The sequence below is a fragment of the Spermophilus citellus genome (genome assembly GCF_964194105.1).
Source record: "Spermophilus citellus genome assembly, chromosome: 10".
NCBI classification, from domain to species: Eukaryota; Metazoa; Chordata; class Mammalia; order Rodentia; family Sciuridae; genus Spermophilus; species Spermophilus citellus.
The window spans coordinates 33,910,489-34,054,667 of NC_138197.1; the positions used below are offsets into that span (position 1 = coordinate 33,910,489).

The window sequence follows — 144,179 nt, forward strand, 5'->3', positions numbered from 1 at the left end:
TGGGGTTGTGGCTCAGCAGTACAACACTTGCCTAGCATGTGTGAGGCACTGGGTTAGATTCTTGGCACCACATACAAATAAATAAAGGTCCATCAACAACTAAAAAATATTTAATAAAGAAAGAAAGAAAATGTAAGGATCCACACCTCTTTATTATAAAGCATGTTATATAATTATTTGAGTATTAGTCCACTTTAACCAAAACTCTTCATAACATCTGTAACTAACATGCCACAATACACACTTTGGAAGCTTTTTTTTAAAGACCAGTGTACTACTTGAAATATATAATATAGTGGATAAGATTCATGTATTCAGATCTTAGCTTTGACCCTTAATAACTGAGAGAACTCGGGTAAATCACAGTTGTAGTAACTGCTTTATTACTCAGTTTCTTCATCAGTAAAATGGGGTTAATGATGATACCTATTTCATAGTGTTTCAGAGGGATTATGTGACTTCATACATGTAATGCACTTAGATAACTGCCTGACAGAGTGGTACCCTAGAAATTAAAGAGACTCAGAAGACATAGCAACCAATTGCAATATATATGGACCAAGAGACATGTCCCTTAAATGCAATATGTGGACTTTTTAGGAGAGCCTCATTAGAACAATTTAACTGATGAAATATGAGACAGCTAGTAAAATGTCAATACTGACTTGATAATATAAAAAATTCTCATACTTTAGATGCATTCATTGTTATTTTTTAAGAATCTTAATTTTTAAAAAAAATGCATATGGGAGTATAGAGTCTTGAAATTTGCTACAAGATAATTTGGGACGGAGGAGAAAAGTAGAGGTGATAAAAGATTGGCTAATGTTGCTTGTTACAACATCGAAAAAAAAATACTATTCTCTCTACTCCTGAGCTTGAAAATTTACAAATAGACAATTTTTTTAAATACTGTTAAAAATGCTGGAACATAATAAGAACTATCAAAGTGTTCACTATTATGGTATGCTTTGTGTGTAGAAAAATTACCTAATGTTAGTTTGCACCAATTACAGTGTGTTTTCTTTTACACAACTTCTTTTATTACTCATATCAAATTTAGAAAAAGGGGATTATAATCTTTATTTTACAAAGGAGAAGACTGAATCAGAGCCAAGACCACAAGCACCTGCAGTATACTACTGTTACTCTTCCAGCTTCCCGGGAAACTAGTAACTAAGGTTTACAAACGATTCATTTATGATATTCTAAGCTTATATTCACACATCAGAAAAATTCTGCCACTTTCAAAAGGTAATCACGGGGGGAAAGAAAAAGACAATAACAACAGTGAAAAAAAAGTTCTCTTCATAGTTTGTATTTCCCTTACAGAGTTTATACTTTAAAGCTTTCTACCTAAATTCTATATCCTCTACCTAACCTGGTTATTCTCCCAAATACAAGACTAGAACCAAGGTTCAGGGACTAGAGAATGAGAGACCCTGTGGGAAGCGCAATTGGTAAGCAGGAGGCCCACGCATCCCAGTTGTGAGGCCCAACCTCCCAGTTGCTCTGTTCCACCTTAAGAAGCTCTAGCCTTTCCCCAAACCGAACAGGCACTCAGCTCCTCCCACCCCCGTGTCAGCCCGGGCCCGGGAACGTGGAGAAGGGAGGAGAGGCGCACTGAATGGAAAGATTGGCGCCAAAGGCGGCAGGAACTCTCCTTCCCCTTACTCTACCCCGCGGGAGAGCGGCGAGTGAAGCACGGGCCTTTGGGGTTAGGACGTTTTTCCGAAGGACTTCAGGGATGGGGATGAGTTATACTGAAACGGGGGCGGGGTGGAATGTGAGTCGCGGGGCCCATCTTGGGGTACGATCAGAAGGGAACTGAACCCGGCACATGATATAAACGGTTCAGTATGCAGCCATCGTTGGTAAGAAGTTGTAACTTCACTGGTTCGGGACGCACCTCTTCGAATCATTTCCAAAAGAGGGGGCAAGTTTTCCATTCTCCGCCCCAATTTCCCATCTTCATTTTAATTGGTTGGCTTTAGAATGGCTGGGCCCAACGTTGCTCGTTGATTGGCTACGTAGGCAATCTATCACAGAGTGTCGCAAGAGAGGAGTGGCCATTTGGGGAGGAAGTGAAGATTATTTTAGTACCTCCTATCCTAACTACTGATTGGCTGAGATTTGCGATGATGTAAAACTAGGAATGAAAATATCCACTCACGGGAATACCCTATTGGCCGTCCTCTCAGGATCGAAGTCTAGGGTGGGACTGGGAAGAGTCAGCCGAACTCTGTTATTGTAGGGAAGGACCAAATTGATTGAAACCCGGAAACGAGTTTAGAAGGAAAATGAGGGAAATCCAAGGCACCTTCTTTGCCCTCAAAGCAGGTCATTTCCTGTATGGGATCGATAGTTTCCTGTTTACTCCTCCGAAGTCAGAGAGTAAGCTGGCTTTTGGTCTCAAACTTCCCATTTATTTATGCTATCCTAGAGAATGAATGAGATGGAGAAAAAGAAAAACTGGGAGTTTATCCCTGTCCGTAGAAAAGGATGAGAAAACTGAAGGTCATGGTATCTAAGAAGATAGGTTAATAAAGTGTGAAGGAGATACCAGACCTGATTATAAAATGAAATTATAAGAACATTATGATGAAGACAATGTCTAAGGAAAGAGTTAATTTTCCTATACTTTGTAACTTTCGGAACTCTGTAGGAATGTACCTACCTCACTTAATTGCAAGTATAAATTGTAGGTTACTATGCCAATTAACTGCTGTCTAAACTATAACATCGTTGGCTTAGTTCTTAGAAGTGTAACTCTTCAGGAGATAAAATCAAAGATATCTTGAGTTACTGCTGCCTTGGGTTAAGGCCACTGAACAATATTATTCGCAGGTGTTTTACTGTCTTTGTTTTACAGGTGTGAACTAGTAAATTCTCTGTGTATAATGGCCCTTGGTCGCGTAGGTCAAGAATTCAAACCCACCAATGTTGTAATGGTTAAGAAATGTCAAATTTCCTATAAAAGCCCCATGTAACCTCAGCGTGGGACCCAGAATTTAAGAGCACTAGTTCATCAGGGTCCGCCAGGGAAAATAAACTGTTCTCCAATACTGCAAGTGGTGCTTGGTCTCTTGCAGAGCATGATTTCCATAACAAAAGAAGTCATTTGTTCAATAATTGTAGTGTCGGGAGTTGAAAAAAACTATAAAGATTTATTTGAAGAAAAATCATTAATCACATACAGAAGCTTTCCTGGTACTGCATTTTACTTATTGTATGTCCAGTGCCTGGCAGTATAAAATAAGGAGTAGGTGGTCAATTGCTGAATTAAATTAAACCAGCATGAGAAAACTTTAGAATGTATGCTGGACAAATCATATAAATGTCAGAATTTTAGAATGTTTTAAAAGATGGCTATGTCAATTTTATGAGCCTCAAAAAAATGTTTCACACTCACTTACCACCTGGATTAATTCAGCTGTAAATTCAGAAGTAGGTCAGCTTCCCAGACCTCCTGTGAAGTTATCCATCTGGGAAAATGCTACCACTTTCTCTTTAATACCCAGAGGCCTTTAACATTTGAAAGCAAATTGCCCCTCAAAGTGCCTTTCTAGAAAAATGGAAAAGATGTGCTCTACATCCAGTGAGTGAAAAATAAGAACATGTTTAACCTACAACCTGAGGTTCAAAGCTAGGAAGAAATTACTACTTGAGAGCATTGAGAGAGATTCTCAATATTATGTTAGGCAACATGAATTTGCCTTCCAACATGAATATATACTTTTTTTTTTCTAGTGCACATTTTTCTTACAATCTTCCTCCATGAGATTCTGCCTCACCTTGGACCCAGAGCAATGGAGTTGGCCATCTATGGACAGAGATTTCTGAAACCGATTGTACTGCAACAGATCCCCAATTCCTCCACCCTCTGAAAGCGTCTCACAGAAAATTCCTTCAGTCAAAGAAGTTTCTAATTCCAGAAAACTTTTGTGGTCTTGTTCCCAGACTGGCAGATTTCACCAGGAAAAATACATCACCATATCCAGTTTCTGGACTAACAAGTCAATTCCAGCCATCATGGCCCAAGTGGGGCTCAGAAAGCTTCAGACCTCCAAGAAGATTCCTTTACTATGCCCCAGATTTTTACTCTCTCCTCATTATTTTTCTTACTGAAGCTACAGCCAGATCTCTTTCCTTTCTTTCTCCACAAAATGTCTTTAAAATACTCCTCACTTATTATGTTTGTATTTCATCTCTACTCCTTTTTGCCTCTCCCTACATTTACTTCTGTAGCCTATTATGTTTGGTTTGTTTTGTTTTGGGTACCTGGGATTGAACCCAGTAGTGCTAAATCACTGAGTCACACACTTTAAAAAAAAAAAATTGAAACAGGATCTCGCTAAGTTGCTTAGGACATCACTAATTTGCTGAGGCTGGTCTTGAACTTGTGATCCACCTGCCTCAGTCTCCCCAGTTGCTGGAATTACAGGCATGCACCACCAGGCCTGGCCTATATGTTCATTTTAAAGGCCACCACACATGAGGCAGAATCTCATGGAGGAAGATTAGTGGTGCATACCTCTAATCCCAGGAGCTCAGGAGGCTGAGGCGGGAGGATCACCAGTTCAAAGTCAGCCTCAGCAACTTATTGAGGCACTTAGTAACTCAGGGAGACCCTGTCTCTAAATAAAATATTAAAAAGGTCTGGGGATGTGGGCTTAGTGGTTGAGCACCCCTGCGTTCACTCCTCAATACAAAAAATAAAATTAAAGGCCATCAACATCCTCCTAATGGGTCCTTCTCCACATGTCCTGTTCAATCAACAGTGTTGATCCTGCTTGCCTTTGAAAACCCCTTTTCTTTCTTGACATCAGAGAGCTTTTCTATCCCAATTTCTATTCTCACTTTTACCAGTCTTTTATAATTTCACTCACTAGTTCTTCTTCCTCCAACCTTCCCTGAATGAGGTATTCTTTAGAATTCTATCTTCTACCTCTACTTATTCTAAAAGTGCTCATTTCTAATCTCACACATTAATAAACAACTTCCAAATAAACAACTTCTTTCCAGGTCTCCATAAATTTTTTTTAAAGTGTTTGAAAGAAAACCACAGTTCCTTCCTAGTAATGATAAATAAGTCATGCAAAAGCAATAATTATTTTTTTAAAATATGTTTTAATAATAGACACAATGCCTTTATTTTATTTATTTATTTTTATGTGGTGGTGAGGATCAAACCCAGTGTTTCACATGTGTGAGGCAAGTGCTCTACCACTAAGCCACAACCCCAGGCTCCACAAAAAAATTATTTTTAAGTTAATAATTAATACATTTATAGCACTCTTTTCCTTTAGTTATACTCTGTAAGACAAAACAAATTGTCAGGGATGATGGAAGGGGCATGGGAGTTCATAATGTAGAACCCAGCACCAATTCTAAGAAAGGAAAAAGAAAATTATTACCGGGTGCATGGCACACACCTGTAATCCTAGTGGCTCAGGAGACAGAAACAGGAGGATCTGGAGTTCAAAGCCAGCCTCAGCAATGGCGAGGCTCTAAGCAACTCAGTGAGACCCGGTTTCTAAATAAAATACAAAATAGTACTGGGGATGTGGCTCAGTGGTTGAGTGCCCCTGAGTTTAATCCCTGATACACCCCCCAAAAAAATTATTCTTCCCAGTCACAGATCCAAGCCCTTAAACAAATAAAAAGGTTGTGTGTGTGTGTGTGTGTGTGTTTGTGTGTATGTTTGCATGCATGTGTGTGCACATTTACTGGGGATGGAATAAACCTGGTACTTTGCACTTGCTAGGCAAGTACTTTACCACTGAGCTACATGCCCAGCCCAAAAGTGGTATCTTGACTGGTAACAATAAGAGATATTGAGTAAAATAGAACCTTGGGTTCTAGAAAAATCCTTAATTGGAGCTTGGCTGCCTGCTCTTTTGAAATAATGGTAATTGAGTTTCTTTCATCTATGGAGACCCAAGAAGCAGCTATAAAACCTCAAAAGATCAGGGATGAAAGCAACATGTTACACTTCATTTGGCATTTGTGGAAAAAGGGAAAAAAGGGACATAAGAGTATAAGAGGAACTTACTGAGGCATAGAAGGGACAATGTACTTATTGTGGCTCAGTCAGGTATGATTTGTCAGGGTGGGTTGCACTAAACAGAAACCTCCTTAAGTAGAAAAGGCTTTAATATAGGGATGTAAGTACTTACAAAATCTTTGAAAGTATTGGAGGGACAGGGTCTCTGTTATATTCCAGAAATTGCTCTAAGCCCATGAGGGGAGCTTCAGAAAGGAGAGAAATTAAGACTATTTGGTTAGACTATGCATAACTACAGTATAGTCTTATGCATAGATTGAAAAGCACATCACCCTGCCTGTGATCTAGGAATTCATTCTTATGCATAGTCAAAACATAGTTACACTATGCTTTGAATTGAAGAGCACATCACCATGCTTGTGATCCAGGAATCAACGACCTACTGCTAATGCTGCCTCAACAGTCTTCATTAACCATGAATCCAGTAATTAAGCATTGCAACACTGCTACAGAAAAGCCAACAAGCCAGTGGTGGTGGTATATGCCTGTAATCCCCAGCAGCTCAGGAGGCTGAGGCAGGAGGATCCCAAGTTCTAAACCAGCCTCAGCATATTAGCAAGGCCCTGTATCCAAAAAAAATAAATAAATAAATAAAAATAAAAATGCTGAGTGCCCCTGAATTTAATACCCAGTACCAAAAAAAAAGAAAAGAAAAGCTGGCCAGCAGGAGCAGCTAGTGCAGCCAGAATATGCCCTGTGCCTGACTTTCATTTATCAAGTTTCTCCAGTGTGCAAATTATTGATAGATCCATAATTTATAGCTAGAATCCTAGCTGCAAGAAAATCTGTGAAATACAGTTTTTAATTTTGTATCCTCTGCAGTACAGAAAAGAGATTGGTGACTTGAGAAGAATTCTTGGGCAATAGACAAGAATAGATATTCTAGTATATACTAGATTGCCGCAGTCTGGCTGGGCACAATTCAGGAGCCACTTGTCAAAAGAAACTAACTTTATTTTTAGAACTACAAACGCCAAACAAAACAGCTCCTCAGGAAAAAACCCTCAGAGCCCAACTGCCACCACCGGCTTCCCACAAGCCTCTCACCCCCACACAAACCTCACCACCTCCCACAATCCTGCTCTTGAGGCTGATTGGCTGGGTCGTGTGGGCAGAGCCAAAGAAGTCCCCCAATGAGCAGCTCCGTGGAGGAGCCAATCAGCTAGATGTTGCTGGGGCTGCTGTGAGCCAATCATCAGCCAGCAGCTGGAAGTTTGCTGGGGCCCCTTTGGCTGTGGCTCTCAACATCTCCCCCTCTCTGTTTAAACAACAAGCATGTGGCTTGGGGACCGTGCCTGCCTTAGGTTGTCCAATACTACATATGGTCCTTACCCGTCTTCGGATGAGCTGACCTCAGGGCGTCAGCCTCCTGTCTTAGGTTGGTACCATTGTAATTGGATCTTACCCGTCATTGACTACTGGTCCAGTATACAGCCACACCTGTGGAGAGGTCTTTGTCATGACAAGCAGAAGGGAGGAAGATACACCAAGCCAACTGATAGCTCTTGTTGGAAAAATTGTACCACCAATGACATCATCAGCAAAAATACCCCAACACTACCACAAGTCGCTGCACCAACAGATAGTTCACAATGCATAGTCTAGGCAAGTCTAGGCAAGTTCTGCAAGTTCTGCACATAGTTTAGGCAAGTTCTGCAAGCAGTTCAGTGATGGCTATTGCAGAAGCTGTAGATTAGTTTTATCTTTGTCTTCACCGGCACTGGGATGAAGATAGGAATTCTGGCAATAATGGCTAAAGAAAAAATTATGTAACATTCCAGAAGCCACTAAAAGAAAACAATTTTCTTAACAATTTACATTGTTTTCACTGGCACTGGGATGAAGATAGGAATTCTGGCAATAATGGCTAAAGAAAAAATTATGTAACATTCCAGAAGCCACTAAAAGAAAACAATTTTCTTAACAATTTACATTATCTTGAAGAGAATTATTAAATATAATGAAAAGGAAAGGTGAAAGTAAACAAACAGATCTGTTAACCTTCTTTTTTGTTTACATATTAAAACAATTCTTAATAGTTATTTACCCAATTTAAATTAAACCATTTAAATCACGTGAATTAAAAAAAAAATATTTGGATCCATTTTTTCATGAGCGCTCATCATATATGATATATGGACATACGTACATTCAAACATATAACACAAAACACAAGTGTGTACACATAATATAATACATACAACACATAACATAATAGTAAAGGCCTTATAACTTTTTACAGGTGAAATCTCCATTGCAATGTTTAAAACTCTATAGTCAAAAAAAAAAAAAAAAAAAATAGAACTGATCAGCAAAACATTAACCTAGGTCTGTATGAGCTCAAAAAACAAAATAGAACTTCATGATATGGGAAAAATAGATATTGAAAAAAGCATCCTGGTTCTGTCGCAGATGTAAGGATAGCCAAATTGGAGTTTTGGATATCAGCTGTTATGGATTTGAGCCAAATCATCTTCTTTTTGGTCTGTAGAAATCGCTTTAGTTAATCTCTCTGGAATCCAAATCGGCTGCTGTTCTCCCTGTGGAAATACACAAACAGGCCCCCGACTCCAGACAATCACTGGGTCAGGATTTTAGTTAATCTTTCCGGAATCCAAATCGGCTGCTGTTCTTCCTGTGGAAACACACAAACAGACCCCCGACTCCAGACAATTACTGGGTCAGGACCTTTCCATTGTCCTGTTAGAATATCTTTCCAAAGTACCTTGGGCTTATGTACATTTTTTGGACACATATGCCTTTCTGCAGCACTAAGTCCTGATGAATCCAAATTTTAAAAGTTTAGAGTAAAAAGGGTTATTTTAAGTTTATCTTTGGGGAATATATACCTCTTTCCAATTCCGTCTTTTTGCTTTAATAAGTACATTTTAATAGTTTGATCAGCTCTTTCAACTATGCCTTGTCCCTGTGGATTGTATGGGATTCCTGTTATATGAGTAATGCCAAATGATGAGCAAAATTGTTTAAAAGAGGTAGAAGTATAACCAGGGGCATTATCTGTTTTTAACTGTTTGGAATGCCCACAGTGGCAAAATTTTGTAAGCAATGAGCTATAACATCTTTAGTTTTTTTCTCCGGCATGAAGGGAGCCCATCAAAAATCCAGAAGAAGTATCAACTGTAACATGCAAATATTTTAATTTTCCAAATTCTGGCAAGTGTGTGATGTCCATCTGCCAAATATGGTTAGGTATCAATCCTCTAGGATTGACTCCAAGATTAACTTGTGGTAAAAAGGTCACACAATTTTGACATTGTTTTATTATTTGTCTAGCTTGTTCCTTAGTTATTTTAAAATGCTTTTGTAAAGTATTAGCATTGACATGGAACCTTTTATGAAAATTTATAGCTTCTTCTAGTGTAGAGAAAATATGTATGTCATGTGTAGTTTTATCTGCTAAATCATTGCCCAAACTAAGGGCTCCAGGCAATCCTGTATGTGCCCTGATATGTCCTATAAAGAATGGAACTTTTCTGTCCCAGATTAAACTTTGTATAGTGGAAAACAAAGAGAAAACAGTAGAAGAAGGGGAAATCCTACCAGCATCTTCAAGGGATATTATAGCATTAACTATATACTGACTATCAGAAAATAAATTAAATACAGAATCTTTAAACATCACAAAAGCTTGTAATACTGCATTAAGCTCTACCTTTTGAGCTGATTGTTTGGGTACTAAAAATGTAAAAGTTTGATCAGGTGTAACTATTGCTGCTGTACCATTATTTGACCCATCAGTGAATATATTTGGAGCATTCATGATAGGTGTTTTTCTTGTCATTTTTGGAAAAATTACAGGATGCAATGACCAAAAAGACAATAAAGGATTAGATGGTAAGTGGTTATCAAATGAAACATTAGATTTGCACATGATTATTGCCCAAGTATTTAACTCATTAGCTAATTCATCAATTTGATTCATAGTATATGGAGTAATAATTTTATTGGGAGAAATTCCAAATACTCCCTTTGCTGTTTTTATTCCTTTGAGTATTAATTGTCCTACAGCCTCAGGATACCTAGTAAGAATAGTGTTAGGAGAATAAGATAAATGTATCCATAATAATGGACCTTCTTGCCAAAATACTCCTGTAGGAATATTTTTTGTTGGTAGTACAATAAATAATAAAGGCAAACTTATATCAATTCTATCCAAATGCATATTTTCCATATATGTTTCAATGATTTTTAATGCCTTTCTTACTTCAGGCATTAACATTCGGGGTGAATTTGGATCTGATGGACCTTTTAGGATATCAAATAAAGGTCCTAATTCTCCTGTTGGAATACCTAGATAAGGCCTTATCCAATTTATGTATCCTAATAACTTTTGAAAGTCATTAAGTGATTTGAGTTGATCTACTCGTATTTGAATTTTTGGTGGACGGACCATGGTTGAGGACAATAGAACTCCTAAATAATTAATTGGAAAATTTAATTGTACTTTATCTATTGCTATCTCTAGATTATAATTTTTTAATAAATTTGTAAGTGTGGCACAACATTCTAGCAATGTGTTTTTAGCTTTGTGTGCTAATAATACATCATCCATATAGTGAAATATTTGTAGTTCAGGATTTTGATTTCTAAGTGGCTGGATTACTTTGTTAACATAAATTTGACACATAGTTGGGCTGTTAGCCATCCCTTGAGGGAGTACTTTCCATTCATATCTCTGATCAGGACCTTCATGATTTAGTGCAGGGATAGTAAATGCAAAACGTGGACTATCCTCAGGATGAATTGGAATTGAAAAAAAACAATCTTTAATATCTATAACTAAAACATACCAAGTTTTTGGCAAAGCAGACAATTGAGGAATCCCCGATTGAGCAGGTCCCATAATGACCATTTCATTATTAATGGCTCTTAAGTCTTGCAATAATCTCCATTTACCAGATTTCTTTTTGATGACAAAAATGGGAGTATTATGGGGAGATACAGAAGGTTGTATATGTCCTTCCGCTAATTGTTGTTTGACCAGATCATGGGCTACTTGTATCTTTTCTTTAGTCAAGGGCCACTGAGGAACCCATATTGGTCTTTCTGATTTCCATGTAATTTTTATTGTCTCAGTGGCCCTTTGTGAAAATCCAACCCATGTCTGTCTGTTCCTTGATCTATTTGTATTGGTGCTGCTATACCTTGTTCTTGTTTTTTTAATCTTTTTCCTTTCCTAAAACCTTGTCTAGCCATAATAGTGGGTGCATTTTGATTGATGTTATTTGTTAATGTCAAACCTAATTGATCTAAGACATCTCAACCCCATAAATTTACGGGAAGATGATCCAATACATATGGTTGTATAGTTCCTTCACATCCTTCAGGATCCTTCCAATCTAATACCATTGCGCTTCTATCGGGATTAGTCGCCACTCCTAGGCCTCGAAGCGTTTGAGTGGCTTGTTGTAATGGCCAATGTTTTGGCCATTCTTGACGAGAGATGATGCTAAGGTCTGCACCTGTATCCAGTAGCCCATTAAATTCATGTCCTTGAATATTTAGTTTTAGCATGGGGCGAGAATCTAAATTTAAAGAAAGCATAGCCCAATCTACACCTGTGGAGCCTAATCCCTTGGAACCTCTTTCTACAGCATGACTGGAAAATTTATCATGTAGGCTTGGTATTATTAGTAACTGTGCTATTCTATCTCCTGGTGAAATTACTGATATACCCTTTGGAGAACTAGCTATAATTTTTATTTCACCTTCATAATCGGGATCAATTACCCCAGGACTTATCAAAAGTCCTTTTAGAGTAGAAGAGCTGCGTCCCAATAATAAGCCTACTGTTCCTTTGGGAAGAGGTCCTTTTACCCCTGTGGGAATGATTTGAACTCCCATCTCTGGAGTTAGTACTGATCTGGCGGAGGCGCAGATGTCCAACCCTGTGCTCCCTCTGGTTTGTCTGAAGAGGGATCTGATGGACAATGTGTCCTGGTCACTACCCTGATGGGGTTGCTGGGTTCCTCCAGTGCTCCGTATATTTGTGGTTTGGGGCCCCGGAGCATTGGGGCCCCCTGTCCATTTTTTGGCAACGGAGCCCGATGCCTTTGTCCACGATATTGTGGATAAACACCTTGTCCTTGTTCGTTTTTTGATAATGGAGTACCCTCTATGGTGGTTTGAGAATGGCATTCATTAGCCCAATGTCTCCCTCTACGGCATCGTGGGCAAATACCGGGTATTCTACTCCTTTGATACCTAGTTTTGTTAAACCCTCCTCCTATGGGGCAATTCCTTTTAAAATGTCCTGTTTGTTGACAATTGTAGCATGTTCTTGGCCTGGTATATAAAGCCTGTTTTACTGCAGCTGCCACAATTTGCCCTTGTTCATTAATGTCTCTGGCATCTAAAGCCTGTTTTACTGCAGCTGCCATGACTTGCTCTTGTTCATTAATGTCTCTACATAATTTAATATATGTGTTTAAATCTTCCTGTTTCCATGGTCTAATGATATCTCTGCACCAACGATTCGCTTGGTCATAAGCCAGTTGTTTTATTAATGGCATTGCTTGTTCTGTATTCCCAAAAACTCTGGTAGCTGTTTGAATAAGCCTATCTACAAATTCAGCGTAAGGTTCATTAGCTCCTTGTATTATCTTAGATAATTGACCTTGTAAACCTCCATGTCCTTGTAAAGTCTTCCATGCCTTAACTGCATCTACAGCAATTTGTGAGTATACGCCAGGATCATATGCAATTTGTTGCTGCTGATCCTCATAAGGTCCCTTTCCTAACAACATATCTAGATTTCTCTGAGAATAACCAGCTGCTGCATTTCGCCTAGCCGTCTCCTTGCAAAATTCCTCATTGGCAACCTTCCATAACAGGTATTGTCCTCCATTTAGCACAGCTTTACAAATATTAGCCCAATCTGCTGGCGTCATGTTTAAGTTGGTAATGGATTCGACCAAGCTTACAGTGAAGGGTGCTTGAGGACCATAGGTTGTTACAGCTTCTTTTAGCTCCTTCACTGTTTTGAAATTTAAACCCTGGTAAATTCGCTGCCCTCCTACCTCAAATACAGGGCATACTTGAGATCCTGTCTCAGGATCCCAACTATCAACTGCGGGGGTTGGGAGCCTCCTAGCATATGGAGGTGGTGCTGTTGATTGGACACTTATGCCCTCTGGTGACAGAATGCTGTTAGTAGCAGTCTCCTGTAGAGGTGGTGCTGTTGGTTGGACACTTACGCTCTCTGATAGAAAGGTGTTATTAGCAGTCTCCTGTTGTAACTTTTCCCCTGATGGCTTTTTCTGCTCTAAACTTCCTTCCTCTGTCTCACTAGCTTGAAAGACCTTCTCTTTTACTGGAATCTTTTCCTCTTTCTGACTAATTGAGAGACCTTCTCTTTTACTTGAATCAATATGTCTTCTCCTTCCTCTACCTTTGTCTGAATTGAAGGCTTTGGACTAAGCAAACCAGACACGAGTGTCCACAATGGCAATGTGCCAACTGGCAGAGTCCCTGGGTTGTTCTTTTCTATTCTTTTTAAATCTTCACCATGATGGTCCCACTGTGATATATTTAACAACTCCTCCTTAAAAAGCCATGGGCTACATTGTTGTATTGTATCAACCTATGCCCTGACTGCTCTTGATTTTACTGGGATGCCTCCTTCCTCTAACAATTTACTTAACAGTCTTTCAGTTTGTTTTTTACTAATTGCTGATCCCTTATTTCTGCTATAATACAACCCAACAAGATGACACCAAACAAAACCGAGACAGAATGAAATAAAAATGGAACCACACAAAATCATTATATCAGCCTTTCTATCCTCCTGAAATGTGCATCTGTCCTTTCTCCCTATCTGTTCCTCAGACGCAAATAGTTTTTCCTCAGATGTGAGCGGTTTTTCTTCCGTCTCACTCATCTCCAGGGACAGGCAAGTTAAAACAAAAATGAAGCAAAACAAAAGATGAAAATTAGAATGGCTACCCATCCTCTCGCCCTGCCCTCAGGGGCGAGCAGTTTACTTACCCTCAGTCGCTCCCTGTGCGAGCCACCAAATGCTGCAGTCTGGCTGGGCACAATTCAGGAGCCACTTGTCAAAAGAAACTAACTTTATTTTTAGAACTACAAACGCCAAACAAAACAGCTCCTCAGGAAAAAACCCTCAGAGCCCAACTGCCACCACCGGCTTCCCACAAGCCTCTCACCCCCACATAAACCTCACCACCTCCCACAATCTCCTGCTCTTGAGGCTGATTAGCTGGGTCGTGTGGGCGGAGCCAAAGAAGTCCCCCAATGAGCAGCTCCATGGAGGAGCCAATCAGCTAGATGTTGTTGGGGCTGCTATGAGCCAATCATCAGCCGGCAGCTGGAAGTTTGCTGGCAGCTGGAAGTTTGCTGGGGCCCCTTTGGCTGTGGCTCTCAACACTAGATAGAGTTAAACATGTGCCTGCTTTACAATGGGGCTATATCTGTAATCCCAGCTACTCGGGAGGCTAAGGCAGGAGAATCACAAGTTTAAAGCTGGCCTCAGCAACTTAGAGAGATCCTGTCTCAAAAAAAAAAAAAAAAAAAAAAAACCTAAAAACTAAAAAGATCTGAGAATATAGCTTAATGGTAGAGCATCCTGGGTTCAATCTCTAATAACAACAACAACAACAAAAAAGATAGAATGTGGATCAACCATATCCACAAGTACATGTGGATGCACATTTAAATTTTTTTCTTGGTAGCAATTTCTGAGCCAGAAGCAGCACAAGAATGAGACAAAAGGGCTGGGGATATAGCCCAATGGTAGAATGTTTGTGGCATGCTTCATGCCTGAGTTCGATCACTAGCACTGCAAAAAAAAAGGATGAAGCTATCCAGACTTTTTTAATTTTATAAGCCAGTAAGCCAGTTGTGAAATAAGAGGGAGCATAAAACTTATTATATTGTCAGGCAAAGACATGACCAACTGTAGTTGTCCATGACCATTATTTTAATGCACAAGGCCCCAGGTTCAATTCCAAGCACTGCAAAAATAAATACACACACACACACACACACACATACACATGTATAATTATATATTTCACATATGTATATCTATATTATGACCATTATATCATAAAAGAATTAACTTTTTTTTTTGTGTGTGTGTGTGTGTAGATGGACACAGCACAATGCATTTATTTTTATGTGGTGCTAAGGATAGAACCCAGGGCCTCGCACATGCTAGCTGAGCCATATCCTCAGACCAGAATTAACATCTTAATACCAAAAAAGGTAAAAGACTCAGAATTTAAGAATTGAATAAATTTAACATCAAGAGAAATACTATTTTGTCCTTTCTCTTTTTTTAATTTTTAATTGTAGATGGACACAATACCTTTATACCTTTATTTTATTTATTTTTATGTAGTGCTGAGGATCAAACTCAGTGCCTCATATGCACAAGGCAAGCACTCTGCCACTGAGCCACAATCACAGCCCATCCCTAACCTTTATAATATTAAAATTTTTTTGAGACAGGTTGTCTCTAAGTTACTGAGGCTGGTTTCAAACTTGTGATACTCCTGCCCCTGCTTCTGCAGTCTTTAGGATTACAGGTGTATGTCACCATGGCCCACTAAGACTTTCTCTACCTTTTTTCAATTGGTGCATTTTAATTATACATAATAATGGGATTCATTGTTACATATTCATACATGCACATGATATAACAATATAATTTGTTCAATTTTTTTAATTAAAAATCTTTTAAAAGTAGCACACATGGAGAAAAATGTTAAGTTAGATGATAGTTTTTTTCTTTGTTTGTGGTGCTGGGGATTGAACCCAGGACCTTGTGCATGAGGGGCAAGCACTACCAACTGAGCTATATACTCAGTCCTGGATAATAGTTTTTATAAAGTGAGTAGCATCTAAACCAAGTCACAGAACACATCCCAGAAGCCCTTGTGTCCCTTCCCAGTCACAGCCCCTCTTGGGTCTTAGTCTGTTTTCTGTTGCTGATAACATGACGCCACAAACTGAGTAAGTTACAAAGAAAAGAGGTTTATTTTGGTTCATGATTCTGATGAAAGGTCAAGATGTCACATCTGGTTATAGCCTCTTGCTGGCAGAGTTCTGAAGCAACACATGGAAACAGACAGGGAGAGTGTAAGAGACCTAAACAAATTGACTTTGATAGTAGACCCACTTTCAGATAACTCATGACCCATTAACCCAATAATCACATCAATGGATTAATCCATTAATGATGGCAGAGCCCTAATTATCCCTCAAAAGTCCCACTTGGAAAAAAAAAAAGTCCCACTTGGTTCCACCTTATAACAGGGATTAAATTTCAACAAGAATTTCAGAACGGACAAACTATTCAAACCACAGCAGGTAACCATAATCTTTAGGATAGCATAGATTAGTTTTACCCATTTTTGACCTTAACATAAATGAAATATGTTTTCTGTTTGTGAAGACATATTTATGTTTGTGAGATTTAGCCATATAGTTGCACACGCCTTTAGTACATGCTGTCTCCTTGCTATATAACATATTTCATTATGTGAATATACCATAATGTATTTATCCATTCTCCTATCAGTGGACATTTAGATTATTTTTAATTTGGAGCTAGGCAAATACTGCTGAGGTGAACATTCTTGTACCTATTTTGTGGTGAACATAAGCATACATTTCTGTTAAATATAACCTAGGAGTGGAATTGTTCGGTAATAGGGTAGGTATATGTTCTGCCTCAATAAATATTACCAATTTTCCAAAGTGTTTGTAACAGTTATTGCTTTATATCCCTGTTAACAAGGTGTAAAAATTCTGGATGGCTCACATTCCCTCATTTGTAATTTTTCTTTTTTTTCCCTCCCTGCCTCTAGCCTTTGTTTTAGCTATTCTGGTGGATCTGTACTGGTCTCCAATGTGTGTGTGTGTGTGTGTGTGTGTGTGTGTGTGTGTGTTTAATATGACAGTGGAATACATTACAATTCTTGTTACACATATAGGGCACAATTTTTCATATCTCTGGTTTATACAAAGTATATTCACACCAATCTGCGTCTTCATACATATACTTTAGAAAATAATGTCCATCACATTCCACCATCATTCCTAATCCTATGCCCCCTCCCTTTCCCTCCCACCCTTGGCCCTATCTAGAATTCCTCTATTCCTCCCACGCTCCCCCTCCTATATCAGAGAAAACACTCAGCATTTGTTTTTTGGGGGAGTAAGTAACTTCACTTAGCATTATCTTCTCTAACTCCGTCCATTTACCTGCAAATGCCAAGATTTTATTCTCTATTATTGATGAGTAATATTGCATTGTGTATATATACCACTTTTTTTATCCATTCATCTATTGAAGGACATCTAGGTTGGTTCCACATTTTAGCTATTGTGAATTGTGCTGCTATAAACATTGATGTGGCTGCGTCCCTGTAGTATGCCGTTTTTAAGACCTTTGGGTAGAGAGCGAGGAGAGGGATAGCTGGGTCAAATGGTGGTTCCATCCCCAATTTTCCAAGAAATCTCCATACTGCTTTTCATATTGGCTGCCCCAATTTGCAGTCCCACCAGCAGTGTATGAGTGTAGCTTTTCCCCCACATCCTCGCCAACACTTATTATTGTTTGTATTCATAATAGCTGCCATTTTGACTGGAGTGAGATGAAATCTTAGAGTAGTTTTGATTTGCATTTCTCTAATTGCTAGAGATGATGAACATTTTTTCATATATTTGTGATTGATTGTATATCATCTTCTGAGAAGTGTCTCTTCAGGTGAAAGATCTGTATAATGGGGCTGGGGATGTGGATCAAGCGGTAGCGCGCTTGCCTGGCATGCGTGCGGCCCGGGTTCAATCCTCTGCACCACATACAAACAAAGATGTTGTGTCCGCCGAAAAAAAAACTAAAAATTATTAAAATTCTCTTTAAAAAAATAGAATTAAAAAAAAAAGATCTGTATAATGAAAATTACAGAACCCTAAAGAAAGAAATCAAATAAGACCTTAGAAGACGGAAAGATCTACCTTGATCTTGGATAGGCAGAATTAATATTATCAAAATGACCATACTACCAAAAGAACTATACAGATTTAATGCAATTTGATCAAAATCCCAATGACATTCCTCACAGAAATAGAAAAAGCAGTCATGAAATTTATCTGGAAAAATAAAAGACCCAGAATAGCTAAAGCAATCCTTAGCAGGAAGAGTAAAGCAGGTGGCATCACTATACAAGACCCTACTTAAACTATGCTACAGAGCAATAGTAACAAAAACAGCATGGTATTGGCACCAATCAGACTGGTAGACCAATGATACAGAATAGAGGACACAGAGACTAACTCACAAAATTATAATTATCTTATATTAGACAAAGGCGCCAAAAACATGCATTGGAGAAAAAATAGCCTTTTCAACAAATGGTGTTGGGAAACTGGAAATCCATATGCAACAAAATGATATTAAACCCCAATCTCTCACCATCACAAAACTCAACTGCAAATGGATCAAGAACCTAAAAATAAAACCAGTGACCCTGCCTAATAGAAGAAAAAGTAGGCCCTAATCTCCATCATGTGGGCTAAGGCCCCAACTTTCTTAATAAGACTCCTTTGGCACAATAATTAAAATGAAGAATCAATAAATGGGATAGACTTAAACTAAAAAGTTTCTTCTCAACAAAAGAAACAATCTGTGAGGTGACTAAAGAGCCTACTTCTTGGGAGGAAATCTTTACCCCTCACACATCAGATCTCTAGGTATATAAAGAATTCAAAAAGCTAAGCACCAAAAAAAAAAAAAAAAAAAAACCCAAAAAACAATCAATAAATGGGCCTAGGACCTGAACAGACATTTCTCCAATGTGGTTTTAATTAGAAGTTCCCTGACTCATTCAGTTACACACCTTGCCGGTGTTTAATGTCCACTAGGAAATCCTCTTTTGAGAAGTGCAGTGCAGACCTTTTTAAAAACTCAACCTTTCATTACCATATTTTCATGGTGAGACTCAAGTGATTCTAAGTTAGGTCCAACATTTTTGTCTGGAGGAGGACAATCTCTAAATGACCTTTGCGTCCTATATATGGGGGGCCCTGTTGGAGACAGCAGGGAGTGACCTTTATTACCTCTCACCCCCCAACTCCAGTCCTTTACAGGAGGTGAAAGGACAGTTGACTTTTAATTAAACAGCTGCCAGGCACAGTGGCCCCTGCGGAAGCGGGAGGACGGCAGGTTCATGGGCAGCCTGCACAACTTAACAAGATCCAGTCTCAAAAAACCAAAGGGTTTGGGGATGTAGTTCACTCAGTGGTGAAGTGATCCTAGGTGAAGACCTCCACATCAAAAATAAATAGATTATTTTTAAAAAGAAGAAGAAGAAGTAAGGAAAAAGCCTGAACTGCCTGAAATTGCCCTCAGCCTCCCCAGCCGGGATCGGGACAGCCGGCGAGGATATCTGGGGGCACCTCTAGGGGCATGGAGGCAACGAGCGGCCCGGGTATCTCTTAAAGCAGAAATGGTAACACGCTTTTAACCGCGGCGGTGGCGCGGGTGGGGCCCAGAAGTGTTGCCCGGTAAAGGGCTCCCCGCTTCCGCCGCAGGAAGCCGCCTGAGGGGGCGCCCGGAGGAACCTCAGGCCTCGAGCGGCCGTGGCTGGTCAGTTGGCACAGGTGGAAGGTGAGAAGCAGGACTGGGGCTGGGGTGGCCCCGACTGGGCCAACACGGCAGGATCCCTACCCAGAGGCGGGTGGGTGGGTGACCTGCTGACGGAAAGAGCCGGGAGTCCCGTTTTACCATCCTATCAACGGATCACTCAAAATAGAATGCTGGGTCTGGCGAGGCAGAGCGGGGGTCCTAACGGCTGCGCGGCGTGGTGGGCGGAAGCGCAGCGGCGCCGGCGCTGTCACTCCCGGTCGCGACGGCCTGGGATCGGCGCGGAGGCTCGGGTGGCCGGGAGATCTAACCGCAGTTGCCGGTAGGGATGGTCGGTGCGCAGCGCTGTCCCTGGGACCTGGAGGTGGGGGAACGCGGTCTGCGGGTCGTGTAGAGGCGGAGGTTAAGGGAGGAAGAGGCCTGCGGTTCTGCTGAAACTAGCAAGCAGCTTCCTGGCATTGGGAGAATATTTATTTACTGAGCACCTACTATGCCCCAACACTGCTTAAAACGATGGAATCCCACAGTGAACTGGGTGGGCCAGCACCCTCCCCTCCTGGACCGTACATTCAGGCAACAGACAAGAAAATGCATAGGTGTATAATACTCTACAGTGATCAGTCTCATTAAGAAAAACTTAACGTAATAGAGCTGTGAAATAGGGGGATGATTTATGTTAAGATAAGGTGGGGCAGGGGAAAATGCCTTTCAGAGAAGACCTTTCAAAGGAAGTGTCCTTTCACCCAGACCTGAAGAAGTGAGGATGCTTTGGAAGAAGAATGGTCCCAGCAGAGAAAATGGGAGGATTGATCTGTTGCTTGGCCTTGAAACTTGTCTACCTGGAGCTTAAACGTTGTGTAGACAGAATTACCTTTGTAGGTTTTAGCAAAGGAAAATTGACATTTTCTTAGCAAATTATGTAATATTCATTCATCTAGCTCTGGATTCGTTCAGCCCTTTATTCCTGAAGTGTGAGAGAAGGGCTGGAAGGCCAACTTGCCTTAGTTATTAGTTTGGCAAAATTAGTTTTTAGTTAAGTACATATACTAAGTGTAGAATTTCCACTGGTTTTCAAGAAGACTTAATCTGAATTCATTTTTAGGAAAAATTAAATAAGTACCTCACTTTTAAAGGAAAGTGCCGTTTATTTTAATTAAAGGAGTAGGGAGGGGTTTTTGTTTTTGTTTTGTTTTGGCTTTGTTTGCTTGTTTTCCCAAATAAGAATAACCTTGAGGACAAAAACTAGCTGACAGAAGAAAGAAGGGAGATGGTTCTAGAAACTGAGAAAGGTAGCAGAAGATATGAAAAGAAAAGGTAGTAAGGATGATGTGAAATAACCAAAAGAACAATCTGTCCTCATTCTTCTCCTCCTCCTAATAAACTCAGGAAACAGTATTAGTGCTTCAACATACCACATCTCAACTGATTTTCAAAATTACCCATCCTAGTCAAGAGAATGGGTAGAAGAGAAAACAGGCTCAGACTTGATGACTGGTTAAGCAAAAAAAATCATGATTTCCAACACCACCATAGAGCCCTAGCAGTTTAAGCGAAAATAAAACTTAAGGAGACAGCTTGTTTCAAATATTTTTAACTTTCTATGGCAAAGTAAACCACACTAAAATCATGGAGTTTTTGGCATCAAGGTCACCATCTAATTCCTGTTCATTTTTCGATAGGAAAACTGTGTTAGTTTTTGACCAAGCAGTGACTCAAAATATAGAGCTGCTGTTTTTGCCAGCAGCTTTTCTCTCCCTAGAACCTCTAACTTGATTAAAATTCTTCCTTCCCACGCTATTGAACAGATGAAAAGAACTTTGTTGAGGATCCCAGAATTGACTTAATCTAAGATCTAAGTTGTATGAGATTTTACCTTCCACAAGTATTTGTAGAAGTGTCCTTTAGCCACTCCTAAGTCATATCTTCTCTCAGGCAGCCTAATTAAATAGAATGAATAAATAACAAGCTAATTAAAATTTACAGGAAGTTCTACTTGAAGAGGATTGAAGGAAGAGTCAGTTCTTAGTAGAACAGAGAGATGGAGAACCACACATACAGTGTGAGTATTAAGATATCAAATTAGTTTGTCATTGTTATGTTGATAATCACAATATCATCTTCCTGGATTTTTCTTGTCTTTTTAATTCTTTTTTCACTTTGATTTTATTTATTTTAAGGGATAGCTAACAACAATAATGAAAATAGTTGAATAGTTAGTGTTGGAGAGGTAATCTATTCATGTTTTCCCTTCTAATCTTTCATCATGGTAGTATTCAGTTTCTTCTTTATGTTAATAACATAGTCATGATGGATGGCAATATCTTCTATATGGCATTTGCCTTGTACAAAAATTTGAGAAATACATTCTATATTTTGTTTATAGTATCTATAAAACATTCTTTTCCCAATTTTAAAGTTGTGAAATAAATTCAGAAGATTTATTTAAGGACTACATTTCCAAAATTAGCCATAACTAGTGATATTATTTAGTGGATCTCTCATTTTTAAGAGAAATGAATTTTTTTCTCAAGTATTAGTTATTCACTAATAGCTATATTTGTATATATAAATGGTACCTTACTACAAAATTGTATAGAATATACACATTACACATTTATTTGTTAAAGATTAAAAACTTGAGGAGTAACTTTTTCCCCAATTCCCCAAATAGAACAATAAGTATTATCTTTGTAGTTTTTGTCTTTTTTTTTTTTTTTTTTTTTTTTTTTTTTTTTTGGTGCTGAGTACCAAACAGCCTTTCACCTGTTAGTGAATACTCTACTACTGAACTGAATCCCCAGCCCTATCTCAGATTCTTACTTGCATTATATGGTCAAGATAAATGTTGGTCTTTTGTCTTTTGATGAAAACTCTGTAAACACTTAAATTTAATTATGAAAAATGTGTACTTTTATGACTTGCAGCTTAATGAGAATTTTGGAGATGTTCTCTATTTATTTGTATTTTGCCCGTGTATTTCATCTTATTTTCGCACTTTGAGAGAATTGTAATTTAATGCTAGATTTGGACATACATTTTTTTAATGAAGAAAGATAAAAATCAATTATCAGAGAAGAGATTGAGATAATAGAGAATAAAGTATTGAAAAGAAGAGCTACGGGCTGGGTTGTGGCTCAGTGGTAGAGCACTCGCCTAGCATGTGTAAGGCCCTGGGTTCGATCCTCAGCACCACATAAATAAAATAAAGATATTGTGTCCAACTACAACTAAAAAAATAAATATTAAAAAAAAGAAAAGAAGAGCTACATACCTGCAAATCCAATGGAGAGTGTAGATTAAATCCACGTTAAGTCCAGTTTCACTATTTGCAAAATGTTTGATGTTTGAAAGGATCAAAGAAAACCCACCAAAACTTACAAATAGTTACTTAGGTAGAGTTTATCAAAGGGATTAAAATTAACATCCTAAATTTATAACAATCTAGTTTTAAGTGATACCAACTGAGCTCCAGTAATGTACATTGATTTTGCTCCTAACTCCATCCTCCCCTTCATGTTGTTGTTATCACAAATCAGAACAAATTATTAATTAAAATTTGTTCTAATCAGTTATACATGACAGCATATGATCTTTGATTCATTGTACACAAATAGAGCACAATTTTTCACTTCTCTGGTTGTACATGAAGTAGAGTCACACCATTTGTGCAATCATACATGTACCTAGGGTAATGATGTCCATCTCATTCCTTTTCTTGTCTTGATAACACATAGGATATACTTAAGTGTGGTTAAAAGACTATTATAGCCAACAGACTTTATACATTTCTACGTTTTTAAAATTCACAGTTAATTAGCATTGCCATTTGTGGTGTTTTGTGCTTAAATATGTATTATCAGAACAATAAGAACGCTCATGTTCATCATTATAATTGCAAACAGGTCTCATTAAAAATTATACAAAACTGGTTTTGAGGAAATCTTGAACCATGGCAATATAGATATGAAGAGTAACAGTGAAATGAATTTGCTCAATTATAACTATTCTTAGCGCTCGCCTATCGAGGGAGGGACCCGGGTGCGATCCTCAGCACCACATAAAAATAAAGGCATTGTGTTGTGTCCATCTACAACTTATATATATATATATATATGTATTCTTATTGAGCTGACTCTAGAGTGTGAGTCATGTTACTTGCAAAAATATTGTTATAAAGATCCACAAAGACAATTAAGTAAGATGTCAGTCTTGGGGCTGGGGTTGTGACTCTGCAGTAGAGCACTCACCTGATATGTGTGAGGCACTGGGTTCGATCCTCAGCAACACATAGAAATAAATAAAGATATTGTGTCCACCTAAAACATATATATATATATATATTTTTTTTCTTTAGAATGAGCTGGGACTGGGAGTAGGCTAGGTGTTCTCTGATGGTTAAATTACATGTTTCCTAAATGCAATAAGGAGGGGTCATACTTGGAAACATTTTACATAAACTGCTTCTCTGGGAATTCACTGGTATCTTGAATGACTTGCATCTTAGACTTTCAGATTGTTTTCTTCCTGGACATTTTAATGGTCATTCTTAGGGAAGCAGAATTGGAAGAAGGGAAACATTTGTTCTTTTTTCACATTTTCCAAAAGATACATTAAAAAGTCAACACATTTTAAAAGAGGATATATTTATAGCTTGGTATGGCTGTGCATACTTGTAATCCAGCTACTCAGGAGGCTGAGGCAGGAGAATCAAAAGTTCAAGGCCAGCCTGGGTAGCTTGGTAAGACCTTGTCCCAAAATAAGAGATAAAAAGGGCTATAGGTGTACCTCACTGATATATAGAGCACCACCTATGGGTTCAATTCCTAGTGTGTGTGTGTGGGGGGGGGGAGGGGGGTATTTATATAACAATTTTAAGATGGTTTTGAAAAGATATTAGAGGAATTACCACAAAAACCAAGATATGGGACACAGAAATTAGTCAAAAGTGATCTTTTATATATATATATATATATATATATATATATATATATATATATATATATAATTTTTTAGATGTGGTTGGACATAATACCTTTTATTTTATTTTTTATGTGGTGCTGAGCATTGAACCCAGGCTCCTGCACGTGCTAGGTGAGCACTCTACCACTGAGCCACAACCCCAGCCCGATCTTTTTTTTTAATGTGTTCATTTCTTTAACAACCAAGAATGAGGCCCCTGTATTCTCTGCTCAATCCAGCTCCCCACCAAGTCTCCCTGGTGCAGATCCAGGCTTAATCTATTTATTTAATTTAATTTAATAATTAGAATTCAACATTTAAGACCAGGAATTACTTTTTTTTCATTTCAAAAATCATAAGCTGTTCTATCTCTGTTATTTCTGTACTTCCTGATTATGCCAATTTTATTATTATTAAGGTATCTTCTCGTTGTTGCTTATTTAAAAAGATCTGTATACCTGTGAATCTCCCAATAATATAGAAATCAAGGATAGAAACTTGATGGAAATTAAGGATAAAGTTTAAAAGTGTTTTTTGGTGTTGTTACTAGCAATTTTACTTCAACAAAACCATTTTTTCTTGGGGGGGGGGGTTAGCCAGAAATTGAACTCAGGGGCACTGGACCGCTGAGCCACATCCCCAGCCCTATTTTGTATTTTATATAGAGACAGGGTCTCACTGAGTTGCTTAGCACCTCGCTTTTTGCTGAGGCTGGCTTTGATCCTCCTGCCTCATGGCCTCCCAAGCCGCTGGGATTACAGGTGTGTGCCACTGCTCCTGGTGACAAAACCATTTTAACATAGCCAAATAAACTGATTGTGAAATTTTGTCCAAATTGACTGATTAGACAGATCAAGAGGTTCAGAATCAAGAGGAGACATCAAGAAGAGAGGTTCAGAATCAATGAGGAGACATGAATATAATACATACTATGAAAAAGATAACCTTATATCATTATCTACCCATTGGATTTTAGTTTAGGTCCAAGAGGGGATAAGGAAGGAATACAGATTCAGGATTTTTTTTTTTTTTTATGGTACTGGAGATCAAACCCAGGGCCTCCCACATGCTAAGTGAGTACTCTCCCACTGAGTTATATCTCTAGCCCTTTTAATTTTTAATTTTGAGACAGGGTCTCTCAATGTTGTGGAGGCTGGCCTTGGACTTGTGATCATTATGCCTCAGCCTGCTAAGTAACTGGCATTACAGGCATGGACTACAATGTCCATTTGATAGGGATACAGATTTAGAAAACAAACCTAAAGACTTTCAAATTTCCTATTTTCTAGCCCTATGTAATTCCTCAGCTTCATATGTTGAATAACATGCACATAAAGTGACCCATAAATATGATTTATATAAATTATGGGAATCAGCCATATTGTTCTTTTATTCAAGCATTCTTCCTCTAATAAAACAACTTATGAGTTAATAAGTAATATTTATTTTGTAGAAATATGTAGTAGTTCTCCATGACTCATTTATTCATTTGAATTGCTCAAATAGCTGGTATATGACAAGTCTGGGACTGCCCTCATAGAACTTACATTGTAGTGAAGGAAATGACAAATTCTAAGAAAAATATAGCAATGCAAGGGGATAGAAAATAGGACAGGAGGGGAGGAATTTACTTACTCTAATGTGGTCAAGGATAGACTCTTTAAGGTGAATCTGATAGGAAACCAGAATGATGATAAGGAGTTAGCCATAAGAAGATCTGGAGAATTTGTGTTGTATATAGAGGGAGTGACATATGTAAAGGTCATAGACAGGGGTCTTTCAAAGTTGCAGAGACTGGCCTTGAACTCAAGCCTTCTGCTAAAGGTTTAGCAGATTAAAGCAGGGGTCAGCATGCTCTTGTGTAAAGAGCCAGAAAGTAACTACTTTAGACTTTGTGGACCATATGGTTTGGTTCACAAGTATTCAGCAGCTCTAATGTGATATTATTAAAGCAGCCATAGACAGTACATAAGTAAATGATCATGACTATATTAAAGTGAAACCTTATTTATAAAAAGAGGCAGACTTGACAGCAAAATCACAAGCCATAAAAAGAAAAATGAATAAATGGGGCTTATCAAAATGAAAAGCTTTTGCTCTGCAAAAACCCTGTAGAAGCTGGGGACAGTTGTGCACACCTGTAATCCCAGTGACTCAGGAGGCTGAGGGAGGAGACTAACATGTTCAAAACCAGCCTCAGCAATCTAGAAGGGCCCTAAGCAACTTAGTGAGACTGTACATTTCAAAAAATAAAAAGGGATGGGATGTGGCTCAGTGAATAAGGACCACGGGGTTCAATCCCTGGTGCTAAAAACAAAAATAATAAACACACAGAAAGAGCCCTTGTGTGGTTGACTATGAAAAGGGTCTTTTTGAAAAGACAAGCAGCAGAAAGAATATTTGCAAACCACATATCCAAAGGACTTGTGTACAGAAAATACAAAGCATTCTCAAAACTCAGCAGTAAACTGTGATCAAACTAGTGTGGTACCAGCATACGGAGAGACATATGAAATACAAGAATAGAACTGAGAGTTCAGAAATAAACCCCCTGTGTTGTGATAGTTATGGATAACTTGACCTTCATATTATTTCCCAACCCCCTGTGTAAATTTTTGAGTGTCAAGACCATTTAATGGAGAATAGTCTTTTTAACAAATTGTATAGGGGCAGGTTGATTGGACCCTTACTTCACATTATATACAAAAATTAATTAAAAATGAATCAAATATCTAGATGTAAGAGCTAAAATCGTAAAACTCTTAGGAAAAAAATATAGATATAAACCTTTGTGATGTTAGATTAGGTGGTTGTTCCTTAGGGAAAAAAGCATGAGCAACAAATGGAAAAATAGATATATTGGACATAATCATAACTAAAAACTTTCTTCTTCCAAAGACACCATCAAGAAAGTGAGAAGACAACCCACCGAATGGGAGATAATTGTATTAAATCATGTATCTGATAAATCATGTATCTAGAATATATAAAGGACTATTACAATTCAATAATAAAAATACAAACAACATAATTAAAAATAGATGGCTAATCAGTCAGTGATTAAGTCGGTGATTAAGCCTCCCATTTACTAGGGATGCTTACATTTATCCCTGGCAGCCCTGGATCAAAGGCTTGGGGGAAGCCTTGGCACAATGACATAATCCCAACTTCCTGGTGGAGTTTCATCTCCTAATTTTATTTTTCTTATTATAAAAAGTGTATGTGCTCACTGTGTGAACCTTCTTGAACACAAAAATCACAAAGAAGAAAACTTTGAGGGCTGAGGATGTGGCTCAAGCGGTAGCGCGCTCGTCTGGCATGCGTGCGGCCCTGGTTTGATCCTCAGCACCACATACAAACAAAGATGTTGTGTCCACCGATAACTAAAAAATAAATATTAAAAAAAAAAAATTCTCTCTCTCTCTCTCTCCATCACTCTCTCTTTAAAAAAAAAAAAAAAGAAAACTTTGAAACATTTTTCTGATTCTGCTATGTGGATAGGTATACTATCAAAATTATGATATAGAAACTTCTAGCCTTTGTTTTCTATTCTTGTGCATATTTGAACATAATTGGAATAATTTTTTTGCAGATAAAAAAATAAAATAAAAATAGACAGGGCCAAGAATAGAGCTCACTAGTAGAGCACTTGCCTAGTATGTATAAGGCCTATGGTTCATCCTTTGGCACCATTGAGGGGGAAAAAAAGGACATTTTTTAGAAGAAGATATACAAATGGCCAATAAATACATGAAAAGATGTTCAATGTTACTAGCTGGCAAGGAAATCAAATTGCAACCACTGTTAAATGCACTTCAAATTCACTAGATTTTTCTATAACTGAAAATCCAGACATTAACAATTGTTGGCAAGGATATGGAGAAATTGATCCTAGTATGATGGTGCATTCCTGTAACCCAGCTACTCAGCAAGCTGTTGCCAGAGTATCACAAGTTCAAACCCAGCCTTCACAACTTAGTGAGACTGTCTCAAAACAAAAAGTAAAAAGGGGTGGAGTTGTAGCTCCATGGTTTAGACCGCTGAATTCAATCCCCAGTACTAGGGGGGAAACAAACAAACAAACAAAACTTGGATTCAGGTGCTCATTGCAGGATCATTCATAATTTTGGAAACACTCAAAACATTCATCAACTTATAATCGGATAAGTAAAATATGGTATATCCATACCATGAAGTATTATTGAGAAATAAAAAATGAAATACTGGGGCTGGGGATGTGGCTCAAGCGGTAGCGCGCTCCCCTGGCATGTGTGCGGCCCGGGTTCGATCCTCAGCACCACATACCAACAAAGATGTTGTGTCCGCCGAGAACTAAAAAATAAATATTAAAAAAATTCTCTCTCTCTCCTCTCTCACTCTCTCTTTTAAAAAAAAAAAATGAAATACTGTTATATGTACAACATGAATGAACCTTGAAAATATTCTGAGTAAAAGAAGCCAGTGACAAAAAACTGCACATTAATGTGCTTTCACTTTTATGAAAAGTCAATAATAGGCAAATGCATGAAGATAAAAGGTAGAGGTGATTAAACAACTTTGAATACACTACAACCTATCACAATATACACTTTAGAGAATGAATTATATAGTATGTGGGTTTAGAGAGGGGCTGGAGCTGTGGCTGTGGCTCAGCGGTAGAGCGCTTGCCTGGCTCGTGCGAGACCCTGGGTTCAATCCTCAGCACCACATAAAAATAAGTAAAGATATTGTCTCCAGCTACAACTAAAAAATAAATATTTAAAAATAAATAAATAAGTCTCAATAGAGCTGTTATTAAAAACACAAAATGTTTTTAAAAATGATAATCATTATAACAATAAATAAAGATATTGTGCCCATCTATAACTAAACAAATAAAAACATTTAAAAAAAAGAGTCAAAAAAGATGAGCAGATATTTCACTATGAGGATATATAGATACAAATAAGCACACGAAAAGTTGCCTAGCATTTTTAGCCATCAGGGAAATACAAATTAAAACCACAATGATTTGGGCATGGTGGCACATGCCAATTCCAGCTACTTGGAAGGGTGAGGCAGGAAGATCATAAGTTCAAGGCCAGCTTGGGCAACTTAGTGAAACCCTGTCAAACTTTTAAAAATGGGACTGGTGATGCAGCTCAGTGGTAGCGCACATGGCAAAAAATAAGACCACCAAATATCACTTTGTATTTTTTTTTAATTTTTTTCGTTGTAGTTGGACACAATACCTTTATTTTATTCATTTATTTGTATTCTGGGTGCTGAGGATCGAACCCAGGGTCTCGCACATGCAAGGCGAGCACTCTACCTCTGAGCCCATCACTTTGTATTTTATCAGAATGGCTAAAATAAAAAATATCAATTACAGGCAAGGATACAGGGAAACTAGATCATTTATACATTGATATTGAAAATATAAAATGGTACAGTTTTAAACATGTTTAGTAAACATGATGGCACTTTCTTATAAAAATAAGCATATGACTCAGCAATTGCATTCTTGGACATTTATCCCAGAGAAAGAAAAACATAATCATGGGCTAGGGATGAAGCTCAGGAGTACAGTGCTTGCCTAGCATGTGTGAGACCCTAGGTTCAATCTACAATAGCAGAGGTAGGAAAAAACAAACACACAGTCATATAAAAACCAACACATAGCCAGGCACCATGGTTCACACCTGTAATCCCAGCAACTCAGGAGTCTGAGGCAGGAGGTTCACAAGTTCAAAACCAGCCTCAGCAATTTAGCTAGGCCCTAAACAACTCAGTGAGAACCAATCTCAAAACCCAATAAAAAATAAAAGGCGGGGTAGCTGGGGATGGAGCTTAGTGGTTAAGCACCCTTGGGTTTAGTTCCTATACCAAAACAAACCAACAAACAAAAACCAACATGAATGTTCATAGGTTCATTTGTCATGGCCCAAACTGTAAGCATCCTATTTAACAGCTGAATGGTTAAATAAACTGGGTACATCCATACTATAAAGTACTACTCAGAAGAAAAAAAAAAAAGAAAAACAAATGGACAATTGATACACCTAACAACTTGAATGGATTCCAAAGGAATTATGCTGAATGAAAGGAGCCAATCTCAAATATTGTATGATCCCATTTGTATAATATATGTAAAATAACAAAATTGACAGACTAGTGGTTGCTAGTGATTGGGTTTCAGGGAGAGATGAATGACTAATAAAGGAAACATGATCGATTCTTCTGATGCTACAGTCCATATCTTGATTATGGCAATATGAATCTACATGTGATAAAAAAAAACAAACCAGGTTTGATGGCACATGCCTGTAATCCCAGCTACTCCTCTGGCAGGAGGATTGCAAGTTCCAGGCCAACCTGAGCAACTTGGCAAAACACTACATCTAAAAAAAGATTGGAGCATAATTTAGCATTGGAGCACTTGCTGAGCAGGCATGAAGCACTGGAAAAATCCCCAGTAATTGGAAAAAAAAAATGCAAAGAACTAAATAACACACATACTCAAATGAATGCATGTAAAACTTAAAATCTGAATTCAAGATGGGTGGATTACATCAACACCATTTCCTGTTTGTGATATTGTACCATTAAACAAGATACTGCCATTAGGGAAACTAGGTGAATATATTAGACTGTATTACTTGTTTTTACAACTGATTGTGGATTCACAATTATCTCAAAATAAAAAGAGAATATAAGGGTTGGGGATGTGGCTCAAGCGGTAGCGCGCTCGCCTGGCATGCGTGCGGCCGGGGTTCGATCCTCAGCACCACATACCAACAAAGATGTTGTGTCCGCCGAGAACTAAAAAATAAATATTAAAAATTCTCTCTCTCTCTCCTCTCTCACTCTCTCTGTAAAAATAAATAAATAAATATTAAAAAAAAGAGAGAGAATATAAAACTACAGGCTGCATTTGACCCATGGACCATTGTATGCCTGATGGATTAAAAAACAGGAAGGAGGGGTTGTGGTATAGCAGAAAGAGTTGTAGGAAATGCTACTGGAGAAACAGCCTTGAGCCAGATCACATTGGACCTAAAGTTTATGAAGAGCTGTTTTAAGTTTTTTATTCTACATATGATAGAAGGTCACTCCAGAGGTTTTGACCAGGGGAGAAATAAGATCAAATTTATGTTTCTAAGAGATCACTTTTGCTGTTGGTTAGAGAATGGACCACATGGGAGCATACAAAGGCAGAGAAATCAGTTATCATTTGAATCCAAGGTAGAGATAATGGGGTGTTGGGAAGTGTGGTAGTAACTGGGCTAGGAGAAACAGTTGGATTCAGTTGCTAATGAATTGGGGAGGGGATAAAGGGAATACAGAAATCAAAACCAGTTCCTGTTTTTGGTTTAAGCCATCGAGATGGGAAAATTGGGGGGAGAAGCAGTTGGGGCAAGAGCTTGGAGCGCTCTTTAAGTTTGAGATTCCTATTAGCCATTTTGGTGTAGACATCAAGTCTGCAGCTCAGAGATAAGGTCTAGGTTGGAGACTCTGATTTGATATGGAAAATAATTAAAGGCACAGGCCTTGAGGAAAACCCAGGGAGTGAGTGTTAAAAGTATTTTGAGAATTGAAACTTGAGGACACAGCAACATTCAGAAATGCTGAGAAAAGATAGTGAGAATGTAGAAACTAGAATCAGGCACAGTGGCACATGTCTATAATCCCAGCTACTTAGGAAGCTAAGGCAGGAAGCTCAGTTCAGGGTCAGGGATTGGGGATATAGCTCAGTTGGTAGAGTGCTTGCCTTGTATGCACAAGGCCCTGGGTTCAATCCTCAGTACCACCACCAAAAAAAAAAAAAAAAAAAAAAAAAAGTTCAAAGCCAACCTGAATAATGCAAGACTCTCTCTGTCTCAAAATAAAAATAAAAAGGAATGAGGATGAGGCTCAGTGGTAGAGCATCCCTGGGTTTCAATCCCCGGTACAAAAAAAAAAAAAAACAACAACAACAACAAAAAAAACAGGACAGATTGGTGTATCAAATACCAGGAAAATTAAACATGGAGGGAGTGGTCAGTTTTACCAGATATAATTTTTTGCGTAAAAACAGTACAGAACCGACCATCTGGTAAATTGAAGTTTCTTGACCTTGAGTGGAGCCTTCAAACAAAGGCATAGGGACAAAGCCAAAAGACACAGGGCATGTATTAAACAGAAAGAATTTTGCTTTAAATGGGAACACAGGGCTAGTTCAGTGGTAGAATATTTGCCTGTCATGCTTGAGGCCTGGGCTCAATCCTCAGCATGGCAAAATAAATAAATAAATAGAAGCACACATATGGGGTTCTCATCTTGAGTAGTGCATAAACCAAGAGAATTATTTATTTAATGGCCATGAAGGAGTCTGTTCATTGTAAGAATTTTTTTAATGGGCTAGGGTTTTGGCACAGTGGTACAGCTATTGCCTAGCACGGGCAGGGTGCTGGGTTCGATCCTCAGCACCACATAAAAATAAAGGTATTGTGTCCAACTACAACTAAAAAAAAGATGTTTTTTAAATAATTTTTTTTTAAATGTACACCTTGATACCCATCACACTGGCTAAGAAAGAATTTTGCCAGGAATTAGCTCAGCTACTAGGGAGGCTGAAGCAGGAAGATGATAAACTCAAGGCCAACCTCAACAATTTAGGGAGACCCTGTCTCAAAAATAAACTAGAAGAGTAAGGGATGTAGCTCAGTGATAAGAGTGCTTGCCTAGTGTGTCCGAGGCCCTAGGTTCAATACCTACTACCACTAAGAGAAATAGAATCTTACAGGAATTAAGGATTCCCCCTAGCCTTATCACTATCCCAGAATTATCCACTTTTCTGCCCTGCGGCAATAAATTGATTTGGGAAGTAAAGCTTTGCAGAGCAGTGCTAAGGGTTTGCTTCAGATTATATCCTAACTTTAACTTGAAACTAGTTAGCACAGTGTGGACTTTTCCCTAGCTATGTTTATTTAATTAGTAAGTATATGCAAGAAGAGTAAATAGAGCTGGATTTAACCAAGGGTTGGAATTTTACTATGGAATATAACAGGAGGGAAGGAAGTGCCAGGTAATTTCAAGTTTATGCAAGGCAGTCTTGGAGTTGATCAATCAGAGAATTTAAATTGGTTGAAGTGAAAAGTCAAAACAGAAGGAAAGTGATGAGGCAATGAAAAATTGATAGACTTGATAATTTAGAGACTGCCTTTTTTGTTGTTGTTGTTATTTGTTGTTACCAGGGATTGAACCCAGGGGTGCTTAATCATTGAGCCACATCCCCAGCTCTTTTTTATTTTTTATTTAGAGACAGGGTCTTGCTGAGTTGCTTAAGGCCTTGCTAAATTGCTGAGGCTGGCTTTGAAATTGTGATCTTGAGCTGCTGGGATTATAGGCGTGGGCCACCATGCCCATCAGACTGTGTTCTATCAAATTTTTGTAGAAGCCAGGCATGGTGATTCAAGCCTGTAATCCCAGCGATTCCAGAGACTCAGGCCCAGGCAATTTAGCAAGATCCTGTCTCAAAATAAAAGTAAAAAGGACTGGGGATGTACTTAGTGGTAAAGTGACCCTGGGTTCAATCCCCAATACCAAAAAAAAAACAAATCTTGGGAGAGAAAGTGATGGGTGGTTAGTATGAGAGGCACTGTGAATGACCACTGATGGTAGTATTTATTGTTTAAAGCAGTCGGTTTGACCGTGAGTAGAGGTGTGGGAAGGGTACACTTTTATTAATGACTAAGGCTAGGGTATTGCCATGGAGATAAGATAGATGATTGGAAATAAGTGGACAAAAAACTGAGAGGCCAGTGTACTGGAAAAACTGTCTCCATGAATGTTGACAGTGGGAGTGGTTTAAAACCAAGAGAATGAGTCAAGTTTTAAAATCTTCAGGAAATGAGAGGAAGTGTCCCAGGAGATCAGCACATGATTGTAATATCCTGATGGCATGAACTTCAAAGGAGTTGAATTTTTGAGGGGACTAACAGATGAGAAACGTTTGAGATAGGCAACCAACGAGGAGCTTCAGAAGAGTGGCAAATGACATGCTGAACCTGCTCTGATACTCTTGAGATGAGTGAGCTACTCTTAACTTGAAAGATGAGGAAGGGATTCATGGGGAAAGTGGCATTTTCGGTGGATTTTGAAAGATAAAAAGAATTTCCAGGGAAATAAACTTGGAAAGATAATTACAGGCAGGGGAAATGCTGTTACCAAAGCAGGAGCTGTTGTGTCCCACCCACGACTGGTGCCTTCAGGAATCCGCCTCCAAGGGCCTGTTGCTATGGAGCTAATACCGTCCCTGGTATTGCAAGATCTATTTGGCAGTAGGCCGCCAGGTGGCGGTGTATGTCTTTATGGCACCTCTCCCGGTACTGGGTGTTTCTCGGTCCAAGAGAAAAAATTCAAGAATTAGCCTAAGGATAGCTGAGGTAAGACTGGTGCCAAGCGGATTGCTGTATATAATTAGGCCCAGGAGGTAAAGCCCTCGGGAGAGGAGAGTAAATTTGAAAAAAATTGGAGAGGAGATCAGGGAGAAAGTAAAAGGAAAGGCAGTGGCCGGAATCAAGGGTACAAGGTGGGCTTTTAAGAATTAAGAGACCAACTCTGCTCCTGACGCCCCAAGTTTTGCTCTCCCGGAAGAACTAGCAAATCAGGGAGTTAAAGATACCCCTGGAACCGAGGTGGCTAGTTTCGAATTAGAATTACTCTAACCCACTGTAAGTGAATTCCCCAGAGAAGCTATGTGCTGAATTGATCTGAGGTTCTAAGGAAAACAATCTCAATGTGGAGGACCAATTCAGATGCCCATGGAGACTGTGAGAATCACTATGAGAAAAACATCTTGGAAAAGTTCTAAGACCTAGCATGGTTTCCAGAGGAGAACCCACAAATGATTCACTAACAAACACAGGCCTTCTGAGGTGGTCAAACAGGTTGCTTCCATCAGTATTGAACCAGGAGTTGAGGACAAAATCACCAATGCAGATGCTTAAATCAACTATTTTAAGAAAATATTCATTGTTTAAAGCAGCAGCAGCAGCTAAAAGGAGGAACCAAAGAGAAAGGAAGAGACTTGTAGTCTTGTGGTACAGGGTGGGGAAGAGGCACCCAGGCATCACTGAAAAAAAGGAGCAACCATCTTCAACACTTTTTTTTTCTCTGTTTACTCCCAAAATAACTTTGAAAACTATGTAACCCCCTTACACATCAGGACATCTAGGAAAAAATATGTTTAAGTTGCTTCTAGGGATTAACTTCTGCTATCTAGTATACAGGAAACATGCATTCAGGGCCACTGCTAGCCTTTCTAGTGCTTTTGTGCAAATTAGGAAAAGGTGCTGCTGTAGGGAAAAACAGGTTTTCTAAGGATGTGCCCTAATACAAAGAAACAAGTGCTGAGTTCTCTGGCTAAGTAGCAGCCCCTGACCAATATGTTACAAGCTGTATTTTTCCTCTAAGACCTACACAGAAAGGTTTCAACCTCCACTTGTCCCCGCAAACTGTGCAGTCATACATAAAGGCATTTTAGATTTTTAACTTTTTTCTTTAAACTTTGGCATACAGACTTAGCTTATTCAATTTATGGAAATATAAAGAAAAGCGTCAAAGTCTTTGTTCATGGCAAGCCCATGAGCAGATCAAGTCTTACTACTTTTTTTTTTTTAATTTCAAATAAAAATGTTAAGTCAGGTGCAGTGGTGGGTGTATACTGTAATCCCAGCTACTCAGGAGGCTGAGACAGGAAGACTGTAAATTCAAGGCCATCACTGGCAAATTATCAAGTCACTATCTCAAAATAAAAAGTATCCAGGATATAGCTCAGTGGTAGAGTGCCCCTAGGTCCAACCCTACTACCCCCCAAAAGAGTCTGTGCCAACCATCTTACCCGTTTGTTGTTGTTGTTGTTGTTCCAGTGGTGGGGATTAAACCCCGGAATGCCAGCCTAGGCAACTTGGGGAAACCTTGTCTAAAAATAAAAGAAAAAAAGGGGTTGGGGAATGTAGCTCAGTGTGGTTGAGTGCCCCTAGACTTAAAACAGAGTATTGTCCCCCACAAAAGTTTAAGATGGGTTAGAGATAAGCCTTTCTTTTTCAAAGTAGAAGAAAATAATGAAAAGAGTAGAGAATAAAAAGGAGTAAACCAAGCACATTCTCAAGAAAACAAGTTTTAGGAAAGAAAACACATAAAAACCGAAAATGTGGAAAATTACTTCAATTAAAACAGGTATGGCCAGGCATGGTGGCATACACCTGTAATCTCAGTGTCTCAGTAGGCTGAGGCAGGAGAATTGAAAGTTTGAGGCCAGCCTCAGCAATTTATCGAGACCCTATCTCAGAAATAAAGAGGGCTGGGGATGTGGCTCAGTGGTTAAGAACCCCTGGATTAAATCCCTGGAACCAAAAGCAAAATAAAACAGGTATTCAAATTTGAAGGCTATTAAATCAAAAAACTTGTGACCAAAGTAGTCAGAATTTTACATGTGATTTTTATACTAAAAATAAAATTTTGAACATGATATAGCTAATTGTTTTTAAATTATTCTTTTAAGTTCATTTTATGTTATGAGGCTGATACATAAGGAAGGAGTAATTGTGGATTAGAGAAAGTGGTATTTAGCATAACAGGGGCATCCCAACCTGATCTAGGAGAATAAAAAGCTGTAGGAGAATTATATGGTCTGCTTAGATTGATTTTTAAGTTCTCAATGTTGTTGATCCAACCATTTGGGGAACAAGGGAAAAGTCATCAGAAAACAAATAGCAACTGAAACTGACATAACTATCTTAAGAGGATATAAAGATGGATTGCCTAATATCCAGTGTGGGAGTCATGGAGTTTCCCTGGGAAATGATGAAGTCATCGTAATGGGCCAATGTTACTTCACTGATTTCCCAAGCTACATATGAAGAGAAATGTTGTGTGGAAAGTCTGCCTGTGGACTAAGCTATTGTAAGACTTCTGGTTCAAGGAATCCTGAATTCCACGCTGTGTGAGACTCAGGATAATAACAACTTAGTACTTTCCAGTTTTACAAAGAAACTTAACATGTATTATTTAATCCTTCCATTAATACTCTTTACATATAAACCTTAAAGCACAACTTGGCCAAAGTCATACAGTTTGTAAAAGGCCTTCCATTTTATATAGTGAATGCTTTCTAACATTTGAAACTGCCCAATGTAAAGCCAGTTATTTGTACTGAAGAAAGCTATTGTGTGGGCTGGGGTTATAGCTTAGTGGTACAGAGCTTGCCTAACATGTGTGAGACACTGGGTTCAATTCTCAACACTACATATAAATAAATAAAATACAAGCCAGCTTGGTGGCACATGCCTGTAATCGCAGCAGCTCGAGAGGCTGAGGCAGGAGGATCTCAAGTTCAAAGCCAGCCTCAACAAAAGTGAGGTGCTAAGCAACTCAGTGAGACTCTGTCTCAAAATAAAACACAAAATAGGTTTGGGGATGTGGCTCAGTGGTTGAGTGCCACTGAGTTCATCCCCGGTACCAAAAAAAAAAAAAAAAAAAAAAAAACATTTTGACAACTAAAAAAAAATTTTTTTTTAAAGACTGCTATTGTGTGACTAACCCACAATAATTTTTTTTTTTTAAAGAGAGAGTGAGAGAGGAGAGAGAGTGAGAGAGAGAGAGAGAATTTTTAATATTTATTTTTTAGTTCTTGGCGGACACAACATCTTCGTTGGTATGTGGTGCTGAGGATCGAACCCGGGCCGCACGCATGCCAGGCGAGCGCGCTACCGCTTGAGCCACATCCCCAGCCCCCCACAATAATTTATGACCCTTTCAATATTACTAGCAGATTTACTTTAATAATTATGTTTTATCCATTATTAAATATTACTATTTTCATAGCTAAGTCAGATCAATGTCAGGGAAAAATGAACCAGAAGTATACTGGGTGACTAGAGTTTGACTTTTTATGGACAGTCTACACATAGATAATTAAAATATATCAGTAGTATATTCTTTAGCCTAAGAATTTTATTAGGTATTTACTCTATCTGATTTAATTAATCCTCTTAACAATCTGAGGTGAAATGGAACTTTATCAACCTCTGTTTAGAATTGCCAGACAAGGGGCCCAGGTTGTGGGTCAGTGGTAGAACACTTGCCTAGCATGCATGAGGCACTGGGTTCAATCCCAGGCACCATATAAAAATAAACAAAATAAAGGTATTGTGTACATCTACAACTTAAAAAAAAAAAAAGGCAGACCAAAAAAATTTTTTTGGCATAGGTATCTCCATATCTTTTATGGGACATACTTACACTTTAAAGAAAAATAGCTGATGGGGCTGGGGATGTGGCTCAAGCGGTAGCACGCTCGCCTGGCATGTGTGCCGCCCAGGTTCAATCCTCAGCACGACATATAATCAGTGTCCGCCGAAAACTAAAAAATAAATATTAAAAATTCTCTCTCTCTCTCTCTCTCTCTCTCTCTCTTAAAAAAAAGAAAAATAACTGGATGTGGTACATGCCTGTAATCCCAGCTACTTGGGAAAGTGGGATCAGCCTGGGCTTGATTCAAAATAAAATAAAAACGTCTGGGCATGAAGCTCAGAGATAGAATGCTCCTGAATTCAATCACAAATACACAAATTCATCATTGTTTATCTGAAATTCAAATCTAATAGAATGTCCTGTTGTTTTTTTTTTTTTTTTTTCTGTTTCTTTTGTCTCTCATATTAAGAAGAAATTACTCTTCTCCTTCTCTTGGGGTAGGGGTGGGGAGCAAGGGAAAGAAGAGAGGAAACAAAGATTACTTCAAAATACATTGCAGGGCCAGGGTTGTGGCTCAGTGGTAGAGTGTTTGCCTAGCATTCGTGAGGCACTAGGTTTATTCCCCAGCACCATATAAAAAATAAACGCAAATAAAATAAAGGTATTGTGTCCATCTACAACTAAAAATAAATAAATAAATAAACAAACAAACATTGCTGGGTCTTGGGATGTAATAGTAGAGTGCTTGTTGCCTAACATGTGCAAGTCCCTGGGTTGCATTCCTAGTACTGAGGAAAACACACACACATACTCTACAAACTTCCCTAATAGTTTTTTGTCTTACAGATGTTTGGATGGTAAGAGGAGCCAAAAGTTAGAATCGAAAAATTGTTAATGTTTTGAATGGTTTTTACAGAAATCTACTGAAGGAACTATATCAAGTCCCAGAAAATTTCTAATCCCAGATTTATCTATAAATCTAAAATCCTAATCCTAATTGTAAGTAGGATTTATTTCTCTTTACAAATCAACCTTGGTGCTATTTTGCAATGAGCATTGTAAAATGTTAGAGAACTGAAAAGGACCTTGGAGATCATCTAATCACCTAGAACCTAACTTTTAAATCTTAACCCTGACCAGTTATCTGCAGGACATGTGAGGACTTTCTATACAGTGCTTCTTTTACCTACTGCCAGGAGATTGTCAGCCTGCCTCACTTTTTCCCTATTGTTGCCTATGCTCTCTCCCAGACTCCTCTCCTTGTCTGAGTACACAACATTCCAAATACCTTTTGTTCTTAGGTCTTAAAGTCTTATCTATGGCTCCAACGTGGCTGTGATAAATACTCAGCAGGAGAGGGAAAGTAATATGGAACAATTAGAGATGAATAAAAAGAAACTGAGATTAGCTGAATATTTTCTGAAGACTTCCTTCTACAAAGGAAGGCCACTAGCCCTCAGAAAAACTGTTTTTCATGAGCAGATAGCACTTTTTGGATACTTGGCTTTAAACCATAAGAATACAATATATCTCTATGAGTATACAGAAAATAGTGCCAAGAGGGCCTGATTTTATAGTAGTTGATCAATAAATATTTATTGAATGAATACCCCAAGGTCAAGTTTTGTTATTTTTCCTGCTTTGTCACAGCTATGCCTTATTTTTTCCATCTATATTGAGGGGGAGAAAAAAAGAAATCATGAGACCTGTTTCTCTAGAAAGTTTAATTAAAAACAAAGTTTTGCATTAGATATACTTTTCAAGTCCTTTTGATACTTAATATTCCAAGCCCACTGCCAGTATATCTCAGTCCTAATCATCATCATCTTTTAGTATAACAGCCTCCTTATTTTTTCAGTGCACTCAGTGATCTTTCTAAAATTCACATCTGATCATGTTATTACAGTTCTTTTTTTTTTTTTTTTAGAGAGAGAGAGAGAATTTTATTTTTTTAATATTTATTCTTTAGTTCTCGGCGGACACAACATCTTTGTTGGTATGTGGTGCTGAGGATCGAACCCAGGCCGCACGCATGCCAGGAGAGCGCGCTACCGCTTGAGCCACATCCCCAGCCCCGTTATTACAGTTCTTAACCTTTTAGCTCTTTGTGGTATTCAGAACAAAGTCCATACTTCTTGACCTGGCATGCCTGTTATATTTGGCCACTTATGATAAATCCCTGTCTACCTCCTGACCTCTTCTCACTCCTTTTTTTTTTTGGTGCTGGGGATTGAACCCAGGCCCTTGTGCTTGTCTTGCACAAGCACTCTACCAACTGAGCTACACCCCAGCCCCCTGACCTCTTCTCACTCTTGAATCATCTTTGCTGCAGCCAGGCTACATTCTTGCAGGATCAAGACATACCACACCCTGTCTTTCAAGGTTTTGCTCTCACTGTACCAAAACTTAGAACACTTTTTTCTCCTATCTCCCTTCATCTTACTTTGTTAAAGTAACTACTACTTAGTCTTCAGTTATTGATCAATTTATATTCTCACAGAGCCAGTCTTTTTACATACTACCACACTCACCTCTTGCTGGAACTCTGTGTCTGTCTCCAGCATTCCCCATGCTAGACTGGAAGTCTGGTACCATCAAACTCCGTGGGGAGCACCAAGTCACATACCCTGATGTATACATAATCAGACACAATCTGAAGTCTTAGCTGTGTCCCCACAGGAATTTAGAAGTCCTATAAATCTGTGCTTCCCACTCTAACAATAGACTAATACCCTACAGTGACATTACCTGTTGTCATTCTCTTCCACACAACTGTAGCTTTTATAGCTAAGCACTGGAAGAAAACAAAAGGAATCAAATATGTAGACCATAGGATTATGGTTAGTCCCATAATAGAGCTGTTATTTTTTTTAAATGTTGTATAAACCCTAAGGAAAGCATACTTAGTTGTTTCTAAGAGTTTAAAAGAATGAAGGAACATTTGAACATTTGAAAGATCACTGAGTGCACTGAAAAGACAAGTCAGGAAGCTATTATACTAAAAGATGATGATGATTAGGACTGAGAAACTGGCAGTGGGTTCAGAGTATCATGTGTATATATTACATACACTCTCAGAAATGGTAAAAAAAACTATATTTTAAGCAAGAAAAAGAGTGCAGAGATAGTTTGGTGTGACTAACTAAATAGAAGTGAAAAAGAATGTAAACTAAGATAAATTATGTAAGGCCCTGAGTACTATTTTAATCAATATGAATTTTATTCTGTTGGCAGCAAGCCATTGAAGAGATTTAAGCACAACAAATATATAATCCCATTTGTATATATTTTATTTTACTCAATATTATTTTTACTATGAAATTAAGCATACTTGTTTTCATTTCTGTCTTGTTTTGTTTGCAGTGCTGGAGATGGAATCCAGGGTCTTGCACATGCTAGAAAGCACTCTTCCACCAAATTAAACCTACAGCCCTATTCTTTGTTTTTTTGTTTTGTTTTGTTTTGTTTTGTTTTAATTCTAGAAAAATGCATAAGCAAAAGACTTCTATAATCCCTATTACTAGAATTTGCCACTGTTAATACTGTGTTATAATGTTTCATATTTTCTTCCTGTACACATGTGTTTCTCTGCAGTTTATTTATTTCTAATAATTAGATTATTCTAAATATAACTTTTTGCCACTGCTTTTTTGTTTCAGGCTTTTTTTTTTTTTTTTGGTACTGGGGATTGATCTCAGGGGCACTCGACCACTGAGCCACATCCCCAGCCCTATTTTGTATTTTATTTAGAGACAGGGTCTCTCTCACTGAGTTGCTTAGCACCTCACCATTGCTGAGTCTGGCTTTGAACTTGACGATCCTTCTGCCTCAGCCTCCCAAACTGCTAGGATTACAGGTGGGCGCCACGCTGTCCAGGTTGCCAATGCTTTTTTAAAAGTAATCATGAGTATCTTATGTGAGGACATAAATCACAAAAACATTATCAACCATAATAAGAACACAAGGGCTGGGGATGTGGCTCAAGCGGTAGCGCGCTCGCCTGGCATGCATGGGGCCCGGGTTTGATCCTCAGCACCACATACAAACAAAGATGTTATGTCTGCCAAAAACTAAAAAAAAATAAATAATAAATATTAAAAAAAATAAGAACACAAGCATATGTAAATATACTCTATTTCACTGATATTAAATATAGAAATGATATTCCATTTCATGTACAAGTTTGGACACATTAAAAAGAATGATTAATATTCAGTTTTGATGGGGATATAATGTAATTAATGGGAATAAAAGTTAGTACTTTAGGAGACTGCAATCTAGCAGTTTTTCAAAATTTAAAATACGTATATCTTTGAATTACAATTCTAGATATACAGAATTTTCCTACAAAATACCCTCAGAAGTACACAGAGATAAATAAATGCAAAAAAAAAATGTTTATTACAGCATTATTTAAAATAGAAAAGCAATCTAAATGGACAATAAATTATGGTGTCCCCTACCATATTATGATCACTGTGCAGTATGTTCTGTGCTCTAATGAAATAATGTCTGTGACTGTTGGATGAAAAAAATTAACAAAATGCTGAAATGATATATGTACTTATATAATGCCATTTTTGTAAAATTAAAATTGTACGTGTATACAAGTGGAGTAAGTATATGTATTCATCTGTGATTTTATGTCCAAAAATAGTATGTGTGTCCATATGTGTGCATTACATACACCCAAGTTTTTAACCATGGTTAAACTTGAAATACAATAATAAGGCTGTGATTTTTACATTTGTGTGTGTGTTTTGTTTGTTTGTTTGTTTGTTTGTACCAGGGACTGAACCCGGGGGTGCTTCTGCTAAGCCATACATCCTCAGCCATTTTTTATATTTTATTTAGAGACAGGGTTTCACTGAGTTGCTTAGGGCCTCGCTAAGTTGCTAAGGCTGACTTTGAACTCGATACCCTCCTGCCTCAGCCTTCCAAGCAAATGAGATTACAGGCATACACCACTGCAACTGGCTTTTTTTGAAAATTTTTTGAACTTTTTTATTTTATTTTTATTTTTTAATTAATTAATTTACTTATTTTACAGTAGAATGCATTTTGACATATAGTATACAATTGGAGCACAACTTCTTATTCCCTTGGCTGTACATGGTACAGAGTCACTCCACTACTGCAATTATACATGTATATAGGGTAATAATGTTGGTTTTGAAATTTTTAACAGTGAAAAATATTATTTTTTTAAAAATATTTTTTAGTTGTTGATGGACTTTTATTTATTTATTAATTTATATGTGGTGCTGAGAATTGAACCCAGTGCCTCACAAATGCTAGGCAAGTGCTCTACCACTGAGCCACAACCTCAGCCCCAAAATATATTATTTTATTTTATTTTTTTTTCAAAATATATTATTTTAAAAATATACGGGGAGCCTGGGTGCAGTAGTACATGTGGGCTGGGGATGTGGCTCAGTGGTTGAGTGCCTCTGACTTCAATCCCTGGTATATATATGTACATGTATGTGTGTGTGTATATATAATAGATAGATAGATACACACATACACACACACATTATACTAATAAAGGGAAAAAGTAAAATAAATATAATCCCAAATGAAAAATATATAGTGAAGAATATGTATATAGACACTTGTTCAAATCAATATATTTAGTCATGTTTTAAACAGTTACATGTATTTAATTTGTGGCTACACCTTTTATTCATTCTACTCCTACTGAGAGGCTTCTCTGTAATGGGAACCAGACTGGGTATTGAAGTAAGTAAGCATTTAAACAGAAAGTACCAGAAAAGATCTTTAAGAAGGGTAATTAGGGAAGAATTCTCTAAATGGTGACATTGAAGAGAATCCAAAGGAATATGCTAGCCATGGGAGAAGAGCTTTCTTTTCTTTCTTTCTTTTCTTTTCTATTCATTTTTTTTACACAATACCTTTATTTTATTTATTTTTATATGGTGCTAAGGATTGAACCCAGGGCCTCATGCACATGCTAGGTGAGCACTCTACCACTGAACCACAACCCCACCCTATCTTTTTTTTTTTTGGTACTGGGGATTGAACCCAGGGCAGCTTAATCACTGAGCCACATCCCCAACCCTTTTTCAAAATATTCTTATTTAGAGACAGGGTCTCACTGAGTTGCTAAGTGCCTTGCTAATCTGCTGACCCTGGCTTTGAACTCCAGATCCTCCTGCTTCAACTTCCTGAGTTGCTGGGATTACAGGTGTGCTCCACTGCACCTGGCACAGGAAGAGCCTTCTTGATTGACAGAGGGAGCTTGTAAATAGGGCCCTGTGGTACAAAAGAGCTTGGCGTGCCTGAGAAATTGAAATATATATATAATTGCAGTTGGAACCAGTAAGTTGAAGTAATAATAGTTTGAGGTGAGAATATTCTTTTTAAAAAATTCCTGGAGGGCTGGGGATGTGGCTCAAGTGGTAGCGCGCTTGCCTGGCGTGCGTGCGGCCCGGGTTCGATCCTCAGTACCACATACAAACAAAGATGTTGTGTCCGCCGAGAACTAAAAAATAAATATTAAAAATTAAAAAAAAAATTCCTGGAGGTGGGGTTGTAGTTTTGTAGTTAAATAGTAGAGTGCCTGCCTAGTACTCTTGAGGCCCTGAGTTCCAACCCCAGTACCAAAAATAAAATTCCTTTAGATATTTAGGTTATTTCCACATTTCTCTTGTGACATTTAAATGCTATTTTTTTTCTCTTTCTTCTTCTTCTTTTTTTTTTTTTTTTTTTTTTTGGTGTTGCTGGATAATGGAAATCATGGCCCTTTTGCTTGCTGGGCAAATGCTTTACCACAGAACTACTTTTCTAGCCCTTACGTTTAACTTTATAAGGAACTGCCAATCTCTTTTCAAAATGGGATACTGTATGCCATTTTATACTCCCTCAGCAATATATGAAATTTGTCATTTCTCAGTATCTGCACCAACAAAATTTGTTAGTATTATTATTTTTATTACTGTAGCCTATTTGAGTAGGTATGAATTGGTATCTCATTGTGGGTTTCATTGTATTTCTTTCTTTTTTTCTTTTTTTCTTTTTTTGGTACCCAGGGATTGAATTCAGGGGACTGAACCATTAAGCCACATCCCCAGCCCTATTTTATTTTATATGTCATTTAGAGACAGGGTCTCACTGGTTGCCTACCAATAGCACCTAGCTTTTGCCAAGGCTGGCTTTGAATTCACCATCCTCCTGTCTCAGCCTCCCTGCCCACTGGATTACAGGCGTGCACCACCACACCCAGCAGATTTGTATTTCTTTAATGTCAAGCATTTATTGCTTTTTGGACTTATATATTATATGTCTAGTGGAGAAGAGTCTTTCTTTTGCCCATTTTTTAATGGGGTTGTCTTTTACTGAGTTGTAAATTATCAAATATTTAGGATATGTGCATTATAAGATACGTGTTGCAAATAATTTCTCCTGTTATGTAGGCTGTATTTTTACTGTGTGTGTGTGTGTGTGTGTGTGTGTGTGTGTGTGTTATTAGGGATTCAACCCTGGAGCAACCCTGAGCCACATCTCCAGGCTTTTTAGGAGACAGGGTCTCACTAAATTGCCAATACTGGTCTCAAACTTGGAATCCTCCTGCTTCGGCCTCTGAGTTGCTAGGTTTATAGGGATGTGTCATCCTGCCTAGCCCTGTATTTTCACTTTCTTGATGATATTTCTTGAAGCACAAACATTGTTGTTATTATTATTTAAGAGAGAACCCTATCATGGGATCATGGGATTCCTTTTTTTTTTTTTGTATCAGGATTAAGCCCAGGGGCACTTAACAACTGAACCATATCCCCAGCCCTTTTTTATATTTTATTTAGAGACTGGGTCTTGCTGACTTGTTTAGGGCTTCACTATATTGCCGAGGCTGACTTTGAACTTGCCATCCTCCTGCCTCAGCCTCCTGAGCTAATGGGATTATGGGCATGCGCCGCCAAGCCTGTCAAACATTGTTATTTTTAATAAAGTTCAATTTATCTTAATTTTTCATTGTTTTTGCTTATGTGGTCCATTTTGATCTTATTTTTATGTGTAGGGTGAGGAAGGGATCCAACTTTATTCATATGCTTGCTTCTGACTGTCCACTTCTTACAGCACCATATTCTTTTTTTTTTAATTTTTAATATTTTATTTTTTAGCTTTCGGCGGACACAACATCTTTGTTTGTATGTGGTGCTGAGGATCGAACCCAGGCAAGCGCGCTACAGCTTGAGCCACATCCCCAGCCCCTTACAGCACCATTTTCAAAAGAAAATTTAATCTTTCATATAATTAGTTTAGTGTGGTGGGTCATTTTTTGAAAGCAAATTTGAAAGGACTTGACAACTAGAAGGTGAAGGGGATAGAAGAATCAAAAATTTATTTGGGGAATAAGATTATTTTCAATGCCATTTAATAAAATTAAGCAAATCGAGAGAAAGAGCAGAAGAATTTTGAAAGGTCAGTTTTAGGCATGTTGACTTTGAGATACATACAGGATATCTATGTGAAGATTTGTAGTCATCAACTATAAATTTGGTCTGAAATTCAAAAGAAAGTTCAAGGCTGGGAATGTAGCTGAGTGGCAGCGCAAGAGACTCTGAGTTCATTCCCCAGTATCAAAAAGAAAAGAAAATACCTAAAAGAAAGTTTTGGGGAAAAAAACACTAGTTTTAGAAGTCTCCATTCTCTGTAGGCAAGGTTAAGACCAGTGAAAATCTGATCACCTAAACTCAACATTGAAGAGTCCCTGAGGAAAACTTGGCCCAGTGGTACATGCCTATAATTTCAGCTACTTTAGAGACTGAGACAGGAGAATCTCAAGTTTAAGCCCAGCCTCGGCAACTTTGTCTCAAATATCAATTTTTTTTTTTTTTAAGTTATTGAAGAGGAGGGCCGGGGTTGTGGCTCAGTGGTAGAGTGCTTGCACTGGGTTCAATCTCAGCACCCCATAAAAATAAACAAAGTAAAGGTATTATGTCCATCTACAACTAAAAACATATTTTTAAAAAAGTTATTGAGGAGGAAATATCAATAAAAGAAGTAGAATTAGAAGTTAAAAGAAGTTGAAGAGTACCCAGAAAAAATGTGTGGAAGGCGAAATACTTACTTGGACTGTTTTATGATGATACTGGGGATCAAACCCAGGGCACCAAGTAAGTTAGGCAAATGCTCTGACACTGGACTATAACTGCACTCTTTGTGGCAGAAGTTTTAAAATTTTAAACTATTCTACCTTATTGAGATCTTCAATCCATTGGCCTCTGGTAGATTAAAGGTGACCACAAAATATTTGCTTCTCCACCTATTGAGAGATGAAGGCTAATCCTTCTTTCCCTATTTCAATTCTGGCCTTACTGATTTAACTAATATAATGTAGTGAACTAGATGTTCTGGAACTTCCAAGACTTAAGTCTTCTTAGATCATAAGAAGCCTTTCAGCTTCTCTTCTAGCCTTTTGAAACACTTACTCTTGGAACTCATCTGCAATTCCATGAGGGAACCTAAGTAGATCTGTGGACAGACCCATATAGGAGAAACCACAGCACTCCCATCAGTAGTTCCAATTAAAAGTTTGAAGCAATTAGCCAAGATATGGAGAAGTGGAGTTGGTACGCTATGTCTGCCAGTGGACTGAGCTGGACTATAACACCAAGGTACTTTGCCAGTTATGCAAATAAGCCATCTTGGGCATGGATCCTTACTATCAAGTCACTCCAGCTAATGTTGTATGGAACAGAGTAGAGCCATCCATCTGAGCCCCTCACAAATTTTTGACCCTCAAAATGATGAATAAAATAAAAATCTTTAAAGCCACTGACTTTTGAGTGGCTTGCTACTCATTAATAGACAACTTTTCCATCTCTTTTCACTTTCTTCCCTATTGGTTATCTTCCCAATATCCTAAATCATTTGTTAGCAAACTGATTTATAGATTTGTCAACAATTTTATAAATAAAGTTTTATCAGAACACAACCACAGCCATTTATTTTCTTATTGTCTGTGGATGTTTTTGTGCTATAAAAGCAAAGTTGAATAGCCACAACAAGACTTTGTGGCCCCCCAAAGCCTAAAATATTTGTATCTGGCCTTTTACAGAAAAAATTTGCCAATTCCTGTCCTCCAGTACCTTGTCCAGTAGTCTGTCTCGTTCACCCACCTGAAAAATCCCTAAGATTTGTTTTAACTTTGTTTGACACTGCACCCAGGATGCTGAAAATAATCAAGACAACTGGGCAGAGGATTGGTACTATTGTAAATTAATAGTCACTAATCCCATTGAATTATCAATAATTCCTAGCAATGTATAATTGTGTAGTCCAATTTTCTACCCAATGTAGGAGGAGTTATCCAGCTCGTGTACATCATTATTTGATTATCCTTTTATTAAACAAATATTACTTGAGGATCTAGTATATATCAGATTCCCTCTAGACATTAAAAATGAAGCAGCTGGGCATGGCACCTGTAATCCCAGCAATACAGGAGACTAAGACAGGACTGCAAGATCAAGCCTAGCAAGAACCTGTCTCAAAATAAAAATAAAAAAGGGATGGAGCATTAGAGCCTATGCCCCTGGGTTTAAAAAAAAGGATATGCAACAAATAATGTTGATAGAAAAAGTCCCTACTGTAATGGGGGCAAACAATAACCAAATAAATAATTTTCAGTAGTAATAAGAGCTACAAAACATTAAAACAAGGCAATATGATCCATGGTGTGTGGCTAAAGGGGCAACATTAGATAACCTGGTCAAGGAGATCTCTCTGAGGAAGAGGCTTTTGAGCTCAGACTTGAATGACAAAAAGGATCCAGGCATTTGAAGATATCTCCAGGCAGGCTGAAAAGCAGAAAGGACAGAGAAAATATCTTATAATCCTATATGTCTTGATATTAATAAATCAGGGCAAGAGTGTTAAATAGACTAGGAAAAGAGACTTGGGGGAGGGGGGTCAGATGCAGATACTGCTTTCTAGGGTTTTGTTTTGTTGTGGTACCAGAGATTGAATTCAGGTGCTTTACCACTGAACCTCATCCCAGCCCTTTTTATTCTGTTTTATTATTTTATTTTGTTTTGTTTTGTTTAATTTTGGGGGTACCAGGGATTGAACTCAGAGGTGCTCAACCACTGAGCCACATCCCCAGCCTTTTTTTTTTTTTTTTTTTTGGTAGTTGTTAATGGATAGCATGGCTTTATTTTATTTGTTTCATTTTTACATGGTCCTAAGGATCAAACCCAGTGCCTCACACATGCTAGGCGAGTGCTCTGCCTCTGAGCTATATCCCCAACCCCCTTATTTTGTCCTTATTTTGTATTTTATTTAGAGAGGGTCTCACTGAGTTTCTTAAGCGCCTCACTTTTGCTGAGGCTGGCTTTGAATTCACGATATTCCTGCCTCAACCTCTTGAGCTGCTGGACTTACAGGCCTGTGTCACCATACCCAATCCTTTTTATTTTTTTAATTTGAGACAGAGTCTTATTTACTTGCTTAGGGCCTTGCTAAATTGCTGAGGCTGGTCTTGAACTTGTGACCCTCCTGCCTCAGTCTCCTAAGCCACTAGGATTACAGGTGTGCACCACCACACCCAGCTCAGACACTGTTTTTTTTTTTTTTTTTTTTTTGGGGGGGGGGAGTGGTACTAGAGATTGAACTCAGGGGCACTCGACCACTGAGCCACATCCCCAGTCCTATTTTGTATTTTATTTAAAGACAGGGTCTCACTGAGTTGCTTAGTGTCTTGCCATTGCTGAGGCTTGTTTTGAACTTGTGATCCTCCTGTCTCAAACTCCCAAACTGCTGGGATTACAGGCGTGTGCCACCACACCCAACTCAGACACTGTTTTGATAGCCCTGTGAAGAATACACTGTAAAAGAGTATCCTACCAAATCCATAATCTGGTAGGATATCCTTGTAATAGTTCCGGTGACAGGTTATGATGGTCTTGACAAGGGTGATTCAGCAGAGATGTGAGTATGAGGAATCTGGATGTATTTTGGAGGTAATGCTGACAGGTTTTGCTATGGAAAGTGTGGAAAAGAGAAAAATCATGAATGACTCCAAACTTTTAAAGTTTTGTGATAGAATGAATAGTGACAACATTTACTAAAATAGAAAAGATGAGAGGAAAATAAGATTGACAAGTTTGGAAGATAAAGCATGGTTTCTCCTTTGGCTATGCTTAGTTTGAGATGCTTCTTGGTCACTTGAGTGGAAGATTTCATCCCCAATATTGAAAAATTATATATATATATATATATATATATATTATATATTATATAATATATATTATATAATGAATATTATATATAATATATATTATATAATGAATATTATTATATATCTGGGAATCAGGGGCTAAGTTATCAATGAGAAATATAAGGTAGTTTATTGTATTTTAGATAGCTCTAATTCTGGAAATATTTCCTTCTGTTTTATTGAGGTGTGTTTTATTCAGCTTTGAGTCACTGTAACCAATATACATGACAAGAACAACATATAAGAAAAGTTTATTTTGATTCAGTTTCAGAGGTCTCAATCCACAGATAGTGGACTTTATTGTTCTGGGCCTGGGTAAAGCAGAACATCAGGGCAGAAGGCATGGCAAAGGAAAATAGCTCAGGACAAGACAGAGAGAGAGCCCCATTCACCAAGGACAAAATTTACACCCCAGAGACATGCCCCTCAGTGACCTATCTTTTTCAGCCACACCCAACCTTCCTACAATTACCACCCAGTTAATCCATATCAGAGGGTTAATCAATTGATTAGGTTACAACTTTCACAGTCTAATCATTTGGCCTCTAAATGTTGTTCTTGAATTATCTCACGTGAGCTTTTGGGGAACACCTCACATCTAAAGTATAACAAGGTGATTATAAATGTAATATAAATATGATGCCATTTCCATCAGGGGTTACTAAAAATACTTTTTTTTGAAACATCAAATATGTAAAGTTATCATGTTCTCCTTTTTTTTGGGGGGGGGGTGGGGATTGAACCCAGGAGCATTCTACCTCCAATAAATCCCCAGCCCTTTTTTTGTTTTTTATATTTTTATTTTGAGACAGGGTCTTTCAAAGTTGCTGAAGCCAACCTCGAACTTGGTGTTTCTCATGCTTCAGCCCTTGGAGTCACTGGAATTACAGGCATGTGTCACCACGCCCAGCTCTTCCCTAACGTCTTTTATTCCTTTTGCTAAACAACTTTTCTTCCTCCAGGGAACACACTATGACCCTGTTTCCAGAAATGTCATAGTCCTAGCCACATTTCTTTTAAGGTAGCATGCTAAGGACTAAAGTGATCTGAATAACAACCATTAAATGTAGGACTTTTACCCCTTTGATCTGCAATTCCCTCAGAAATGTTCACCTTTTATAGTATATATGTTTTCTTTCCTGTTATCATTAGTGTGTCAGAGTCTAACTATGCTATATGACTTCTAATTTTCTTCTAATTTGTTGTTGGGATTAGATATCAAGTAATCAATTTAAGTTCTGTAAGGAATGTTAGCATTTTGACTTGTATTTTTTGCAAGATTTAGATTTAAAAGGAGAAAGGATAAGCCTCCTGAGAGGGGGGCCAAAGAAGTGCTTTTATGAGTAAATGAGTGAAGGTAAAGCTCTGAATTTTAGTGAGACACTTTTTATCTTTGGCAATACTAAGGATTGAACTCAGGGACACTTCACTATTTAGCTACATCCCCACTCTTTAATTTTTATTTTGAGAAAAAGTTCTCTCCAGGCTGCCTGGAACTTGTTATCTTAGTGCCTCAGCTTCTCAAGTAGCTGGAATGGGCTGCAGTACCAGATTATTTTTCTAACCTATCTTCAAAATCAGTGAGTTTTCCAAAGATTTGAGTTTCAGATGAGTGGGGTATTTCAGCCTTTTACACATGGGTCTCATTAGAGATTTTCTTCAGAAATCTTCCTGAAACCAAATTTCAAATGCCTTATTGAAATTAAGGTGTACAATTTTGAAAAGACAGTTATTATTCTCAACCAGTGGTCATTTTGCTCCCCAAGGACATTTGGCAATTTTTGGAGATAGTTTTGGTTGTCTCAAATGTGGCAAAGGAAGTGCTGACATCTAAGGTTTAGAGGCCAGGAATGCTGCTAAACAGCCTATGATATACAGGACAGAACCCATAACGAAGAATGTCAATAGTACCTGGATTTGGAAACCCTGGACTTTACAACTTCCCTGATTTTATTAACCTGATTGGGAAAAGTTTAACGTGTTTTAATGAATTAATTCTACTTCCAGATAATCACTGCTTTCTCCTTTTATTACATGCCAACTATATGTTAGCAATTCCTCTAGAATTTGGTGGGAAAATAATGAAGCATTACTTTTTTCCACTTGAAAAATTTTGAAGCCAGGTAAAGTGGTATATCCCTGTAATCCCAGTGACTCAGCAGTCTGAGGAGGATCTGAGGGAGCTCTGAGTAGGGTCGCAAATTCAAAGCCAGCCTGAGCAATTTAGCTAGACCATGTGAAATTTAAAAATAAATAAATAAATAAGGACTAGGGACTCAGCTCAGTGATAAAACACCCCTGCATTCAATCCCCAGTACCTCCAACCCCTGAAAAAGTCTTCATTTTTCTGTTACCTCTCCCAGTTCTTATGTTTTTCAGATTATTAATAGTGCCCAGCAATTAAATTTGGACATTCTTTCTATATTGTTATTGAAAGCAAAATTATACTGTCTTGCCCCCCTGGCCTTTAGCTTCTTTCCTCGTGTTTGTATTACATTCTTTACAGTTGAAAGGTCATTTTTCTTGAGCCGGTGAATAAACCTACTATTTTTCTATCATATTTTATTAGGTAAATACAGCATAAACTAGGAGCTCTGTTCTATCTTTCAGGAGCCACAACCAGGCATGTGGTTATTTTAGGATGTGACTGTACTAATCATGTTGACTCCTTAGTTATTGGTAAGATAAGTGGAGCAGAAGTCACTGTCCTGCCACTGATTGTATCTAGAGGTAATGGTGTGCGAGACAAAGAGGAATGCTCTTTCTTGCACGTCCTCCATGGTGGGATTGTTTGAGTCTTTTCCTGGGGCTATTTTAGTAGTTCTTCATATTGACTGCAGCTGTCAAGATCAAAGAGAAACAACTAAGAGCTTCATTCTCAGGGTACCTGAAATGAACAAGTTATGATAGAGTTTAAAAGGTGAAAGGGGAGAAATAAATTCTTTCTCAGCTATACCCAGAAGCAGCTAAGTAGATCTTTTCAAATGCTTCTAATTCTTCAAGTTCCAGCTGTTACCACTCAGAATTTAAAGGTAAAAATAATCTTTCCCCAGTACCTTTATGTTTATAGCTAAAGATTCATTCATTCAGATATTTATTGAATGTAAGTACCAAGGAAATCTTCCAAAAATTTGGAAGTTTCAAGTATGTATTTAAAAGAAGAATGATAATCAAATACTTGTTCAGTAATTGAAATATTTATAATTTGTCATCTTTTTTCCATTGCTTTACATGCATGAATCATGAAGTATCTATGTAGAAGTTGTATTATAGGACCATTGAGATTGCAAAGAATGAAATGGCTAGAGTTCTTCTCCTTTGACAGTAAGATCACCTTTTAGAATTAGAGAACTGAGACAGGTTTAATGGCTCAACAAGTTTTAATATAGTCTGTAGCATAGCAAGTCAATTCTCATAGTCTATGCTGATGCCTGGGTTTTCTAACTTTCAACTTGTCTGTTCTAGAACTAGAAGTGAGAGCCAGTTGTTTGCAGAAAACGATTTCCATCATGGTACCAATTTGGTTTCTATCCAGGCAGACTTCTAACTGAAACAATGGACAGTTAATAGTGAAGTGAAACAACCAAGTTGGAGTTCAAGGTTGTGGGGCAAGGGAATCAATGGAAAGGCAAAATCAGAAAATGCATACGGGCTGGGGGTATAGTTAAGTGGTAGAGCACTTGCCTAGCAAATGTAAGGCCCTGAATTCCATCCTTAGCACTGCAGAGGATGGGGTGGGTAGACATAGAAAAGGATGAGGTATGTGTGTGTGTGTGTGTGTGTGTGTGTGTGTGTGTGTGTGTTTTGTGGTACTGGGATGCTCTACCACCTGAGCAATATGTCCAACCCTTTTTATTTTTTATTTTGAAACAGGGTTTTTCTAAGTTGTGCAGCTGGCCTTAAATTTGAGATTCCTGCCTCAGCTTCCCAAGTAGCTGGGTTTACAGGTGTACACCAACACACATGGCAAGAAGACTTTTTAACTGGGGCAGAGCATATGAGATAGAAGTGATGCATTTCGCATCTGGAGTACAAGTAAGATGTAGTTTCTGTGACAAAAAAAAATCTGGCACAATGGGGCAGGTATATAATACCAGCTATTTAGGAGGCTGAGGCAGGAGAATTGGAAGTTTTGAGACCATCCTGGGCAAAGGGATGGGAATGTAGCTTAGTGGTAAAGTGCCCCTGGATTCAATCCCTAGTACATTACTTCATTCTCCACCAGTGAATGAGCTTACAAAAGAACACCACTCATATTCAAAGACTGTTGCAGCACAGCCCAAACTTGTTTTACCAGGATTACTTCTTACTAGACTCCCATAAGTAGCCAACTCCTTTGCTAAAATGGACTAAGCTATACCTCAGTCTTCCCTACAAACTTTCTACCGCATACATTTCCCCAAGCCATTTCATGTTATGAAAATTCCCTTCTCTCAGTCTCTTATCTCTTACTCAGTTAAATCCCAAGTTTTCAATTCTGCAAATCTTTCAATGAGATCGACACAGGTGCATTAAAATAGGTTGGAAATCATAATACAGAGCATATATGTATATATATGATACTTATAGTTATTTATTATATAATTATATATTACATTACATACTATATTTAAGTTTTTATAGGTGTTCCACATCTAGGATGATGGACAAAATGGATTAATCTAACATTCCAAGGTCTATTCCAAATATAGTAGTCCCATTTTGCCAGTGGTTTTCTTTTCCACTGTTTCAGTTACCCACAGTCTCCTGTGGTCCTAAAACATAAGTGGAAAATTCCAGAAATAAATAATTTACAAGCTTTAAATTGCCTGCCATTCTGATTAGTGTGATGAAGTCTCACAATGTCCCATTCCATTCCACTAGGAATATGAATTATCACTTTGTCCAGCCTATCGCACTGTAAATGCTACCCACTATAGACAATTATAGGCTTTCTTAATATATACAAGTGTATATATTTTATTTTTTCATCATTACCTTTATAAAAAACCTCATTCAAATCTTCATGGTCTCAGAATTTTTTTTTATTATTAAGATGTTATCTCGGGCTAGGGATGTGGCTCAAGTGGTAGCGCGCTCGCCTGGCATGCGTGCGGCCCGGGTTCGATCCTCAGCACCACATACGGACAAAGATGCTGTGTCCGCCAAATACTGAAAAATAAATATTAAAGTTCTCTCTCTCTCTCCCTCTTTAAAAAAAAAAAAAAAAATCTTATAAAAAAAAAGAAAAGATGTTATCTCATCCAAAGATCTCCATTATGAAATTGACTATGAACAAGGTGTTTGTGTTCCAGTAATCCTAACTTTACTATTTAACAGTGGCTTCTAAAGTACAAGAGTAGTGATTTGTCAACCAAGCTTGGTGGCACATACCTGTAGTCCCAGCTACTTAGGAGGCTAAGGCAGGATGATCCCTTGAGCTCATGAGTTAGAGACCAGCCTGGAATGTAGTGAGACACTTCATCTCAAATTAAACAAAACAAAGAGAAACTGTAAAGTGTTGCTTTTTAAGTGAAAAGGGGAAAGCATGTCATAGCTATGTCTGTATAGGAAAAATATATAGGGTTTAGTACTATCCACAGTTTGGGGCATCCACTGTGGTCTAACTGCAAGATGCCTTTCTAGATTGTTCCCACATGCAAAATATTTCTTTACTCTATCTTTATTCACACTTTATCTTCTCTCCATAACCAGTTTATAACTTGAGGGCAGGGACTTGATTTTCTGTATCATTTAGCAGAGCACTCTGCATTTTGTAGGCTTTCTTTTTTTTCTTTTTTCTTTTTTTTTTTTTTTTTAGTTGCATATAGACTCAATGCCTTTTTTTTTAACCTTTATTTTATTTATTTATTTTTGATGTGGTGCTGAGGATTGAACCCAGGGTCTCACACGTTCGAGGCAAGCGCTCTGCCACTGAGCCACAAACCCAGCCCCCCTTTATTTGTTTTTATATGGTGCTAGGATCGAACCCACTGCCTCATACTTGTAAGACAAATGCTCTACCACTGAGCTACAACTCCAGCCCAGGCTTTCTTGATATATACAAGTGTATGTTTTATTTTTTCATCATCACTTTTATTTAAAAAAAACTTATTCAAATCTCCATGGTCTTGGAACGTTGTTGTTATTTGTCTTTTATTATTATTATTATTATTATTATTATTATTATTATTATTATTATTATGACGTTATCTCATCCAAATGTTAAGATGTCCAAGTATGAGCTTGACTAATGAGTGAAAATAGAGAGTAGAATTAAAAGAAACAAAATTTACAACTAGGATGGGAAAGGGTAGAGACAAGGATGCCATTAGGTAAAAGGAGACATGAAAAAGAGAATGGAATAGACATAAGGAACACTAAGTTAGTGGCTTATAACACCTTGGGAAATGGAGGGGAAAGAGAAGAAAGAAGGAATTGTGAAAATTTTAAGATACACATATTGAAGAGATAAAAGAATAATAAAGACAAGGGTTATGGTTATATCTAAGGGAAGTATTCCTAGAATTTGGTTGTCTTAAGGAGGTTTCTTTCTATGTATGTCAGAAGACCACTAGCAAGGAAAGGAAGTGGAAGCACAGAAGTGAAGGTACCCTCTTTATAACCTCCCATTGGTTCCTTCCTTGGAAATAATAATGACTCACGGAGGCAGAGATGAGAACAAATACACATTTCCTATGAACTGTCTGCTCTTTGCCAAAATCTTTCTGCAGCTGCTTTCTGCAGAATCATGAATAATCTGGTTCATCATCTGACTGTGTTCTCCTCTCCTGTGTCTCTACATATATTTAGGTTTCTGAGTTTCCTTAGGTTTGTTTTCTTGGTTCCTCTACTTTTGTTCCTCTAACTGTGGACAATGCCTTTATCCATTTCTATAAGGATGTTTATTTATATCACTGTATCATTTGTATAGTTTCTCTCTTGATTATCTCTCTCGTCTATGTTTGTGTCTATTCCTTTTGCCTTAGTCTTTTTCTTTTTCTTTTCTTTCTGTACTCTTTCCTATTATGCTGCTGTCATTGCTTTTCTTTACCAGGTATCCTACTATGACAGTACTCTCCCCATTGCAACCCTTACTCTAGGTGGAAAACATGAGGGAAAAAAAAAGAAGAGAGGGCTAAATTAGATGGGCGAAGAAAAGATAGATTGGAGTTGGAGGGTGAGTATTTGAATTGAGTTCTAGAACAGAGTATAAACTATGTCGATTGAGATCAGTCATGTTATACAAAAACCCTGAGACCCAAAAGGAACTCAAGGCTAGGTCCTGCTGGCAGAACTCATTCAGCAAATCCTATCTGTTATGTATTGATTTGTTATCTGTTTCCTCTCCCTGTGATCTAGATGAAGTACTCTTTCTATTTCTAGGTTTATTGATTCTTATACCTGTACAGTTTCTAATGTACCTTGAAAAATAATTATTAAGATTTGTTAATAGTCACATTGTAACTACAAGGTCTTTCTTTTTATTTTCTACAGTTTTGTTTTGTTTTGTTTTGTTTTTAACCAAAATTAGTTCTGGACACCATAATTTAAGAAGTACACGAATGACTTTAGAAAATGAAAGAAAAAAAACCTGAAATGATATTTCACTCTCATTTAGGAACAGAATGATATTTTTTTAAATTTTAATATTTATTTTTTAGTTTTTGGTGGACACAACATCTTTGTTTGTATGTGGTGCTGAGGATCGAACCCGGGCCGCACGCATGCCAGGCGAGCGCGCTACCGCTTGAGCCACATCCCCAGCCCCAGGAACAGAATGTTAGATGAAAATTTTCATAAATAATAAGCCAGCCACGATGATGCACACCTGTAATCCCAGTGGTTTCAAAGACTTGCAGGAGGATTGCAAGTTCAAGCCAGCCTCAGCAACTTAGTGAGGCTCTAAGCCTCAAAATTAAAATTAAAAAAAGGCTGAGGATGTGGCTCAGTGGTTAAGTTCAATCCCTAGTACCAAAATAATAAGAGGCGGGGGTGGTGGGAGGAGGAGGAAGAAAGAAGGAAATTTAATAAATAAAAAATTTCAGAAAAACAACATTTCATATAGTGAAAGCTTGCTCAGTGAAGTAATGGAATCATTCTGCCAGAGATCTTTTGCAGTACAGGGGATTCAACCCAGGTGCTCTACATCCCCAGCCCTTTTTACTTTTTATTTTGAGACATGGTCTCAAAAATAAGTTGCCCAGACTGGCCTCAACTTGGGATCCTCCTGCCTTAGTCTCCTGAGTAGCCAGGATTATAGGTGTGCACCACTGAGCCTAACCTGCACAGATATCTTTAAAACCATATGAGCTTCTTTATATTTGTAAAGGAAATTGACTAGAACAGTTGTTCTCAAACTTCGGCTCTTATTTCTCAGTGCTTTCTCTGACCCAACTTAGAGAACTCATTAGACACAAATTCATGAGCTCCATTGTTAGGGATCCTGATTCTGTAAATTTAGGGGGATGGATGTGTGGTAGGGCCTGGATTTGCACTTCTAACAGGCTCTCAGGAAATACTAAATGCTGCTGGCCCATGGATCACAATTTGAATAGAGTCAAGGGGTACAATTGATATATTTAGTACATAAATGTATGACTATTGCATTGTTCCTTTGATTAAAAATTAAAAATCCTTTTTTTTTTTTTTTTTGCTCTGGGAATGAAGGATCTTAAATTAAATAAATCAGGTAGGTTTTGTTTTTTATCTGCCCATTTGCAAGCTTTGATAACCATTTTACTCCTTGCATCACTTTGTAGAGTGATTAACCATCCAGTTGACCCAGGGCCTTTTAGTACTAAAGCCATGATAGTTCTGGGCAAACTAGATGGCTGGGTGACCTGTCCATTCACATGAGGCCAATAAAAATAAAAGGAATACATAAGGAAAAATAAACTTTAAAGAATCAGGAAATATGATTTTTTAGTCCTAATTTACAGCTTATTTATTCTGTGACTTAATATTGTGCATTTGAACTCTCTGAGTTCACTTTCTATATCTATAAAATGGAGATGATAATACCTACTCTACTTACTGCACAAAAGTGTTTTGCAGATTAACTAAAATAATATATACAAAAAGTTTTGTGTTTTGTTTGAGTTTTGCTGTTTTCACTGCTGGAGATCAAACCCAGGGCCTCATGCATAAGGAAGTGCTCTACCATGGAGCTACACCCCAGCCCTAAAAGATTTTTTTTTAAATGCCATACCCATATAAAGACAAAGATGTAGCACACTTATTTTTGTTTAGAATTTATTGTTTATTGCCAAACAATAAAAACTCAGTATTTCATTCCTAAGTATATCAAAAGAAAAGCATTCATACAATTGACAAATGACAGGAATGTGTTTAATAGCTCAAAAATAGAAAAAATTATATGTTCATCAAAGGAAGAATGGACAATAAATTTTGACATATTAATGAGTACTACTCAACAACAAGCAACAAACTACTGATACATTCCAATAATATTCAGACAGTATGTTCAATTAAAAAAAAAAATCTAGCACAAAATAGTACAAGGCTGGAGGTTGAGGCTGTGGCTCAGTGGTAGAGCGCTTGCCTAGCATGTGTGAGGCACTGGGTTTGATTCTCAGCACCACATATAAGTAAATGAATAAAATAAAGGTCTGTATTTTTTAAAAAAATATTTAAAAAATAGTACAAGGCTGGTGTTGTGACTCAGTGGTAGAGCACTTGCCTAGTATGCTTGAGGCACTAGGTTCAATCCTCAGCACCACATAAAAATAAAATAAAGATATTGCGTCCACCTATAACAAAATAGTATGTATTCTATGATTCCATATAAAGATCAAGAACAACAAAATTAATTGAAGTTAGAAATCAGTATAGTGGTTTCTCTTGGGATGGAGGCTATAGTCTGTAATCTGGCATAAGGAAAGCTTCTGGGAGGTAGAAATGTTCTAGAATCCAGATCTGGATAGGTATTTTATAGGTGAATACAGATACAAATATTCAACCACATCTATACTTAAGTTCATTTTTTTTAACCTGCATTTTAACTGAAGTATATATTTTATACTTGTTTAAAAGGAAGACAAATCCTTTCTTTTGAAATGGTTCAATTCTGGTACTGTTAAAAAAAGAATCTTGGGCTGGGGATGTGGCTCAAGCGGTAGCGCGCTCGCCTGACATGCGTGCGGCCCGGGTTCGATCCTCAGCACCACATACAAACAAAGATGTTGTGACCGCCGAGAACTAAAAAATAAATAAATAAATATTTTAAAAAATAAATAAATAAAAAAATAAAAAAAGAATCTTTAGTAAGTTGAACATTTAATGAGTAGATCTAGAGGTTATCCCCTAGTTGATGATCAAGATGTCTGGGTTTCTACACTTTAGCAATATGACAGTAAAAGGAAGTGGAAACCCTGTGTCACTGGTTCAGGAAGAGGGCCAGGTTTACATCAACATTTCGAGAAATCTGAGTGTTTTTTTTTTTCTTTTTCTAATTGTTCTTTTTTCTTCTTTATGTGCTTTCTTCCTTCCTTTTGTTCTTATTTTTCATCTTTGTGTCCTTGTGCCTACTGTTTGTCTTAGATTGATTTTTCACCCTGCCACACACAACACACCCTTTGGGGAGGAGAAGACTTCTACTGTCTTTTAACTTTTCTCAGTAGCCTAATGTCGTTAAACTCAATGGTCCGTGATGACATTTTCTTTTACAGTCTATTCCAGGGGCTTACATCCTGTTCCCCTGCCCAAGGAGACTTCCAGTAGCCTTTACAGCTACATTCCCAGACCTGTATCCACTTGTTCTTGAAACTGCCTGTGATAGTCCCACTCTCATCAGGGCAGGCCCCCTCCCAAGCCTCCAGGAAATTCTTCCCACATTCCCATCCTGCTTTCTATTTAGCAACTATTCTAAGTCTAATGTGTTTCTTTCACCCTCAGCCTTCCTGAGGAAGAAGGAAAAAAGAAAACAATGTGTTTTTACGGAAGGATTAGTCAGCCAACCAAGTTGTCTAAGGGTCTAATAAGTGTGGTGTTGGGGTTGGGGTAATCAGTTATCAGAAATATTGTACATAGGTTAAGACCAACAAAACAAAATACCTATACCTCGCAGGGCACGGTGGAGACTCACACCGGTAATTCCAGCCACTCCCGAGGCTGAGGCACTAGGATCGCAAGTTGGAGGCCATCCTCAGTGACGTGGGAGACATCTCAAAAAAATATAATGACTAGAGATGTGGGTCACTGGTAAAGCGCCTGTGGGTTCAATCCCGGGAGAGAAAACGGGGCGGGGTGGAGGAGAATACCTCTCAATATATGTGTCTTTCCTTTTAAACTGAGTTGCTTTAATTTCTTCTTTTGGTAGTTCTATTGTTTAGTTCATACAAAGTATTTATTTAATATGTGATTGAAAAATGACCTAGTAACTGCAGCAAGAATCAGGTGCAAAGGGAATTTTATAAGATGCGAATCTATGTGCTTATTGAGGCGATGGTTACGGGCATAAAAGATTAAGTATCCGTCAAAAGTCATCGACTTGTACACCTAAAATGTATGGACGTAGTTACTGTATACATTATATACATAAATAAAATTAACTTTCAGGAAACGAATCATTATGTTGCAGGGCATTATGCAGAGAAAGATTTGGTAAAAATACAAGGCAACGAGGAAGCCTGAAATGTGGAATGTACGTGGGGGTAGGGAGGAGACCTGCGCTGAAGAGGCAGTGCTGTCATAGTAACACGGAGTAAGGAAGCAGAGATTGACCCTGCTGAGTGATGCTAAAATGATGTTGGAGAGTCAGTTGCCTTGAACAGAACCATCTGCCCTTAAGGCAAGACTCTTGCAAAACCTTTTGCAGCTCCCTTGAGATGCTTAGGATTCCTGAAAATTGCGACTTTCTCTGGCCAATCGGGTGGACGCTCCTGCGGTTCCTCACAGCGTGTGGCCAGGGCGGGTCGTCGGGCTCCGCGTGATCAGCGCCTTCCTGTGACTGCAGAGGACGTGCAGGGTGGCACGGCGCCCGCCGTAGGCTAGCATCACTTCCCCGCCCTAGTAGTCCCCAGAGAGGGGCGCGGAGCTGTGTTCTGTCTTCTCATTCTCGATTCACTGACGCACGCACGAGCACGATTTTCTGTTTCTGCGCTTGATTTCTACCTCGGGCCAATTTGGGGTCAGTTGGCTAAGGAGGGAGAGATCAAAATGAAAAGCATGGAAATGTGGAAAGGCTTGCCGAGAGTTTAGAAGAAAAAGAGTGAATGGGGGCTGGGATGTGGCTCAAGGGGTAGCGCGCTCGCCTGGCATGCGTGCGGCCCGGGTTCGATCCTCAGCACCACATACAAACAAAGATGTTGTGTCCGCCGAGAACTAAAAAATAATAATAATAAATAAATATTAATCTCTCTTTAAAAAAAAAAAGAAAGAAAAAGAGTGAATGGAACACAGGACACGGGGAAAGTATCTTCTTAGTGTAGGGATGGACCCAGAAAAGACGGAGAAAAGGCTATTTTGAAGTAATCAAAACGTTGAGAAAGATAGAAGACTGGAAATGATGAATGAGGATGTAGCTCAGTGGTAGCGGGCTTATCTAGTGTGTGTGAGACCCTGGGTTAGATCCCCAGCATAGGGGAGAGCAAAATAACACCAAAGGATTGAGGATGGAGGAACAGTAAGAATAAGGGAGTCAAAGAAGAAAATTGTATGAGGAAATGGAGAAAAAGCAACTTGCTGGCTACTTGGAGTTGTTTGTACCCTACCTGCCATTGCAGAAGTTCCTTAGAGGGGAAACTAGGAAAGCAGGGGAATGCAAAATCAAGGACTTTCCTGTATCTGCCTCATTTTCCTTACTGTTGAGATATAAACAAATTTCTCTGTTGTTATTTATCTTTCTTGTCCTTTTCACATTATGTTGAAAAACATGGAAGCCTGCCACATTTAAAAAATGAGGTGATTTATGTATCATAACCTCCTATTTGTGCATTACAGTTATGCACTTAATAGTGCCCTTCATGTCACTTACTATAAGCATTTGAGGAATTTAGATAGATGTATTGGAGGCTCTTCTCTCTCTCTCTCTCTCTCTCTCTCTCTCTCTCTCTCAGTGAACTAGGAAACTAGTTTATAGAGCCAATGTCCTGAAGTAGAAGTCACCCTCAACACATGATTCTTTTCTTTGGAAAAGCATGTGGCATAGCGTAAGTCAATATTAGGAAACTCAAGCACGTTGTGCTTTAAACTACCCTATTATCCTCTTCCCAGTATGAATTTGCAAACAAATTCATTAAAACAATCATTTATTTATATTATAGAATTATTCGGGGCTTCAGAAGTCATGTAGGGCTTGAGTTTTATAACAGGATCCCAGAGTGTATTTAAAAATATGACTCAGCATCTAGTATCGATAATATAATCAGTTAAGTGTAGAATAAACAAATGACTAACTTATGTTTAGTATTCTATTTATACTGATTTATTCAAGGACTAATCCCACTGAGGTCCTTATTGCTATGCTGTTACCCACATCCCATTTCTTTTATCATATCATTTGATAGATGGGGGGATGTGATGGTAACTCTGGGGCTCCCTCCAGTTTTCATTTCCCAACTTTTCTCCAAAGTTGGAAATGGAGACTTCCATTTCTGCAATTTGAAAAATATAATTTTTTAGAAGATAAAAAAATCCCTGGTAACAGTCTTATTAGTACATTACTATGCACCTCAGTCATCCTTACAGCCCCCCTGCGTATATCATCTTCGGTCATTATATAAAAATGAAGTATGCTTCCCACCTTTTGCCTTCAAAATATTCACAGAATATTCAAAATATTCACAGAATATTCCTAAAGTAGATAGGGAGATTGGACTTGAAGATGTCTTTCTTTAACCATTCTCTAATCCAGTCCTAAGTTCTCCTCTTCTAATAACATGAAGGGCAGCACTATGTTCAGAATAACCACTAGGGATTTAAGTGATAGAATATACTGTGCTTCTAAATAAGTAAAAAGAACCAAGAGTCTATCATCTCTCAGTGAACTAGGAAACCAGTTTATTCAGCCAATGTCCTGAAGTAGAAGGCACCCTCAACACTGGTGTTTCTCCTATTCCCTGTTATATGAAATGAGAGAAATTTGGAGGAAAAAAACCCTTCTATTTCCTAATCTCAGGCTTTTGGCATCTTCATTTTGGTAGGCACACTCTTTTGGATTTTTACAACTCAAAATGTATATATCCCAGCTTGGTGTGGTAGCACACATCTGGAATCCCAGTTACTGGGAAGGCTGAGACAGAGGATTCCAAGTTGGAGGCCAGCCTGGGCAATTTAACCAGACCCCATCTCAAAATTTAAGCTGAGTGCAGTAGTGCATACCTGTAGTCCCAATAACTTGGAATTCTGAAGCAGGAGAATTGCAAGTTCAAGATCAGACTGGGCAATTTAGTAAGACTCTGTCTCAAAATTAAATAAAAATGTTTGGGGATGTAGTTTAGTGGTTTAGCACCTCTAGGTTCAACCCCAGTACCACTAAATAAATAAAGAAAAAAAAATCTTTTCGATGGGTACTGGGGATTGAACTGAGGGACACTCAACCACTGAGCCATGTCCCCAGCCCATACTTCCTGTTTATGACAACCTTCTTAAGAAGGGGTGGGAATAGGGATGAAGATATACTGGTTGTCTGAGGTATTTTTTTCTTAACTTTCATTGGCTACATCTTTCTCTTAACCTACAGAAATAAAATGTAGTACAGTTAGACAATTTGTTCTGCCTCAAACTCTATAGCCAAGTACTTTAAGATTTCTTGTGGTAAATCAAGTTGATAATATCAAATTTATTGTTAGCCAGGATGGGTGTGGTACTAATCCTAACTACTCAAGAGGCTGAAGCAGGAGCATAGCTCCTGGAAACATCCAGATGTTTTCTTTGTTTCTTTTTTTAATATTTTTTATTTGTCTATAGACCTTTATTTTATTTGTTTATTTATATGCGGTGCTGAGAATCAAACCCAATGCTTCACACATGCTAGGCAAGTGCTTTACCATGAGCTACAACCCCAGCCCAGCAAGAGTTTTCTTAAAATAAAAAATGAAAGAGGCTTGGGATGCAGCTCATTGGTAGAGTTCCCTGGGTTCAATCCCCATTGCTGTAGTAGTAGAAGTAGTAGTAGTAGTACTACTAATAATAATATTTTAAAAATTGAAATAAGTGGGTGAGGAGGGTGAACACAAGAAAATAAAATGCAAAACCAGCCACAATTTAAGATCCATGCAATTAAGGAATGGAGTTCCCCAACCACATCCACCACAGTATGCCAATGGCTAAAACTAGGCCTGGCAACATAGTGTATCTATGAATGAATCCATACCTCTATCCTCTTGCAGATTTTTTTTTTTTTTTGCATGGTGGGGATACCGGGAATTGAACTCAGGGCACTCCACGACTGGGCCACATCCCCATCCCAGTTTTTTCTATTTTATTTAGAGACAAGGTCTCAGTGAGTTGTTTAGCACCTCGCTTTTTGTTGAGGCTGGCTTTGAACTCAAGATCCTCCTGTCTCAGCCTCCCAAGCTGCTGGAATTACAGATGTGTGCCACCCTGCTGGCCCTCTTGCAGATTTTTTAGACCATTTTTTTTTATTCATTCTTGTTGCCAATACACTGATCTATTGCTGCTTTTTAATAGTATTGAAAGGGACCAAGGGCTGGGATTGTGGCTCAGTGGTCGAGTGCTCCCCCTAGCACGTGCGAGGACCTGGGTTCGATGGTCAGCACCACATAAAATAAATAAATAAAAGAAAGGTATTGTGTCCATCTACAACTAAAACATGAATATTTAAAAGAAAAGAAAAAGAAAGAAAGGAAAGGAAAAAAAAGAGAGAGACCAGGTCACAGGATAGTCAGGTTAGAGGATTTAATGGATTATCTCTCTCCTCTGAATTTTGAAAAAATATTTATCTTTTTAACTTTATTTTATTTTAATTGTAGTTGGACATGATACCTTAGTTGTATTTATTTGTTTATTTTAATTTTTTTAGTTGTAAAAAGTTATAAACTTGCTTATTCCCAATTAGCTTAAAGCATTCCACTTATATATAATTGGAATTAAACTGGATTTAAAAGTCTGCCCTGGGGCTGGAGATGTGACTCAAGTGGTAGCGCGCTCGCCTGGCATGCGTGCGGCCCGGTTCGATCCTCAGCACCACATACCAACAAAGATGTTGTGTCCGCCGAGAACTGAAAAATAAATATTAAAATTCTCTCTCTCTCCCCTCACTCTCTCTTAAAAAAAAAAAGAATAAAAAAAAAAAAAGTCTGCCCTGAACCTAGTTTTTTTTTTTTTTTTAAGTTGTTGATAGACCTTTATTTTATTTATTTATATGTGGTGCTGAATAAACGAACCCAGGGCCTCACACCTTCTAGGCAAGCGCTCTACCACTGAGTACAACCCCAGCCTTAAACTGAGTATTTAAAGAATATAAAATGTATCAGGAACTGGGCCACACACCTGTCATCCCAGCAACTAAGACTAAGGCAGAAGGATGGCAAGCTCAAGCCTAGCCTTAGCAATTTAGCCAGTCCTCAGCAGTTTAGCGAGACCCTGTCTCCAAAATTAAAAAGTGCTGAGGAATTATCTCAGTGGTAAAGTGCCCCTGGGTTCAATCCCCAGTAACATGGTGGAAAAAAAAGTATAAAATGTGATTACATATTGCAATTAAAATAATTTCCCCACAATCTAACATCTAAACAGTTACAGAATTCTAGGTTCAAGCCATTGACGTCAACACTTCCACACATTTTAAAAATAAGTACATTTCATCCAATATATTTGTATCCTACCATACAAGAAATACGAAAGATTTTGCACACCCATGAGATTTTGCAGATTCATGCCAAATAACGACGGAAAGCCAAAGGATGAAGTAAAACAGAATGATGAGGGAGATACTGGCTGCATCTCTAGGCAGCAGCAACACAAAAATAAATTCCATAGGAGGAGGGGAAAAGTAGAAAAAGAAGGGACAGGAGCATGTGGTCAGCTCTGAGTGATGGAGATGGTTGCTGTGGAGATTCAGCTGACCTGCTGACGGTCTTCAGTGCACGTCTGCACTGGCTCACGCAGCCTCTTAAAAAAAAAAAAAACCATAGGCAGGCGGTGCTAACCTAGGGGGAGACAGTGAAGAGATTCTTTGGTTTCTGGGCCCGCCTCATCCAAATACTTCTGTGACTGTCTCAGCTAGAGGTTCAAAAGTAAGAAAGTCAGGTTAGGGATGTAGCCTAGCATATATGAGGCACTGGGTTCAATCCTCAGCACCACATAGAAATAAATAAATAAAGGTTAAAAAAAAAAAGAATGCAAAAACAACAACAACAACAAAAAAAGAAGGTCAACAGCCTGGGTTCTTTCTGAAAAAGAGGTGTATTTGGGAGAGTGATTTTTTGCAACACAGAAAAATTACATTAAGCATATGCAGTAGAATAGCACCAAATCATACACTTAATCCAAACACAGTGGCTGGGATACTGTGTAACAGGCAATAAGTACTCAAAGAAAATGACAATGATAACAATAACCACAAAAACTTGATCAATGCACGTAGTATGCCAGAACAGTGGCTCATGACTATAATCCCAGCTACTTGGGACACTGAGGCAGGAGGATCACAGTTCCAAGGCCAGCCTGGACAACTTAGCAAGACCCTGTCTGAAAGTGAAAAATAAAAAAGGATGGGGATAAGCTATGGTAAAGCACATCTGGATTCAATCCCCAGTAGTCAAACCCATAATACACATAATATGGAAGGTTTTGATAAGAAGAGAAAACCAGTTCTCAATTTAGCTTAAGAGAACTTTGCCTCCACTGTTTCACATCTCTTTCTCCTAGAATTACTAAAGGCAAATGCTAAAGTATTATAATGACTGCTTTTGGACAAGTGAAGGTGAAAATTTTAGTTTCTTCTGACTATGGCCTGTTCTCAGGATGTGTACATTTTGCTAAAATACCCTAATCCCATTTGGGCACTACACCAAAACTCTGAAGATGTTTATTCTTAAGCTTCCCCTTGGTCTGGGGATGTGGCTCAAGCGGTAGCGCGCTCGCCTGGCATGCGTGCGGCCCGGGTTCCTCAGCACCACATACAAACAATGATGTTGTGTCCGCCAAGAACTAAAAAATAAATATTAAAAAAAATTCTCTCTCTCTCTCTCTCTCTCTCTCTCTCTCTAAAAAAAAAAACAAAAAAAAAAAAAAAAAAAAAAAAAAAAAAAAAACCTCCCCCTCGCTAGGAAGGAATTTAAGTCTGTGATTTACACAGAACTTGTACTTTTTAATTCCATGTGGAGAGGAGGCCAGACCATCCTGAAGGGTGGGAATAGTAGGAAACAATGCCTGCAGTTTCCACCCTGTAGTTCTCCTGAGCACCCAAGGAGAGGCAGATTTTTCTCCCCATTCCTCTACAACTCTCAATGTTTGGCAACCTCTCCAGTTGTTTCTTAGGTGTTATACTATACTACTTTTCTAGAGACTGTGATAAGACATTGTGAACCCCTGCCCTCAGAAAAGTAGATTGAAATATAACATTTGCATTTACTTTTGTTGTACTTGCCTTGTCCATTTTGGAATTCCACATTAATAAACATCTCCTTGGAGCTTCAATAGTCTTTTTCCCTCTAGAGAACTTGATAAATTTCTCCTGGGGGGTTATGCTTTATGGGGCTGGAGGGCCAATAAAATTAGGGAAGAACCCTGCTAAAAGAACACAGGCCTTTAATTATGAAACATTGCATTGAAAAGTGCCCACAGACTGGCATGTGGTTATGTTTTTTTTTTAAAGGGTGGATATGAGTCAGCATGAGTACTTTAGTTATCATGTAGCTATTTTCCTGTAAGTTACCCAGGCAGGGGTATCCTGCTGATAGAATAGCTACATAGAGAAGGAAGGACATTCATAGTTTTAGAGAATTGTTAAGGTAAATTTCAAAAACCCTCTTTAATTCATGTAAGTAATAGTCCATATTCTTTATTAACACTTGTATAGAAGTTGACATTTAAAATACTGCTTATGGGGCTAAGAATGTAGCTCAGTGGTAGAATGCTTGCTTAGCATGTGTGAGGCCCTGGGTTCAATCCCCAACACAGCAAAAATAATAAATAAAACACTTGTTTGTGGCTGAGCATGTGGTACACACCTGTAATCCTAGCTGCTCAGGAGGCTGAGGCAGGAGGATGGCAAGTTCAAAGCCAGCCTAAGCAACTTAGCCAGGCCCTAAACAACTTAGTGAGACTTTGTCTCAAAATAAAAAACAAAAAGGGCTGGGGATGTGACTCAGTGGTTAAGCACCCCTGTGGATTCAATTACCAGTACAAAAAAAAAAAAAATTGTTTGTGATCACCCTTTTGATATTTACCCAAATAAGTTGAAATCCTCCATCCATAAAATATTTATAGCAACTTTATTCATAATTGCTAAAACTTGGAAGCAACCAAGATGTTCTTAAGTAGAGAAATGGATAAACTGGGGTACATCTATGTAACAGAATATTATTCATCAGTAAATGAGCTATCCACAAAAAGACATTGAGGAAACTTTAGTGCATGTATGACTAAGTGAAAGAAACCAACACACACAGGCTGCCTCACAAGTTCAACTACATGACATGCCAGAAAAGGAAAACTAATGAAGACGATGAAGAAAGCTGTGTTTGCTAAGGGCTTGGGGAAGAGAGAAAGGAGGATAAAGCCTGGGATTTTTAGGGCAGTGAAACTGTCCTGTATGATACTATGATGGTGGATATATTTCATTATGCATTGATCAAAACCCACAGAATGTACAACACATAAGAATGAACTCTGATATAAACCATGAACTTTAGTTAACAGTCATGTTATCCATATTAGCTCATGAATTGTAACAAATGTCCTCCACTAATTCAAGATGTTAAAGATAGGGAGAACTCTGTGCTTTCTTTTTTATTATTCCTTTTGTTATTTAATTGCTTTTTAATTTTTTTTATTTGTTCTTTTTATATATACATGACAGTAGAGCATATTTTGATACATTATTCATACATGGAGTATAATTTAATCTAAGATCCCATTCTTGTGGTTGTACATGATATGGAGTTTCACTGGTGTTCATACATGAACATAGGAAAGATATGTCCTATTCTCCATATGCTTTCCATTCAATTTTTCTGTAAACCTAAAATTACCCCTTCCCAAAGCAAAGTCTATTAGTTTAGTGGGTTTTTTATTTATTTGTTTGTTTATTTTTTTATTTTTTTTATTAAAATATTTTATTTTTTAGTTATAGTTGGACACAACACCTTTATTTTATTTATTTATTATTATGTGGTGCTGAGGATAGAACCCAGGGCCTCTCACGTGCTAGGTGAGTGCTCTACCGGTGAGCCACAACCCCAGCCCCTATTTGTTTGTTTAAATGTGGTAGTACATGCCTGTAATCTCAGCAACTTGGGAAACTGAGGCAGGAGGATCACAAGTTTGAGGCCAGCCTGGGCAACTTAGCAAGACCTAGTCTCAAAAATAAAATTTAAAAGAGAAATGCTAGGAAGTTATATTGGCCAAATTACATTGTTATATGCATGTATGAATATATAACAATAAACCCCATCACTATATAAAACTATAATGCACCAATAAAAATGGGGAAAAATGTAATAGTGAATCTTGAGCATGTCTGAAGAAGAGAGATCTCTGCATCAGGCCCACATGTTCCTACCACCTGTCAGTGTTGATGAATGCATTAGATTCATGTAACTAGATGAAATCAGCCACTAAAATCATTCTAGCCATTGCCAAAAAATAAAAATAAAAATTTTAAAAAGTGATCAGGATATAGCTCAGTTGGTAGAGTGCTTGCCTCCCATGTGCAAGGCCCTGGGTCCAATCCCCAGCACCATTAAAAAGAAAAGAAAAAGAAAATGATAGGCAAATAGTTCAGTGATAAAGTGTTTGCCTTGCACTTGGCCAAGGGCCTTGGGTTCATTCCCCAGTATAAAAGAAAAGAGAAATAAATAAAAACTACTCACTTACGTTGTCTCTTTCCCTCTCCTTACCCACCATTAGATCTTAAAGGCATGGAATGTATCTTTCTTTTATATTTATGTTCCAAGAATCTAGATATGAAAGAAAATAAGAGCATTCTAACCCTTATTAATGCATATCCTGACAAAATCTCAGACTTAACACATTTCAAACAAAACTCTTAATTTGCTGGGCACGATGGCTCACACCTGTAATCCTAGCAATTTAGAAGGCTGAGGCAAGAGGATCAAGAGTTCAAACCCAGCCTCAGCAATTTAGTAAGGCCCTAAGCAACTCAGTGAGACCTGTCTCATGCCAAACATCTAGACCATCAGATAATCTTGTTGGTTCTACCTTGCAAATATATTTAAATCCAACAACAACTCACTATCACCCTGGTTTAAGCCTCTGTCATTTCTCACCAGGACCAGTAAGCTCCTAACTGGTCTCTGTGCTCTTCTCTTGCTCTCTGTCTTAGCCCATTTGTGGTACTATATAACACTGATCAGGTGGTTTATAAACAATAGAAATTTCGCACAGTTCTAAAGCTGGGAAGCTAAGAAATTAAGGCACTGGCAGACTTTGCATCTGGTGAAAACTACTCTCTCAGCTTCCATGACAGCTCTTTCTTGCTGCAACCTCTGAAGGGAGCAATATGTATCCTTATATGGTAGAAGGTGGAAGAGGAAAAAAAAAGAGAGAGAGAGAGAGAGAGTTTGGAGGACAAACTCTGTCTGGAGCCCTTTTAGTTTAGTTTTGTTTTCTTTGGATACTGGGGATTGAATTCAGTGGCACTTGACCACTGAGCCACATCCCCAGCACTGTTTTATATTTTAGAGACAAGGTGTCACTGAGTTGCTTAGCATCTCACTTTTGTAGAGGCTGGCTTTTCAGGGGATCCTCCTGCCTCAGCCTCCCAAGCCGCACCCCATCCACCATGCCTGGCTGGAGCCCCTTTTATAAGGAATTAATTGGCTCATTCTTAAAAGAGAGTCCTCATGACTTAATTTATTTTCCCCCCACACTTGGGCCTCATGCATGCTAGGCAAGTGCTCTACACTGAACTATACCCTCAATCCCTTGGTTGATTCTTATTGTTGTTTTGCTTTTGCTTTACTGGAGATTGAACCCAGGACTTTGGCTCACACTAGTTAAGTCCTATACCACTAAGCTACATCCCTAGCCTCCTTGGCTGCTTCTTAAAAATCCCCACTTCATAATACCAACACAGTAAGTTTCACCATGAAATTTCAACATAAATTTTTAGAGACCTCTTTCAGCAGAGTTTTAGATTTTCATTTTTTATGTTTTTGTTGTTGTTGGTACTGAGGTTTGAACCCAGGGACGCTTAACCACTAAGCCACATCCCTAACCTTTTTGTATTTTATTTAGAGACAGATTCTCATTGAATTGCTTAGGACCTCACTAAATTGCTGAGTCTGGCTTTGAACTCTCGATCCTCCTGCCTCAGCCTCCAGAGTTACTGGGATTACAAGCATGTGCCATCACCGTGCCTGGCGTATTTTTATGTTTTTCAAATAAATTAATGGCTTTCCTTTGCTCAAATCCCTAAAATGGCATTGTAGTTTCCTGAATTTTTGTCACATTTGAAATATAATCCAGAACCTTCACCAAGGTTTACAATGCCCTGCACGATCAGACTTCTAGCCATCTCTCAACATACATTCTCCTACCACTCTGCCCCCTTCTTCATTCCATTCCTGATGAATCAGCCTTTTGACTTCATTCCAAGCACAAATCAGTGTCTTTGCATTTGGAATGCCTTCTGTTTGAAGTGTTGTTCTCACAAACTCCTGAGGCTCACTTTCTCATGTGATTTGGGTTTCTGTTCATATGTCATCTCTATTGAGCAAGCAACCTAGACTACCCTATCTTGTATGGTCTGTGTGTGCATTTTGCATTATTGGCAATCAAATCCAGGGCCTTGCACGTGTTTATCAAGTCCTCGTGCTTCAGCCTGCATAGTAACTGGGACTACAGGTGTGTTCTACCTGGTAGAGTGTTCACCTAGAATACATGAGGCCCTGGATTTGATCCTCAGCACTGCAAAAACAAAAACAAAAGTGAAAACAACCCATAATTGATCACATCTGTAATCCCAGTGACTGGGGAGGCTAAGGCAGAGGGATCACAAATTTGAGGCTAGCCTGGGTAACTTATTGAGACTGCTCCTGAAAATAAAAAATCAAAAGGGCTGGGATGTAGTTCAGTGGTAAAACACCCTAGGTTCAACCTCAGTATCAGGAAAAAGAAAAGAAAAAAAAAGTTTATCAAATATTTTTCATTTGCATTGTTTTAATTTTTTCAATAATTCTACAAGATGGATAACATGACCGCCAATTTAATGCTGGAATTCAGATATATAGAAATTAAATAACTTTTTTTAAATGCCTGAAGTCTACTTCATGTTCCAGAACTGATTTTTCTTTTTTGACTTTCTACTTTGTGTCCAGTTAACTACATCAAACTACCTATTCTTCTTGGTGTTGACCATTAGAGGAAGTAGATAAAGTAATAATGCCAAGTCACAGGTTGTCATTTATCTTTCCATCCTGCTGGGTGTTAAACAATATACAATGAGTAAGCAGGATATTTGCACCAGCTCCACCCAAGGTAGCAGCAGCTATGATCTCTAAGGGAAGGTGTCAGAGGAAACTTCTGCTTTAGGGCAGATCCTCATTTCAGGGAAGCACTAAGGTACTCTGCAAAGAGATGCTTTCTAATCATGGAAACAAATCAGCTAGGAAAACACTTGAGGGAGTCTATAAATATAAATACAAAAGATTGTTCTCAGCCCTGTTTATCTTTCTGGATTAGTTTGGCATATGGGGATTGGTGAGAGCTTGGAGCTAAATTACTGGTACCTGTTGTATAACCTAGTGGTTTCATGGATTTGAATTTTGACATAGACATCCACTTCCTCTTTAGTAACCTGTTCTTCCTTTTTCCTCAAATCTTCCTTTGTCAACAATAATGACCTACTTATCTTTATAGATATCTTTGTTATCTTTGTTTAGAGCATACTCTGACATATTATTGATTATTAAAAATAAGGACACTATTTATGATGCTGTAGTACAGTAGAATCAATTTAGTTTCTCTCAAGTACAAGTATTAAAAAGTATCTGGTCCTCAATCCCTAGCACCACAAAGCAACCAAAGGATGAACAACAAGAACAAAAACAAACAAACAAATATAAAATGAAGGTTCTAAGGAGATAAATTTGCTTGGTTATTGTCTTTCTGCTGTTTATTCTGGCTGTCCTAGGGATGGAACCCAGGGCCATCCCATGCTAGGCAGAGGCAAGACTAGTTGACTGTTTAGGCAGAGTTTAGAAGATGAATAAAACTGACAGGAGAGCCCATGAGGTGGTGCATTCCTGTAATGCCAGCCGCTAGGGAGGCTGAGGGAGGAGGATGGAGTTCAAAGCCAGCCTCAGCAAGGGTGAGCGAGGCACTAAACAACTCAGTGAGACCCTGTCTCTAAATAAAATACAAAATAGGACTGGTGATGTGGCTCAGTGGTCAAGTGCCCGAGTTCAATCTCCAGTACCAAAAAAAAAAAAAAAAAACCCTGGCAAGAGACCAATTATATTTTCTTTCTTCTTTGAAGTACTAGATATTGAGTTCAGGGCCTTTCACTTGCCAGGCAAGTGTCTACCACTTAATTACATTCTCAGCTCTTTTTTTCTTTTCTTTTTAAATTTGTTCTCTTTAGACATGGCAATAGAGTGTATTTTTACCCCCCACCTTCCCCTTGGAGATTTGGGGCTACCTAAGTTGCTCAGGCAGGCCTTGAACTTGTGATCTCCTACCTCAGTCTCCTGAGTCTTAAGAATTACAGGTGTGCATAACCTCACCTAGCTAAAATAGATTATAAAATTTTAATTGACATTCTGGTTTACCAATACATTAATCAACTTTTCATTGCTCTGACAAAATACCTGAGAAAATCAACTTAGAGGAAGATGTATTTTGGCTTATAGTATGAGAGCTTTTAGTCCATAGTCTATTGGCCCCATCTGTGTGGGCTTGTGGTAAGGCAGAATGTGATGGTTGGGAGGGTGTGGCTAAGCAAGGCTCCTCTCCTGTTGGTGGGGGAGGGGAACGAATACCCTTACAGGGAATGCTCCCAGTGACATTATTCTCTAACAAGGCCTTGCTCCCGTAGTTTCCACCACCTCCCAATAGTCTGTTCAGCTATGAATCCACCAAAGGGTAAACCATTGCTGAGGTTATAGCTCTCATGATCCAATCATTTTCTAAAAGCACCACTCTAAACATTGCTACACTGGGGACCAAGGCTTCACTGCATGAGCCTTTGGGGGACATTCTAGATCCAAACTATAACATTGGAAAAAAGAGAAAGTGGGTCATCTTCATCTATCACACCATTTACCCACATCTATAAAAGGATTTATTTATGTAAAGGACTTTTTTTTTTTATAGTTACACACGAGAGTTTATTTGTCAGAGCTGACAAATAAAGGCCACCTCTCCACAGAGGAAGAGAGGCAAAACAAGCCTGGGGTTCAGGACTTTTATGGGGCAGGCTCAAGGATTAGAACCAGGCAGGTCCTAATGTGGGAGGTTAAGGGTAGGGGGGTATGAGGGAGTGGTGAGCCTTTCTCAGAAAGGCCCTTGGGGGGGAAAGTAAAACTTTTTCTTAAGATGGTGGCTGTCACTTAAGTGGATCCACATGGTGAGCAAGGACATTACACTCCCCTGTTTGTTATTGGGCCCCTTAAGGGACAGGGGTGTAGATCAATCTTCTGTAGATTCTTTCTGCTGGGAAGGGGCAGCGTCTGGACACTTATTAGGGGTGCAGGGGTGTCATTGAAGCAATAGTGATGGTCAGGAGGTGCTGGGCAATGCTGACTTTCGATGGCCCAGTTTTGGTGAGGGGTTGGAAGTCCTGTAACACAAGTCATGGTTCTACAGTGTCCTCATGATTCTCAGAGATTGAAGGAAGATTAGGGGTTCCAGCCTTGGAGAAAAGCAGCTTGAAGAGGGTTTGTGGGTGTCACTGAAATGTCCGGTGGTGGGTGCAAAGAGGATGTTGGGCAGAACAGAAGGCCTGGTCCCACAATGGATTTCGGATGGGGTCCATGGATATTCAGTGTCCCTCGGAGAGGGGAGCAGGTACACCGGGAAACCATATCCCAGGTTTTGGCACCAATGAAAGGAAAGCGAGGAACTGGGAGATGGACGAGCGAGAAATGAAAGACTGAGACCAGGCAGAGGTACACAGGAGAGTGTGTCAGAGATGACAAATAAAGGCACATCTCTCCACAGATGGAGAGAGGAATAAGGGACTTTTTTAAAAAGAAGTTTTGCTATGTTGCTTATGCTAGCTTCAGACAGGATCCTCCTTATCTCAGTCTGGCTGGGACTATAGGCCTCTGGCTAAGGGGCATTTTTTGAGACTTCTATAAATCATTACCTTTATTTAATGATTCCTTTCTATAATATTACATAATTCAGTTACAGCTTATTGAGATAATTAACAGTCCTAAGAATATTCTTTGAATGTGTTTTATTTATTTAGTTTAACATATTTTGATCATCTATCTATAGTCTGCATAGACATAGACATAGATAAAATAATAGACAAAAAAAATACTCTTGCGGGGTGCAGTGACGTACACTTGTAATCACTGTGGCTTGGCTCTGGAGGCTGAGGCAGGAGGATTGCCAGTTCAAAGCCACTCAAAGGCACTAAGCAACTCAGTGAAATCCTGTTTCTAAATAAAATAAATATAAAATAGGTCTGGGGATGTGACTCAGTGGTCTAGTGACCCTGAGTTCAATCTCCAGTAACACCCCAGCCCCCAAAAAAAGTCTCTGCCCAAAGTGCTCACAGTTTAGATACATAAGCAAATAATCACTGTGATATTTATTAAATATTCTATTTTAAGTATGTTTGAAATGGATAATGGCATAAACGAAATCAGATCTTCTTAGGTTTGCCTGAGATGTTTCACAGAGGAAGAGATCATACTAAGGTATGATCGTGAATATAAAAGAGTGAGTCTACAAAAACATGATGTTATATGCTGAATTGCATCCCCCAAATTCATCACTACTACATCACTCTATGAGGAGTCAGAGCTCACCACAGATTCTGTTAGTACAGACTAATGACATAAATTTTAAAAATAAAATAACTACTGGAAATGAAATTTAAAGACAATTTTTGTCAGCAAAATATCTACTTTAATATTATTTATTATTATTTAATATTATATTTAATATCTTTTAAAATAATATCTACAATTATAGACACTGTTCTAATGTGTATGAATGACAAATATGTCTGCTCTAAAATGACGTATGGTCTATGGATTTGAAGTCCTACTACAATTTATTATAAAAAGGAAAAAAGATGTTGATTGTTTCTATGTATGTTAATCTGTAATTAATTCAACACCATTAAAATTTTCTATGTGTCAAGCACTTACAAACTTTTTTAAAAGATCATTTTTAATTGGTGCATTATAATTGCACATAATAGTAGGCTTTATTGTTACATATTTATACATGGTCAATTTTATTCCCCAGTACCTCCTCTTTTCTTCCCTTCTCCCTCCCTGTGGTAACCTTCCTCTCTACTGGTCTCCCTTCTATTTTCATGAGATCTCCCCCACTCCACTCCCCTCTTTTTTTCCCTTTTTTCTCTCTAGTTTCCACATATAAAGAAAAATATACCATCCCTGACTTTCTGAGTCTGACTTATTTTGCTTAATGTAATACTGTCTAGTCCTACCCATCTTCTTACAAATTATATAATTTGCTTCTTTATGGCTGAGTAAAAACTGCATTATGTATATTTATGGTACTTTCTTTTCTTTTTTTCATTGTTGTTTTTCAGTAGTAGAAGTGTTTTGCTACTGATCTAAGTCCCCAGTCACCCCAGCAACCCCTCCTTTTTTTTTTTTTTTTTAATTTTGAGACAGGGTCTGGCTAAGTTGCTTAGGGCCTCACTAAATTGCTGTGGCTGGCCTCCAACTTGCAATCTTCCTGCCTCAGCCTCCTGAGTCACTGGGATTACAGGAATGCATTACCACATTTTCTTTCTTTCTTTTCTTTTTCTTTTTGGTTTTTTTAAACCACAATTTCTTTATCTGTTCATCTATTGATGGACACCAGGCTGCTTCCATAATTGACTCTTGTGAATTGTGTCATTATAAACATGGGTATGCTTGTATTGTTATAGTATGTTAATTCTTTTGAATAAACCAAGGAGTGGTCTAGCTGGGTCTCAAGGCGTTTCATTCCTAGTGTTTTGAGGAACCTCCATACTGATTTCCGTAGTGATTGTACTAACTTAGAAAGCACTTACAAACTTTGAAAGTTTTAAAATTATACAGACATGTTGATAAAAACACTATTCTGGCTGTTATTAGTCCATTTTCTGTTACTATAATATCTAAGGATGAGTACTTATTAAAAAGTTTATTTAGTTTATAGTTTTGGAGGCTGAATTCCAAACAGCTTAGTGCTGGCTCTGGTGAAGGCGCCTCTAGTGATATCACTTCATGGTAGATGACATCCAAGAAAGAGTTCAGATAGCAAGACAGGAAGCCAAGAGGGATCCATCGCTCTGAAAGAATATTAATCTCTTCTGAGAGTACACCTCCCAACGATTTAATAATCTCCTAGTAGGCTCCATTTCTTAACAGTCCCATCACATTGTCACACTGGGACCAAGTTTCTAACACAGAGGCCATTGGAAGACACATTTAAATCATATCCAAACCATGGTATACAATGACCAAATGCTCAGATTTTCAAGCCAATTCTGATTCAATGTTTTGTTCCAGTTTCAGACCATGTAGGATTTTTTTTTCTTTCTTTTTTTTTTTTTTTTTTTTTTGTACCAGGAACCAAACTCAGGGCTGCTTAACCACTGAACTATATCCCCAGCTCTTAAAAAAGAAAAAAAAAAAATTTTGAGACAGAGCCTTGCTAAGGCTGCCTTTGAACTTGCAATTTTCCTGCCTCAAATTCTAGAGCCATTGGGATTACAGGCTTGTACCATCATGCCTGCCATGCAGGATGATCTTAATATCTCAGTTAATCTACAAGTTCATTGTGCCCTTGAATCTTCCAGCAGTATTATTGTATTTATTCAATGATAGCTCTATAGACATGTAAAATAAAAGAAAACCTTCATTATGGGTTAATATATATAGTAACCTTGCTCTCACTACCAGCCTTGTCCTGTTTGTATGGCTTAGTAGCATGACTACATAACTTTCCTAAGCTGAATGCTTTAGTGGAACCTATTAAATAATTCAGTTCGTTCATTCATTCATTCATTCATTCATTCATTCATATGCCCAGCACTATGTGAAGTACTTGGGGATAGAGAAAAGGCACAAAATCCTTGCCTCTAAGGGATTCATTTGTGAGTTAGAGAAACAGACAAGAAAATTTAAAAACACAAGAGCAATGTGGAAAATGCATTTCTTGGGCCTGGGGATGTGGCTCTAGTGGTATGGCGCTCGCCTGGCATGTGTGCGACCCAGGTTCGATCCTCAGCACCACATACAAACAAAGATGTTGTGTCTGCCAGAAACTAAAAAATATCAAAAAAAATTTTTTTTCTCTCTCTCTTTAAAAAAAAGAAAATGCATTTCTTACAGGAGGACATGCTTCAGTCAAAACTAGAAGGCTTTCCAGCCAGGTTCAATGGCTCCTATGGCTGCTGTCCCAGCTACCCAGAAGGAGGCCAAGGCAGGACAAACATTTGAGCTCAAGAGTCAAGGCCAGCCTGAGCCATATAGCAAAACCCTATCTCAAAAAATACAGACACTAGTGTGTGATGGCTACAAATAGCCATCTCCTTTGTAGCATATACAGCCTATTGCTTGTATGGGTTGTTCTTAGGGACCTTAGAGACAATACTTTCGAGTGGATCTTCTTATTTCTCATCTCATGATGTCCCCAATCTAGGCTTCAGACAGGTATGCGGGGTGCCTTTGGGAAACCTGAGAGCACTGTGGCAAGGGGTCACATTGGCCAAGTCATCACAGCCATCTTCATGAAGCTGCAGAGCAATGAACATGATATTGAGGACCTATGCAGGATCAAGTTCAAGTCCCCCAGCTTCCAGAAAATCTGCATTTCAAAGAAGTGGGGCTTTCCCAAGTTTAATGCTGATGAATTTGAAGACTTGGCAGCTGAAAACAGGCTCATTCCTGTTGGCTTGGGGTCAAATATATCCCCAGTTGTTGTTACCTGGACAGTGGTGGGTCCTGGACTTGTGAGGGCTTCCTCTGTATTGTCCCCATCTTAATCACACTGTCTAATTGGGCAAAAGATGCGATTTATGCAGTCAAGGGTGAAAAATAAAGAATGTCCACATGCTTCCTCCCTTTTCAATGCTTTATTCACTCAAATCACTCAAACAATTTCACTCTATAGGTTTTTTAAAAATTTTTTTTTAGTTGTGGATGGACACAATACCTTTTATTTTATGAATTTATTTTTATGTGGTGCTGAGGATCATACCTAGGGTCTCACACTAGGCAAGTGCTCTACCACTGAGCTACAACCCCAGAGCTTTCTCTATATATCTTTTAGTTGTTGATAGACCTTTATTTAGTTATACATGGTGCTGAGAATTGAACCTAGTGCCTCACACATGCCAGGCAAGTGCACTCCCACTGAGCCCCAGCCCCAGTCCATCTCTATAGATTCTTAATCAAGAAAACAACAAACCTTAATGCCAGGCACTGCAATAGATATAATCAATTTACAGCAAACAATTCTAGATTAATTCTAAGTACTGAAAACACACTTAATCATGACAGGCTCATGACAGACATTCCCTCTGCATGTTAAGCTCAAGTGCCAAATCTAAAGTCTCAAGCCTTGGGCTGTAAGTCCAGGAGATGCACACTCACTCAGACGGTGGTGATCAGATCAGGAACCAAGGCAGGCTTTTCCTGGAGTGGAGCTGACAGCTGGCTGAGGAGAGACAAGTTCTTTTCTCACCACAGTTAAGAGGCTGCTGTGGAGTTTGATAGTGGTGAGAACAACACAGAGAGGGTCAGGCAAATGAGAAGAGTTGGGATGTCAGTCTAGGTCCTCATCAGGCTCTCAGGATGTGTGCATCAGTGTCAGCTGGCTGAATGTCATGTTCATTTGCTCCATCACTTATACTAAATTTGGGGGCCTCTACCACCCTTTCAATCTCTGTCAGCTGCTACCAGATTTCTCAGTGATGTCATTCATCCTGAGGTTAAAGCATCTGGTCTGGTGGTCCCCACCTTGATTTTCTTGCTTCTCACTCTTATCAGGGTGAGGGCAATATGCCAGAGTTTGTCAGGGTGGAGAGAAGTGACTTGTTTGTGCCCAAGGGCCTTACTGGAGGGCTCTGTAGGTGTGCCTGGTAAGACTGCAGATTTCAAACTGGAGTTTTAAAATGGAGTTGCTTCAGTTGAGGCCTAAGGCCATCCTTACACACACTCACCAATAAATTCTGTATTAAGAAAGAAGGAGAAAAGAAAAGAAAACTTGAAGATGTTTCTACTGCTGTTCTTTTGCATCCTCCTGGGAAGGGGGGGTTTCCATCACACTGCAACTTCCACACATTTCTACAACTTGTACATATAAACATTGATTTAACTAACATGTATTGGTACCCTATTCTATTTGGGGACCAACAGAAACAACCAAGGTAGATCATATGCCCTTGGAGTTCCAAGTTAGAGATAAAATGGAGCATCATAAGATATATGTAACCTTCAAATGTCATTCTTTTGGCCGGGAGAATTTGCATTTAAATTAGAAAAGATTTTTACACAAGAGTGAAAGATATTATTTTTAAGGCAGAGTAAGACAAAACTATAAGGTAGAAAACAGGGCTTGTTTTAAATGTGAGAAATAGTTTGGTTTGGCTGGAACATAGGATAGATATACTCTTAATTTTTTTTTCCTTTGGTACATATTCTAAATTCCAGATAAGACTGGGTTAATAGATTAGAATTATGCAAAGAGTTGAGATCTACACTGTCAAATGTCATAGCCACTAGTCACATGTGATCTTAAGCACATGAAATATGGCTTGTAAAACTGAGGGACTTAATTGCTAATTTCATTCCATATTAATCCACTTACGTTTATATTTAAAAAGTGAAGCTGGGAATGTAGATCAGAGGTAGAGCACTTGACTGGCATGAGTGAGACCCTCGGTTCCATCCTCAGCACCAGGGGAGAGAGAAAAGAGAAAATGAAGCAGAGTGTGGTGGGGGATACTAAAGCAGTGTAAAACCTGGAAGCCAGGCTGGGGATGTAGCTCAATGGTGGAGTGATTCTCTAGCATGTGTGAGGCCCTGGGTTCAATTCCCAGTACCACTCATACACATGAAACTGTTTAAAATACTTTTGTAACACAGTTATTATTTTAAAAGGAGTACATTTCACCTTGGTCATTGAAAACTTACTGTTCCAATTGAAATGTGCTATGTCAAATACACATTGAATTTTAAAGGCCTGACAAAATTTTGAAGGCCTTACAAAAAAGAAAATGCTCATTAATAATTTTTGTATTGCTGGGCATAGGGGCACATGCCAGAGACTGAAGCAAGAGAATTGCAAGTTCAAGACCAGCCTCAGAAAATTAGCCAGACCCTCAGCAATTCAAAGAGACCTTGTCTCAAAATAAAAAAGTTTAAAAAGCCAGGCAGGCACTCACCTATAATCCCAGCAGCTTGGGAGGCTGAGGCAGGGAGATGAGTTCAAAGCCAGCCTCAGCAACTTAGGGAGGTCCTAGGCAACTCAGTAAGACCCTATCTCTAAGTAAAATATTTAAAAAGGTGGCTGGGGTTGTGGCTCAGCTGTAGAGCGCTGGCCTACTATGTGTAAGGCCCTGTGTTAGATCATCAACACCACATTACAACTTAAAAAGTAAAAAAAAAAAATATATATATATATATATATATATATATATATATATATATATATATATATAGATGGGCTGGGGATGTGGCTCAGTGGTTGAGGACCCCTGGGTTCAATCCCCAGTACTAAAAAAGAAACAAAGTTGAAAAAAGGGCTGGGGTACAATGGCACACACCTCTAATCCCAGTAGCTCAGGTGGCTGTGGTAGGAGAATCTCGAGTTCAAAGCCAGCCTCAGTAATAGCGAGGCACTAAACAACTCAGTGAGACTCTGTCTATAAATCAAATACAAAATAGGGCTGGCAATATGGCTCAGTGGTTGAATGCCCCTGAGTTCAATCCCCAATACCAAAAAAAAAAAAAAAAAAGGTCTGGGGGTGTAGTTCAGTGGCAAAGTACTCTTGGGTTCAATTCCCTAGTATTAATAATAATAATGTCTTGTATATCTTAATCTAGGTATTAAAATTTTAAATGAACAACCTTCTTTGTTTTAAATTTTATTATATATTACAGCATAATGCATTATAATTCATATTACACATTTAGAGCACAATTTTTCATATCTTTGGCTATACACAAAGTAGAGTCACACCATTCATGTCTTCATACATGTACTTAGAGTATGTCTATCTCATTCCACCATCTTTCCTACCCCCATGGCCCCACTCTTTCCCTTCCTCCCCATTATCCAATCTGGAGTTCATCTAATCTTCCCTTGCCCCATCCCCAACCCTGTTATGAATCAGAATCCTTAAATCAGAGAAAATATTCAACATTTGGTTTTTGGGATTCACTGTCATATCATTTATGAATGTCATTTATTGGATTTGCAATTATATTCATTATAGTCTCCAACTCCATCCATTTACCTGCCATGATTTTATTATCTTTTATTTCTGAGTAATATTCCATTGTATATATATATATACCACATTTTCTTTATCCATTCATCTACTGAGGGTCATCTAGGTTGGTTCCACAGTTTAGTTGTTGTGAATTGTGCATCAGTGCATCAATAAACATTGAAGTGGCCGTGTCCCTGTAGTATGCTGTTTTTAAGTCCTTTGGGTATAGACTGAGGAATGGGACAGCTAGGTCAAATGGTGGTTCCATTCCCAGTTTTCCAAGGAATCTCCATACTGCTTTCCAGATTGGCTGCACCAATCTGCAGTCCCACCAGCAATGTAGAGTGTGCCTTTCTCCCCCACATCCCCACCAACACTTATTGTTGTTTGTGTTCTTGATAGCTGCCATTCTGCCTGGAGTGAGATGAAATCTTAGAGTAGTTTTTTGTTTTTAAATGAATGTCACTTATTGGATGTGCAATCTTTTTTTTCTTTTTCTTTTCTTTTTGTAACAGGGTTTGAACTCAAGGACACTCAACCACCGAGTCATACCCTGAGTCATATCCTTATTTTATATTCTAGAGATAGGGTCTCACTGAGTTGCTAAGCACCTTGCCATTGCTGGCTTTGAACTTGGGATCTTTCTATCGCAGACTCCCAAGCTGCTGGGATAACAGGCGCATGCACCACCACATCCAGCAGCATAGTTTTGATTTGCATTTCTCTAATTACTAGAGATGTTGATTATTGATTGGGTTATTTGGTTTTTTGGTGTTAAGATTTTTTTTAATTCTTTATGTATCCTAGAGATTAGTGCTTTATCTGATGTGCATGTGGTAAAAATTTGCTCCCATTCTGTTGGCTCTCTATTCATCTCACTGATTATTTCTTTTGCTGAGAAGAAGCTTTTTAGTTTGAACCCATCCCATTTTTTGATTCTTGATTCTAATAACAATCTTTTTATGTAGTTACTAGAAATTGTTAAATTATATTATATATATTTTTTAAAAATATACATTATATGTTACATTATATTTCCACTGGACAGTGCTGGTCTAAACTTTATTTAGGAATCATTGAAGATATTTGATTAAAAGAATTTCAATTTAGGGTAATTCATCTTGCACTGCTATGGAATGGATTAATTTCTGAAGAAGAAATTATAGGAGGGAAGATCCCTTAGAAGCTGATAAGGGCATAAGAGTTGGAATTAGGTCCTTCAGGATCAATGGAAGTAATGAATGGTTTAAACCTAATTCATACAGGAAAATCAACATTTCTCAAATTTTTTTTTCTTCGCCAGAGGGTTTGTTTCCTAGTGTTTTCAGATTCAAAGTGACCTCTGCTGACACCTAACCTGATAAAGGAAGCTTTAAAAGTAACACACTATGACACAAGTTATTTTTATGAATAACATTATAATGTAAGCAAAGAGTAGAATTCATTTTGGCAGTCTTTAGAGAAGTCAGTAGGTTTTCTGTGTGTCTTGAAATGCCATTTATATTGTTCTATAGAAGAAACAGTTTTCCCTATTTTACCTTAAGGTGTTTAAAACTTTGGATTCTCTGATTTTAAGATTATTTGTTTTCCAGCCTGTTTATCACAAAGTAGCAGTGGCTGGGATTGAGATTTACATTCCCCAGGTATCTGCACTTAGAACAAAGAAATCCCAGACAAGAATTTTCTTTGTTCTGGGCTAAGGATACAGCTCAGTTGGTAGAGTGCTTGCCTAGCATGCATAAGACCCTGGGTTCAATCCCCAACACCACAAAAAAAAAAAAAAAAAAAAAAAAAAACTTTGTTCTAAATTAACCTACATTAGTTCCCCAACCTATTCCATTTCGAAATGTACACATTTCCATATATGTGTGTGTATATATATATTTAACTTTATTTTATTTATTTCTATGTGGTGCTGAGGATCAAACTTGGTACCTCACATTTGCTAGGTAAATGCTCTACCACTCAGATCCAGCCCCCCATTTCTTCCCTTAAAAAAATATTTTTTTAGTTATAGTTGGACACAATACCTTTATTTCACTTATTTATTTTTATGTGGTGCTGAGGATTGAACCCAGGTCTCAGGTCTCACACATGCAAGGTGATCTTTCTACTGCTGAGCCACAACCCCAGCCCATTTCTTCCTTTTTAATTTCTCTTAAAGACAGAAGATCTCACAAGGAATCAAATGACACAGAATAAGTGTTTGGCATCTAGACTTAGTGGCCCGCCCTAGCATACTCTCTCCCTTATGATTGGTCATAAGTTCTGTGACGGATTTGGAGGGCCTTGGAATCTAGTGGGGCCTCCTCCAAAAGGACACAACCTTAGTCAACCAATTAATCTCCCCCAAACATTTAATTGAGCAATGGTTATCTGTTGCCCAAGGTGAGGATTTATCTAACTTGAACTCTGTTATGTGAAGCTAAGGTCAATACTAAACTGATCTTTGAGCTTATTAGGTCCCCCACTTGTTCGAAAGAGTATTTGTTCAGCACACATTTAGATTCTTGAGACTCAGCTGAATTCCAGTTGTAACCTTTAAGATGGGCATATTGCTAGAAGTAGAACCCACTCTTTCATTACCAAGCCATTTAGCTTTTTCTTTCTTTTCTTCCTTAGTGTGGCACAGAGAATCTAACTCAAGGTCTCATACATGACAATATAAGCACTTTATCACTGAGCTACATTCCCAACCCACCTGGTTCCTCAAGAAAATTTCAAATTGAGTTCAAACAACAAAAATTCTCAGATCTGTCCCCCTTTCACCTCCCTTCTTTCTCACCAAGAAGAAAATAGAAGATTTGTTACAGATTTCAAACATCTAAGACTCAAATCTTCAGTATTATCTTTCTCCATAGCAATTTTACACAAATTTGGGAAAATAAGTATAATCCTGGGCCTTCACAATGATTTCATTTGTTCCCATTCAATAACTGTTGGGAAAATAATTACTGAGGCAAATATTGTGTTCTGACTTGCTTTAGAGCCTGCTCTGTATAACTGAATGGAGTGGTTCAGACCTATCTTTTACTTTCTTACTCTTGCAAAATGTTTAAAAATGCCAGTTTGCTGCACCCTGTAGTGTGTGCCTATAATCCCAGCTACTGGAGGTTGAGGCAGAAGGATTACAAGTCTGAGGTCAAGCTGGCAATTTAGAAAGATAAAATAAAAAGGGCTGGGGATGGGCTCAGTGGTAGCACATTCCTGGGTTCAGTCCCCAGTACTACAAAAACATTAAAAATTAATTTTAAGACTAAAAAGAGGGAGAAAGAAAAGACAAAATGATTTAGAACCAAGAATAAGAATGGAGAGGTTGTTATGCTCGAATTCAGGACCCCCAAAAGACCACCAGAGACCAAGATCGATGTAAGCAGCAAAGAGGTATTTATTGTGAGCTAGCTGGTTTCTCAAGGTCTGGGGGTATAGTTTAATGGAGGAGCACTTGCCTAGCATGCATGAGGTCCTAGATTCAATCCCCAATATTGGGAGGTGGGGGGAGACATTTTGTGACAAAAAATAATAAATAAAAGTCAAAGATTTAAAAAGAAGAAGAATCATCATCTAGAGGTAAAGAGGGCATCATGGTTTTCCTACTATAAGCTGCACTGTGATTCATGTTATATTACATATTTTTGTGTAGCTAAGTTTAATTTTAAAGTTGAAGCAGTTTTAAATATTGCTCTACTAGGGCTGGGGTTGTAGCTCAGTGGTAGAGTGCTTGCTTAGCATGTGTGAGGCACTGGTATCAATTCTCAGCACCACATATAAATACACAAAAAATAAAGGCTCAACAACAACTAAAAAAAAATTAAGAAAAAAATTTCTACTAAACACAACTTTGTTGTTCTGGTAGGACTACATATTGCTGCTGAAAGCACGGTCCTTGTCCTTGATGCCAATCCAATAATGAGGACAAGGCTATGAGAAAAAGGAAAAAGAAAGTGTATTGCTTTGCTAGCAAAGGAGAAACACAGGGACTCCTGTCCCAAAGGCTGTGATTCTGCCCATCTACAAGAATGGGGGCTTTTACAGAGGTAATTTAGAGAAAATGAGATTAGGGAGGAGAGGGGGAGGGGAGGGAAAGAAGATCAGGGAGGAGAAGTTTAGGGAAAAGAAGATTGGGAAAAAGGAAAAAAACATGTAAGTTTCAAAGCCAAAAGAGATATAGTCAAAGCATCAAGTGAACCTCTGTTACAATATCACTTTAACTTTTAAAGTATACACAGGGTTTCAAAAACATGCAAAACAAAGAGAGTAAACTCTAGCCATTTTTTCATTGATTACATTCTAAAAATATAATATTTCTGTTATATTTGGTTCAATAATTATTACAATTAATTTCTTTTGTTTCTTTTAAAATTTTTAATATGCCTACTAGAAAATATAGTATGCACAATGTCTTGCATTATATTTCTGTTGGACAGCACTGCCATATAGGGATATTCTTTTTTTCTTTGGCTTCTAAGTTTAGTTGCTGTGGTAATTAATGGGGCTTCTGGCTGCCTGTTTCCTGGAAAGGATGAAATGGGGGAGGAGAAGTGTGATCTCAGGGACAGTTTTCTTTGATGTCATATTTCACTCATCTTCAATTCTCTCTCAGCTAAGGATCAAATTTATAAAGTATCCTTATTTAAGGAAAACAGAAAATATAATCTGATTGGCTTTAGGTCCAGTGGTATCATTTTGGATTGTAGGCCCAGGACCAAAACTCCGAAGGAAGATGAACTTTCCCCATCTCACCATCTAGAAAAATTTTAACTATTTTACCAACTTGCTTCCCCCCACCTCTCACCCCAGTCTCCGTACTGAAGGTTGCTTGGCTACAAATTAATGGGCACAGGAATTTGACCATTGATGTTTCCCCTCCAGCAAAGCCTTGATATTATCTCTCACTTACACAACTGTTTAACCACAAACTAAATTGTTTGCTTTGTTTACTTGCATACTGGAGCTGCTCTTCTCTCCTATTCATTATCCTTTATCTTCTTCAATTCTCATTTTTCTCATTTTTTCCTATTCATCTTGTTCGTTTTTTTTTGTGTATAGTGCAGTAATCTGATATTTATCTCAAACTTTTCTTTCAAGAAATTCACAGCCCATAACTAATAAGATATTAATAATCCTTTCCAGGTGTGTGAGAATCATTAACCCTTGTCCCCTTTTTTTTAGTTTAAAATTTTTTAAATTTATATATTTTTAGATGTAGATGCACAAAATACCTTTATTTTTTTATTCATTTATTTTTATGTGGTGCTGAGGATGGAACCCAGTGCCTCACATTTACAAGGCAAGTACTCTACCACTAAGCTATGACCCCAGCCCCCATTTTTATTTTTTTATTTTTTAAATGGCACTTGTGTGTGTGTGTGTGTGTGTGTGTGTGTGTGTGTGTGTGGTGTGTTTTGCTGGGGATTGAACCCAGGGCCTTGTACATGCAGGATGCAGGGCAGGCACTCTTTCAACTTAGCCATATCCCCAACCCCGGCTTTTTTTAAAATGGAAGAAAGGAAACACTAAATTCCTTAAGAGCAGAACTTTCTGATCCTATTCACTGAAGAATCACCACCTTCTTGGAAAGTACCTTAAACAGCAAATATCTGTTTAATCCAATGTGATATTTATTGCATTTCTAGATGCTATAAACCCTGGACTAGAGGCAAATCATTGCAGAATTAAGAAGGGGTGTTGTGGCAAATGGTATTAAGGAATTTGGATTGTATTATAAACAGTTAATCTCTCCTTCCTACAGCCCAACAGAGTTAGTCTGACTCCTAGAAATTCAGGTTTCGTCCATCCTAGGTGAGATTATGCTAATCAGAGGACAAGGAGAGCTAAAAACTGGTCAAAATTCTTCTCACTTTTTTTTTTTTTTTTTTTTTTTGGCCAGATTGACCTTACTTTCTTTTCAAGATTTGTACACCCAACCTATAATTTAAAAAGCAGCTGATAAATTATAGGATTATGAATTCTTTCTGCTTACAGTCTTTCAAACCGTTTTACATCTGATAGAAGCGCCCATTCAATTTTGCCTTATATAGATAAATTTATTTTCTCTTTGTAGATTGATTCAATTCCTAGCAGATTCAAGAGCTAAAAGTCATGTATTTGCCCTCCCTCCTGGCTTTTCTGGTAGCATTTTGTCTGTGAAACTAAGAGGCTGTAACTGCTATTAGAAAAAGGAAGGGATCTGGATGAGCTTTAAAAAGAGAAAGAAAAGAGGAGGTGGAGAGTGACAGGATGTGGTTTTAAAAGGGATGGGGTAATTGCCTGGAAGGGGGAGGGGGCTGAGGGTGTGGAGAGGAGCTCCGAAGTTCTGATAACACTGTTCGCTAAATTCCTGAGGTCGGATTATTTGGGGGCGGGGTAGTTTGTGGGTAGGGGATGGGGTTAGGGGCGGAGAAAGGTTTACCAGCTCCACCTTTTGCAGAGATTATAAATAGACTTGCTCCAAACCAGAGCTAGAGATGCTGTATTGGTGAGAGTGGGTACCGATCGCAGCTGAAGACCTGAAGAGAACTTGCTGCCGAGGACATTTTGAAGGTTTTGTTGGCTGGAAGAGGCGTCTCTGGAATTCCATCCCAGATCTTTCTTCAGGATTTGAAGAAAATTAAATTAGGACCATGGGGACACAGAAGGTAAGGATGATACTGTTATTTTGGCTTGTTTGTGGTACTCGGAGGATGGCAAATCTAGATGCCGATTACCGTGTTCTGTTTTATTTTAACTCACTAAGCCATTTTAAGGCCTTTTTTTTCATTTCTCCTTCAGCCTGTGAAGCAACAGTTTAACCGGTTCTCTCTGAATGTCACACATGATAAAGAGAATATCCTGCTTCCATTCACCTTTCTCTCATAGCAAAGTCACTGCAGAAGTTTTGTTTGCTTCTCAATTTTATTTTACATAAGTATACCATGAGATGGTTGAGTAGTCAGAGGGTTAGGGCTGCTGATTGTGTGGCTTAAAGTGTGGGTCTCAGATCCAGCAAGAAGACTCTGATTGGTTTGGGAGTACAGGTCATGTGTCCAGCCCTCTGTAACCTTATGGAATTCCTTGAATAATAAGAGAATTCCAGTTGTCATCATTGTGATTGTGAGTGCAGGATATATTAATATATTATTCTGGGTGGTGTATGCAGTATTTGTAGGGGAGAAAAGCATTTGCACTAAGATAAAATTATTTGAAAATAAAGGAAATTAAGGAAAAGGGTTGAAAGGAGATGGGACAAAAAAAAAAAAAAAAAAAAAAGGCCCTCATGATGGTGAGAGGGGAACCATGGGGTTTTACTAAAAGGAAAAGGATTTAACAGAAAGAGCTTTGTAGCAGCAGAGTCCTGAGGGGTGCTTCTGCTCAGTGGGCCTGAGGCGGCTGCCACCAGTCATGGGGAAGGTCACTTCGCCTACAGAAGCTCCCAGTCTGTCACCTTGTCTGACCTAAGTGAAAAGGAGTTTAAAATAAGAAAAGATTGAAGACATTGTGAGGGAGTCTTGGAGGATGGCCTCACATGTAAGATTCAAGCTGCCCACTTGCTGTCTTGAATAATTTCCCAGCTAGGTGAGAGATGATTGGTTGATTCTCCCTCTAGGAGATGTTTCCTAATGTTGGAAGTAAGCAAGTATCCTCCCCTGCTATACTGTAGCAGTATAGTATTTAGTAACCAGGCCAACTTGGGGCCAGCATGTAGCACATGTCTATAGCAGGTTACAAGATCCAGAGGTAAGAGCAGCCCAGTGATGAACCCACCACCACTTCTGTGTATTTATTCTAGGGTACTGCTAAGAATACACTGGATCTGTTTGCAAAATAATCAGTTCTTAGGAATCCCAAGGATATCTTTTCCTCTGCCCTTCCAATCCTGGACTTCAGTTCTATGCTTGCCTTTTCGCGGTGGAGTTTTTAAAATGCTCCCAAACCAACTAACCCCAGGTCCTCTGAACCGGTTTTCCAATTTTTTCTAAATCTTTTATTTTTGTCCTCTTCCTATCACTCATAGGACAGGTTCTCCTGGTCCATTTCTATAATTAGTAAGAGACAATCATCAGTAAAAAAAAATTGTTTCCTCTCTGTCTTCCTCTACGCCTCAGGTGACCCCATCTCTGATCTTTGCTGTCTCTGTTGCTACAATTGGCTCTTTCCAGTTTGGCTACAACACTGGAGTCATCAATGCTCCTGAGACTGTGAGTACCAGTCATTTAGATTCTGACTATGGAATAAGGGAAGTATTCTTTTATTTTAAGAAGGGTTTCAAAAAAAATCAGAATTTAAGACAAATTTTTTTGTCTTGCCTGGCTAAGACAGAAAAGGGGGAATGTATTGGGAATGTCTAGGTGAGTCACTTAAAGAAAGCAAAAAGCTCATTTGTTCCCCTATACCCTGGGCTGGTCCTTCCTCTTACCCTCTGGTGATAACACTTCCTGTATTATCCCTTAGGGGTTAGTAACAAAGAAGTGGTGGAGGGGGGTGCAGAGGTGGAGGTAGGGGGAGGGGGGACTCTTAAGAGAGGGCTGGGGCAGACAATATCACTGCTGCCACCTACTGGGATTTTTCAGACATCCCGTGATTCCCTACCTATAAAGCCATAGCAATGCTGTCCTTTTAAGGAGGAAACAATCCCTAATATTTGTCTCTTGTTCTCATCCAACTGTAACAAGTCTGCTCTTCCTCCAACCATTTTATTTTGCAGATCATAAAAGACTTTCTCAACTATACTTTGGAAGAGAGGTTAGAAGACCTTCCTAGTAAAACTTTGCTTACAACCCTCTGGTCCTTGTCTGTGGCCATCTTCTCTGTTGGTGGCATGATGGGCTCCTTTTCTGTTGGACTCTTTGTCAACCGCTTTGGCAGGTATTGACCAGAAATTGGAAGTGGGCTATACAGGTTGCTTTGAGGATAAGCATAGAAAATTAGATCAGGGAGATGATGATCCATCTTAATGAGACTCATCAAATTCCAATCGATAAATATGTGGTCCACCTGGCTCTGAATATGACTGCTCTTGCTTGAATTTCTACTGCCTTGAACTCCCACTCAGCCTTCAAGAGATGGGCCATGTGAGTGATGGGCCTTTGCAGTCTGGCGTATGTTAATTTGGAATTATTCTCTAGTAACTTCAACTCTAAAGTTTCCCAGAGTGTTTTTATTTAAAAAGTTAGAAGTTGTTTGCTTTTCTAAATAGTTGGGGTTTCATGCAAATCTTTTCATTATTTTATATATTTGAAATATTTCAAAAAATATATTTGAAATCCTTGCTTTCTGGCAAATGTGGATAATGGCCAAGTAATTGAGTTTCTCCCTAAAAGAGAAAAATGAATATTCTCACTTAACCCTAGCTTAATAAAACGTTTTAGAGGGTAGGATATTGTCAGTAATGACTGAAGGAACAATTTAGTTTGTCAATTAGATGTTCCAGGGATACAAATGGAATTTAAGTTTGCAAATAAAACACCTATTTAATGTGATGATGTTTAATTCTTATGTTATTTATTCATGTATTTGTTTTTTGTGGTACTGGAGATCAAACCAGGCCTTGTGCATGCTAGGCAAGTGCTCTACCAGTGAGCTACACCCTGAGCCCTTTTTTGGGGGGTGGACGGGTGTGGGAATCGAGCTCAGGGGCATTCCACCACTGAGATACATCCCCACTCCTATTTTGTATTTTGTTTAGAGACAGCATCTCACTTAGTTGATTAGCGCTTCACCATTGCTGAGGCTGGCTTTGGATTCAATCCTCCTGTCTCAGCCTCCCATGCCCTTGGGGTTACAGGCGTATGTAATCACACCCGGCTTCCAACCTCTTTTAAATTTGATTTTGAGAAAACTCATTAAGTCCTCATGTTGGCCTTGAACTCAAGATCCTTCTGCCTTGGCCTCCCAAGTGGCTGGGATTACAGGCGTGTGCCACGTGCCCAGTGGTCTTTTTTCATTTGGGGAGGATACCTACATGTTATTAATGTCATTAGTTTTTTTTTATTTATGTGCTAGGGATCATACCCAGGGTCACATACGTGCTAGACACCCACTCTACCATTGATCTATACTCCCAGTTTCTAAAGTCATTAAAATTTTAACTTATGCCCATTGTTGATTAGCAAAAACAAAAACAAAAATACTAATAGATGGGGGCCAGGGAGACTGCACACTTAGAATTTTCTGGCAGAGCTTTTGAAAGTCCCAGTGCCAGGTCATACACAAGTCAATTATGAGCATGTCTGGGAATGAGATATATGTATTAGTATTTTTGAACACTCTCCAGATGTTCGGTGTGTTGGCACATACCTGTAAACCTAGAAACTCAGGGCTGAGGCAGGAAGATCACAGTTCAAGGCTAGCTTCTGCAATTTAATGAGGTCCTGTCTCAAAACAAACAAAAAACGCCAGTGAAGTTGCTCAGTGGTAGAGCACCCTGGTTCAATCCCTGTGCTACCTAAGTCTTCATTTTTGTTTTACTGTTTTGGTAGAGGGTGTTGACTCCACTATCTGAGCTACATTCCCAGTCCTTTTTATTTTTTATTTTTGAGACAGGATCATGCTGAGTTGCAGAGGTTGGCCTCAAATTGATCATTGCGCCAACTCTCAATATTCATTGTTAATATCATTACCACAGTATAGCCTAGAGACTATTTTGAGTATAATTTTCTGTGATATAGAAAAACTTTTGCCTGAATTAATTTGCTATCATTATAGTATCAGTGATATCTATACATTGCATAAAAGGCATTAAAAAGCACTTAATGGCAACTGGGAATGTAGCTTAGTGGTAGGGTGCTTGCCTAAAATGCATGAGGCCCTAGGTTCAATCCCCAGCACAGGAAAAGAAATCATTTAATGGGGCTGAGGGTATAGCTCAGGGGTAGCATTTACCTAACATGCCCAAGGACCTGAGTTTGATCGCCAGCAATCAAATAAAATAAAGGTATAAAATGATTAGCACTGGTCCAAAAATGTCTCGTGTGTTGGTAGACCAGCTATGTCAGAATTGCTGGCCAAGGGCAATTGTTCTAAAAGTTCATCTTGCATCACATCACCTGGAGGGCTTTTCAGAACACTGCTGGGACATGTCCCCAGAGTCAGATCTAATGATTAAATCTAGATGAAGTGGAAGAGTTAATTTCTAGGAAATTTCTAACTGATGTTGTTGGCTGGTTAGATCACTTTTTGAGAACTGCTTGGTAGGATGCTTTCGGAAATCCTAGGTTACAGCTGGGACTTGCACAAAGTCTTAAATGTTCTTTGAGTTTTATGTATGAAGAAGTTTAAAAACCATTGTTCCAACTAGAAATGTTCCAAGAATAGAAAGTAGAAAAGAAAATTTAAGCCACAGGAGAAAATAAGAGCCTGCAGAAGGGCAAAACATTGAGGAAAGAAGAGTAGAGATTAGAATCTTCTCACTTTACTAACCTTACTTTTGTCTCTGGTTCACCCGTTAGGCGCAATTCAATGCTTATAGTCAACCTGTTGGCTGTTGCTGGTGGCTGCCTCATGGGGTTCTGCAAGATTGCTGAGTCCGTTGAGATGTTAATCCTGGGCCGCTTGATTATTGGACTTTTCTGTGGACTCTGTACAGGTTTTGTGCCCATGTACATTGGAGAAGTATCTCCTACTGCTCTGCGGGGTGCCTTTGGCACTCTCAACCAGCTGGGGATCGTCATTGGGATTCTGGTGGCTCAGGTACCCTATAATTTCTTACTTAATGAGTATTAGTTTCTTGTTCATTGAATGAAGTAACATAGATTAAGAACTCAAAAGGATGAGCACACATTCAATTGTATATGGTGTATGTGTGTGTACACATAGTTTCAGTTAACGTTACTATAGTTCATAGATTGTAGCTCTTGAAGCAAGCAGGACAAAAAAGGGTAAGAAACACAATTTATCTTTTTTTCTGTGGTAAAAGAATGATGATTTTTAAACTTTTAAAAATGAACTTGTGGCCTAGGAAGTATGGGGTTTATAATATTATCTTTGATTTCTAGATATTTGGTCTGGAATTTATCCTGGGATCTGGAGATCTGTGGCCTGTGCTGTTGGGCTTAACAATTATTCCAGCTATCCTACAAAGTATAGCCCTTCCATTTTGCCCTGAAAGTCCTAGATTCTTGCTCATTAATAAAAAAGAAGAGGAGAATGCTAAGAGGAGTAAGTATCTTTCAGACTTCATGATAAGAATGACACTCCCTTCAACTAGGTCCTGCCTTGTACAGTTCCCACTACCTCCTAATAGCCCATTTAGCTGTAAATACGCCAATTGATCAATCCTTTGAGGTTAGAGCCCTAATGAGCTAATCACTTGAACATGGCTCCTTGGGGACTCATGAGCCTCTGGGGGACACACCAAATCCAAACTACAATAGTCCCTTCATTTGAAATGGCTTCTTCCTAGCTGTGTGAAAGGAATTGGGGGGCAGCACAATGTCTTTATCCTTTCCATTTCTTTCTTTTTACCAGTCCTCCAACGGTTATGGGGCACACCAGATGTGAACCAGGATATCCAGGAAATGAAAGAAGAGAGTGTTAGAATGTCACAAGAAAAACAAGTCTCTGTGCTGCAGCTCTTTAAGTCACCCAACTACCAACAACCCCTCCTCATTTCCATTGTGCTCCAGCTCTCCCAGCAGCTCTCTGGGATCAATGCTGTGAGTATCTACTTTTAGGTCAAAGGAATCCTACAGTATTTCACTTAAAACCTGATCAGCCAGGCATGGTGGTATGATCCTGTGTTCCCAGCTACTCTGGAGACTGAGGCAGGAGCATCGCTTGAATGCAGGAATTCAAGAATGCCTGGTGAACAGCATTGAAAGACTCCCACCTCAAAAACATTAAGACGCTGGGGTTGTGGCTCAGTGATAAAGCGCTTGCCTAGCACAAGTGAGGCACTGGGTATGATCCTAGCACCACATTAAAAAAATAAATAAAATAAAGATATTATGTCCATCTACAACGAAAAAATATTTAAAAAACAATAAGGAATGAGTGGTTTTAGCTGTAGCTCTTAAGGCACTCAGAAAATACTGATTATCTAGTTTTTGACTGAGTTTTATTTTTGTTTTTTAAAATTATATCTATATTTCACAAGAAGGAAAATAGAATGAAAATTTTATTGTCCTTAGTCTTAGAAATGAATTAATATTTGTCCTCTTCCAAATTTTTTCACCATATTGGCATCACATATTTATCTTTTCCTACTAATTTTTTGATGCTGGGCCTTGCACATGCTATACCACTAAGCCACATTCCCAAACCTAATCTTCTTTGACCACTCATTTTTTTATTTCTTTAACTGATCTAGCTTATGATGTGATCAAAGATAATGTTGATAATGTAAACTATACAACTTAAGTAGATCCTAGAATTTATACACCTTGGCTTTTTTTCCCAGGACTTTACAGTCTAGAATCAGAAATTAACTACAGAAGAATGATTTTTATAGCTAAAGTGGATGGCAAAATAGAAGTTGCCTTTGTATAGTATGCAAATATTAGCTTCCTGCTTTTGAGCATGGGTTATGATAAGAGAATGTTTTCCTATACTTTCTGTCCATTTGCAGATAAAATATTTGGATGTGAAAATAATTCTTGCCCATCTCTTTAAATTCTGACTCATTCCTGCAATTTTCCATCAGTCTTTGATCAATGTGATCAAATAATTTTCTAACAAAGGTCTTTTTGCAAAACACTTGGTACTCAATATGTTGGTACCTGTAATCCCAACTTCTACTTCAGAAGCTGAGGTGGGAGGATTTTAACATAGTGAGACCCCCATCTTGGGGATGGTGGAAGAAATTGGTTTCGGATCTGTTCTCCTTCCTAGCATACAAATAGAAGGATATTTTGGAGTGTTTTGCGAGTTGGGGTTCTGGGAATCAAACTCTAGGGCATACTAAAAGCACTCTACAACCCCAGCCCTGTATACTTATATTTAAAGTAGCAATGCTGAGCCAGGCAAAACAGTGTGTGCATGTAGTCCCAGATGCATGGGAGGTTGAGACAAGAGAATCACTTGAGGCCAGCCTGGGCATTGTAGCAGGACCCAGGCTCAAAAATATAAAAGGGATATAATAATAGCAGTAGTACTTCTTGTGAGACTCTTTTTATCAGAATCTAGGAGGAAACAGAAAAAGCCTCACAGTCTGAAATTTCCTCATTTCAAAATGATGATCGGCTATATTACTAGAATAAAATATGTTCCCAAGGCTTTCAAAGCAGCAGGACTGGAACTGAATTGAGGCCCTTAGGTACAAACAAGCCCAGCCCTGGAAATAAAGAATAACACTCAATGTGCCTCCCTTGCTGCCTCACCCTAGTCCCTGCTCTGCAAAACAGGATCAGAAAAACAGCAAATGACAGGAGCACTCTGTAGGAGAGACTTGTTCCACTTCAGGAAATGGTGTGTAAGTTTATTATTGAACTAAGATGGCTCCCAATTTAGTCAGGGACCAGATTTCGCAATTGGAATAGTCTAACCCAAAACTGTCTGCATTAGAGTTATAGGATGGGAATCGTGAGCCACTGAATCAATGTCATGTAAAGGGCCTGGAAATTCTTTTCTCTAGAAAGTAAATGATACAGAACAGGCTTGGAAATCACTTGTTTTCTAACTTCCCTTAAAGGCAGATGGGTAAGATAGGACAGTCTTTACCTAATAGTAAACTGCATTTTTAGATGAGGATGTAGGATTTAGCATACTTAGCTTAATTGTACTAGACAGCAAAGTAACCTTACTGTAAGAAATTTGTTTGAGATATGTATATATACATTAGTTTGGGTTTTTGTTTCTTTGTACTGGGGACTGAGACAGGGTCTCTACAAGTTGCCCAGCAGGCCTTGAACTTGTGATCCTACTGCCTCAGCTACCAGAATCAGTGGGATTTCAGGAATGTGCTACCATGCCTAATTTGTAATTTTATTTTAGAAGATATAAATATGTATACTCTCCACGTTAGATACTAGAGATTTGAAGAGTTGTTTTTTGAAGATACATTCCAGTGTAAAGTAAAGAGATATATCCAAAAGACTGGGGAATGTTGCTATAGCAGCAAATACTCTGGGTGAAGTCATGAACTCCAGAGCTGGACCTGAGGGATCTAGATGTTACCTTGTTACCATACAGTCTGAAGACAACCCTACATTTTAGCCTAATGCCCAACAAATAATACTGAGGTTGGGGGTGTACCCCAGTGGTAGAGTGCTTGCCTAGTGTGTAAAAGGCCCTGGGTCTGGTCCCCAGCACCACAAAAACAAAAGTACAAAAAAGAATAATTTTATTTTATTTCATAGTGTAAATAAATTTAATAGCTGGTATTAATTCCTTTCCTTGGAAAGGACTGAGGTCTAGGAAATCCATTCTAACACTGCTTATTATGATAAAGCTAAGGTTTTTCAGTTTCTTCACTGTCAAAGTAAGAGACACTCAATGTTCATATCAATATCTTGAGTTTGGGGAAGAGTCCATTAAAAAAGTTCTTAGTAGGACTTAAATCTTTATATGAATTAATAAAGTGAAATAATGAATAATAAAAGGATCAGTGGGAATGAGCATTAGAAGAAAAATTCAAATGAGGAGCTGGAACGGAGCAGAATTAAGAGAATGGAATAAGATAGAGAAGACAATTCATTTGCAGAAGAATACTGTGCACAAAGACTCTAGAAAAGACATCTTACCTCCTGGGACTGAGTTTAGTTTTTGAGAGTTGTATTTAACTGTTACACATAATCATATCAAAGGTATGTCTTTTGTTTGTTTTTAGGTGTTCTATTACTCAACAGGAATCTTTAAGGAAGCAGGTGTTGATGAGCCAATATATGCTACCATTGGAGCCGGTGTTGTTAATACTATTTTCACAGTAGTTTCTGTAAGTTGAATACTTGGATGATTTTGAAGGGGGGGAGAAAAGAGGAAATCTGTTCAAAGGCGAATTGCGTGTCCTTCAACCACCAATACCATCAGTTAGCTGTCTTTTGTTGCATTCCTCTTTGGGAAAAATAATATTGTAGTCGTCTTCACTCTTCAAGCAAAGATGGAATGACAGGAAAGGGGGAGGTATAGAAGGATTATATAAGCAACTGGAGAAAGATAGTTGTGGCTATAGCAAATATCCTGCTGTTGGTAAGGCAGATGTCTAGTAGCTCTTAACTGGGTTTTCATGAAATGGAAACCAGAAGTTTCATGTTATGTTCTTCTTTCAGCTGTTTCTGGTGGAAAGGGCAGGAAGAAGGACTTTACATATGATAGGCCTTGGAGGAATGGCTGTATGTTCCATCATCATGACTATTTCTTTGTTACTGAAGGTGAGTGTTCTTTGAGTGAAGGAAAGGGGGATGGTATGGAGGTTACATTTGACTCCCCTGCAAGGGATGGGTTGTCGAGGTTGAAGTTCATTGATAAAGTCAAATTTAAGAGGTGTAAGATAACCCAGAGTTTTTGAGATCATCAGAGCTTTTAACCTAATATTATCCTTAACCTGTGTAAGATATGGCTTATAAGTGAGATCAAAGAATTGAAATTTCAGAAACCTAAGGTTCTGGATTCCAAATCCAGTAATTGCACTGTGCCACAGGATAGAAGGAACTTGCCATTTAATCAGCTCTCATCTAAGTGAAACTAGACCCCTGGATCACACTTCTTTAATATCAAATTTCTTCCATTTCTTCCTCTACAGGATAACTATAATGCAATGAGCTTTGTCTGTATCACAGCTATCTTGATCTATGTGGCCTTCTTTGAGATTGGACCAGGCCCTATTCCATGGTTTATTGTGGCTGAACTCTTTGAACAGGGACCACGCCCAGCAGCCATGGCAGTGGCTGGTTGTTCTAACTGGACCTCCAACTTTTTGGTTGGACTGCTCTTTCCCTCAGCTGCAGTAAGTAAATTCAAACAAAACAGCTTGTCTTAACCAACCCACTTAGGTCAATATGTTTAAGTTACATCTTAATAATTATTACTGACCCTTGAAGGATTAGATCTCAAGTGCTTTAAATCAGTTTTTTCTCATTTTCATGAAAAATAGAAAAATAAATAACAGAAAAGATTAAAGCAGGAGGGCAAAACTGGGAACTTTGTTTTTGCAGTACTAGGGATTGATCCCAGGGACACTCTACCACTAAACTACATCCTTGGCCCCTTTTGAGATAGGGTCTCACTAAACTGCCGAGTCTGGCCTCTAATTTCAGGCTTAATATGGAAATTTTTAAAGACCACTATCCTGAGATGATGTTTGTTTGCCTAAAATCAGAATGATACTGAGCCTCAAAGGATTCCAAATCCATTCTTAATTCATAATTTGAATTAGCATTAATGACTTCATGATTTTAAAATGCTTAGTAGGAGGCCAACCTCAGCAGTACACACACCTATAATCCCAGAATCTCTGGAAGCTGAGACAGGATAGAAAGACCTGCCTGGGCAATTTAGTAAGACCTTGTCTCAAAAAATAAAAAGAGCTAGTGGTGTAGCTCAGGGGTAAAGAACCCCAGGTTCAATCCCCAGTACTATACATATTAATAAACGAATAAATCAAATGGTTTGGAGGTATTGGAAAGCAGCTAACTTTAGTGAATAGAAAATGAACAATAAAAAATTGCAGAGAAACATAGGAAGTTAGCAATGGCATCGTGAAGGAATCTCTGAAGAAACCTTGCATTAAATTAACCATTAAATATAGAGGGGCTTCTAATATCCAGAATGTACAAAGAACTCAAAAAATTAAACAATAAGATAACAAATAACCCAATTAACAAATGGGCCAAGGACCTCAACAGACACTTCTCAGAGGAGGACATACAATCAATCAACAAGTTCATGAAAAAATGCTCACCATCTCTAGCAATCAGAGAAATGCAAATCAAAACCACCCTAAGATACCATCTCACTCCAGTAAGATTGGCAGCCATTATGAAGTCAAACAACAACAAGTGCTGGCAAGGATGTGGAGAAAAGGGTACACTTGTACACTGCTGGTGGGGCTGCAAAATGGTGAGGCCAATTTGGAAAGCAGTATGGAGATTCCTGGGAAAGCTGGGAATGGAACCACCATTTGACCCAGCTATTGCACTTCTCGGACTATTCCCTGAGGACATTAAAAGAGCGCACTATAGGGATACGGCTGCATCAATGATTATAGCGGCACAATTCACAATAGCTAGACTGTGGAACCAACCTAGATGCCCTTCAATAGATGAATGGATAAAAAAAATGTGGCATCTATACACAATGGAATATTATGCAGCACTAAGAAATGACAAAATCATAGAATTTGCAGGGAAATGGATGGCATTCGAGCAGATTATGCTAAGTGAAGCTAGCCAAGCCCTAAAAAACAAATGCCAAATGTCTGCTTTGATATAAAGAGAACAACTAAGAACAGAACAGGAAGGAAGAGCATGTGGAAAAGACTACAGTAAACAAAGACGAATGGGGGGAGAGAAACGGAGAGAGAAGGGAAAGCATATGGAAATGGTAGGAGACCTTCAAGGATACATAAAATTATAAGAGGCTATGAGGGGCAAGGGGGAGGGAAAAAAAAGGGAGAGAATTGAACAACAGCAGGGGAGATAGAGAGGGAAGATGGGAGGGGAGGGGAGGGGAGGGGGGATAGTAGGGGATAGGAAAGGTAGCAGAATACAACAGACACTAATATGGCATTATGTAAAAATGTGAATATGTAACAGATGTGATTCTGCAATCTATATTTGGGGTGAAAATGGGAGTTCAAAACACAATTTGAGTCTAATGTATGAAAGATGATATATCATGAGCTATGTAATGCTTTAAATAATCAATAAAAAAATTAAAAAAAAAATATAGAGGGGCTTGAGGCCTATTAGAGACATAGATGTGAAGGAAATCATCAGTGACCAGATTTTTACGTGAACCTTCCTTTCTTATTTTTTTTTTCTCCTTTTTCTAGGCTTATTTGGGAGCCTATGTTTTTCTTATCTTCGCCACTTTCCTCATTATCTTCCTGGTCTTCACCTTCTTCAAAGTCCCTGAGACTCGAGGCAGGACTTTTGAGGATATCACACGGGCCTTTGAAGGGCATGGTAATGAGTCCAATAATAGAGCTGGGAAAGGCTCTGTGGGAGAGATGAACAGCAGCCAGCCTGCTAAGGAGAACACCACCAATGTCTAGTCAGACCTCCTTCCACCTCTCTCTCAACATGGAAAGCAACCTCTCCCTGAATAGAGAGAGAGACTTCATCAGGATGAACCCAGGACTGCTTCCGAATGCTGCTGCTTGATTTCCTTCTCATCCCACACACTTCTGAACACTCAGATGAACCCAGTGTTGGGGTTAGTCAGATCTTCAATGCTTTTTAAATATTTCATTTCTTGGACATTCTCTCCTGTTTAGGAGAGACCAAGTGAACCGACCTTCTTCATTTCAGGAGGGATTGGCTGCTTGGCATATGACAACGTTGCCAGCTCTTCTTCCCTTAGGTTCTAATTGCCTCACTGGGGCACATAGGGCAGTAAAGAGTTAGGGTGCAGTTCCCCCAACCTCAGACTTGTCAGGAAGCAGATATACATAGTGTGGAGGGTTATGGGGAATTAAATAAGAGCACCTTCCTCACTTTCACACAGCTCTGCACAGCAAAGTAACTTGAGTTTTATTTATTTTATCTTCTGGTTTTATTGCATAAATATTTATTTTTTTAAGTGTAAAGTAATTTTACCAAATAATGAAAATATAAGGAAATAAAGGTTAGAGAGAGGTGTTTAAAGAGGTTCTAGGGCAAAGACGATTTGATACTGGAGAGGTACAACAAGAAGGAAGAATTGAGGAAGAAATATCTGTTGGTGGAGGGTGTGTGATATGGTGCCTGAAATCTGCATGTTGCCTAATGACAATGTGTTTCAGACAGAAATTTAGTTTGATTTCTCAGTCACGTGCCTGTATAAAAAAGCTACTGGTTTCCTTTGGGATTTTTCTTTAAGATTATAGTTTATAGTATTACTTGAAATCTAATGTTTATTAAGATGGGTGTTATAGTTAATGGCGGTTGATGGGTTTTAATTTTGGATGGAGTCCAGAGAAGGGAAGGATGTTTATTTGCAGAAAGCCTTCCTAGTCCAAACAACTCCTTCCCCTGATAGTGGACTCATATGCTTTAAGTAATTCCATCACCTATCTGGTGGCAGAGCCCTCCAAATGAGAAAAAAAAAATTGGTTACTGCTTAGGTGTTCGGTATTTCTTCACTTTGTTCTTTAAGATTTTATGTTTTAACTTGTTTTAAAGGGATTCAAAGGAAAATGTTTATAGCTAAATTGGAATTTGTAACCTCAGCTCTGGGAGAGGGTTTTTTATTTTTACTTTTTTTAAACAATTATCTAGTTTTAGTATTTTTGCTCTAAGGTCATGGCATGCCTGTCTGTGTCTGTTACATGTCAAAATTATCCTTATTACCATGTTACCCTGATACTGTATCAGGTACCCTTAGGGGACTTGAATCTTTCTGATAGACACATTTGAAATAGTATGAGTAAATGTACAGTGTAGCCCACACTTGAGAGAATATGAATGTATGTGCACTGTCACTTTGCTCTGGTTGAAAGTAGTTTATTGTTCCTTTGTTCCTATAGTCTTCTTTTGGATCGACTGTATTAAAACTCATCCCTATGTACATAGGTAACACTGCCTCTGCTGGGTGGAACTTTAGATTTCTGGTTCATCTGGCTACCTTTCCCTATTGGAGTTGGGGAGAGCTTCTACATCTTGAGGTTGAGGGTGGAGGAGGGTTCAGCCTTACTACAGATGGGAGGGACAATGGGAATAGGAAAGAATGTAAGATTAGGGCATGTGGCTCTTGGAGATGTTGGATATGGGAAGAAGGAGGCATTCTCTTAAGAGAAACAAAGGAAGACTGGAGTGTTTCAGAGGGTTAGAGATGGTGAGATTTACTCCTGCCCCATAGAGGTCCTGGACACCTCCACAATCATCTCCAAATTCCCCAGTACATTTGTAAGTGGAGATTGGCCCTGATGACACTCAGCCTCTTCCCTTTTTCATAGGTTGCCTGATCTCCCTTCCCTCTTTGGTGCTTACTCATGTCAGACCCTTTAGCCAAACCCTTGCATATAACAGTATTTTACTCTTCAGTTCTCATCATTCCCTCTGGTCATTGAGCCTTTAGAAGAAAACTCACATAGCTATGGAGCAATGCTTTGTTGGAAAAGGGGACTTACCTGACTTTACCTCTTCTGGCTCCTCAGTGAGTTGGCAGTTAAGCAGCGTAGAACTTCTCCCACTTTTCAATGACCAGGTTGTGAATATTTCCATATGGATTTTCTATTAATGTTATTGTGGTTCTTTGTTTTGAAATAAAAATTCTGAATGTACATATGACATCACAAGCTCATTTTTTTGTTGTTGTTCTAACTATAACAATAAAGTTAGCTTTAAATCTTGGCTTTGCTTACTGGGTACCTGTTGTGACTTGAGCTAGTTTCTTTGATTGTCATATATGAAAATAGCCATACTTGTTTATTATGCAGCTTAAATTTAAAAAGCTTCCCTGCATTACTTTTTATACTTAATAAATTAAGTTGCTTTCTTCAGTGAAAATTATCTGTTGGCTTCTGCTTTTCTCATGCTTCTACTTTCTTCCTCCAGTCTTTGCACTCAAAAATTCATCCTACACTTCTCTCAGGTGATCCATAAGTCACTATCCTATTTAAAATCCAGTCACTTCCAATAAATTACAATAGAAATTAAAGCCCCATAGTGGATCACACAAGCCCTCCAGGTCAAAGTTCCTGTTACCTTTTCAATTTTGATTTACCACATCAGTGAGTGAAAAACAAATTTATAGACTGGACTAGATAACAGCACACCTGTAATCCCAGCAACTCCAGAGGCTGAGGCAGGAGGATCTCAACTTCAATGCCAGCTCAGACAATTTATCAAAATCCTGTCTCAAAATAACAGAATTAGAGGTTGGGATAAGGCCCTGGGTTCAATCCTCAGCACCACATAAAAATAAAAGGAACTGAGTAGATCTTTCTTCTAAGGTCTTCTTTGATTTCTTTCTTCAGGGTTCTATAGTTTTTTTTTTAAGAGAATATTTTAATATTTATTTTTCAGTTTTCAGTGGACACAACATCTTTATTTTATTTTTACGTGGTGCTGAGGATCGAACCCAGCACCCCATACATGCCAGACGAGCGTGTTACCCCTTGAGCCACATTCCCAGCCCTATAGTTTTCATTGTATAGATTTTTCACCTCTTTCGTTGATTCCCAAGTCTTTTTTTTTGAGGCTATTGTAAATGGGATATAGTTTTCCTCATTTCCCTCAGAGGATTTGTTACTGATATACAGAAATGCCTTTGATTTATGGGTGTTGATTTTATATCCTGCTCCTTTGCTGAACTCATTACTTCTAGTAGTTTTCTGGTGGAGCTCTTTGGGTCTTCTAGGTATAAAATCATATCATCAGAAAATAGTGCTAATTTATTTTCCCATAAATATTCCTTTAATTTCTTTCATCTGTCTAATTGCTCTAGCCAGTGTTTCAAAAACTATGTTAAAAAGAAGTGGTGAAAGAGGGCATCCCTGCCTTGTTCCAGTTTTTAGAGGGAATGGTTTTAATTTTTCTCCATTTAGAGTGATGTTGGCCTGGGGCTTAGCGTAGATAGCCTTTACGATGTTGAGATATGTTCCTGTCATCCCTAGTTTTTCTAGAAGAATCAGTAAATGGAATGGATTCTTCTCAGCAAAAGAAACAATCTGTGAGGTGAATAGAGAGCCTACATCTTGGGAGCAAATTTTTACCCCTCACACATCAGATACAGCACTAATCTCTAGGGTATATAAAGAACTCAAAAAGCCAAACACCAAAGAAAAAAACAAATAACCCAATTGATAAGTGGGCGAAGGACCTGAACAAACACTTCTCAGAAGAGGATATACAATCAATCAACAAATATATGAAAAAAATATTCATCATCTCTAGCAATTAGAGAAATGTAAATCAAAACTACTCTAAGATATCATCTCACTCCAGGCCTATTATGAAGACAACAATAAGTGTTGGCGAGGATGTGGGGGAAAAGGCACACTCATACATTGCTGGTGGGAATGCAGATTGGTGTAGCCAATTTGGAAAGCAGTATGGAGATTTCCTTGGAAAACTGAGAATGGAACCACCATTTGACCCAGCTATCCCTCTCCCCAGTTTCTACCCAAAGGACTTAAAAACAGCATACTACAGGGACACTTCAATGTTTATAGCAGCACAATTCACAATAGCTAAATTGTGGAACCAACCTAGATGCCCTTCAGTAGATAAATGAAATGGATAAAGAAAATGTGGTACATATACACAATGGAATATTATTCAGCAGTAAAAGAGAATAAAATCATGGCATTTGCAGGTAAATGGATGGAGTTGGAGAAGATAATGTTAAGTTAGCCAATCCCCAAAAAAACAAATGCTGAAAGTTTTCTCTAAGGTGACTGACTCATAATGGAGTAGGGATGGGGAGCATGGGAGGAATAGAGGAACTCTAGATAGGGCAGAAGCATGGGAGGGAAAGGAAGGGGGCAGACGATTAGCAATGATGGTGGAATGTGATGGACATATTATCCAAAGTACATGTATGGAGGGGGCTGGGGATGTGGCTCAAGCGATAGCACGCTCACCTGCCATTCGTGCGGCCCAGGTTCAATCCTCAGCACAACGTACAAAGATGTTGTATCCGCCAAAAAAATAAAAAATAAATAAATATTTAAAAAATTCTCTCTCAAAAAAAAAAAAAAACAAAGTACATGTATGAAGATCTGAATTGGAGTGAACATACTTATATATAGAAATATGAAAAATTGTGCTCTATGTGTAATAAGAATTGTGATGCATTCTTCTGTCATGTATTTAAAAAATAAAATCAATTAAATTTTTAAAAATTTTTTAAAAATTAAAGGAAAAAAGGGGAACTAGGGGTGTAGCTCAGCCATAGAGCAATCCTAGGCTCAGTCTTCAGTACAGCAAATAAATAAGCTTGATCATTGATCCCAAATTTTCCTATGCAGGCTTCACCAAGTGTGGTATATACAAGATAGAGTCTAGGGCAGATAGTCTAAAGAAATCCTTGGACTGGAGTACTCAGCAATAGAGCACCTGCTTAGTATGTTTGAGACACTGGGTTCAATCTCCAGCATTAAAAAAAAAAAAAAGATCCCTGCATCAAAAGTAAATAAAAAATAAACTTGTGGTTTAGAAGAAGATAGCTAACCTTCTGTTTTGTTTTATCTTGGCAACTGGGCAGAGGAGGAAAAAAGTCACCAAAGTTTCTTGTGTGTGTGTAATGTGTGTGTGTGTGGGGGGGGGTGTGCATGAGTGGTCCTGAGGATTGAACCCTGGGATGTTCTACCACCAAGCTATACATTCAGTCCTTTTTATATTTTATTTTGAGACAGTCTCACTAAGTTGCTGAGTCGGTCCTTCAATTTGCAGTCCTGTCTGAGAATCTGAGTCACGAGGATTATAAGAGTGCACCACTGTGCCCAACTCAACTCAAGGTTTAATGTACTTAAAATAGGATAACTATTAAATGAATAAGCTTTAGACAAGATAAATTCCAAACAAGTAAAGAGGAGAAATAAACCATGAAAAAACCTGATCAACTTTAAAAGAACAGAAAAGTTGTTGGGAAGAGAATAAAAATAAGCATGAAAAACAGTGGATAGTAAGATGATAAAAACAGGGCTGGGGATGTGGCTCAAGCGGTAACGCACTCGCCTGGCATGCGTGCGGCCCGGGTTCGATCCTCAGCACCACATACCAACAAAGATGTTGTGTCTGCTGAAAACTAAAAAATAAATATTAAAAATTCTCTCTCTCTCTCTCTCCTCTCTCACTCTCTCTTAAAAAAAAAAAAAAAAAAAAAAAGATGATAAAAACAAGCCCAAATAAAAAGTCAACAACAAAAAACATTTTTTTTAAACTTTTTTTTTTTGTACAGGGGATTGAACCCAGGGATGTTTAATCACTGAGCCACATCCCCAGCACTTTTTATATTTTATTTTGAGACAATATCTGGCCAAGTTGCTTAAGGCCTCAATATATTGCTGAGGCTGGTCTGGATCCTCCTGCTTCAGCCTTCTGAGTCACTGGGATTATAGGCATGAGCTACTGTGCCCAACAGGCAACAAAAACATAAACTGAATAAACGCCACAATTAATAGAAAAAGGTTATCAGATTTGATTTTTTAAATGAGTCTTTAGGGGTTGTGGTTCAGTGGTAGAGCGCTTGCCTAGCATGTGTGAGGCACTGAGTTCAATTCTCAGCACCATATATAAATAAAAAAATAAAGATCCATTGACAACTGAAACATATTTAAAAAATGCATTTTTAGTTGTTTACATCTAAAACATAAGGACCAAGATAGAAAATATAAGGCTAGAAAAAGGCAAGTCCCAACCAAAGGAAAGCTTGTCATCTATATTCATATCAAATAGCAATTATTGAAGCAAACAGTATAGCAATGAAGAACCAACACCGGAGCTCCCATTTTTTAATGACTTACTATGTGGTAAAACAGTATATGCTTTTAACATAAATATTTCAATTAAAAAATAAAAAAATAGGGGCTGGGGATGTGGCTCAAGCGGTAGCGCGCTGACCTGGCATGCGTGCGGCCTGGGTTCGAACCTCAGCACCACATACAAACAAAGATGTTGTGTCTGCCGAAAACTAAAAAATAAATATTAAAAATTATCTCTGTCTCTATCTTTCTATCTCTCTCGCTCTCTCTTTAAATACATACATACATACATAAATAAATAAATAATAAACATAATGACTAGGGTAACTTCATAATGATAAAATGTTTAATTCACCAGGAAATACAACAATTCTAAATTTATATGCCGTGTATTCACTAGCAAAACATTTAAATATAAAAAGCAAAAATAGTAGTCAAGGAGAATATGGCAAATCTATCATAATAATGAATATTTACAAACCTCAATTATTTTTTTAAAATTTTTTTTGAAAGAGAGAGAGAGAGAGAGAGAGAGAGAGAGAGAGAATTTTTTAATATTTATTTATTTTTTTTAGTTATTGGCGGACACAACATCTTTGTTTGTATGTGGTGCTGAGGATCGAACCCGGGCCGCACGCATGCCAGGCAAGCACACTACCGCTTGAGCCACATCTCCAGCCCCCAAACCTCAATTATTGATAGATGAAGCAAATAAAACTAAAAATCAATAATTAGGGGCTGGGGATATAACCTAGTGGGAGAGTGCTGGCCTAACATGGACAAATTCCTAGGTTGAATTTCCAGCATAGAAAAAGAAAATAGCAAATGAGATAATTAGCAAGTGTGATATAATGATATAAATGTTGTATTCAACATTTGCACACACATTACATTAATGCAGTCAACTATGTGCAAAACCATAAATCTAGCCTCAACAAAATCCAAAGAAACAATATATCTGATCATTCATACAATGCAATTATGATAGGATATTAATAACAATAAAAAGAAAAAGCTCAAAATCCTGGAAATTTAAAAACATTCTTTAAATGAGTTGAAAAAAAATAATGGGTGTACTCAGTGGCGCACGCCTATAATCCTAACTACTTACGAGGCTAAGTGAGGCAGGAGGACAGCAAGTTCAAAGTCAGCCTCAGTAACTTAGCAAGAACCTGTCTCAAAAAATAGAGCTGAAGACAAAGTTCAGTGGTAAAGTACCCTGGGTTGCAAAGAAAGTGTCCAGGGGGTTGGGGGTTGTGGCTCAGTGACAGAGCGCTTGCTTAGCAGGTGTGAGGCATTGGTTTGATTCTCAGCACTGCATACAAATAAAGGTCCATTGACAACTAAAAAAAAAAAAAAAAAAAAAGTGTCCACGGTGTAGCTCAGTACTAGAGTACAAAGCATGAAAGAAGAGGCCCTGGGTCCAATTCCCAGTGCAGAAATAAGGAGATAAAATGGAAACTAGAAAAAAAAAATAGTTCCTTAATTGGTAAAAAAAAAAAAGAAAGAAAGGAAGAAAAATAATCCACGTACACTGGCACCCACCTATAATTCCAGTGAATTAGAAGACTGAGGCAGGAAGATCCCAAGTTCAAGACCAGCCTCAGCAATTCAGCAAAACCCTCAGCAACTTAGTGAGACCCTGCCCTAAAAAATAAAAAGGACTGGATGGACTGGATATATAGTTCAGTGGTAAAGTTCCCCTGAATTCAATACTCCCTACAAAAACAAAACAAAACTATCTTGTGGGAGATAGCTACAGTGGCACTCAAACTAGAAATTCATGTGTTCTTTGTGTGGTGCTGAGGATGGAACCCAGCACCACAGTCCCAGCCCCTTTGATGACTTTATTTTTAATATTTATTTTTTAGTTGTAGTTGGATACAACACATTTATTTTATTTTTATGTGGTGCTGAAGATTGAACCCAGGGCCTCACACGTGTGAGCAAGCACTCTACCACTAAGCCACAACCCCTGCCCTTCATGACTTTTTAATATGTCAATTTACCTACACTGAACTGTAGTCCTCAAAATTCACTTTCTAGCATAGCAGTCCCCTTTTTCTTTTGAGGATAATTTCCAAGATTACCAATGGATTTGTGAAACCAGAGATGGTACCAAACCTTATACACAGGAGTCAGCTCTCCTATCCCTGGATTCTCCATCCTTGGATTCAACAAACTGAAAATAGAAAGTATCTGAAAAACAAAATGAGTCTGTATTAAACATGGACAGACTTTTTTTTTCTTGTCATTGTTTCTAAACTAAGCAATATAGCAACTACTTATATTATACTTGGATTATTTTAGGTATTATAAGTAATCTAAAGATGATTTAAAGCATGTAGATTATATGTAAATATTATGCCATTATGTAAGAGAATTGAACACCAAGATTTTGATATCCATGGGGGTCCTGGAACTATTCCCCACAGATACTGAGGGATAACTGTATCAAGATTTTTCATCGGGCTGGGGATGTGGCTCAAGCAGTAGCGCGCTCGCCTGGCGTGCGTGCGGCCCGGGTTCGATCCTCAGCACCACATACCAACAAAGATGTTGTGTCCGCCGAAAACTAAAAAATAAATATTAAAAATTCTCTCTCTCTCTCTCAAAAAAAAAAAAAAAAAAGATTTTTCATCATATTATTCCATTAATATGCACAAATTGGGGGCTTAGAATGTAGCTCAGTGATGGGCTGGGGATGTGGCTCAAGTGGTAGTGCGCTTGCCTGGTATGCGTGTGGCCCGGGTTCGATCCTCAGCACCACATACAAACAAAGATGTTGTGTCCACTGAGAACTAAAAAATAAATATTAAAATTCTCTCTCTCACTCTCTTTAAAAAAAAAAGAATGTAGCTCAGTGAGAGAGCATTTGCCTAGCAAATCCAGGCTCTGAACTCAATCCCCAGCCCCACAAAAAAAGTACAATTCTTATGTTTTTCGGTATAAGTTAAAAAATTAGAGACAAGCACAGTGAAAATAACAATAACTTAACTGTATATCTTAAAAACTTCAACATATAACTTGTTTTTCTCTTAGGTGGGAACTTTGATCTTTTCACTTAAATAAAGCAAATGAAGTAACTTATGTCAAGCCACAGTGGCACACACCTGTAATCCCAGCTGCTCAGGAGGCTGAGGCAGGAAGATAGTGAGTTCAAATCCAGCCTCAGCAACGAAGCAAGACCCTGCCACAAAATAAAAAATAAAAAGGCCTGGGGAAGTAGCATAGTGATAAAGTACTCCTGGGTTCAATCTCCAATACCATACACAAAAAGTGGGGGAAAAAAGGACAAATACCTGAACCGACATTTCTTAAAAGAAGACATACAAATGGCCAACAGGTATATATGACAAGGGGCTCAACTTCACTAATCACGAAAATGCAAATCAAAACAATGAACTCCCCTCACTCTAATTAGAAGACTATGACTAAAATGACAAAAGATAACTTGAGCAGACCAGAATGTGGAGAAAAGGGAGCCCTCACCCTATTGTTGATAGGAATGTAAATTAGCATTATAGAAAACAGGATGGAAGTTCCAGAAAAATTAAAAGTAGAATTACCATATGACCTAGCAATCTTACTGCTGAATATAAATCCAAAGGAAATTAAGTCTTTGTGTCTGTCGAGGAGATCTTCACTCCCATATTTGTTGCAGCATTAGTTATGATAGCCAAGAAATGAAATCAACATAATTGTTCATCAACAGATAAATAATAGCCAGGTGAGATACTCTCACCTGGAATCCTGTTAGGGTCTGTAAACAAGTCAAGATGGCGCCTGGCATTTTGCCAGAGGGCGTGGTTTGTGAAGTAACGCCAGCGACCCAATAAGTGTGGAGATTCCTTATTGGTTGACTGCTGTATCTAGGTTATGTTAATTAAGATAAGCTGTGTGTAATGTATATATACCCCTCCGGTCCTACAATAAATGGCTCCCACTCCTGCTGTATCAATGTACACAAGTTGCTCATCACCTCCCGGTTATTTTGCTGCAGCCGGACTGCGGCATAATCCTAGCAATTTGGGAGGCTGAAGAAGGAAGATCACAAGTTCAAAGCTAGCCTCTGCAATTTCGAGAAGCCCTATCAAAAAATAAAAAGGGCTGGGCGTGTGGCCCAGGGGTATAGACTGCCACTGAATTCATCCCAAGTACCAAAATTAATAAATTTTAAAATAAAGACAAAATATGGGGCTGGGGATGTGGCTCAAGTGGTAGTGCGCTCGCCTGGCGTGCGTGGGACCCGGGTTCGATCCTCAGCACCACATACCAACAAAGATGTTGTGTCCGCGGAGAACTAAAAAATAAATATTAAAAATTCTCTCTCTCTCTCTCTCTCTCTCTCTCTCTCTCTCTCTCTCTCTCCCCTCTCTCTCTCCCCTCTCTCACTCTCTCTAAAAAAAAAAAATGAAGACAAAATAAAACTTAAATACATATTAGGGCAGAGTGGTGCATGCCTGTAATCCCAGCAACTCTGAAAGAACAGGTTGAGGCAGGAGAATTGCCAAATTCCAGGTTAGCTTTAGCAAATAAGGCCCTAAGCAACTGAGTGAGATTTTTATCTCAAAATAAAAAATAAAAAGGGGTGGGGATGTTGTACACTGGTAAAACACATTGGGTTCAATTCCCAGTACCACACACACACATTCTGGATACTAAAAATACCTAAGGTAGGAATCGGTGGCATATGCCTATGATCACAGCAGCTCAGAAGCCTGAGGCAGGAGGATCTCAAGCACAAAGCCAACCTCAGCAATTTAGTGAGACCTTAAGAAGCTCAGCAAGACCCTATCTCAAAAAATAAAAAGAACTCAGGATATGGCTCAGTGGTTAAGTGCACAGGGTTCAATTCCCAATACAAAAAAAAAAAAAAGGTCATGATGTCAAGATATTAATATTCTCTTGGGGCTGGATTTGTGGCTCAGCGGTGGAGTGCTTGCCTTGCATGTGTGAGGCCCTGGGTTCAATCCTCAGCACCACATAAAAACAAATAAAGAACATAAATATATTGTGCACAACTAAAAAAATAAATATTTAAAAAAAAAAATATTCTCATCCCTAGCATGGGGGAGTTTTCTGGGGTTGGGGATATAGCCCAGTGGTACAGCTTTTGCCTAGCATTCAAGAAACCCTCAATCTGATTCCTAGATCCACAAAACAAAAGCAATAACAACAACAAATTAAGGCTCTTTTTCTTTAATTAAGTTTTCAAGCTGAAATCAGGTCAGTTTTGTTTTTTTTTTTTTTAATTATGGAGGATCTGATTTCCTTCTCACATTCCCTACCTGTGTATATAGAAATCCACACTTTACATCTATTTAGCTATAAATCTGCCTTTCCAAATTTTACTATTGTCCTTTATTGCTGAAAGATTGGGACGAGGAGAAAAGCAGGGATGGATGAAAAGCTTCCTGGGAGATGGAGAAAACTGCGAACAAGGTCACCATTCTGATAATCCTAGAGTCAGTGTTAGCCCTGTAGTTCCCATGGCATGCTAACAGTCCCGAGGTTTCTTATTCTGATTCCCTGTGCAGTGCCTGGAGGTTTTGTTGTATGTTTTGCTCAGTCTGCTGCGCATACACAGGATGACCCTATTTTCCCATTTAGGACAAAGTTTTTGTAGGGTGGCAAAAACCTCGAGTTCTCTTTTAAACTTTCTCCACCTTAAGTGGTATCTATTTGTAGAAGAGTCAGACTCCTTTCATTGGGGGGAGCCATTTTGCTAGGTAAGCTGTGTGTCATTCTTCAGCTCTTGGTTTGTAGTATGGAGCAGGCTTGCAATGAAATGCTTGTATCCATAATGGTAGGCAGCACAGACATGGAGTAAAGAGATGTCACAGGGCTCAGTCTATTTCACCAAAGGCAGCCTTTCCCCAGAATGCCTCTTAATAGTCCAAATGCCCAAGGTAAAACTTACATCAGGAGTTGTTTTGGCAGCCTGTGCTCTTTCTAAGAAAAAAAAAAAAAAAAATGTAGGCTTTTCCACCCCCTCCTCCTCCTGGCCAGCACTGCTAAGACTGCACTGGCTGGGAGCAGCGCCAATGTGTCTTCCTCCAGCTGCCATCATGATTATCTCCCCAGCCCCATGAGCTGTTCTCTGACATTTTACATAATCTGGGAGATCACAGATGACTGTGCCTGGAGGTGAAGGGGGAGATAGTCAGTAGGACAGAGGGTAACATTGATGCTCATTGGCAGGCCCCAAGGGCTAAGGGACTGAAAGAACAGTGATCACAGGTGTTGATACTGTCCTGTGCTGTCACTTGTAAGAAACCAGCCCACAAAAGAAGCCTACAAGAAGTGCATCAAAGATTGCATGAGGTCAATCAAGGAAAAAACTAGATGGCATAAGCTAGAAAGGGTTAAAACTCTGTGGAGGAGCTGGGGTTATGGCTCAGCAGTAGAGCATGTGCGAGCCACTGGGTTCAATCCTCAGCACCACATAAAAATAAATAAATAAATGCCCAACTACAACTATATATATTTTAAACAATTAAAACAACAACAACAACAACAATTCTGTGTTGGTGGGGAGATGATAATAGGGATTGAACCCAAAGTTGCTAGTTGCTCTACTGCTGAGCCACATCCCAAGCCCTATTTATTTATTTATTTACTTCTTTATTTATTCATTCATTCATTCATTTTGGTAATAGGGATTGAACCCAGGGCATTTAATCATTGATCCACATCTCCAGCCCTTTTTATTTTTTATTTGGAGACAAGGTCTCACTGAGTTGCTTAGGGCCTTGCTAAATTGCTGAGACTGGCTTTGAACCCTAGATCCTCCCACTTTAGCGCTGAGTTGATTGAGTCACAGGCGTGCACCACTGTACCAACCTTGGATAAGATCTTTTACGACAGGGACTACAGAACAAATCAAGCATATCCATGCTAATTTCAAAAACTACCAGATCAGCCAGGTATGGTGATACACACCTGTAATCCCAACAACTCACATGGCTGAGGCAGGAGGATCTCATTTCCAAGGCCAGCCTCAGCAATATAACAAGATGCTCAGCAACTTATTGAGAACTTATCTCAAAGTGAAAAATAAAAATGAATGGAGATGTAGCTCAGTGGTACAGCATTTGTCTAGCATGCGCCAGCCCTGAGTTCTTTCGGAGTATCTCACATACACCCAAATTATGTTTTTCCTCACACACACACACGAACATACGAAGACCCATTCCAATATTTATCGAATGGTGAATAGAGAAGGAGGGGTTTCATGGCATTCCATATGGGAGATTAGACATTTATTTGGTACTTAGCAAGTGAGGAAAAGGTAGACCTTATCATAAATTAGTAAACACCAAAAAGGTTATTGGAAAAGTATACGTATTATACATATAAAAAGGGTACTGATAAACTAAACTAGAAAAATGGTCAAATGTACACTTGAAAACCAAAGGAATAACAATGTTTAGAAGAACAAAGAAGAGTATAACATTGATATCTATAAATGTATTATGATGTTTGTCCAAGTGAGTTAAACATTAAGCATCTTTTCTGCTAGTTGAATTTGTATTTTAATACGTGACTTAGAGTTATTTTTATTACACAGTCAAATAAGATAAAGATTTGCCATTGTATTTATTTTATTAATTAATTAATTTTGCAGTACTAGGATTAAACTCAGGAGTGCTCTTCCACCAAACTACTCCTCCCTAGTCCTTTGTTTCTTTGTTTCTTTCTTTCTGTTTTATTACAGATGTGTGCCACCATGCTTGGCTTTGCCATTGGGTTTAGCAATACAAAGATCATTACAGCTTTTTTCTTTTGTAGTTGTTTTTTAATAGTCCTCTTGATATGAGCAGCAGTTTTTGTAAAGTGATATGTTTGAAAACCTAATTGTCAGCTGGGCATGGTGGCTCACACCTGTAATCCCAGCACCTTGGGAGGCTGAGGAAGGAGGATCTTGAGTTCAAAGTGAGCCTCAGCAATGGAGAGGCCCTAAGTAACTCAGTGAGACCCTGTCTCTAAATAAAATACGAAATAGGGCTGAAGATGTGACTCAGTGGTTGGGTCACCTGAGTTCAATCCCCAGTACCCCCCCCCAAAAAAAAAAAAATGAAAAGAGCTGGGAATGTAGCTCAGTGGTAGAGCTCTTGCCTAGCATACATGAGGGCCTAGGTTCAATCCCAAGTTGGGGGGCAGGGGTGGGGTGCGAAGGAGGTAGGGGTTTGTGGAGAAGAAGAAAGAAATTTATGGAAAATCCTGACCAAAAAATAGAGAGGAAAAAATAAACTACAGAAAAAGTAATCTCACAAGCCTGCAGATTGCAATGGTAGAGCGTTTGCCCAGCATGCAGAAGGACCCTCTTCTGTTCCCCCAGGACTGCACAAGCAAAAATACTCTGAGTATAATCTCTGCTCAAATTCCTGAGCTGACGTGCAACATCTTGTTAGCCAGGCAAGTTTTCAGGTTTAAAAGCCATAGTTAGAGCAGAGATGTCAGCAGCTGAACATTGCTGGGAAGACATTAGTTGCCTACTAGAACAAAAAAGACAAAAGGAGTAGCTGCTGCAGCCAAAGTGGAGGAGCTGCTGCAGCCAGAGAGCAGGAGCCACTGACACTGTCCTCAGAGCACAGGAGTCTCCCCGCCGCCGCTGACCACCAGGGGACCCAAGCGGAACCGGTGATGTTTGCTGTGCAAACCTTGGGAGCAAGGGAGGAAAGCTCCTGCAGCCATCATTGCTTGCTCACCAGCACAGTCCAGCTTGTGACCAAGAGGCGGAGACCCAGCAGAAGTTGCTGAGCACCTTGAAGAAGGAGATTGTTTAACTAAAGAGGAACTCAGCAGACTGTCACAGAGGGCCTGCAGTGCTCTGAAAACAATGAGGACCACCTCTTCCTAACTAAGCCTGTGATCCACAGGTATTTACCTCACACATACTTTAGTCTGTGATGGAGAAAACAGACTACTTCAAGAAGATTCTTCAGAGAGAAGAATGCAGGAACTTCGTCCTCAGTAATTAGTATATAAAAGGCAATCAAGGAATACTGGATAACTGTGACTGATGGGAACATGGAACTGAACCAAATGATTTTAAAAGGATATAAACATTACATGTAAACCAAGACAGAAAGAGCCAACTACACAGACCCCCAGAGAAAGCTGCGGTTCAGCACCCATTGAAGAATTTTCCTATATTAAGAGGCTGCCATCTGATGTCATCACTGGCTACCTGGCTCTAAGTTAGGCCACAAGCATCATTCCCTGAGCCTAAGCAATGGAGATGAAGTGGGAACTGTTTCAAAGGCAGACTTTGGGCTTCTGATTGTGTTTCATGGAAACAAACTCACTCTGCTGTCAATCTGAAAATGTTAATGCTGTGCCTTAGAAAGAATGTTTGGCTTTAATTTAAGGTTTTTTCTTTTTCTTTTTTTATTTCTCTGTTTTCCCCTCCCAGTGTGATATTTTCTATTGAATTAAATTATATTTCAGTTGTTGCCTCAAGTAAAGTTGTTTGACAAGAAAATACAATAAAATTGTGCTTTTACTTAAAAAAAAAAAAAAAAACTCCAGAAGAATACAACACAATCCAAAATTGCTACAAATAAAATTCATGACATCAAGTTTTCAATCCAAAATTCAGGGTTCAAAAAATATATATATAATAAAACAAAACTCCCCAAATTACTAGTTCATTTCATCCTCACAGAAATGTTGGACAATGTTATCTACTCGTAAAAGCTGGAGGCAGATCACAGTACCTTGGCAGAGGTTCGGTCTCAAAATTAAAAGGGTTAGGGATGTGGCTTAATGGTTAAGCTCCTATGGGTTCAATACCCAGTACCAAAAAAAATAAAATTTAAAAAAAATTACTGAGAGGCTGGAGATGGTGAGGAGACCAAAGAGATGAGATCTTATGTGGTGCTTGCTGGAGTCTTGCAGGACTCACCAATGGTGAGTGCCGAGAAGGCCATGGCCCTGAAGGACCTTTCTCGAAGCCCCTTCTTTCTGAATCACACCTGGAGCCTTGCCGGCGGAGTAGGGAGATCTACCAGCTCAAAGGGACTAAGACCTGCTTTGCTCAACCTGCTGAGTAGGGGACAGGCCAAAGGAGTCTACAACTAGACCATCAGAGCTGGCAGCTCACGGGGTGACCTTTGCTGTGAGACTAGTGGCCTTTTGGCATGTTGCAGGGGGTGTGTAGGCCTGGAGGCTGTGGCTGCCCTAAGGCCCCCGACTCTTTTACATGGAGTCACATCCCATACAAAAAGGGAGCCCAGTCCTGAGTATAAGCTCTGAGTTACCTGTCGTTTGGGGGCATGCAGAGCTCCCCAGAGGTGATGCCGCGACTCATGGTACATTTCCACCTTTGTCTTAGCCGTGCAGGGCCGACCCCACACCCTTTTCTCTCTAAAAAATACCTTTCAGAGGGGCCTCAGTGGCTCCCTAGCCCCCTTCAGCTGCAGTGGTTGTTAGCCAAGTCCAGGACCTACTTAAGAGAATTTTCTGGAAAGCCTTGTGCTGTCTTCCACCAATCCTGACATTCAGCAAGGACACTGCTTGTCTCCTTTTCTGATCATTTGGGCACTTGGCTCACCAATGATGAAATCCAAGTATTTTCCTGGCTGCAAGTAGCCATTCTCCTCTCTGTGATCTCATCTCTCCATGATGACAGAAAGTTGTGCTGTGGCACTGGCTGTTAAACATTCTTTTGTCTTTGTTTTGGTACTGGGGGTGTTATGCTTGAATTCAGGACCCCCCAAAGACCACCAGAGACCAAGATCTATGTAAGCAGCAAAGAGGTGTTTATTGCAAGCTAGCTCGGTCCTCCGTATGCACACAGCAACTGGTGACATTGAGAGGCCCCGAGCCCAGGGTTTACAGCAGTTTTATACACTGTTTGGGGAAGGCAGGGATTTCACATACATCATAGCATCTCTTAGCAAATCATCACACACCTCAGGAAAATCAAACAACAACTCTAAAACATGATTAGCACATTCACTGGCGGGAACAAGTTGGGTAGGGGTGATTGGTTACTACAAGAGGGGGATTCGTTTGAACTGATTGGTTTAAGCCAAGAGGGGTGTACATGCTGAACTACAGGGTTTCACAACACATTATCAACCACCATAACCTACTGGGAGGGTCATCTGGCATCCCAGGTATTTCCTTGTCTCATGCTGATTGGTGGCTGCTGGGGGGCTGCTATGGATCCTCACCTAGCCTGACTGAGTCAGGGACACCTGGCCAGCAGATCTCTCCTGTTATTTGTAGATAAACAACTTAGCAGGGTGGGAATGTGCCTAGGAGAGCTCTGTGGGTCTTTCCAAGGACAAAGGTCATTCCCCTTCCTTGGACAGGCTTTGCTCTGAGGTAGAGGCTGGTTTTTCAGGGGCTGAATCCAGGGGCACTTTACCATTGAGCTACAACACCAGCTCTTTTATTTTATTCTGTGACAGGGTCACACTAAGTTGCCATGCTGGCTTTAAATTTGGTATCCTCCTACTTCAGCCTCTGGAGTGGCTGGGATTACAGGCATGTTCGACTACATCTAGCACTGTTTGATAAATTTGAACTTCCTCAAAATGTGAATCCTAAATCTAGTTCCCACAAAGGTAAGTTATCACTGTCATTTTATGATTGATACAGTCTATACTACGTAAATGATGTTTCTGGATGTTGTATACTGTATGTCATATATTACTGAGAATCAAACCCAGGGGCTCTCTACCTTAGCTAAGCTACATCTCAAGCCTTTTTGTTTTTACTTTTTTTTTTTTTTTTTTTTTTTTTTTTTTTTTTTTTAAGTTTTGAGACAGGGTCTTGCTCAGTTGCTGAGGTTCTTGACAATGGTTGAGGCTGGCTTCAACTTTCAACCGTCTTGCCTTAGCCTCCTGAGTTGCTGGGATTACAAGCAATCACCATCATGCCTGGTTTCTATGTCAGTTTAATTATTACTGACTCTTTCTAGATATGTTTCTGTAAACCTGCAAGCCTGGTCACAGATTTCACTTTAAATGTTTTAATATAAAAATGAGGATTAAAAAAAAAAAGAAAAACCAGGATTAAATTATTAACATACATCATTTTCACATACTATATTGCCTTCAGGCTAATTTTTCTTATTTCTTGGAATTTTTTAATTAAATTATTTAATTCTAATTTGTTATACATGATGGCAGAATGCAATTCATTTCACATTACACAATTTTTCAAGTCATTGATTGAACACTAAGTATTTTCACATCATTTGGATCTTCATACATGTACTTAGGGTAATGATGTCTAACTCATTCCACCTTCATCCCTACCACCATCCTCCTTCCCTTTCCTTAGTACTATCTAAAGTTCCTCCATTCCTCTCATGCTCCCTCCCCCCACCTCCATCGCCATTATGATTCAGCATTCTTTTTTTTTTTTTTACATTTATTTTTTAGTTGTAGTTGGACACAATACCCTTATTTTATTCATATATTTTTATGTGGTGCTGAGGATTGAACCCAGGGTCTCTCAAATGCAAGGCGACTGCTCTACCGCTGAGCCACAACACCAGCCATTTATATCAATGAAAACATTCGCCCTTTGGTTTTTGAGATTGGCTTGCTTCACTTAGCATTATATTCTCCAATGTCATCCATTTACCTGCAAATGCCATGATTTTATTCTCTTTTAATGCTGAGTAACATTCCATTGTGTATATTTACCAAAGTTTCCCTATCCATTCTTCTACTGAAAGACATCTAGTTTGGTTCCATAATTTAGCTATTGTGAATTGTGCTGCTATAAACATTAATATGGCTGTGTCAATGTAGTATGCTGTTTTTAAGTTCTTTGGGTATAGATCGAGGAGTGGGATAGTTGGGTCAAATGGTGGTTCCATTCCAAGCTTTCCAAGGAATCTCCATACTGATTTCCAGATTGGCTGCACCAATTTGCAGTCCCACCAGCAATGTATAAGTGTGCCCTCCCACCCCCTCACCCCCCATCTTCGCTAACACTTACTGTTGTTTGTATTCTTGATAGCTACCATTCTGACTGGAGTGAGATGTCTTAGAGTAGTTTTAATTTGCATTTCTCTAATTGCTAAAGATGTTGAACATTTTTTCATGTTTGTTGATTGATTGTATATCCTCTTCTGAGAAGTATACACATACTGGGGATGTAATATACACACACATACTGGGGATGTAGCTTATAGTTGTGTGCACATATGTGTATGTATGTGTGTGTGTGTGTGTATGTATATTTATACACACACACACACATATACTGAGGATGTAGTTTATAGGTACAGTACCACCTCTAGTACCACGAGAAGAAAATAAAAGATATGGCACAAATTAACACTTTGTAGGGAGAATTAAGAATGATGAGAGATGGAACTTTTAAAACATTTGGGCTGTGGTTGTAGTTCAGTTGCAGAGTGCTTGCTTAGCATGCTTGAGGCTCTGAATTCAATCCCCAGCACTGCAAAAGAACCCCCATACAAACAAAAAGCCCCATAATTTGAATGCCAAACTGATACTAATTTACCAATATGTTTCCCCAGGAATCCTATAATTAATTAATCCTAGAATGGAGGATATCAAGAAAACTAACTTGTGGCTTCATCTTCATATATATATATGTGTGTGTGTGTGTGTGTGTGTATATATATATATATATATATATATATATATATATACACACACATATACATACATATATACACACACACATATATACTGGGTATTGAACCCAGGGGCACTCTACCACTGAGTTACTTGTCCAGCTCTTTTAATTTTTAAATTTTGAGATAAGGTTTTGCTAAGTTGCCTAGGACCTTGCTAAATTGGTGAGTCTAGATTTGAATTTGAGATCTTTCTGCCTCCACCACTCAAGTTGGTGGGATTATTGGCATGCACCACCACAGCTGGCTAGACAGGCTTCTTGATTTCAGTGCTAAAATTCAAACTCTTTATATGTCAGAATTTAGAGATATCTATTTGGAATAATATAAAAATATAAAATAATCAAGATAGTAACTATGTTCAAAAACAGTAAATTCCCCTATTTTCCTTAAATCTATTAGCCAAAGTTAAGATGATTTCTTTCCTATCATTAAACACCACCCACCAGGCTATATACTACCAGCCCAGCTTTTTCTACTTAGTATATCAGATATATTTCTACTTCATGAAATTTAAATCTGTTACACAGTGTAAATTTAGATATTACACATTACAAATGCAATTCAATCTATTTTGTTGATATTTATTTTGGTTATTTGTTGATATTTGTTTTGGTTGTTTGCCACTACAAATAATGCTATTAACATCTTGTTATTATTTAATTTAAAATGCTAAGACAGATGTTTTTAAACATTAAAAAATGCATTCATAAACAGAATAGAAAATTGTCTCAAAGATGCAGTGTTTTTGGATTAGTCATTCCTTTGATCATTCTGTTTTCATGGCCAAATGAGAACTCATCACTGGTTACTTTATCAGAGATTGTTACATAAGATTGATTAAAAGAGAAAAAAAAAACTGACAAAATAGTACATGCCTATAATCCAGCAGTTCGGGAGCTGAGGTAGGAGTATTTCAAGTTTCAAACCAATATCAGCAATTTAACAAAGCAAATAAACATTAAAGCAAAATTCACTCTCTGTTTAAGCAAATCACCATAAAAGACTTGAAAATGTTATAAAAATTATAAGAGGTGCAAACCTAATTTAAGGCTTTTCATCGGCACAAGGTGAACCAAAATAAAATTAGTTACAAATTCACCTTCCAGGGGCTGGGATTGTGGCTCAGTGGCATGGCACTCGCCTAGCACGTGCGGGACCTGGGTTCGATCCTAAGCACCACATAAAAATAAAGCATTGTGTTGTGTCCATCTACACCTAAAAAATAAATATTTAAAAAAAAATTCACCTTCCAGCCTCAGGTTTTTTTTTTTTTTTTTCTTTTTTGGTATTAGGGATAGAAGCCAGAAGTGCTTAACCACTAAGCCACATCCACAGCTGTTTTTACTTTTTGAGACAGGGTCTTGCTAAATTGCTTAAGACCTCCCTAAATTACTGAAGCTGTCTTTGAATGAGCAACTCTCCTGCTTCCAGCCTTCTGAGCCACTGGAATTATAGGAGTGTACCATAGCACGTTGCCAGTCTCAATTCTTTTTTGCATCCCTCTTTTTCCCTTAGAAATTTCTTTCCCCGGGCTGGGGATGTGGCTCAAGCGGTAGCGCGCTCGCCTGGCATGCGTGCGGCCCGGGTTCGATCCTCAGCACCACATACCAACAAAGATGTTGTGTCCGCCGAGAACTAAAAAATAAATATTAAAAATTCTCTCTCTCTCTCCTCTCTCTCCTCTCTCACTCTCTCTTAAAAAAAAAAAAAAAAAAGAAAAAAAGAAATTTCATTCCCTACCTGGGCGCAGTTGTTCACACCTGTAATCCCAGTAGCTTGGGAGGCTGAGACTGGAGGATCCTGAGTTCAAAGCCAGCCTCAGCAAGGGCAAGGCGCTAAGCAACTCAGTGAGACTCTGTCTCTAATAAAATACAAAAGAGGGCTAGGGATATGGCTCAGTGGTTGAGTTCAATCCCCCTTACCCCCCCCCCAAAAAAAAAAAATTCATTCCCTGAGGACTGGGAATGTGGTGCAATGGTAAAGTGTTTGCCTGGCCTATGTAAAGGCTCTGGGTTTAATCCCCAAATTCCCAGAACGATTAAAAAAAGGTGGGGAGTGCTGGGGTTGTGGCTCAGTGGCAGAGTGTTTTGCCTACCATGTATAAGGCACCGGGTTCGAATCTCAGCACCACATATAAATGAATAAAACAAAAGTGCATCGATAACTAAAATAAATAAATAAATAACAAAAAATTGGCCAGGCATGATGGCACACTCCTATAATCCCAGTGGCTCGGGAGGCTGAGGCTGGAGGATTGCAAGTTCAAAGCCAACCTCAGCAATTTAGTGAGAACCTGTCTAAAAATTAAAATAATTAAAAAGGGGGAGCTGGGGATGTGGCTCAATGGGTTCAATCTGATACCCCCAAAATAAATAAGTAAATAAATTTAAAAATTTTACTTTCTCTTTTCTCCTTCTATAAGGTGGATGTTACTTCTAATTATGTAGGTGAATTGCTTTATTAAAATGTATGAAGTTTTAAAAACCAACCACAAGGGCTGGGGATGTGGCTCAAGCGGTAGCGCGCTCGCCTGGCATGCGTGCGGCCTGGGTTCGATCCTCAGCACCACATACCAACAAAGATGTTGTGTCCGCCGAGAACTAAAAAAAAAAATAAATATTAAAAACCAACCACAAGAATGTGATCCTAATTAGAATAAGATGTATTCCATGTATGTAAAATACGTCAAAATATACTCTATTGTCATGTATACCAAAAAAGAACGAATTAAGGAAGCAAAGAATAATAATAAAAGAAAATGAAAGTTTCAAAAATTCAATGTTTTGGTCTTTCAGCTTATATTTCTACTTTATTCTGAACCTAAAAGAAACAAACAAACATGTTGGATTCTGTTTTGAATAATACCACTGATCAGAAGACCTGGTGTCTACAATTAAAAAACAAAAAATTGAAACAGCTGCAGACAGGTGCAGGAAAATGGGGGAGGACTGTTGATATATTGCTTGTCTTCTGAGGCCAAGAGGACTTTGCCTCAAGCAAGAGATCAAGGGAATTGGTTACATAAAGAAGTCAACCAGGTTTTGATTTGCATTTCTCTAATTGCTAGAGATGATGAACATTTTTTCATATACTTATTGACATCTCAGAAGTGTCAGTTCAGGTCCTTGTCCCATTTATTGATTGGGTTATTTGTTTTTTTCATGTTTGGCTTTTTGAGTTCTTTATAAACCCTAGAGATTAGTGCTCTGTCTGATGAGTGAGGGGTAAATATTTGCTCCCAAGATGTAGGCTCTCTATTCACCTCACAACTTGTTTCTTTTGCTGAGAAACTTTAGTTTGAATCCATCCCATTTATTGATTTTTGGTTTTAATTCTTGCACTATAGGAGTCTTATTAAGGAAGTTGGGGCCTAATCCCACATGATGATTAGGGCCTGCTTTTTCTCCTTTTAGATGCAGGGTCTCTGGTTTAATTCCTAGAAGTCAACCAGGACTAACAGATGCTTCTGGCACAGGAAATTAGCTCCACTAAGTATACCAAAATGTAGGCATTTGCACAGGTCCCTTGGTGTGAGGTTGTAGTGAAACCTGATGTAAAAGTAGCAGCTGGTCCAGTCTCTCAAAATTATTCCCAGTCCTTGGGTGGTTGATATAAATTGTATGGTTCTAGAAAAAGTTGTCGAAGAATTTTGAGAGGCCAGGGTTGTGGCTTCAGGTAGAGTGCTTGCCTAGCACGTGTGAGGCACTGGGCTTGATTCTTAGCACCACATAAAATAAACAAATAAAAGTATTGTGTCCATTTACAATTAAAAAAATATTAAAAGTAATTTTGAAAGGTTAAGTGTCTACAAACTTACTTCTGTGAAATGGTATCACCAACTCCAACTATGGTTATCAAGACACAAATTTAGATAAACTCAGGGCAAAGAGTACAGCTCAGTGAACACTTGCCTAGCTTATTTGATCCTAGTACAAGGAAAAAAAAATCTAGAAATCACAAAGACAAGGCACAAAGTATGGTAGCCTTAATATATTTAGGATGGGTGCCATATGGGGTGGATGGGTAGCAATGTTTATGACCTGCCTCCTTCCCTCCTCTACACAGCAGCCATCAGATCGATGGTGTGGAATGAAGGAAATTAATGACTAGGACCTGGAATGAGAATTTAACCCCAAATTAGCCATGACTCTGCAGAATCGCCATGTGAATATGCTGAATTGTCATGAGAGTATGCTGTCCCTCACTGAAGGACAGTAATATTTCTGGCCACAAAAGCAGCTCTCCTTCGCTTGATGAGTAGCTGTGGAATTTACTTGCATTCCCTGAGAGTGAGTGCTGATGTGCCTCTAGTACGTATACATATGTAGTATAGATAAGAATATTACATGCTTCCTTTTTGTGTTATTTCATTAGGTCAATAAAAATGGTTCCTTTTATTTACTCATACTCTACCTTTTACATGCCCTAGGGAAGTGCTTGGTTTTTTGTTTTATTGTTGCTGGGTTGTTTTTTTGTGTGCAATGCTGGGGGTGCTGGAAGTCTTTGTTTTTTTTTTTTTTTTTTTTTTTAATATTATATTTTAGTTCTCGGCGGACACAACATCTTTGTTGGTATGTGGTGCTGAGGATCGAACCCGGGCCGCACGCATGCCAGGCGAGCGCGCTACCGCTACCGCTTGAGCCACATCCCCAGCCCTGGAAGTCTTTGTTTTAATTCTCCTTTTTTTCAGGTACTGGAAAATGAACCCAGGAGTGCTCTATCACTGAGATGTAGAGCCCTAAGCCTTTTTGAGATCAGATTTAGCTAAATTGTCCAGGTTGGTCTCCTGACATGGCACTCTGTATCTGCAAATTTAACAATTTCAATAAAATTACACATGAAAGGAGGAAAAAAGTTTGCTTAAATCACCTAGCACTGTATATGTGGTTACCTTTACTTTCCTTATTTATATAAGATTACCTAGTTAAGTTTTTCATCCCATATAAAAAAATGTAATGAATGGGCTGGGGTACAGCTCAGTGCAGAGAGCATGCAAATTGTGATAAAGAGCCAAGAGTGGTGTGCACTGGTCATATCCCAGTAACTGTGGAGGCAGAGACAAGAAGAGCACAAGTTTGAGGCCAATCTCAGAAATTTAGTGAAATCATCTCAAAATTAAAAAAACAAAAACAAAAACAAACAAACCAAAAACAACCTGGGGCTATAGCAGTGGTAAAGCTGGTTTAGGACTAGCCCAGGCAACCTAGTGAAGGCCACCTCAAAAACAAAAGTAATAAAACCCCACTATTTAAACCAAATGTTTAGTAGTGGAACTACAAAGTGAAATAAAAAGAGACAACTAAAGGTAAAATAGATCTTTTATTCATTTGTACTTAAATTAGCCAAATGGGTACTGATTTATCAGAATGCGACTAAGTATAAAATATCTTAAATTATCTTTCTACAAATATTAATGAGCAAATTAGGTATTAGAGTAAAATGAGAGTCCAAACAGGGAGGAAATCAATGAAGCACATTATGTAGCTTAACCCTTTACTCTTCACCTCAACAACTGCCTTTTTTGGTACCAGGGATTGAACCACCCAGGGGAACTCAACCACTGAACCACATCCCCAGCCCTTTTTATACTTCATTTAGAGACACGGTCTGAGTTGCTTAGGGTCTTGATAAGTTGCTGAGGCTAACTTTGAAGTCACAGTCTTCATGCCTCAGCCTCCTGAGCCACTGGGATTATAGTGTGCACCACCATGCCCAGAAACAACTGACTTTTTAATAAGTAAAACCTTCCAGTAGCAGAAAGTGGAACTAATCCTTCTTATACTTCTTTGTACTTTTTACTTCCTATTCTTAAGGTGAAGATTCTATATCCTAAAGACATCCAAACTAGGGGTTGGGGTTGTGGCTCAGTGGAAGAGCGCTTGCCTAGCATGTGTGAGACACTGGGTTCAATTCTCAGCAACACATATAAATGAATGAATAAAATAAAGGTCCATCAACATCTAAAAATAAAAAATAAAAAAAGATATCCAAACTAGTAATAGTTCTTATCTGTAGCCAGAGATATCTTGTCTGTAGCAAGCAAGGCTATTAAAACTTCTTTAGGCTGGGGTTGGGGCTCATCGCTAGTGCCCTTGCCTGGCATATGTGAGGCACTGGGTTCAGTTCTCAGCGCTGCATATAAATAGATAAAATAAAGGTCTATCAACAATATATATATATATATATATATATATATATATATATATATATATATATATATATATATAAAAATCTCTTTGTGGGCTGGGATATGGCTCAGTGGTGGAGTGTTTTCCTAGCATGCATGAGGCCCTGAGTTTGATCCCCAGCACCATATACACACAAAAACTTGTCTTTGATGAGTCTCTAATCAGACTCAAAATCCTCAAATTGGCACAGTAGCACAAGGAGAACCAGGATATCAAGCAGAGAAGTATACAGCTCCAAAGTTAAAAACAAACAAACAAACAAACAAAATCAGGCTGTGGTTGTGGCTCAAGTGGTAGAGTGCTCACCTAGCGAGTGTGAGGCACTGGGTTTGGTCCTCAGCACCACATAAAAATAAAATAAACATATTGTATCTCCTAAAACTAAAAAATAAATATTAAAAAAATCCTTCAAGGAAGGAATTGAGCCACTGCCCAGACCAAAAATGAATCATGTACCCATCCTTACATATTTTCAGACTGCCTGTTAAGAGAGTAATTTAGGAATAAATCCATGGATTGTGGAGTACTAAAACACCTATGGCTTTCACCAGTGATTGCCAAGGTGGTCTCCAAATCACTGGCAGGAAAATTTTGTTGGAACTGCATAGAGGGCTGCAGAGATTCCTCTCCATAGTTATAGAATGAATTGTTCCAGGCCTGATTGTTCCAGGATTGGGTGTACCAGGTCTGAGTATTCCAGGAGTGGTTGCTCCAAGACTGGCTGTTCCAAGACTGGCTGCTCCAAGACTGGCTGTTCCAGGTCTGGTTGCTCCAAGTTGGGTTGTTCCAGCTCTGATTGCTCCATGGTGGAAGGTTTCCAGGTGAATTAACCTGGTATCCCTGGTTATAATTAGAGTAGGGACCTGAATATTCAGTGGGTAGTGAGCCCTTTGAAAAGAAAATGGTGGATTTAATCTCATGCAAATCAAAGGGAGATCAGTAGAGTAGAGCGAAGGGACCAGGGGGAGAGAAAGGGAAAATACTTGGAAATAATAGTGGCTAAAATTATATTGGGTGCCTGTATGAATATGTAGCAACAAATCCCACCAATATGTACAAGTGTAAGGCACCAAAAAATATGGGAAAAAAATAGTGGATTGACTCAAACGGTTTAAGGAAAATAACTAACTGGAATTGTACGCTTCAGAAATGGAATAAAACTAAAAGATCATCAAAAGGAAAGACCAGCCGGGCGTGGTGGCACACACTTGTAATGACAGTCCCACGGGTTCGGGAGAGGCTGAGGCAAGAGAATCATGAATTCAGAGCCAGCCTTAGCAACTCAGCAAGGCCCTAAGCAACTCATAGAGACCCTGTCTCAAAATAAAATACAAAAAAGAATTAGGGATGTGGCTAAGTAGTGAAGCGCCCCAGGTTTAATCTCTAGTACCAAAGGGGGGGGGGGGAAGATCAGATAAAATTTCCTGTTACCTGAGTCACACTATTGCTATTCTTTGGCCAGTTGTTTTTCTGCCATCTCTTACATTTCATTCTTTGGTTTTGGAACCAGGTCTTAACCTTCAGAAAAAATAAAAAGGAATTATAAAATACAAGGAATGTATTCAGAAATGGAATAAAACTAAAAGATCATCAAAAGGAAAGATCATAAGACCTGCTATATTTAAAAGACTACTGATCTCCCTGCTCATAGGCTTTGCCAACACTATTAGTTATAGATAACTTGTTTGCAACACCTCATCACCCTATGAGCACAATTATATTTGGCACCAGAGATGGAAAACCGTAAAACATTTGACAACCAAACATCTCCTGGACTTCAATGATGCAAAACACACACACACACACACACACACACACACACACACACACACACACACAGTTGTACACTATTAAGTAGGATGAAGAGCTTTATATAAATTCTTTATTCTTTGGGGGGCAGTATTGGGGATTGAACCCAGTGCCTCTCACATGGTTGGCAAGTGCTCTATTACTAAGCTAAATCCCCAAACCTTTTTATTTTGAGACAAGGTTTTGCTAAATTGCCCAGACTGCCCTCGTACTTGCCATTCTCCTGCCTCAGCCTCCTGAGTAACTGGGAATACAAGCCCATGCCACTGTGCCTGGATACAAATTCATTTTCAATATAAGTGAACACAGACTGAAAATAAAGGATAGAAGAGGTGAAAGCAATTGGAGAAAGAAAATGGTCAATAAATGTATGAAAAGTGACTGACCTTCTTAGTAAAAAAATGCACACAGGTAAAGAAAATATAATGAGGGCTGGGGCTGTAGCTCAGTGGGAGAGCATTTGCCTCACATGTGTGAGGGACTGGATTCAATATTCAGCACCACATAAAAATAAAGATATTGTGTGTCCATCTACAACTAAAAAAATTTTTTTAAAATATAATGAAAAAAGATTCCATTTTCATTTTAGAATTAAATTATTAATTTAATAATTAAATTAAATTATTAAGAGGGGTGCTTTTACATAGTATACATAGAGGTAACCTACCTGTAATCCAGCAACTCAGGCACTAAGGCAGGAGGAGCAAAAGTTCAAGACCAGTCTCAGCACCTTAGCAAGGCCCTAAGCAACTTAGCGAGACTGTCTCAAAATAAAAAATAAAAAGGGCTTGAGATTTGGCTCGGTGATTAAGCACTCCTGGGTTCAATCTCCTGTATCAAATAATTTATGAATACATAAATAGGGCTGGGGTGGGGAGTATATACAGAGATACATCAGAGAGATGTTAGCCACATTTATCTGTAAATTGGCATTATTTTGCAACAACAAAACAACCCTACCTGTTTGTAGCTAAGGTTCAGATTGCTAGAAAGTTCTTGCATCTGCTGGAGGCTGAGGTATTTTTGTTTCTGAAACCTGTCATTTAGTATACACAGCTGGGTCTGAGAAAACACTGTGCGCATCTTCTGTTTCTTGACCTGCATCTTACTGTCTTCCTTCTTTATTGTGCTTTCCTGTACAGAAGTGGATGGTTTCACTTTGGGGCTGGTAGAAGAATCAGGGCTATCCTGAATAAGCAGGTCCATGGAGGATGGAGAGGGAGAGACTGCTGGGAACAAAACAAATTTGATGCTTTTCTCTGTAACTCTATAAATATTTTTCAAATACTTAAATATTAAATTTCTTCTTTTCGAAGCACTTTTATAATCATCACAACCTTAGACATAAGGTGAATAAGGAACAATTCTTTTTTTTTTTTCCTTAACCAACCAACCCTGAACACTTTACCAACCTATGTACAAAAATGTAAAGTATTACAAGTGGCTGTGGAAATGTTTCAGTAGTAGAGTGCTTGCCTAGCATGATGAAGTGCTGAGTTCAATCCCCAGTAAAACACACACACACAAAGTTTATAAGTATCTGTATTTTATAAATATATTTATTCATTTTGTTGGGGTGCTGAGGATGGAACCCAGAGCCTTGCACACACTAGTCGAGGGCACCACTGAGCTACACTCAGTCATAAACTCAGCAGCCACCTCATTAATTATTTGCATTGAAGTATTCTCCGAGATTCAACACCAATAGTACCCTGTGGTCTTGAAATAAATAGGCCTTAAAACAGCAAAAATGCACTTTTCTGCTTCTTACATGTAGTTTTTAAAATCTTCAACTAAGCATGAGAAATGGATCATGTCCTAAAATTTAACTATCTACACACATTTGTGCATGAAAAACAATGCTTGAGCCGGCGAGCTGCTCAGGAGACTGAGACAGGAGAATTGGGAGTTCAAAGCCAGCCTTAGCAATTGCAAGGCACTAAGCAACTCAGTGAGACCCTGTCTCTAATAAAATAAAAATAAGGCTGGGGATGTGGCTCATCCCCCCCACCCCCCCCCAGTTCAATCCTTGGTAAAAAACAAAAACAAAAACAAAAAAACAATGCTCAACTACAGCAGTCATTACACTAGGGTTCTACCACATTGGTAGAATGATTAATTGGCTAGCATGTGCCAGGCCCTGGGCTCCATCCCAGGCAACCCCCCAAAATATATATATGTATAGTTATCATTTTCTGTACTTTTCTTTTTTCCACTTTTTTTTGGGGGGGTCTTACTGGGTATTGAGCCCAGAGATGTTCAATTACACTGAGCTACATACCCAGCCCTTTTAATTTTATTTCAAGATAATGTGGTTGTTGTTTTTAATTGCCTAGAATTTATGATCCTCCTGTCTCTGCCTCCCAAGTAGCTGGAATTAATAGGAATGCACCACTCTACCTGGCCTAGGCATATGTTTTAAAGCCCAAATGGATTTTATTTTATTTATTTTTAATATATATTATTTTAGTTGTAGATGGACACAATATCTTTATGTATGTATGCTGGTGCTCAGGATGGAACCCAGTGCCTCATATGTGTGAGGCAAGCACTCTACCACTGAGCCCAACCCCAGTCCCCCAGCCCCGCAAATGGATTTTAAATCTTAGCTCTAGCCACATTCTGTTTGACTGTTAACAAGTTTAAAGTTTTATGAGCTGGGTGCACAGTGGTGTATGCCTGTAATCCCAGTGGCTCCGGGGGCAGTGACAGGAGGATCACAAGTTCAAAGTCAGCCTCAGGGACAGCAAGGTGCAAACAAACAAACAAACAAAACTTTCATGGAATTATCTTTACCATAAAATTAGGTCAACATTTGTTTGGGATTTAGGACAGTTGAACATAGCAGATGCGTCCAAACTTAGAACTGCTCATTAACATCCACATATCCAAAGGTTAAAAGAACCAACCACTACTATGGCAGAAGAAATTCATCTATATAAATCATACACTAATTAGATGATCTCACCTTGACCCGACTTGGCATTTTTGACCAACCAAAAATATGATGCTTATCCCCAAGCTGAGATGTTAGTTCCTCTGGCTAATGAACCATAATATTTACTGTAACCACTGTAACCTGGTGCCCAACACTGTTTAGGACTTGTACATCTCTTATTTAATTGTGACAACACACTTTTGTTTCCACAATGCCTAAAAGCATATAGGTTTTCAAAAACATACAAACTGCTCAATTCCATGTCCCTCATCTTAGTCCATAATTCCTGAGACCTGTGGCATAATTGAAAATGTCCCCAAATTACAATTCAAAAGAGAACATCCAAAGGACAATAATGACACCTTTATATGAATGAACTGTAATTCCTCAAGAGGGCAATGGACCCTTAACCCCTTTCCTTTCCTCTCTCCTAAGGAACTTGGCTTTTCAAGGATTAAATATTTCCTTACCAGTGTCTGTGAGGGGCATCTCAGCAGATGACATTTGAACAGGTGGATAAATTTCCTCGGGACCATTAATCACAGGTATTGGTGAAAAGACCCTAGAATCAGATGCTTCCAAGCAAGGCAAACTTTGCGGAAAAGCCGGATCCATGCTCATGTTCCTCAAAAAAAGGAAAAAAAAAAGATAAAAAGAACAAGTCTTTAAGGCTTAGGTAAAGACCTAAGAAAATGAAGATCTGATAAAAAAAAAAAAATATCAAGAAGCCAGAATAAAGCCAGTCTCCGCCTCAGCAGGCAACCCAATCCAGTAGAAGTCTAAAACTTTAGTTTCTGGATTTGTAATATAGATTCTATCACCTTTAGACCCGCCCCTCCCATCAGCCCCACGCCTCTCCACACCCTAGTGATTCCCTTCAACCAGTCTCACCAAGGCCATTGTAATGCAAAAGTTGCTGTGGGGTAGCTCTGACGGGGTGGGGAACCAGTGGGACCACAAAATCTAGAAACAAATATATATATATATATATATAAAATCTGTAAACAAATTCAGCGATTAAATACTTTTAGGTTCACAGTGTTTCCACCTTTAAATCAAAGATGCACCTCCAAGTTCTAGAAATTTCAACCTATCTTCATTTTCTCCTTTCATTTACCCTAAAGGGAGAATAAAATATTAAAATGCTTTGCCTAAGGGGATTAGTTGATGTTAAACAAGGGGCTTGTTTACACCACCCACCTTAGTTCCTTCTAGTGTTGTTTAGCTCTTCCAAAGACAAAAAGTCTTTCCTTCAGGACTGTTGGTTTTTAACAAAAACCAGAGGAAAGGACATGTGAACTACTCACATAAGACACTTTAGTATCCTGTTAAACATTTATCTACCTTTATTATGGGAAGTAATTATTTATTTATGTTGTGCTGGGAATTGAACCCAGGGCTTTATGCATGCTAGGCAAGCACTCTACCAACTGAGCTATAGCCCCAGCCCACAGGAAGATTTTAAATTAGTTTTTATATACATGTTACTCGCTAGAATCTTGGTTCACTTACTTTTATGTCTCAATTTCTTCATCTGTAAATAAAGATAAATCACTTTTTGTATTGTTGTAGGAATTAAAGAAGATATACTAGTGATTCATATTTGTCCTCTCAGTGATCTACATAATGTAACGGTGGCTTGTTCATAGATCCTGTGCTACATGAGGAGCCTGTGCTCCAAACCAAGTTTGAAATGACCATTTTTTTGTGTGATTATCATTTTAATACAGTGAATGTGATAGAATAAAAACACCAGCTTCTTATTTAATCAGGGACATTTCTTGATATAAAATGAGATTTACTGACCTCTAAGCCAGTCCAACTGGAAGAAGGTATAGAGAAGCCTCTCATAGACTTCTTCCCCTTTGACTCTTTCTTTCGTTTTTCCCCCTTAGGCTGGGAATGTTGTCATGTCCTTCAACACCATCTCCATCCCTACTTTACAATTTTAGGGATGAGGAGTATATTTATCAAACAAAAATTTCAGAATTAAGTCTCAGCACTAACATACTTAAGGACAAAAGTAACAATCTATAGCTTTCCATTTTTTCCCCATTCCTGAATCCAACATTCAAGAAACCTAAGATTTCCTGCTCTTTTCCTGTCTTCCACTCCTCAAAGCAAAACCCAAATATGTATTTTTCTGAGGCATGATTCTAACCCTCCCCTGCAGCTGTAGGACTTGGATCACCACCCAGTACTGCTGGCCTTCCTCCCTCACAGGCTGGTTTTCATTTACAATCAAACGATGATGTCATTTTGTGAGAGTAGGTGTGTGGTTGGGCTCAAACCAAGGAGATATTATACTGTGTAATCTTTTGTCTTTTTAAACTATCACCTTTAGAAAAAAAGTAAGAATAGAGGCCTCAGAGAGAAAGTGAATAGAACTGGATGATTTGTGCTTCAAGTAGATGGTCACTGTCTCATTAGAAATAAAATATAATAATAGCATGTGCAAGGGCTCTAGGTTTGATCTCCAGCACAGGGGGAAAAAATCTTTTAAAAGGGAAAAACTTTGGGTTGAGGGTGTAGCTCAGTTGGTAGAGTGCTTGTCTCACTTGCACAAGGCCCTGGGTTCAATCCCCAGTACCACAAAAAAAAAAAAAAAAAAAAAAAAAAAAAGAAAAACTTGACTTCCTGTTTCTCAATCAGTACAGTTTGGTAAATGGGTGCTGTCAAGGCCACCAAATATCTGAGTTTACCCGCATCTCTCTAAAAGGCAGGCACGAGAAGTTTTATTCTTTGCTGAAGCCTCTTTGCATAAGAGCCTGGATGAATGCCCCTGCCCCCATCAGGGTCTCTTTGGGTCTATCTAGGGCGAGTCTCTGGGGTGAAAGATCAAAGACAAGGGGGCTGGCAGCCGGAAGGCAGGTTTGCCACATTCTTTATCAAGGACAGCAATTTGAATAAGGTTGAGAAAAATTTCTGAAGCTGTCGGGAGACTTTGCTGGAATGGGTTGTGTGAGTGGAGGAAGAGTATGTTAAAATGAGCTAACAATTGGTAGAGCAGGTCGGAATAGACCAAAAAGTCAGTTGTAAAGTTGTGTGATAAGTACTGAGAAAGAATGAGGTATACAAACTAGGGGAGGAAGTGGGAGCGGGATCAGAAAACTGCTGAGGACTTCAGGTGAGCTGAAAAGATAAAATAAGGAAAGAATAGGGAAGGGGATTCCAGAAAGTTAACAAATGAGAGAAAATGATGGGTTCCAATTATTGATGTTTACAAAAAGCTCCAAGGCAAGGATGCAATAGGAGAGAGTCTCAGAGATAACAGAGCAATATGGTACACTCCTGGCTATGGTAAGATATGGTGAGCTCCATTAGCGTCTAGCCCAGTGCCTGATACATGTACATGCATGTTTGATCACTGTGACTTTAATAAATCAGTACAGATGGAGATGTCAAATGAAGTCACTGGAAATTAGGGACAAGAAACCTGAGGCAGAAAGAAGTGACCATGGGTAGTAAAAAGACCGTGTTTTTTTTTTTTTTTTAAATTAAATCTCTTCTTATTTATTCTCTCCTGGTATTCCTTCTATTATCCTGCTTCTCTCTCAGCCTCCTTTCTGGTTCTCCCACAGATCCTGTATAATCTAAAAGTAGCCAGGTGCAGTTGCACACACCTATAATCCCAGTGACTTGGGAGGCAAGGCAGGAGGATTACAAATTCAAAGCCAGCCTCAGCAATTTAGTGAAGGCCTAAGAAATTTAGCGAGACCCTGTCTCAAAGTAAAAAATTAACAGGGCTGGGGATGTTGTTCCGTGGTTAAACATCCCTGGGTTCAATCTCCAATACCACACATACACACACTTACATACATACATACATACATACATAAATAAATAAATAAATAAAAGTTAGATTTTACCAAACCTTAGTTCTCAAACTTTTTCATGGGAAGACAGAGCATTGCTGCTCCATCATTTTTTTTTTAATTTTTTAATATTTATTTTCTAGTTTTCGGCTGACACAACATCTTTGTTTGTATGTGATGCTGAGGATCCAACCTGGGCCACACACATGCCAGGCAAGCACGCTACCACTTGAGCCACATCCCCAGCCCCAAGAATTTTTTTTTTAATATTTATTTTTTAGTTGTAGTTGGACACAATACTTTTGTCTTATGTATTTATTTTTATGTGGTGCTGGGGATCCATTCCAGGGCCTCCAGTGCTCTACCGCTGAGCCACAACCTCAATCCTATTTTGTATCTCACTGAGTTGCTTAGTGCCTCACTCAAAACAGAGTTCTAGCCAGGCTCAGTGGTGCACGACTGTACCGCTTGAGCCACATCCCCAGCACTCTACCGCTTGAGCCACATCCCCAGCCCGGGGTCAAAATTTTAATGCCATCTTTGTTGGCTATGTGCCTCAAAGTGTACACAGAATCCAATTTAAAAAAAAAAATTATTGATTTTTTTAGTTACAGGTGAACACAGTAGTTTTATTTTATCTTATGTGGTGCTGAGAATCTATCCGAGTGCCTCACGCATGTTAGGTGAGTGCTCTACCTCTGAGCCACAACCCCAGCCCCCAGAATCCAATTTCTAAGAGTCCAATTACTTCTTTCTTTCACTTTTTTTTCTTCCATATGTTTCCTTTTTTCCCCACAGTTGAGTGAATTTTTGACCATCACATGGATCACAAGTTGGTGAAGCAGCAATGTCAAGAAATTGTTATTTTTGTCTTCCTTCCTCCTTCCTCCCCTCCCCTCCCCTCCCCTCCCCTCCCTTCTCTTCTCTTCTCTCTCTCTCTCTCTCTCTCTCTCTCTCTCTCTCTCTCTCTCTCTCCAGGGATTGAACCACCTAAGGGGTACTCAACCACTGAGTCCTGTCCCCAGCCCTTTTTAAAAATATTTTTCTTTAAAGACAGGGTCTTGCTGAGTTGCTAAATGCCTGGCTAATCTGCTAAGGCTGGCTTTGAACTTGCAATCTTCCTGCCTCAGCCTTCCAAATTACTGGGATCATAGGCATATGCCACCATGCCTAATTTTGTCTTTTTTTCTTTTTTTGCAGGGGTACTCTACCACTGAATACATTCCCAACATTTTTTATTTTGAGACAAGGCCTTGCTAAATTGCTTAGGACCTCACTAAGTTGCAAAGGCTGGCCTTAAACTAGGGATCCTCCTGCCTCAGCCTCCTGAATTACTGGATTATAGGCATGCACCACCATGCCTGTTTGTTTATATATTTATTTATTTCATGTTAGTAGGAATTAAACCCAGGGCCTCAGGCAGGTGCACTCTATTTCTGAGCTACATTCCCAACCCTTTTTATTTTGAGATTTTAAAATTTTATTTAGCTAAATTGTCCAGGCTAAACTTGAACCTGTGAATCTCCATCTCAGCATCTAGAATTGTTGGTATTACATTTACAAGTGTTTACCACTGTGATTAATATGATTTTTTTTTTTTTTTTTTGTACTGGGAATTGAACTCAGGAACACTCAACCATGAGCCACATCCTCAATCCTATTTTGTATCTCACTAAGTTGCTCAGTGCCTCACTATGTTGATGAGGCTGGCTTTGAACTTGTGATCCTCCTGTCTCAGCCTCCAGAGCTAATGGGATTATAGGCATGTGCCACCACCTATTTCTTTATTTCCTGTGGCATAGGAAGTTGGGGGTTTGAGATGACCTGTGTAGTTCACATTTGGCATGTGTGCTAACCCATGCTGGTGCTGACCTTTCTTAAGGATCTACAAGTCTACTGCCCTATCCAAACCACCATCCATCCTTTTCTTCTCATTTTTCATTTGGATTATTCCAACTTCCCCTACTATTTTTTGTTTGCACCTTCCTTTAATCTGGTACAAATGTATTGACCAGATAAGTTTTGGGTTTTTTTGTTTGTTTGTTTTGGTGGTACTAAGGAGCAAACCTAGCACTGCTCTATCACTGAGGTACACCCCTGCCCTTTTTAAAATATTGAGCTAGGACCTCACTAAATTGTTGAGTGCTATTGAGATAGGACCTCACTAAATTGTTGAGTGCTGATCTCAAACTTGCTATCCTTCTGCCTAGGCATTTTTTTTTTTTTTTAAGAGAGAGTGAGAGAGGAGAGAGAGAGAGAGAGAATTTTTAATGTTTATTTTTCAGTTTTCGGCGGACACAACATCTTTGTTGGTATGTGGTGCTGAGGATCAAACCCGGGCCGCACGCGCACTCATGCCAGGCGAGCGCGCTACCGCTTGAGCCACATCCCCAGCCCCTTGCCTAGGCATCTTGAGTCACTTGGTTTACAGTCGTGCACCACTGAGCCTGGCTAGAAGTCTGTTTTGAGTGAGGCACTAAAGCAACTCAGTGAGATACAAAATAGGATTGAGGTTGTGGCTCAGCGGTAGAGCACTGGAGGCCCTGGAATGGATCCCCAGCACCACATAAAAATAAATACATAAGACAAAAGTATTGTGTCCAACTACAACTAAAAAATAAATATTAAAAAAAAAAATACTTGGGGCTGGGGATGTGGCTCAAGCGGTAGCGCGCTTGCCTGGCATGCGTGCGGCCCGGGTTGGATCCTCAGCACCACATACCAACAAAGATGTTGTGTCCGCCGAAAACTGAAAAATAAATATTAAAAAATTCTCTCTCTCTCTCTCTTCAAAAAAAAAATAATTACTTTAAAAAAAATTCTTGGGCAGGGTGCAGTGGCACATGCCTGTAATCCCAGTGATGGGGTGAGGTGGTGGTGATGGTGGGGCACAGGTGTGGAGGCAGGAGAATTGAAAGTTTAAGGCCAGTAATTAGCAATATAGAAAGGTCCTATGCAATTTATTTTTATTTTTTTTTAAAGAGAGAGTGAGAGAGGAGAGAGAGAGAGAGAGAGAGAGAGAATTTTTTTTAATATTTATTTTTTAGTTCTCGGCAGACACAACATCTTTGTTGGTATGTGGTGCTGAGGATCGAACCCAGGCCGCACGCATGCCAGGCGAGCACGCTACCGCTTGAGCCACATCCCCAGCCCGGTCCTATGCAATTTAGAAAGATCCTGTCTGAAAGCAAGAAACAAAAAAATGGAAATAAAAAGGACATGGAACCATAATAATAATAATAACAACAACAACAATAACACAGCAACATATGAGGCTGAGGCAGGGAGGCAAGAGGATTAGAAGTTCAAGGCCAGCCTCAGCAATTCAGCATCTCAAAATTAAAAATAAAAAGGACTGGAATGTAGCTCAGTGATAAAGATCCCCTGGGTTCAATACCCAGTATCAAAAAAAAAAAAAAAAAAAAAAGTTTCTTCTTAGTAGAGCAAATGCCAGAACATAAACAAGGTCTTGGGTTCAATCACAGTGCTTCGAAAAAGAAAAAGTTCTCCAGGCAAGTCTTTTGTCTGCTGTTGTTTGACAACTACCATTCTAGGACAGAACCAGGCAAAAAGTATCGTAAAAAGTATTATTTGTTGATAAAGGAGTGGACTTAAATGAGAACTAGGGCTTTGTATGCAAATTGAGGGAAAGAGCCATTACACACACACACACACACACATTTTTGGTATCAGGGGTGCTTAACCATTGAGCCACATCCCTGTCCTTTTTATATATATATATTGAGACAGGGTCTCACTAAGTTGCTTAGGAACCACATAAGCTGCTGGGATGACAGGTATGCACCATGAGCCAGTTTAATTACCCCCCCACACACACCACTGAGGATTGAACTCAGGAGCACTTGACCACTGAGCCACATCCCCAGTCCTATTTTTTATTTATTTATTTGAGAGAGAGAATTTTTTATTTATTGTTTTAGTTTTCGGCAGACACAATATCTTTGTTTGTATGTGGTGCTGAGGATCGAACCCAGGCCGCACGAATGACAGGCGAGCGCGCTACCGCTTGAGCCACATCTCCAGTCCTTGTCTTTTATTTAGAGATTGGTTCTCAATGAGTTGCTTAGCGCCTCTCTTTTGCTTTGAATTTGAGATACTCTTGCCTCAGCCTCTGGATTTGTGGGGATTATAGGTGTGCCCCACTGCACCGGTTAAATACTTTTTGATTGACATACAAGAACATTTTTCTAGCATACAGGAGGCTCTGGCCTCCATCTCCAGCGCTCAAAAAGGAAAACAAAAATAAAAGCAAAAACAAAAAAAAAAATCCAAGAATGTTATTTGCTTGAGGTCTCCTAAACTGACAATTCAATGAGTCTTTATAACAATCTTTTCTCTAATAGATTGCTTTCAAATTACCCATATTGTAAAGAGGAACTACTCAACTATGAACACTGCTAATTTAGAAATTACAATGAAATTGCATAGTTTATTCTTCACTTTGTGTGTGTGTGTGTGTGTGTGTGTGTGTGTGTGTGTGTGTGGTGCTGGAACCCAGGGCCTTGTGCAAGATGAACACTATCAACTGAACTATATCCCCAGCCCACTTCACTTATCTTGCTTGTCATCCCTGTAAGCACATACATTTTTCACCCCAAAAGTGTATCAGGGGTTCACTTGATACTTTGACTATATCCCTGTGGATTTGAAATTTATATGTGTGTGTTTTTTTTCTTTTTGCCAATCTTCTTTTCCCTGAACTTCTCCTCCCTGATCTTCCTTTCCCGCATCTTCTCCTTCCAGATCTCTCCTCCCTAATCTCATTTTCTCTGAATCACCTTTATAAAAGACCCCTATTCCTGGGGATGGGCAGAATCAAGCCTGTGGGACAGGAGTCACCTGTGTTTCTCCTTTACTAGCAAAGCATTAACCTTCTTTTTCCTTTTCCTCAAAACCGTGTCCTTGTTATTGGATTGGCATCTAGGACAAGGACCAAGCTTTGGATTACAAAAGGACTTTTTTTCCAGCACTGGGGATGGAACCTAGGAGCACTCTATTGCAGAGCTACTTCTCTGGCTCTATTTTTTTGAGACAGGGTCTCACTAAATTGCTGAGGCTGACTCTGAACTCCCAATCCTGCCTCAATCTGGGATTACAGGTATGTGCCACCACACCCTGCAAAAGGACCTCTTTATTATGAAAAAAAATTTTTAAACTTCATTATTGAGCAATATGATAGACCTTCACACATGTATCATTTCATTTAAGTAATTGAAACATAGCTACTCTTTTATTAAAGATCTTACTGTGAGTACAATTTTGAAATCCAATAAAATTCATCTGACATAAAAATATGAGACACCACTGACTCTGCTTCCCACCACCCGAGTCTGTACTTCAAAATAAAATTTAGAAAGGCCTGGGGATATACCTCATGATCCACAGTACTGAAAATTAATTAAG

At 38.7% G+C, this 144,179-nt stretch overlaps 2 protein-coding genes and 1 long non-coding RNA gene across 3 annotated transcripts; 2 read left to right on the forward strand and 1 right to left on the reverse strand.

Annotated features, from left to right (window-relative positions):
• Nucleotides 1-1,583: 1,583 nt before the first annotated feature.
• LOC308657679 lies at nucleotides 1,584-4,746 on the forward strand. Its single transcript, XR_014024034.1, has 2 exons — nucleotides 1,584-1,717; nucleotides 3,751-4,746. It is a non-coding gene; the product is annotated as an uncharacterized lncRNA (long non-coding RNA).
• Nucleotides 4,747-19,693: 14,947 nt separating this feature from the next.
• SLC2A3 (solute carrier family 2 member 3) lies at nucleotides 19,694-106,396 on the forward strand. Its single transcript, XM_081311693.1, has 12 exons — nucleotides 19,694-19,724; nucleotides 21,684-21,759; nucleotides 91,346-91,524; nucleotides 92,971-93,063; nucleotides 93,570-93,730; nucleotides 96,313-96,553; nucleotides 96,859-97,021; nucleotides 97,331-97,518; nucleotides 100,629-100,733; nucleotides 101,068-101,169; nucleotides 101,541-101,744; nucleotides 103,791-106,396. Exons 3-12 carry the CDS (start codon nucleotides 91,510-91,512, stop codon nucleotides 104,010-104,012), a joined length of 1,494 nt encoding a protein of 497 aa, XP_081167819.1. The 5' UTR covers nucleotides 19,694-19,724; nucleotides 21,684-21,759; nucleotides 91,346-91,509; the 3' UTR covers nucleotides 104,013-106,396.
• Nucleotides 106,397-118,955: 12,559 nt separating this feature from the next.
• On the reverse strand, nucleotides 118,956-135,561 carry NANOG (Nanog homeobox; the record flags this gene model as incomplete). The annotated part of the gene is made up of 5 exons (XM_081310781.1): nucleotides 118,956-119,136; nucleotides 130,729-131,081; nucleotides 131,625-131,711; nucleotides 132,963-133,228; nucleotides 135,411-135,561. The coding sequence occupies 5 exons, from the start codon at nucleotides 135,559-135,561 to the stop codon at nucleotides 118,956-118,958; spliced, it is 1,038 nt and encodes a 345-aa protein (XP_081166907.1).
• Between the last annotated feature and the right edge of the window lie 8,618 nt (nucleotides 135,562-144,179).

Bases quoted from the DNA above. Each gene is read 5' to 3' on its own strand.
- SLC2A3 (XM_081311693.1), top strand. The intron at 97,022-97,330 runs GTAAGTATCTTT...TCTTTTTACCAG, and splicing joins AGAGGAGAATGCTAAGAGGA to TCCTCCAACGGTTATGGGGC. The intron at 101,745-103,790 runs GTAAGTAAATTC...TCCTTTTTCTAG, and splicing joins TGCTCTTTCCCTCAGCTGCA to GCTTATTTGGGAGCCTATGT.